This window comes from Callospermophilus lateralis, chromosome 7 (genome assembly GCF_048772815.1).
Source record: "Callospermophilus lateralis isolate mCalLat2 chromosome 7, mCalLat2.hap1, whole genome shotgun sequence".
NCBI lineage: Eukaryota > Metazoa > Chordata > Mammalia > Rodentia > Sciuridae > Callospermophilus > Callospermophilus lateralis.
In genome coordinates this window covers 111,696,119-111,835,050 of record NC_135311.1, presented here as the reverse complement: position 1 = coordinate 111,835,050, position 138,932 = coordinate 111,696,119, and the positions used below count along the sequence as shown (strand labels likewise).

General features: G+C 46.4%; 7 protein-coding genes across 18 annotated transcripts; 4 read left to right on the top strand and 3 right to left on the bottom strand.

The window, feature by feature from the left end:
- The first annotated feature begins 1,776 nt into the window (after positions 1-1,776).
- On the top strand, positions 1,777-21,811 carry Tie1 (tyrosine kinase with immunoglobulin like and EGF like domains 1). 4 transcript variants are annotated; one of them, XM_076860609.2, is made up of 23 exons: positions 1,779-2,082; positions 5,135-5,452; positions 5,527-5,637; positions 6,825-6,980; positions 7,140-7,271; positions 7,413-7,553; positions 7,748-7,876; positions 8,712-8,857; positions 9,108-9,252; positions 11,858-12,016; positions 12,184-12,321; positions 12,516-12,812; positions 13,304-13,594; positions 13,895-14,085; positions 16,716-16,926; positions 17,083-17,193; positions 17,381-17,571; positions 18,448-18,561; positions 18,677-18,747; positions 19,813-19,853; positions 19,934-20,030; positions 20,113-20,212; positions 21,367-21,811. In XM_076860609.2, the coding sequence occupies exons 1-23, from the start codon at positions 2,025-2,027 to the stop codon at positions 21,436-21,438; spliced, it is 3,420 nt and encodes a 1,139-aa protein (XP_076716724.1). In that variant the 5' UTR covers positions 1,779-2,024; the 3' UTR covers positions 21,439-21,811. The 4 variants fall into 4 exon arrangements, with proteins under 4 accessions (XP_076716727.1, XP_076716724.1, XP_076716725.1 ...); XM_076860610.2 differs by having other exon boundaries at positions 1,780-2,082; positions 12,771-12,812; XM_076860611.2 differs by lacking the exon at positions 12,516-12,812 and having other exon boundaries at positions 1,780-2,082.
- An 11,359-nt stretch (positions 21,812-33,170) lies between these two features.
- Positions 33,171-45,054, top strand: Mpl (MPL proto-oncogene, thrombopoietin receptor). Of its 2 annotated transcripts, none has more exons than XM_076862865.2 (12): positions 33,171-33,249; positions 33,408-33,540; positions 33,842-34,020; positions 34,765-34,883; positions 35,269-35,431; positions 35,693-35,822; positions 39,558-39,742; positions 39,901-40,043; positions 41,023-41,182; positions 41,414-41,510; positions 43,905-43,992; positions 44,205-45,054. In XM_076862865.2, the coding sequence occupies exons 1-12, from the start codon at positions 33,171-33,173 to the stop codon at positions 44,496-44,498; spliced, it is 1,770 nt and encodes a 589-aa protein (XP_076718980.1). In that variant the 3' UTR covers positions 44,499-45,054. The 2 variants fall into 2 exon arrangements, with proteins under 2 accessions (XP_076718980.1, XP_076718979.1); XM_076862864.2 differs by having other exon boundaries at positions 34,585-34,883.
- A 4,102-nt stretch (positions 45,055-49,156) lies between these two features.
- Positions 49,157-53,241, top strand: Cdc20 (cell division cycle 20). The gene is made up of 11 exons (XM_076862862.1): positions 49,157-49,179; positions 49,309-49,541; positions 49,653-49,801; positions 49,888-49,984; positions 50,131-50,259; positions 50,358-50,554; positions 50,671-50,765; positions 50,906-51,134; positions 51,295-51,420; positions 52,629-52,746; positions 53,061-53,241. The coding sequence occupies exons 2-11, from the start codon at positions 49,361-49,363 to the stop codon at positions 53,237-53,239; spliced, it is 1,500 nt and encodes a 499-aa protein (XP_076718977.1). The 5' UTR covers positions 49,157-49,179; positions 49,309-49,360; the 3' UTR covers positions 53,240-53,241.
- A 161-nt stretch (positions 53,242-53,402) lies between these two features.
- Positions 53,403-58,226, bottom strand: Elovl1 (ELOVL fatty acid elongase 1). 2 transcript variants are annotated; one of them, XM_076862860.2, is made up of 8 exons: positions 58,047-58,226; positions 55,479-55,536; positions 55,105-55,295; positions 54,859-54,939; positions 54,683-54,739; positions 54,494-54,599; positions 54,274-54,410; positions 53,403-54,149 (listed from the first exon to the last, which is right to left on the bottom strand). In XM_076862860.2, the coding sequence occupies exons 2-8, from the start codon at positions 55,522-55,524 to the stop codon at positions 53,928-53,930; spliced, it is 840 nt and encodes a 279-aa protein (XP_076718975.1). In that variant the 5' UTR covers positions 55,525-55,536; positions 58,047-58,226; the 3' UTR covers positions 53,403-53,927. The 2 variants fall into 2 exon arrangements, with proteins under 2 accessions (XP_076718975.1, XP_076718976.1); XM_076862861.2 differs by lacking the exon at positions 55,105-55,295 and having other exon boundaries at positions 58,047-58,224.
- Positions 58,227-70,900: 12,674 nt separating this feature from the next.
- On the bottom strand, positions 70,901-76,079 carry Med8 (mediator complex subunit 8). 4 transcript variants are annotated; one of them, XM_076862856.1, is made up of 7 exons: positions 76,037-76,079; positions 74,652-74,770; positions 73,871-74,015; positions 73,226-73,366; positions 72,972-73,053; positions 72,368-72,616; positions 70,901-71,058 (listed from the first exon to the last, which is right to left on the bottom strand). In XM_076862856.1, exons 1-7 carry the CDS (start codon positions 76,040-76,042, stop codon positions 70,994-70,996), a joined length of 807 nt encoding a protein of 268 aa, XP_076718971.1. In that variant the 5' UTR covers positions 76,043-76,079; the 3' UTR covers positions 70,901-70,993. The 4 variants fall into 4 exon arrangements, with proteins under 4 accessions (XP_076718971.1, XP_076718973.1, XP_076718972.1 ...); XM_076862858.1 differs by having other exon boundaries at positions 73,871-73,997; XM_076862857.1 differs by lacking the exon at positions 76,037-76,079 and adding an exon at positions 75,962-75,985.
- Positions 76,080-76,199: 120 nt separating this feature from the next.
- Szt2 (SZT2 subunit of KICSTOR complex) lies at positions 76,200-126,677 on the top strand. Of its 3 annotated transcripts, none has more exons than XM_076860605.2 (72): positions 76,200-76,274; positions 84,863-84,988; positions 85,456-85,629; positions 85,925-86,095; positions 90,437-90,568; positions 91,625-91,766; positions 92,177-92,283; positions 95,305-95,515; positions 95,706-95,876; positions 96,312-96,546; positions 96,734-96,863; positions 97,598-97,740; positions 97,946-98,098; positions 98,238-98,352; positions 98,551-98,768; positions 98,850-99,065; positions 99,398-99,476; positions 99,851-99,945; positions 100,227-100,395; positions 100,570-100,684; positions 100,790-100,903; positions 101,102-101,272; positions 101,449-101,540; positions 101,788-101,911; positions 102,033-102,191; positions 102,282-102,486; positions 102,734-102,849; positions 102,974-103,220; positions 104,113-104,254; positions 104,377-104,469; positions 104,684-104,762; positions 104,871-105,164; positions 105,313-105,454; positions 105,605-105,712; positions 105,799-105,862; positions 106,085-106,270; positions 106,633-106,800; positions 106,879-106,966; positions 107,102-107,173; positions 107,329-107,530; positions 108,429-108,489; positions 109,247-109,376; positions 111,413-111,565; positions 111,647-111,749; positions 111,839-111,944; positions 112,032-112,143; positions 112,735-112,853; positions 112,964-113,128; positions 113,361-113,445; positions 113,603-113,767; positions 113,881-114,048; positions 114,416-114,549; positions 114,920-115,086; positions 115,216-115,313; positions 115,399-115,531; positions 115,715-115,845; positions 115,971-116,071; positions 116,143-116,319; positions 116,492-116,759; positions 116,862-116,941; positions 117,028-117,153; positions 117,275-117,474; positions 119,664-119,754; positions 119,966-120,046; positions 120,129-120,203; positions 122,509-122,722; positions 123,085-123,238; positions 123,378-123,500; positions 123,608-124,013; positions 124,120-124,236; positions 125,600-125,668; positions 125,820-126,677. In XM_076860605.2, the coding sequence occupies exons 1-72, from the start codon at positions 76,248-76,250 to the stop codon at positions 125,961-125,963; spliced, it is 10,251 nt and encodes a 3,416-aa protein (XP_076716720.2). In that variant the 5' UTR covers positions 76,200-76,247; the 3' UTR covers positions 125,964-126,677. The 3 variants fall into 3 exon arrangements, with proteins under 3 accessions (XP_076716720.2, XP_076716719.2, XP_076716721.2); XM_076860604.2 differs by having other exon boundaries at positions 108,429-108,528; XM_076860606.2 differs by lacking the exons at positions 76,200-76,274; positions 84,863-84,988; positions 85,456-85,629; ... (4 more) ...; positions 95,305-95,515; positions 95,706-95,876 and adding an exon at positions 95,913-96,228 and having other exon boundaries at positions 108,429-108,528.
- On the bottom strand, positions 126,674-129,199 carry Hyi (hydroxypyruvate isomerase (putative)). 2 transcript variants are annotated; one of them, XM_076860607.2, is made up of 8 exons: positions 128,801-129,199; positions 128,598-128,709; positions 127,774-127,888; positions 127,523-127,601; positions 127,382-127,431; positions 127,208-127,277; positions 126,945-127,079; positions 126,674-126,833 (listed from the first exon to the last, which is right to left on the bottom strand). In XM_076860607.2, exons 1-8 carry the CDS (start codon positions 128,997-128,999, stop codon positions 126,760-126,762), a joined length of 834 nt encoding a protein of 277 aa, XP_076716722.2. In that variant the 5' UTR covers positions 129,000-129,199; the 3' UTR covers positions 126,674-126,759. The 2 variants fall into 2 exon arrangements, with proteins under 2 accessions (XP_076716722.2, XP_076716723.2); XM_076860608.2 differs by having other exon boundaries at positions 126,963-127,079.
- Positions 129,200-138,932: the final 9,733 nt, after the last annotated feature.

Genomic DNA, 138,932 nt, shown 5'->3' with positions numbered 1-138,932 from the left:
GTATAAACTAATGCTATTTAAATTACTTGCAATATAAACTCAATACATGTAAAAATAGCTTTACACTTATAGGACATTGTTTTATAATACAAATTCTTGTATGCAAACTCTGCAACATTTGCCTTTCATTTATCTACAGATCATTAACTGAATTTTGTTTCCTAGTTGAAAGCAGTGAAGACAGATGGGCCCAGAGTTTTTGCACATGTCAGTCACAGTATCTCAAACTTCCCCATTCAGAAAAAAAAAAAAAAAACCTCTGCCAATATCTGTAACATTTTCTAGAACAAATTCTGCCCCAGTGCTCATACTACAACTGCAAAATGACATCAACTCCACCAGGTTTTCCCAGAACCAGTGAGAGTTCCACACAAGTGTACTCTGCCCACAGACCTGCCACACAAATGCCCCAGCATTTTCCAGCTCCTTTCTCATCCCAAAATCAAAGATCTTGGCCCCAGAATGAGCTGAAGTCTAAGGCATCAATCACTCTTTGAGTCCCACTCCCACCCAGTGCCCCTGCAGAAAAAGCTCATCTCGGCCTCAGACCTGGGAAGGGGAGTACCTGTGAGGTGGACAGATTTTTCTCTGGTCCTTTTTCATGATACTCCAGGAGTCAAAATCCTTCCTGAGATTTTCAGAAGAGGGACATAACCCAACTGAACCATCTGCAGGGACCCAGTTTCCATCGGAAAGAAAATTTGAGTATGGGGGATCCAGAGTAGAATCAAGTCTTTATTCAGAACAAAGAATGGAAAGATGTTCCCGCCCCAGAGGGAGGGTTTGGGTTTCCAAGTCACTTAAGCTAGCACCAGGTCTCAGCCCAACCAACCATATCCATCCAAGGCAGGCAGTGGGGGCCACAGATTTAACAAGTGAGCCTTGGCCACCTGATGGCTCCTCTTGCTGTTCTCTGGAAGGACCTTCCCATGGGCATCTTGTACCTGCAGGTCATGTTCTGTCTGGGAACTGCCAGTGGTGGCTAGAGGTGAGCCTGGGTGCCAGTGTGCTGAGAGTACAGCAGATCCAATATCCACAGGGCTCTGAAGCCGTGGCCAAGGGGCTGAGTCTGCTCCCAGGTCTGCTCCAAGCCTTCCAGAGTAGGTGCATCTCCCTGGCTGCATAGGGATAGACATGGGTTTGCTGCAAAATGAATGACAGCAGGCGGACAATGAGCTGAGGCTTCATTCTATCAGCAGCTTCAGCTGAGAGCACCCATGTCACAATCTGCTGCCCATGGGTTCCCCTGAGTCTGTTTAACATGTGCACTTGTGGAGTAATCAGCATCGAGTAACCAAGCACCAAGTCAGAAGTTCCAATCCCCGCCTTGCCCCAACCTCAGCATGCCTTCAAGCCCTGCAGGCCTCAGCTTTCCCATCTGTAAAACAAAAGAAGTACACTAGATAGATTCAAAGACTCTTTGTGGCCCTGAACCCATATTCTTTTGAGTATGTTCATTCTCAGGTCCCAAAAATCCTTGTGCTACATGAGAACTCCTCTCTAGGAGCCCATGTAACTGTCTGCATCTTGGAGCACATGTGTGAGGCATCATGTGGGCCACACTTGTGTGTGTGTGTGTGCTGGGAGGAGGGGAGACCCCAGAACAATGCCATGCCTCCAAAGCTCCTCAATAGGCGGAAGCCACTGACTTCCTCTATTTCCTGCCTCTTGTATGCCAGCAAGACTGTGGACTGAAGGCAGAGAAGGGATAGAAAATTAGCCCAAACATTCCCAGGTCTCTCTCTACCATAACCCTCCCCGACCTCCACCTAAATAGCCCCCCTTCCAGGGCCTTCCAGGCCACACCCATCCCCAGCTTTGTGGTGGCCAGACTGGGTGATCTAGAGGCTGAGAAGCAGGATAAGTCCTCCCATCCTCTCCCCTGCCACCCTCCCACCAGAGCCACCTCATTTCCTCTTCCTCCCCAACACTGGGGCCTACTGACCGGCACAGGCGGAGTACTCAGACCCACAACTGACCCCAGGCCCAGCTTGTCCTGGCTGGCCTGGGTCAGCCTCTGGAGTATGGTCTGGCTGGAGCCCCCTTTCCTGCTCCCTCTTCTCTTCCTGGCTTCTCATGTTGGTAAGTCTTCCACGAGTCCCCCATCCCATTACTAGGCTCCAAGGTCCTGATTTTCCCCCAAAGAAATCCTATCATGTCATAGAAACAGACAGGAGAATAATGGCTGCCACGGGCTGGGGAAGGGGAATGGGAATTATTGTTTAATGGGTATAGAGTTTATGGAAAGAGTTATGGAAATGGTTAGTGGTAAAGTTTGTACAACATTACAAATGTATTTGATAACACTCAAGTGTATGCTCCCAAATGGTTGAGATGGTAAATTCTAGGTTATATGTATTTTGCCACATTAAAAAAAAAATGGGGGGAAAAATAGAAACTCTATCATCACTGTCATGATTTTGACCCACCAGAAAGCAAAGATCAGGGTCAGGAAAACTTAGGCAGATACTAGAAATCACTGCATGCTGGGGCTGGGGAGGGAAGGAGAACATCCATTGACTGTTGGATCTCAGGATCTGTGGGAGCCATAGGGCCTATAGATTCAGTGATGTTTTCAGTGGATGCTTATAGAGTCAGTGTACTGGGCTCATTCCGGTAATCACTGGACAAATGTTTACTGAACACTAACAATATTCCATCAGTTGCGAGGCTGGCAACCTCCAGACCTATACAATGAGACTCAACAATGCTGACCTCCTATGGCTGTTATGGGGTTTAAATGAGATGATGTACATAGCCTGCTTGGCACAAAGCCTGGCACTTGGTAAGGATTTCTAAATAAGCTTAGTCCTTCAGTCTCCTGGTAGAAGGATTAGAACACAGAAGCTGCCTTTGAGTGGCTCGTGGTATAGTGGGGAACACAGCACATGGGATGAGCTAATCAGAGATAGGCATGAGGAGCTCTAGGGGAGTACTGAGGAGGAGTCAGAGTAATGGACAAGAACAGAGTCAGGAAAGATTTCACTAAGAAAGTTGGCAGTCAGAAGAATCAATGCAAGTCTCAGAAGCATGGAATAGCACAGGAGAAAAGGGTCCTATAGGGAAAGCAGACGGAGAGGCAGAGTGTGTATAGCAAGGGGCTCAGGAGCATGCACACTGTCCTACAGGAAATGGGGAGCCCTGGAAGTTACAAGCAAGAGCGTTACAAAGGGCTAGTGGTGATATCTCAGTGGTAGAACACTTGCTTAGCATTCATGAGGCTCTGGTTTTGATCTCCAGCATGGAGGGGGGAATATCTCACAGAGAGAGAAAGAGAAAGAAATCGGGGGCGGGGGTGGGGGAGGTAAGTGTGGTTTCTTGGAATGTTCCAGGTCAGTAGGGATAAGGGCTGAACAAAGGTGTTTGGGAGACTGGAATAAAGTCAGGAAGCTTTTAGGAAGCAATTTGCAGAATTTTGTGATTGGTTGGGGTAGTTGGCACAAAGCTTAATGGTGTGGATTTTAAAATCAAACAACCTAGCTCTTCTCATTACTAATTGTGTGACCTTGGGCAAGTTACTTAACTTCTCACAGTCTTTTCCCTGCCTATAAAACAGGGTAATAACACCCACCTCCCAGGACAGTCAGGATGATAAAATGAGAGAACATCAGTAGAGTGGTTGGTATAGTGTCCTGAATATAATTGACATCCAATAAACATTCATTGTTATAGCAGTGGGAGGATGAGATGACTCCATAGTTACTGCCTCAGCTGGCAGGTGCTGTCTGCTGAGTCAGGGAGCAGGAGAGAGGAGCAGGTTTGGGAAGGCTGATGGAAATGAAGCGCTGAGCTGAAAGGCCATCCCAGAGTTATTGACTCAGAGGTGATAGTTAAAGGGAGCTTGCTCAAAGAAGCCTCTATAAAAATTATTATTGCCTCCTTTGTAAGTGGAAGGAATATCAATTTCACTGGAGGCTTCCAGGATAAATAGGAAAAGGGTGCTTGATACCTGGTGCATGGTCAGTAAATGCCAGCTTTGTTTACTCATATCAAGCTTTCAAAGAACATTAAATGATAAGCTAAGTGGCATTTAATTTAATTTAATTAATTAATTTAATTAATTAATCATGGAACTGAGGCAGGCAAGCGGGCTCTCCTGGATCTGGTCTGGACTCTGGCTCTATCTGGTCTCTGCCCACATGTGACCACATGTTTTATGCTCTTGTCACACCAAACTTGGACAGTCTCATTCCCCACACCATAACATTTTTCCTTCCATGTCCTTCCGTAGCTCTTCCCCCTATCTAGAATGCCCATTTCCCACCCTGACCTGTCTCCCTCCCCATTCTCCTCACCCGTTGTGATCTGCTTGAGCTTTGAAAGTCCTCAAGTTGTATCTCCCAGGAAGCACCTCCCCACCCTCCTGCCACTCCCAGGTTGGGTTAGGTGCCCCTCTCTCTGCTCCCTCTCACAGAACCCTGCATCTGACAGCTATGTCCATGTCTGCCTCTCCAACCAGACAGTAAACTATTTGGAAAGCAAACACCAAGACCCACCTGTGTCTGCATCCACCTGGGCCCCAGGCCTGTGCTGGACCTGCCCTCTTCTCTAAGCCAGGCAGAACTGGCTTCATTTCTGCTGCACACCCAAATTAAATCCCAACACATCAAATATTTCATGATTTCTGTGGTAACAAGGAGGGGGGCCCCTAAAAGATGCTTTTGGTCTGGATGGGGGCAGAGAGAAGTGACTTGAGGCAACCTTGATGAACCAGTTTTGGAGAGGAGCTAGGAAAGGGGCCTGGCGGAGAATAAAGTGAGGAGATGAGACAGGGAGCAGAGATCATTACTTCTGACAGCTGGGCTGTAATGGAAAGCCATGTGGCAGGAGAAGGCGGGGAATGTCCAGCCAGAGAAGGGTTTGTGTTTTTGTTTTTGTTCTTTTAGGATGAAGAGACTTGAGGGCAAAGGACCAGTGCACATGGAAGGGGGAAGGAGGGGGATGGAAGTACCTGATAAAATGAAGTGCCTGTAGGCTCTGAGGGTCCCAACAGGGAAGGAAAGAGGGTGGGAAGAGGGGACCCTCTTCCGAGGGTGCGGTAGAACAGTAAGATAAGAGGACTGGGATAGGGAGTTCTGGGGTACAAGGAAGGGTTCACTGGGGCTATGATGGAGTCACTGCTGTCCTGGCCCAGGCGCGGCTGTGGACCTGACGCTGCTGGCCAACCTGCGCCTCACAGACCCTCAGCGTTTCTTCCTGACCTGCGTGTCCGGGGAGGCTGGGGCGGGGAGGGGCTCGGATGCCTGGGACCCGCCCCTGCTGTTGGAGAAGGACGACCGCATCGTGCGCACCCTTCCACCCGGACAGCCTCTGCACCTGGCACGCAATGGCTCACACCAGGTCACGCTGCGAGGCTTCTCCAAGCCCTCAGACCTCGTGGGTGTCTTCTCCTGCGTGGGTGGTGCTGGGTCGCGGCGCACTCGTGTCATCTATGTGCACAACAGCCCAGGGGGTGAGTTCTGGCCTTGAGGGGTCGGGGTGGGCACTGTCCTGGATCACTGACCCCACCCTCCCTCCACTCCACAGCCCATCTGTTCCCAGACAAGGTCACACATACAGTGAACAAGGGTGACACTGTGGTGCTTTCTGCACGTGTGCACAAGGAGAAGCAGACTGATGTGATCTGGAAGAGCAATGGTGAGAGGGGCATTTGGTTGGGTAGATGGACCCACAATTCTGACGCCGCAGCACCTCCATCCTCAGAATTCTCAGTTTGGGCCCCATCACCCTGATACACCTGTTGTCCCCATGGCCAACCTTCAGGGCCATTCCTTGACCTGAACACACTTGAATTCATCTCCATTCTAGCTCTGGGCCCCCTCTTACTATACTCAGAGGACCAGGAGCCAGTGGCCAGCTACCCTTTAAGCACTATATTAAGTATTCATCCTTAACTGGGAACTGGCAGGTGTGTCACCTGGAAAGAGCAGCTGTCCCCAACTGGAAGAAGAGAACTGGGAACAATGTGTCCAACACAGGACCAAGAAAGTCCAGCCTTTATCAAAGTCCTGTCCAGCCCAAATGTCCACAAGAGCCATCCGGGCACACCTGTGAATCTCAGCCCCAGGTCTGCCCTCCATCCTGATCCTTTCTGTCTTTTGGCTACCCCATAGGAGAACACTGTTATCCTGTATGGCTCCAAAGATTCCTGCCTCAGCCCTCAGATACACAATCCTTTGAATGACTCTTGCATCTCTGGGATCCTTCCTGGGCCCAGGGGTCTGTACCCTGAGCTCCAGGCCATCTGAACTGACAGGAGATGCAGGAGGAGGCAGGGAGACTTATAGACATAGAGTATAGAGTCTCTATGCTGTTATAAGCAGAGGCAAGAGTGAGACCAAAGTAGATGGAAAGTGTACCCAAAAGAAGTGGGAAGAAGCAGGAGCCAGACAAAGGGAGAGCATTCCAGGAGGCTGGACTGACAAGAGCAAAGGCTGGACCCTCTGAAATATCAGATGTTTCCAGAAGGGAAACAAACAATTCAGGAATGTTTGGAGTCCGGCAGGGCAGGGCAGGGAGTGGGGAAGTTTAGAGCTAGAGGGCTCATCAGGAGCCAAACTGGTGAAAACAAACTGGTGAAGAATCTGTTGTAGAAGAATCTCACTGGCTGCTAAATGAAGTGGAGGATGGTGGGAAGAGCCAGGCTGGAGGCAGAGAACCTACATAGGAAACTTCACAGATGAGGAAGTGATGGACTGAATCGGACTTAGTGATTTACTGGGTGGTTGGTGCTAGGGCACAGTGATGTGACCTGGGCAAAGGGAGATGACACTAGCCCATATATGATAGTGTTGAGACCCCTGATCCCTTCATGCCGCCCCCAGGATCCTACTTCAATATCTTGGACCGGCAGGAGGCCCGGGATGGACGGTTCTCGGTGCAGCTTTCAAATGTGCAGCCACCATCAAGCGGCATCTACAGTGCTACCTACCTTGAAGCCAGCCCCCTGGGCAGTGCCTTCTTTCGGCTCATTGTGCGGGGTCAGGAGCAAAGGGCAGGGGTTACGGGTGTTGTGGGAGCCTGAAAGCTCTATACTTCCCGTAGGTCTTAGAGATTCCCAAAGTCCCTGAAGCTACCCCAGTCCTCAGTGGCCATGGGTAGGTGAGTGAAGGTTAGTTACTGAAGACACTTTTCTCCAGGCTGTGAGGCTGGCCGCTGGGGGCCAGGCTGTGCCAAGGAATGCCCAGGCTGCCTACATGGAGGTGTCTGCCATGACCATGACGGCGAATGTGTTTGTCCCCCTGGATTCACTGGTACCCGCTGTGAGCAGGGTAAGGAGGAGGGGCGCTAAGACCCAGACAAGAGAGGATACCTGACTGGAGAAAGACTCAGAACCTGGAGGGTGAGGGTACTGATTCAGTCCTGGACTCTGCACCCAACAGAGACCCATATGCCACATATCTTCTTTCTAGCCTGCAGAGAGGGTCGTTTTGGACAGAGCTGCCAGGAGCAGTGCCCAAGCACATCAGGCTGCCGGGGTCTCACTTTCTGCCTCCCAGACCCCTATGGCTGTTCTTGTGGATCTGGATGGAAAGGAAGCCAGTGCCAGGAAGGTATGAACTAACCTACCCTCCACAGCCACAGGCTTGGCCTGGATCCTTCACTCTGACCCTGACTTACACACCAAGCCCTCTACAGTCCCCTGACCTGTGCCCCCTCTACATTCAGCCTGTTGTACAACACATGCCCCATCTGTGCCCTCATGGCCCCCAACCAAGCCTCCTAAGTATACTTGCTTTGTTCCCAGCCTGTGCCCCTGGTCATTTTGGGGCTGACTGCCGCCTCCAGTGCCAGTGTCAGAATGGTGGCACATGTGACCGGTTCAGCGGCTGTGTCTGCCCCTCTGGGTGGCATGGAGTCCACTGTGAGAAGTCAGGTATGAGCATTAGAGACTCGTCAAGACAAGTCAGCCCCCACTGAACATGTCTGCACAGAGGAGCCTTGCCCTTCCTTTCTCTGCTAACAGCCCAAGGGACCGCATAGCCTGGCAGGAGTTCTCACCATTCAGCCGCCCATAACTTGAAGGGTGACAGCCCAGAGGGCACTGGAGCCCACAGGAGGCTCCTGGCCAGCATGAGAGAGAGAGAAAGTTCGGGAAGGCTTCTGGGAAGAGGTGAGATCTGAGATTAGATAGGGAGGACAGAGGAGAGATGACAGGGAAGGAGTGTGGAGAATGCCTGAGGGTTGGAACTCAGGCTTGGATATCAGGACAATGAGGTAAGGGGCAGGGAGAATGTCCAAAGGGGTCAAATCATGGGGCCTCTGAATATCAGGTCAAAGGTTTGCACTTGGTATGATAGGGGTAAGGGAGACTTGTTGAAGGGGCCTGAGGCAGTTGGACTCTTTTCAGAAAGGACCTCTCACTGCTGGGTAGAGTGCCAAAGCTGGAAACTCCAAGGAGTCTGTGGCTGGGGACAGAAACCAATGAGGCCCAAACAGTGTGCTGGCTGTGAGGATAGTGAGGGGCCTGTCCATGGATAATGGAGGAATGAGGAAGAGTGCTGTAGAGAGGGGGAAGAGGAGGAAGACCCTGTGGCTAATCAGATATGGGGCACGAGGACACTGGAGGGATCATATAAGACTTTGCTGGCTTTCAAATTTGAGTGAGATGGTGGTGCCTCTACTGAGATGCAGAACAAGGGACAAGGGGCACTTTCGTGGTTATGTGCTTGCCCCATGGGAGTCCCAGCACTAGTCTTCTCTCTCCCCAGACCAGATCCCCCAGATCCTCAATGTGGCCTCAGAACTGGAGTTCAACTTAGAGACGATGCCCCGGATCAACTGCGCAGCCTCAGGGAACCCCTTCCCAGTAAGGGGTAGCATGGAGCTTCGTAAACCAGATGGCACTGTCCTCCTGGTCAGTCCCAGTGACCCTAACCCTTTGTCCCCTGTCCTTCCACTTTCCTGGTTGATTCCTCAGAACCCCATCCCCTCAGAACTTTCTGCAAACTCTACCCACTAGCCTGGGCATGGCTCTAATAGGGTAAGGCTGATTGGTGAGGGGCTGCCACTGGGCCCCTCTCCCATCAATAGTCCAAACATATTTGTATATATGCCTCATAGGTGCATAATCTCTGTGGTCTGTCCCCTCTCTTTGTCTATCTTAGTCCACCAAAGCCATTGTGGAGCCAGATAGGACCACAGCTGAGTTCGAGGTACCCCACTTGGCCCTTGGGGACAGTGGGTTCTGGGAGTGTCGTGTGTACACATCTGGTGGTCAAGACAGCCGGCGCTTTAAGGTCAATGTCAAAGGTCAGTAATGTCTTAGGGCCATGGAGGATGGACAGTGGGCAGATATCTACCTAATGCTCAGACTGGGGATCCCAGCAGAAAGGGCAAGGGCATCCAATCTGTCAGGCAAAGAGGGTTTGTGGTCAACCAAAGGTCTGGGCTGGGCAGTGTCAAGGCTGGAGCACAGCTTGGTCCCATCTGGAAAGGATATTCCACACCCCATAAATGGGGGATGCCCTCCAGTCTCTCCCTACCTCCTGCTTAGCCATGCCTCCCCACCCCCACCCCCACACACACTGTGCCTTTGACTCTGCCTCGAGGACACTGCTCCCTGTGTCTGAGTCTCCCTGCATGGGCACTCAGTGCTGGGACTGGGGAGCACAGGATCTATGGAACTCAAGGGTGATCTGCTTGGCTCCCCAGAGGGGATAACTGCATAGAAGTCTGCCAGGTGAACAAGGGGCTAACTCCCAGCCTCCAGGAGTGCTCAGAGAAGAGGCCCCCTCCCCAAATTGGTATCCCTGTACCTTCTCAGCACCATAGCATGGGCAGGTCACACCCCTGGGCCCTGCCACCCCCAGGTCCCACCACTTTCCCTCTGACCTCCTCCTCTACATGAGCTCTCTCTCACCTTCTTCTTTTTCACTGTCACACTCTGCTTCCAGGTTCCTCACCATGTCCTCTCACCAACCCCTCCTCCACAAGGCTCCACCTTCAGCCTTTCTCTTCTCAGTCTTCCCAAGGCTTCAGACCCAGAACCCTGGGTTCAAATCCTCTCTATATAAGTCCCAAGTTCTGCTGGTTACAGTGGCTCACATTTGTAATCACAGCTACTAGAGAAGTTGAGGCAAGAGGATCATAAGTTCAAGGCCAGCCTGGGCAACTTAGTGAGACACTGTCTCAAAATAATAATAATAATAATAATAATAAAAGGGGCTAGGGATATAGCTCAGTGGTAGAGTGCTCCTAGGTTAAATCCCCAGTACTAAATAAAATAAATAATTTTAAAAATTCCTAGTCCCATTACCTTAAGCAAGTCACTTAACCTCTCTTAGTTTCTCTGCATGTGAAATGAGGACATTAGCACACACCAGATAGGGTTGTTACAAAGATTAAACTAGGGGCTGAGGTTGTAGCTCAGTGGTTGCGCGCTTGCCTTGCATGCATGAGGCACTGGGTTCGATCCTCAGCACCACATAAAAATAAATAAATAGTGGGCTGGGGATGTGGCTCAAGTGGTAGTGTGCACGCCTAGCATGCATGCGGCCCAGGTTTGATCCTCAGCACCACATACAAACAAAGAGTTATGTCCGCCAAAAATTAAAAAATAAATATTAAAAATTCTCTCTCTCTTTAAATAAATAAATAAAATAAAGATCTTTTTAAAAAAAGATTAAACTAGATGATGCTTTAAGCAGTTCATACAGAGTATGTGTTCAGTATATGTTGACAATTGATATTTTTAAAATGACATCTAGTCCCCAAAGTGTCAACCCTTGTCTGGTAATGCCCTCATGTGATCTGTAGTCAGATCCTTCTGTCCCCAGACTTATTGGTAGGACCTCCATGAAGTGAGGCATCTTCTGTGAGGTCTGGTTCTGAAATTGGTGTGAAAGTTAACTGGTGTATGATTCAAGGGCCTGTTTTATATCCAGCCTGCATGTCTGATCCTCTGTATAAGCTGCAGACACCAGCAGGGGCTCCTCAGTATCCAAGATGGACTTCTTCTCCTCACAAACTTGCATCTCCTCTGATGTGCTCATTGCTATCGGATGCTCCTTCAGCTCACAACCCTGCATCTTCCCTGAGCAGTCTTCTTTCCTTTCCTTCCCTCCCCCACTCTTTCCCTCCCTCTCTTCCAAGTCACATCTAATAAATATTTGGAAGAAGCAAGGGAACCTCTTAAGGCATATAATGCAATAATCTGGATAGAAAAGCTGAGGCCAGAATAGGGGCAGTGACCACAGAGTAAGGAAGCTGGGCAAGAACATAAAAGTTATTTCAGGGTAGAATCCATTGCCTTGAAGTGACCTGGTCAGACACACTTAGTTCAAACCCTCTCCTCCTATCTGTGAGTCTTTAGGCAAGTTATTCAATGGTGAGCCCCAGTTTCTTCATTCATGACTCAGGGGTAATGAGCTCCATCTGAAAGGTAGTTGTGAGAATTAAAGGTCATGCATATGAAGCATCAAGGGTGGAGCAGGGACTTCATCACTGGTACCTTGCTTTAATTAAGAGAGTGGTGAAAAGAGAGAGAATAGTGAACAATGAGGGGAGGGGCAGAGAAGAGACTGTCTCCCTGCCTTGTGTTCCAGCCCCTTTTGTCTACATTACACTTCACTGACAAGGTGTTCTTCCCCAGCCCAGCTGACCATGTCATTCCCTTGCTTCACATCTTTTGAGATACCAATGTCCTTGTCATTGAATCCTTGTATTTTAAGCCACCCAAGACCAGAACTGTGTCCTCTTGGGCCCTGGCCACTCTGATCTTCTATTGAACTTGGTCTACTTGCACCCAGTCCAGAGGGTCCCCAGATCCAAATAAAGATGCAAAGCACAGTGTTCCCCTTTTTCTGAGGACAGGATAGGCCCTATGGGCAGTGCCTTACCCCTAGTCTCCTGGCAGTGCCCCCAGTGCCCCTGACTGCACCTCGGCTCCTGGCCAAGCAGAGCCGCCAGCTTGTGATCTCTCCATTGGTCTCGTATTCTGGGGATGGACCCATCTCCTCTGTCCGCCTGTACTACCGGCCCCAGGACAGCACCATGCGCTGGTCCACCATTGTGGGTGAGTGGGGAGAGAGCTGGGGGAAGGACAGGGGTGTTGGGTAATAGTGGGGGGATGAGGTGAGAATGGAAAGGGAAGGAAGATTGTATAATAGGGGGGAATGAAGGGAGCAGGTGGATTCAGGAATGGTTGGCATTAAATGATATGTGTGCCACACCCATCCTCAGTGGACCCCAGTGAGAATGTGACATTAATGAATCTGAAGCCGAAGACAAGATACAGTGTCCGTGTGCAGCTGAGCCGTCCAGGGGAAGGGGGAGAGGGGACCTGGGGACCTACCACCCTCATGACCACAGACTGTCCTGGTGAGAGGCCAAGAGTCATCCCTTCCTGCCCTGCCCCTAGGATTACTGACCTGTCTATTCAGGTTGTCACATTTTATCCATCCAGGGGCCCCTGATTTTCCCATTGGAGGTTCTTACCTGTTCACTAGGGATCATTGTCCCACCCAGCCCTGAAGACCCATTGGACAGTTCTGACCCCTGACCTTTGGCCCCAGAGCCCTTGTTGCAGCCATGGCTGGAGGGCTGGCATGTGGAAGGCCCTGACCGGCTTCGAGTGAGCTGGTCCTTACCCTCGGTGCCTGGGCCGCTGGTGGGTGATGGTTTCCTGCTGCGCCTATGGGACGGGGCACGGGGACAGGAGCGGCGGGAGAATGTCTCATCCCCCCAGGCCCGCACTGCCCTCCTGACTGGACTCACGCCTGGCACCCACTACCAGCTGAATGTGCGGCTCTATCACTGCACCCTCCTAGGTCCTGCATCGCCCCCTGCACACGTGCTGCTGCCTCTCAGTGGTATGCCTTGAATGGTTGATGAATTAGGGATAAAGAGAGTACAGGGCACGTGGGGATACGTGAGACACAAGAGTCACAGAAGAGGACATAGAGATAGCACAGGACACATTTGGGAACCAGGGAGGACGTGGGACATGGGGAAGGTAGAGGATACCAGAACATAGGTCACCATGAGTATGTGGACAGAGGAGCTCATGGTTCGTGTGGAAAACAAGGGTCATTGGAGGACATGGGACTTGGAGAACCACAAGGTATGGGGGACATAGGGAGGACTTGAACTACATGGAAAAAAGAGGGTTAGCAGAAGCTTGTGGGTGAATGTGGCCTTAGGATGGAGAGGAATCCAACTGGGAGAGGGGGCAGGTGGCAGGGTGGCTCCCATTCTGGAGTCCACAGAGCAGGACACACACAGCTGTAACTTATGTAATTGACCCATGACCATATGGTCTGGTCCTGTCTGAGCCCTGCCTTCCTGCTCCCCTCTCCCCCAGGGCCTCCAGCCCCCCGACATCTCCATGCCCAGGCCCTCTCAGACTCTGAGATCCAGCTAACGTGGCAGCGACCAGAAGCTCCATCTGGGCCTATATCCAAGTACATTGTGGAGGTGCAGGTGGCTGGGGGTTCAGGAGACCCACTGTGGATGGACGTGGATAGACCTGAGGAGACAAATACCATCGTCCGTGGCCTCAATGCCAGCACGCGCTATCTCTTTCGCGTGCGGGCCAGCGTTCAAGGTCTTGGTGACTGGAGCAACATGGTAGAAGAGGCCACTCTAGGGAACGGTGAGAGGGAAGAGCCCACAGGACACCTGGGCCCTGGGGCTGGTCTCAGCATGCACTCTATCCATCTCACTAGCTACCTTGGAGTTGGGGCCCTCCCAAAAAGTGACACAAGCCCCCACCTTGCCCATTTAATGATCCTAGTACTTGGGTAATCACACTTGTCCTGTGACACCTCTGGCCCCACAGTACCTCCCCATGTCCTATTACTGAAATCTGCAGACTTTTCCTTTGTGGAACTCTATGGTGACCTCTGGGTTCCTTGACTTGGGAATCCCCATCATCTGTCCTTCATGTGTCCAGGGCTACAGAGCCAAGGCCCAGTCCAAGAGAGCCGGGCAGCTGAAGAGGGCCTGGATCAGCAGCTGGTCCTGGCTGTGGTGGGCTCCATCTCTGCCACCTGCCTCACCACCCTGGCTGCCCTTTTAGCCCTGGTGTGCATCCGCAGGAGCTGTGTGCGTCGGAGGCGCACCTTCACCTACCAGTCAGGATCGGTCAGTGAACCACACCCCCAGATGCACAAGCTCTGTCCCCAGTGTGCATGCATCTCTGTCTGCATAAACACAAGTACTTGTACACCGTGTGTGTGTACATGTGTTTGTGTCACAAGTATAAGACTACATTGAACCACACTTAAGGGTACAAAATATAATCCTTTTCTACGTCTCTAGAACTTCAGCTCATGAGCCCATTTCTACTAGAGGGAAATATTTAGTATTCCTAGTTCAAAAGAATTCAGTTTTGTCCATATTTCACCAGGGCCAATTCCAGGCTTGAATGGGGTCAGTTTGAGATTATCTTGCCCAATCTTTGCCTTCTTCCTGGAGTTGCTCTTGGCACCTGGAGTCCATATTAGCCTTTGTCCTTGCAGGCCCTCCCAACTTGGGAGTCAGCCTCCATCTGCACATCTGTGACTGATGTCCTCAGCACTACTGTGGCTTCTTGCCAACAGGCCACTCAGGCTGTGAGCTCCTCTTCTCAGCCTCCATCCTTTCGAATTCTTGGTTTGCCTGTACCCTGCAGAGGGCAACATGTTCTGTGGCTCAACGCCTCTAGAATTGAGTCTGGCCTGCAACCTCACCAGCACCCCTTGAGAAGAGAAGCAGTCACCTCCACTCTTCCAGGCTTCCCTGCAAACCTGCCTGGGTTCTCAGTCCTCCTGTATTCTACATCCCTCTGGCCTCAGAGCTGACATTTAAAGATGGGATGGGGGAGGGGTGCTGGCTCCTCTTCAGGGACCTGGCATCACCTCATTTTTCACATCTGCCTATCCCACCAGTCATGTTTCTTCTGAGACTCTCCCCACTGTTGTCACTTAGGATTTGAGGGCTCTTGGCCCTCCAGGCCTGAGCACTTGATATCTAGAGCCAAGCTTTAGTATTTAAAACAAAACAAAACAACAAAAACCACACAAACCCTTTTTATCTCTCAAGGGCTGACTCTTGTAATAGAAAGTCCAGAGTCCAAGTCTAGTGTCTACTATGCCTTTAAAAAATTCCATCCAGGGATTCAATTGGTGTCTTTGTCTGGGCTCTCCCTCTGAGGTCAGGGCACACAGCCAGCCATCACTGCCTAGTGAGGGAGGGTGTTGGGCACAGATGCAGAGTGAAGGTGGCACAGAAAGCAGCCTTTAGCATTCATATTATCGTAATGCATATCAAGATGTGTCCCTGCTACCTGTGTCTCCCACAGATATAATTCATGTGCTGTGTCCAAATATATGTATGCATCCTCTATGAGTCCTCCCATGTATATAAGTGTTCCTGATGCACGTGTATCCCTGTGCCTGTGTAGCTCCAGGCCCTCGTGTGCCTCTGAACCTCTGCATGGATGCATGCATTCTGGTATAAGCCTGCAACTATTCATGCTTCATGTAAATCCATGTGACCCATGTCCTCAGTCCCCTCCCATCAAGCGAGGCTTCAGCTCACTTAGGAACCCCCATCCCAAGGGTTTTTTTTGTTTGTTTATTTGGTACTAGGGATTGAACTCAGGGGCACTTAACTACTAAACCGCATCCCCAGCCCTTTTAATATTTTATTTAGAGACAGTATCTTGCTGAGTTTCTTAGGACCTCGCTAAATTACTGAGGTTGGCTTTGAACTTGCAATCATCCTGCCTCGGCCTCCTGAGCCACTGGGATTACAGGTATGCACCACTAAACCCAGCCCAAGGTCTATCTTTTTTTTTTTTAATATTTTTTTTAGTTGTAGTTAGACACTTTTATTTATTTTTATGTGGTGCTGAGAATCGAACCCAGGGCCTCGCACATGCTAGGTGAACACTACTGCTGAGCCACAACCCCAAGCTCCACAAGATCTATCTTAATCCTGTTTCCAGGTCTCATATTGGCAGTTCCCTTGATCCTGTTCAGCTAGCTACTCCTTTTTCCTGCCATCAATCCTGCCCAGGTGAACCTCCTACTCAATAGAGGGAAGTGAACATTCCTCTTTGTTAGAGTCTTAGTATCTATGGGTGCTGGCCTGGTTTCTAGAGCTATGGCTAGACACCAAGTGGGTGGACAGGAGTCGTCTCTCTTCTTCTGCTACTATGGAAAAGAAAACCCCTCCATTGACTCTCAGTATTTCAGGGCTTTGCATGTAGTTGGTGCTCAGTAAATATACCTAAGGCTGGATTCCTCTCCAGAGCACTCTGGCAAAAAAAAAAAAAAAAAAAAAAGCCTAGTTGTGGGATTAGCACAATAACAGGAAGCCCCCTGCTTCCCATCACAGCTCATCCCAATTCTTTTCTGTTTTAAATGTGAAAATCATCTTTCCATTGACTCACATCATAGCATTTAGAAAATTACCCACAAGCCCTGTTCTGCCTTCCATAGCCCCACACTAACCCTACTAAACCTGCATGCTACAGCCTCTGCATTTCTCTTCTTGGACATCAGTCCACCAAGTGACCCCCCTGTGGCTCTGTCACCTATGATTCTGTCTCAGTATACGTCCTCTGTCTGTAAGTATGTCCCTGGCTGACCACTCGGGGGCCCTCTGTCTGGCTCTTTGTCCATTTTTCTAACCACTGACCTTCTCTTTGCATGATATTTTTGCCTCCTTCTGCCCCCTCCCCATGTCTCTTGTGGGGACTGCCTGCTCATTTGTTCCATCCTGTGAAGGGTGAGGAAACCATCCTGCAGTTCAGCTCAGGGACCTTGACACTAACTCGGCGGCCAAAACCACAGCCCGAACCCCTGAATTACCCAGTGCTGGAGTGGGAGGACATCACCTTTGAGGACCTCATTGGAGAGGGGAACTTTGGCCAAGTCATCCGGGCCATGATCAAGAAGGATGGGCTCAAGATGAATGCAGCCATCAAGATGCTGAAAGGTCCCTAAGAGTGACCCCTGACCTCAGCCCTGGCCCTCTACCTTGTTTCATAGACCCCAGGCCTCACCTAGACCCCTCCAGCATTGACCCCAGCCCTCACCAGTCCATGCCCTTTCTCTGTTATTTCTGGCAAGGATGACACTGGATTCTTTACAGAGTATGCCTCTGAAAATGACCATCGTGACTTTGCTGGAGAACTGGAGGTCCTGTGCAAACTGGGGCATCACCCCAACATCATCAACCTCCTGGGGGCCTGTGAGAACCGAGGTGAGGCCCCTGTCCTTCTCCCACCCCCATCATTGGCCACTGCCCCTACCATATCAGTGGCTTGCTGGGAGCTGCAGGTCACCTTCATCACATTTCCTGCATGCTGTAAGCTCTTACCCTGGGGTACCTGCTCTCACTCCAGGTGGGCTGCATCTAAATCACCCCTCTGTATCTTCTCAACTCCCAGGTTACTTGTATATCGCCATCGAATATGCCCCCTATGGGAACCTGCTAGATTTTCTGCGGAAGAGTCGGGTGCTAGAGACTGATCCAGCTTTTGCCCGAGAACATGGAACAGCCTCCACCCTCAGCTCCCGGCAGCTGTTGCGTTTTGCCAGTGATGCTGCCAATGGGATGCAGTACCTGAGTGAGAAGCAGGTCTGTGTGAGCACAGTGGGTGACTGAGGGCAGAGGAGGGGCCGCGGGGCCAACCTCAGGAGATAAAATCAGCAGGCTTTAATTGGGTGTGGGAACTGAGGGACAGTGAGAGGGAAGGACATGGCCCAGGGTGCCTAACCCAAGTAACCATGAGTAGAAGCTCAGGCGAGTCTGGAGAAGGTGCTGCGTTTGGAGTGTCTGAGGGAAATCCTGGGGCAAGTGTGGGGTGGGCACTTGTAGAGGCCAGTCCAGCACTCAGGAGAGAGCTGGCACCCCAAGATGATGACTAGTAGTGAGAGAGTGAGTAGATCTACCAGCAACGGTGAAGGGGGGGGGCCTGAGCCAAATCTGAGAATACCCTGCCTGAAAGGGAGGAGGGAGCAGAAAGCCTCTGGAGGGGGACATGGGACTGAGGGAAGGCATTTTACCGGTAGTCAAGTTTGAGAATCTTTGAAAATAGAGGGGCAGGGGACAACACAGGGGGAGGGGGTGATGAAGAGAAGTCTCTGAGGAAGGTGGAGGACCAAGGGGAGACACTGGAACTCAGCGGGGAGGGTTGCTGAGGGTCTTTCACCAATGAGGAGAGAGTGGGAGAAAGAGGATGGGGAGCATGGGAAGAAGGGAAGATGCAATGTGGCCATCGCTGTCTCAGGAAGAGGGATGAGCCAGAACTTGGCCAAGGCCCAGGTCTCAGGAAGGAGAGGAGCAGAGCCAGCACTGATTTCTCTCAGATAGACATCGGCAGACACAAGGTTGAGGCCTATGTGGGTGGGAAGAAGAGGAAGGGGCTCCTGAAAGCCTGAGGGTGCCCCTCCCTGGCCCTGCTAACCCAGTCGCCCTCCTCCCCCTCCCCCTGACTTCTGGCCTTGCCTGCAGTTCATCCACAGGGACTTGGCTGCCCGAAACGTGCTGGTTGGAGAGAACCTTGCCTCCAAAATTGCAGACTTTGGCCTTTCTCGGGGGGAAGAAGTGTATGTGAAGAAGACAATGGTGAGTCTCAGTCAACCCCCCCCTGCAGGGTCGGTGCCTGGCTGGGCCTGGGCCCCCAAAGCCTCCAGACAGGCCCTTCCTCCACACCCAACCCCTCAAACCCATTCTCTCCCAGGGGCGTCTCCCTGTGCGCTGGATGGCCATCGAGTCTCTGAACTACAGTGTCTATACCACCAAGAGTGACGTGTGAGTGTGAGGGTGGGAAGGGACAGGAGGGCTGGATGCCCAAAGATCAGGCAGGCATAACCTAGACACGCCTCAGCAACATCTGATAATCCAAGGCATGATTTGGGTACTGCTGGGTGTGAAACTGGCGTGTCTTGAGCATTTGGCAGTGCCCATCACCTGAATGGGAAGGTAGGGGACTAGCTGGAAGGAAGTTTTGTCTTGGAAGGTGTTTTAGGGGTAGGACTTGGGTAAGGGTAGCTGAAAATTTTATTTGTGTAACAGATGGGCAATGCCTTGGAGAGATTGGGGAATACTATGGATAATCTCTAAGGCAGGCGTTGGGGACATGCTCTCACCTTCCTGTCAGGAAGGCAGGGGCATGGCTAACCATCACACAATCCTCACAACTCCTTCTCTGAACTCCTCAACCTCAGATAGCCATCTTGGCACTCCTCACCCTCTCTCCAGGATCGTCCATCTCAGTCTGAACCTGACCTACCCAACGTTTCAGCCCTGTCTTCTGAGTTGTTCTGCTTTGGCACTGAGCCTTTCAGCCTGGCCTGCCTGCTCGCTGACCACCCCTCTGTCCACTATATGCTTACTTCCTGCTCTACCATAGACTCCCTAGATTCCCTCCCCCAGATGGTCTGATACATACCTACATGGAGGTTATTGCAGTGTGAGATGCAGTTAAGTACAAGGACTTTGGAGCTAGACTGCCTGTGTTTGAATTCCTGCTTTGCCGCTCATTAGCTGTGTGACATTGGGCAAGCTCTCAGTTCCCTCTGTAAAATGGGGGCTAATAATAGGCCCATATCTTAGGGCTGGTGTGAGAGTTTATATATATAATATATATCAGTGCCTGGACTGTAGTCAGTATTCAATAAAAATCTTAGCTATAATTATGTTGAACCAGGGGTTAGAGGTATGAAGGAGCTTCAGTGAAGCAGAGAAAGCAGCGGGCCAAGTCAGACACTTGTAGAGCAGACACATTGGGGTCTGGGAGAGGCCACGCATAGTGAATAGGTAGACTACTGGGTGCCAGGGCCTAAAAGGCAACTAAGTACATCCTTCTCATTTCAGTTGGTCCTTTGGAGTCCTCCTCTGGGAGATAGTGAGCCTTGGTGAGTACCCACCGCTGTTCCCCAGAGCACCCCTTTATGAGGGAGGCTCTGGTCTGAGGGAGCCCCATCTCCTCCTGCAGGAGGCACACCCTACTGCGGCATGACCTGTGCAGAACTCTATGAGAAGCTGCCTCAAGGCTACCGCATGGAGCAGCCTCGAAACTGTGACGATGAAGTGTGAGTCACCTCACCCTTGAGCTCTGTGATCCCATCACCCCAGCTGGCCCTAACCCCTTTCCTCAAAATGCCCCACCCACAGGTACGAGCTGATGCGCCAGTGCTGGCGGGACCGTCCACATGAGCGCCCGCCCTTTGCCCAGATCGCTCTGCAGCTGGGCCGCATGCTGGAGGCCCGGAAGGTGAGGAGACTGAGGTGATGGAGCTGGGGCTCCACAGGCTCACAGGAGTGCTCTCTCCTAGATGCCAGAGAGCACAGCCACTATGTCCCCTGTCCCACCACCCCTGGCCACCCAAACTCTCTCAGCCAGAACTGTCATCATCCCAGGGCCCCAGCATGCAGACTCCCTTTGTGGCCCTTGCTGGATTAGACACAAGGCCATTCCACACACTTCCAGGATTGCTGTTGTTCAGCCCCAACAGCAAAGTCCTCCCTGCAGTCCCTGGTCCCAGACTGCTTACCTGTCCTCCACTGCGGAGGTCATCAGCCCAGGCTGATGAGACACCTGTCCTCACCTGGCAGAGCCAGAGCAGAATGCATGAATGGTCCACTAACCCAAGCTGGATGGGTGAATGAATGGTACAGGAAAGGCTTAAACAAGAGGAATTAGTGGGTGGATGATACAATAATTACATGCATGCACAATTCAATAATTGACTCTAATAACTATGAATAAATGAATTATCAAATAAAAAAATGAAGAAATATATTAAAATAAGTAAACTTTAAAATAGTTGTTTATATGAATTTGTGATTATATAATTATCTTAAGAAGGACTGAATATGAAATAACCATATAAATGGTGACTCAATAATAGCCTTAACAATACATGAATAAGCAAATGAATTAATAAATGAACGAGCGATTCATCTAATGAATACATGAAAAAAAAAAAAAAAGAACTCCTCTAGGACCTTAAGAAAATCAAGAAAAGACCAGTAAAGTAGAGGAAACAGATCAGGGAAGAAGGAGAGTGGAGGGGGAAAGGGGAATAGTGGGAAACAATACTGGCCAAATTATATTGTTATATCATGTGCATGAATGAATATGTAACAATGAATCCTGCCGTTATGCATAATTATAATGCATCCATAAAGACAAGGAAAAACAAAACAAAAAGAAGAAAAAGTTCTCCTTTGTGTCTGCCTCTCACCTGAGACCCCCAGCGGTGGTCTTATGCCCTTACTGCTCTGGGCCGGTGAAGACCAACCTTGGCCATGGGGGCCTAATGGAGCCTCGGCACAAATCAGTGTCTGTTTAAATGGCCCAACTACACAGGAGGACAGATGTGCCACCATCTCTGGCCTCCACTAAAGCTTGTTTTGCCCACACAGGCCTATGTGAACATGTCGCTGTTTGAGAATTTCACTTATGCGGGCATTGACGCCACAGCTGAGGAGGCCTGAGCCGCCAACACACCAGAACCTGGCTCTGCTGGCCAGAGCAAACTCTGCTCACCAACCTGCACTTCTGACCCTTCTAGCCTCTCACCTGAGCCTCCCCAAGGAATTTTTTTTTTTTTTAACTTAAGAGGGGAAAGAGGGAATCCATGGAGAGGGTGGCCTAGGAGAATGGAGCCCCATCCTTTGCAGCTCTTAATGGCTACCTTTCACATCCTTCCTTTTCTTCAGCTGCTTCACATATGTGCTCCCCATTCTGCTGCTCCCCACTCTCAAGCCCCTACTGCAGCTCCTCTGCCAAGCCACATGCATTCCCTGTTCAGCTGCTCCCCACCCCATGCCTTGTACTCAGAATAAATAAATGCTCTGAGAAACGCCATCCAATGTGTACCTTTTACTGCTTAGTCCATCCCAGGGCAGGGGTTGGGAGAGGGAAACTGGACTTCCAGGAACAGGAGCGCCATCCTACATGTACTGCCTGAGGCCCAAGGCCCTGTAGAGATTGCCTCTCCATGCTGGGAGACATTTTGGAAGACCCATTTGACACCTTTAGTCCCTACCTCTGTTCTAAACACAAATCTATCTTCCCCTGGTCTCCTCCCTGTTCTTCAGCCTCCTCACAAACATGTCTCCCAGTATCTCTGGGTAGCTGCCAGCCTAGGATTCTTCACTCTGTCCACGCACAGTCCGTGCCAGGATTGGCTGGAGCCCAGCCTCAGCTCAAACTGACACTCAACCCCAGATTCTGGCCTGTCTCAAATTCCTCCTGCTCCTATCCTTTTCCTTATCCCTCCAGACAGCCTTTCCCTTACTGCCCAGCTGATGGGTGTAAAAGGAGGAAGACAGAGGCCACCCCCAATTTGAGCCAGCCAGAGTTGGATTCCTTCACCTTCTTCTGGGTCTCAGTGTTCTGGGCAGTGTTCCTTGACTGGGCTCTTGCTTTCACTTCTGAAAGTTAGCCTCACTCTACCCCATGCCGTGGGGCCTCTGGCTTGCTTATGCTTTGAAAGTCAACCTCATATTTCCCTCCCATCAGTCCTTAGGAAATAACACTGGTCATACTTCATACATTTTTTTCCAGTGAACCAAATGAAATCAAAGAAGGCATAGCACAGTGAGGCATTGTGGTTAAGAACACAGATCCTGGGACTGGGAATGTGGCTCAGTAAAGCACATGCTGAGCACAGATCCCAGATTCACACAGACCTGTGTCCAATCCCTTCTATACCACTTACTATCTGTGTGGCCTTGGTCAAATCACTTCACCTCTCTGAGTTTCTGTTTTCTCCAGTGAAAAAAAATGGGGTTAATTAGAGCACTTTGTTGTGTTAGTGTCAAATGAGATCTCACAGGCTTGTCTTCCACAACCCTGGGTCAGGTATCTTGTAAGAGCTCAGTAAATGTCAGTTGATCACATTATATACAATGCAGGAAGTTGGGGGTATCAGAACTGCAGTCAAACAGACTTGAATGGCTGGAGTATGGGGATGAACTCAGGAAGAAATTAATTGGAGTAATGAGAAGTTATATAGGATGTGGGGAGATGGGATTCGCTAGAATGTAACTTTATTTCAGATCTGCATTCACTGCAGGGATGTGATCCAGGGTATGGGCACTGAAAGTTGTCCCAGATGGGGACTGATATGGAAAAAAACAAGGATGCCCCTGTGGGTGGCAGATATGTAAACAAACATTAAAATACAGTGTCATATGCTGTAAGAGAGGAAGGGGACCTGGGCAACACTGAAACAGGAGTTGGAGTCAAGAAAGCTTTTCCACAGAAAGTGACATTTTAATCTGCACTTCAGAGAGGAAGTAGACATTCCCAGAGGAAGAGATTCTGGCATAGGAAACTTAGGCATCTATGACATATGCTGTGTTCAGGAGCAGCAAATAGTTGCATGTGGCTGGAACAAAGGGAAAACACAACTCTGAGGGTCAAGCACCCAGAGAGGTGACAGAGACCAGCCCATGCTGGGCCTGAGAGGCAGCATTAAGGATATAGGTCTTAAATGGCAGAAAGATCAGTAGAGCAGTGGGGAGAAAGAAGGGAATGGGGGGAAGGGAGGGGGAGGGGAGGTACTGGGGACTGAATTAGAACAAGATATAGTCCATGCTTTTATAATATGTCAAAATGGATTCTGCTGTCATGTATGACTAAAAAGAACCCATGAAAGTAAATAAATAAAACAAAAAAATTTAATCACTTATAAAAACAGTGACAACCCCAGAGATAATAGGTAATTCTTAGAGTGGTAATAACATTTGACAAATAAATGTGAAAAATGTTTAAGAAACTTAGCAATCAAAGAAATCAAAACTAAAAATTTTTAAATATAAAAAAGAAAATCATATGAAAAGATCTGCTCATGAATAAACCCATAAAAAGACCTTATGAATAATCAGAGACATACAAATTCAGCCCATTTGGAGTTATTTCAAATCCATTATTTAAACAATTGTAAAGTCTGCTAACACTAGATGTTGGTGAGGATGTGCAGAAGCAAGCACTGCTCCACAGTTCCCCTCATAATGCACATGCAGTACCAATATTTTGGTTCAGAGCAAAAAGTAGCCTGGCATTTGCAACTATATATAAAGATGAAAAGAAGCCAGGTGCAGTGGCACATGCCTGTAATCCCAGTGGTGGCTCCCGAGGCTGAGGCAGGAGGATCAAGAGTTCAAAGCTAGCCTCAGAAACTTAGCAAGGCCCTAAGCAAGTTGGTGAGACCCTGTCTTTAAATAAAATACAAAAAAAAAAAAAAAAAAGGCTAGGAATGTGGCTCAGTGGTTAAATGCCCCTGGGTTCCATCCCCAGCACAAAGAAGAAGAAGGAGGAGGAGGAGGAGGAGGAGGAGGAGGAGAGACAACCACAAAATGAGAGAAAATATTTGTAAATTATTTCTCTTATAAGAGAATCATATCTAGAATTTATGTTGTCATTTGGATCCAAAATGTCCCCCAAAGTCTTGTGTTGAAAGAATGGTTTCCAATACTGCAAGATTCAGAGGTAGATCATTTTGGCAATGATCATGAGAGCTCTGACCTCAGCAGGGGATCAATCCATTGATCAATGAATGGACTTCAGGGAGGTAGGATCTGGTTAGAGGATATGGGTCACTAGGGTTGTTCCCTGGAAGGCTTTATCTTTTCTCCTGCCCCTTTATTTCTCTCTTCTCTCTCTCTCTCTCTCTCTCTCTCTCTCTCTCTCTCTCTCTCTCTCTCTCTCTCCCCTCCCTCCCTCCCCACTACTCCCCTTACCCCCAGGTTTCCTGGCTGCCCTGAGCTGAGCCATCCACTGTGATGTTCTGATGTTAATGAGCCAAAATAAATCTTTCCTCCTCAGAGTTAATCTCGTGAGGTATTTTGGTCTCAGCAATGAAAAAGCTGACTAATGATATATAAAGAAGTCTTACAACTCAATAACAAAGAGGCAGATAACCTAATTTTTTCAAAAGGGCAAAGGATCGGAATAGACATTTCCAAATGAGATATACAATGGACAAAAAAACACACACAACATGATTTGGTTATCAGGAAATGAAAATCAAAACCATAGTGAAATACTACTTCATATCCACCAAGAAAAACAATTGTAATTTTTAAAAAATCATGGTATTGGCAAGGAGAAATCAGAACTCTCATATACTACCAGTGGGAATATAAAATTGTGCAGCATCATTGGAAAACATTCTGGCAGTTTCTTAAACAATTAAACATAGAGTTCCCATAAGAAACAGAAATTCCACTCCTACATATATACCCAAGAGAAATAAAATGTCCACACAAAAACTTGTACACAGATGTTTATACCAATGTGATTCATAATAGCCAAAATGTGGAAACAGCCCAATATCCATCAACTGATGAATGTATAAATTAAATATGGTGTATCCAAACAATGGAACATGATTCAGCCATTAAAAGGAAATGAAGCCAGGCACCCTGATGAGTGGCTGTAATTCCAATGGCTGAGGAGCCTAAGGCAGGACAATTATAAGTTCAATCAATTGCCTCAGTAGTAAGTAAGGCCCTTAGCAACTTAGTGACATCCTGTTTCTTGTTTTTTTCTTTTTTAAGAGAGAGAGAGAAAGAGAGTTTTTATTATTTATTTTTCAGTTTTCAGTGGACACAACATCTTTATTTTATTTGTATATAGTGCTGAGGATCGAACCTGGGCTGCACGCATGCCAGGCGAACGCACTACCGCTTGAGCTACATCCCCAGCCCTTAGTGTGACCCTGTTTGAATGAAGTAAAAAATAATCAGTGCAAGCCAGGCACCGTGGCACATGCCAGCTTGGGAGACTGAGGCAGGAGGATCACGAGTTCAAAGCCAGCCCCAGCAAAAGCGAAGCGCTAAGCAGTGAGACCCTCTCTCTAAATAAAATACAAAGTAGGGGCTGGAGTTGTGGCTTAGTGGCAGAGTGTTTGCCTACCACACATGAGACACTGGATTCGATCCCCAGCACCACATTAAAAAAAAAAAAAAAAGCAAAATAAAGATATTTTGTCCATCTAAACCTAAAAGTACTTTTAAAAAAATACAAAATAGGGCTGCGATGTGGCTCAGCAGTTGAGTGCCCCTGAGTTCAATTCCCAATACCCCCCTCCAAAAAATAAAAATCAATGCAAGACTACTCCAAGACTGCAGGTGACATGACAGTGTGGCACTAGTGAGTTGAAGAAATACCTAGGAGAAAGAATGGGCAGGGATTGGATCTGGAGAGGGAACAGTCTAAGATTACTGCCAAACTTCTGTTGATACAACTGGATTGTCAGCCACTAAAAGGATAAAAATAGCTAACACTTGTATGATGCTTAAATGCCAAGCACTTTGCACATATTAATTCATTTAATCTTCAACAACCTATTAGGTAGATACCATTATTATTATCCTCATTTTAAGGCTCAGAGAGGTTTAAGTAACTTAGCTATAAAGTCTGACAGCTAGTGGGTGGCAGGGCTGGAATTCTAACCTCTGGCTCCAGAGTTGCTTTCTTAGCCATAACACTGAGCTGTCTCTGACACTATGGGAAAGCCAGATTTGGGTATAGCACACTTCCAAGCCCAACACAAATACATTGATCACATACTCCATCCTAAGTTGGTAGTTCCAAAGGCACCCTCCCCACACAGAAGAACCCCACGTTCCTGCTGTGGCACCATAAGGACCCAAGGCCCCACTGGGAACTGCAGGCACACAGCATGGTCATAAATTCTCCACCTCACCTGCTCCACCCAGTTCTAGCTTCATTTCTCACTGCTCACTCTACCGCCCTGTTCCCATGGGAGATGGCCTGGGTTGGGCAGGGGTTGGAGCAAGAGATTAGCCCAGCAACACAAACTTGTTTCCAGAGAAATGATGGAAAAGGCAAAAGGAAAAGCCTAATGACAGGCATCAGGAAAGGCGAACCTGGTGGGCACTTCGTCTGAGGGGCCTCCTGGCTGCCCATCCTGACCACAGAAAACGGAACTCCCACCAGTCAGTCCTGAGTCATTCATTCCCTTCTCACCCCCAAGGAAAGAGTGGTTTCCTGCAGGGCCCTCTGGGCAGCTCAGGCTCCTCCCAAGGGCTCTTATCTCACCCCAGGCCCTCTCCTGGGGCAAAGCAGAAGCTGGAAATGGTGGGGCTGGCCCTTCTCTTTCCTCAGCAGGCCTTGAATCCAGGGATCAGAGAGAGGCCAGCAGGCAAAGTAAGGGCAGCTCAGGAGTCAGGATGCTGCATGGAGAACAGGCCCAGGATTAACCAGATGGGCCCCTGTAGCTTTTTTACTGGTCCTTTTCCCATTGATTAGTATTCTACCCCTCCAGATGCCTGCTTTGGACTCAGCCTCACACTGTGGGAGAGACTCACATTAAGCCCAGTGCCAGACACTTAATATTAAATAAGTGAACAAAACAGAGGAAACAGCTCTAACGTGGCCCTAGTCAAAGGTGTTCATGGAGGGGTTAAAAACACAAGCTTGGGGCTGGGGTTGTGGCTCAGCAGTAGAGCATTTGCCTAGCACATTCAAAGCCCTGGGTTCGATCCTCAGCACCATATAAAAATAGATAAAATAAATGAATTGTGTCTAACTATAACTAAAAAATAAAAAGTAAATAAAATAAAATTTTAAAAAACCCACAAGATTTAGCTGGGCATGGTGGCACACACCTGCAATCCCAGCTACTTGGGAGGCTGAGGCAGCAGGATTGCATGAGCCCAGGAACTTAAGACCAGCCTAGGCAATATAGAAATTAGCATTAAAAAAAAAAAGTTTCAGAGTCAAACAGACCTGAATCTCAGATCTATCCTTATTAGTAACTTTGGACAACTCATTTACTCCTTCTAAGCCTCAGTTTCCTCTTCTGAAAAGTGAGGACTGAGTGCTAAATAGTTATTGTAGGATGAAAGGAGACAAAGCACAAGCATCACACTGGTAAACAACAGCACAGTTGATTTCAGTAACAGACAGAATAGTAATAAGGGAGGGAGTCAGTAGGAGGAGGCCACTCTTGCCCAGTTCTCACCCTAGGGGAGCTGAAGTGTCTTCTTTGGTGTTCACATCTCATCTAGTTAGTGGAGGAGCATGGCATGACTATTTTCATATAAAAATGCCCCAAAAGAAGTGCAAGATTTTGTGGGGACATAGAAGAAGGAAAGATTAATGTGTGTGCAACCCAGATATCCTGAAAGCTTGCAGGTCCTTGTGGCTTCCTTTTCCATTTACATCTAATTAGGGTAGCTCCATCCTTATTCCTCATCCTCTGGGAAGTCCTTGACCCCTTCTCTTCTACCAGGATTCCTCAAGGTTTAGTCCTCATCATCACCCCTCAATCTGAATCCTTGTTCTTGCTAATTCTTGATTATTGGGCTGCTCATTTTCTATGGACACCATTCCTCTCTCAACTCCACAGATGTAATTACCTCTTTCTCTTTGTTCCTAAAGCACCATGAATACAAGCTTTAAGCACAGGAAATCTTTCACTGGATGGGCAAGATGGAGGAAAGCTAAATATTCACAGGATAGGGAACAAATTTAAAATGAGTATTGAGCATCACTGTTTTGAAATACTTCTCAAGAAGTTTTTCTCTCTGGTTAGCCCCTTCAGGTTGCCATCTTTCCCTTATTGGCCCCTCTCCTTTTTCTCTGAAGTTATTCCATATTCAGTAAATTTAGCTCTTTGCTTCCTATCAAGATCATTCCCAAAGCCCTCATTAAAATAAATAAATAAAGTCCAAGTCTATCAAGTTGTTTCTGATCACAAGAGAGCTATGGGCTTCTGAAAAGAGTGTAAATTGCATTTCTCTTTTTAAATTAGAATTTTGCCTCATTACATATAGTTGGAAAGTAAGAAATGACTCCTAAGAACTAGTGACTTGGGGATAGATCTGAAATCATAAAGAAAGATCCAACAGGCTATTAAGTTGGAAAGGTTCTGTACCTGGTTAGACCCTGGGGGGAGGTGGAGCAAAGGAGGAGGAGTTGAGCTTAATGATAGTGAATGGCACATCATGAAACAGAGATTCTAAGAATGGGAAGGCACAAAGGTGGGAAGGGTAAGGGTATGTAAAAGTTGGTCTCCAAAAGGTTATGTAAAAGTGATAGTTCTGTTGGGGGCTTGGTGAGTTTGAAGTGCCTATGGAACAACAACTAGAGATGTCCAACAAATAATTGAGAATTCAAATTTCAAGAGAGCAATTAGATGGGAAGAGTCCATGTCCCAGAATCTAGGGAGAAGTCTTGATCCAGAGGATTATGTGGAGCCATGAAAGGAATTTAGAGTAGGGAAAAAATAAAAGCAAATTTAAGCCTTAGAAAATATTGTGTAAGGAGATAACATTTGTAGACTAGAGTGGCAAACTTAATGTTGACAAAGGGAAGGGGAAGTACAGTGCTCTGTATACTGTAGGGGTATAAATAGACCCTTGTCTCAGAGAGAAGTTTGGCAATGTTGGAAAAGAGATGAAGAGATACAGAATCCTGGTGCCTAGAGCTACCTGAACTCAGGCTTCCTGATGGGATAAAATGTCTGGTGTTAGGAAATCTAGAATGACAAAGATGAAAGGCAAAGACCCAGGTAGGTGCTCCCAAGAGCCAGTTCTTTTCCCAACTCACCATCCAGTGGCATCACGTTAGCAGCTTGAAACTGCCTATGAAGTATGTAACACCACAAAAAGCAGCAAAGCCTACAAAACAGGACTCCCTCCTCTCTGAGAGCCAGTTTCACAGCACTCTACTGAGCCTGTCCTCATCCAGCAACTCCTAAAGTTACCCAGAGATCAAATGCTAGCTTTCAAAAACCAGGACTTTGGCCTTATATTCCAAAAGAAAAGGCTAGGCCTGATAAACTTAAGGAGTCTTCAACTTTTTAGCCAAAGTGGGAAGATCCACATGGCCTCCTTTTTCCTAGGCCTAACCCAGTTCCTGCTTGATTTTCTAAAGAAGCAAAGGACTGGGGAAGGCAGCTTTTTCTAGCTATGTGAAAGTAGGAGGGAATGGGAAAATGACAAGGACAGGTAGCTGGGCCTCATCCCATGGAGGAGGAACATTCCTAATGTCAACTCTTTGACAGTCACAGACAAGCCCCATATGGGCTCTGCACCCTTAATCACTATTATACTGCTTCCCTGTAGAAGTCATAGGACTTGGAAAGGACTTGGATGCAAGAGTAGAAGGAGAATAAAGATTTGGTAATCACTCTCTGGTTTCAGACTTAGATGGCTGGGTAGCCTATATGAGATGCAGAACATAGGAAAAAAGATCCAAAAGGGCATGTGAAAATTAGTAATAGTTTTGTTTAGCACTTGGTGGGTTTGAAGTGCCCAGGGAACAACAAATAGAGATTTCCAAAAAATAATTTGAGAACTGAATTTCAAGAGAGTGATTAGGACTTTCTGGTGTATACAACAAATTGAAGTCATGCGATCACTCAGGGCTAAGTAAGAACACCCGGGGAACAGCAATATTTAAAAGAAAGAGAAACCACAGAAATAAACTGAGAGGGAATGTTATAGTAGGTGGGAAGAAGCCAAGAGAATGTGACCTTGTACAACCTAAGGGGAAGAATACTGAATGTTGCAGAAAATTTGAGTTCAATGAAGTTGAAGATGAGAGACACAATGTTTATTGTGGTTGGTGGAGGATGAAGAAGAAAGTCATAGAAGATGAGGTTCAAGCAGGCAGGGGCCAGGTCAGATAGGGCTTTGTGTGCCATTAGCAGGCATGTGAATTATATTCTAAGTGCAATGGTAAGTCTTTGGGGGATTTTAAGAGGGGAGTGAAGATATTAGATGTGTTTTTTTTAATTATAGGTGGACACAATAACTTTTTTTTAATTTTATGTGGTACTGAGGATCGAACCCAGTGCCTCACTCATGCCAGGTGAGCGCTCTGCCTCTGAGCCCCAGCCCCAGCCCTGGATGTGTGTTTTAAACATCAGACTATTGTATGGAAGATGGATGGAAGGAGTAAGAGCGGAGGCAGGGACACCAGTTAGAAAGCTACTGCGGTAACACAGACATGGACCAGGATGGGAGGAGAAGGGGTAAAAAAATGTTCAGGTTTAGTGCACACTTGGAAGGAAGTGCAGGACCTACTGATTAATTGGATATAGGTTAAGAGAAAGATAGGAATCAAGGAGTAATGAGCTTTTGGGTTTGATCAACTCAGTAGATGGAGTTGTTATTTACAGAGGTAGGCAAGAGTTAGGAAAATAGGGGTAGGAAGGATAGTAGATTGAATCAAATATTATTACCTTATGTATATATATATAAACTATGCATCCGATGGCATTCCACATCATGTACAACCAGAAGAATGAGAAATTATACTCCATCTATGTATGATGAATCAAAGTGCATTCTACTATCATGTATAACTAATTAGAACAAATTTTTAAAAACACAGTATAAAAAATGGGGGCGGGGACTGGGGATATATCTCAGTTGGTAGAGTACTTGCCTCGCATGCACAAGGCCCTGGGTTTGATCCCCAGTACTACAAAAAGAAAAAAAAAAAAAAGTAGGAAAACAAAGTTTCGGAAGTGAGAACCAGAATCAAGAGTTTTCTTTTGCCTTTTTTTTTTTTTTTTTTTGAGATGGGATCTTATTCTGTTGCCCAAGCTGGTCTTGAACCTGTGGGCTCAAGGATCCTCCCTCAGCCTCCTGAGTAGTTGGGACTAAAGGCACATACTACCACACCTAGCTTGGCCATCATAATTGTAAGATGTTTATTAGACACACAAATGGGGAAGCCAAGTAAGCAGTTGGCCACTAAATCTGGGGCCCAGAGGAGTATTCACTTAGCATCCAAAGTTGTGGACTGCATGAACATTAAAGTTGTGTTTCCTCTCTTCCTTGATCTGATAGAAGTTGGGTAGCCCTTGATTGGAGACTGGGGCAGAGGGAAGCATCCAAAGTCATTACCATTGGTCTTTGTAATCTGAAGGCTGACAGGGCTTATGACAAACCTGGATCAGGGACAACTTGCAGAAAAATGGTGCCAGAGAAACTAAGACTTCACAGGAGGGCGGAAACACTTCCCTCTACCCACCCCTCCCCTATTGAAATTCCTTGTAAAATTAATTCAGAAGGAGGAAGATAGAAAGATGTGAGGACATCTGGTCTGCAGGAGCCAGCAACGGAAGCCCCAGTTGAGGTCAAGGGGTTAAATGTGGGAGTTAACATGGCTATGCATACTCCTCCCTCCCAACCTGCCCTTCCCTGCCTAAGCCAGCATCTGAACTCCCAGAGTCAGAATAGGAACCACCAGTGTGCCCAGGAGGCCTTGGCCTCCATGAAGAGATCATAACTACTACTCTGGTACTAACACGAAGACCAACACAAGCTAGGTTTGAGACCAAACATCCCTGATTCTGAGCAAGCCAGATGGAAATACTGAAGACCATCTCTTCACAAACTTTATCAAATCGTCTGGGGATTTTGGTGAATGCAAGTTCTGTTTTAGCAGGTCTGGGGCAGGGCTTAGAATTTCGCATTTTATAAAACTCCCAGTTCTGCTGTTGCTACTGTCTATAGACCACTTTGAGTAGAGTGACCAGAGGCTTCTGTGGAGGCCACCCACAATGGAGATGGCATGCCTAGATCCAGGGGAATGTGTTTATTTATGCATAAAGTCCAGAACCTATTAAAATGCAAATACCCACCATCTGTCATGGTTATGAGCCAGATAGTTATTTCTTGACTAATTACATCTGCCAGAAGCATTACATGGCTGTTAAGCACTTGGGTTCTGAATGTTGACCTTCTGCAATTTACCTCTGAAGAGTATGTGATCATAGGCAAATCGTCTCTGCCTCTCCATTTCCTCATCTTTATAATGGGAATAATAAGACTATTGTGAAGATGAAATGAGTCAATAGATTTTAGTTAGGTGCTGCTGCTTAGTTAGGTGCTCAGTAAATGTTACCATTCTTGATGACAGTATGCCCTTCTATAACAGACTCACACATAGACACACACTCAGGCTTATTTTATTTTTTGTGTATAAATATATACCTCCCACCAAAAGGCCTATATCTTTTTTTTTTTCAAATTTTTCTTACCTTCCTGCCTACTCCCCCTCCTCTGGCCCCTGGCCCCAGTGTGGTCTGGATGGGCCCCAGCAGGGCAGGGACAGGGACAGGACGTGGGGCTGTATCTGACAGGAACCTGAGGGGCTGGCCTGGGAGGGGATTGGGGCCCAGCTTCCTGAAGGGAGGATGGGCTAGGGCAGGCACACAGTGCTGGAGAAGATGCCCTTTTGGGCCCTCTTCATGGTCACCTCCTGCCTCCTCCTGGTCCCACAAAACCTGGCACAAGTCACCAGCCAAGGTGAGGTGGGTAGAGGGTGGAGATCACCTATGCCCAGGAAGAGGGACCCCTGGGAGGGGATGCAGAGTCCTTTCGGGGGATGTAGGGTAAGAGGTTCCCACTGGTCCCCTACTCACACCTGGTAGGACCCAGAACCCAACTTACCAGTTGTTCCTCAGATGTCTCCTTGCTGGCCTTGGACTCAGAGCCCCTGAGGTGTTTCTCCCAAACATTTGAGGACCTCACTTGCTTCTGGGATGAGGAAGAGGCAGCGCCCAGTGGGACATACCAGCTGCTGTATGCCTACCCAGGGTAGGTGCTGGGTTATACCTCACTCCCCATATATTTGTCCCTGTGGTTAGCTCTGCTGAGTCCCATTCTAAGAGCTTCCCTGTTTGGGGCCCTACTGGAGGACTTACTCTAAGAATACGTGTTAAGTAGTCACCTTATGAACAGCTCAGCTCAAGCCCCTATATAATTCCAAATCCCAACTATCTCTAGCAGTGAAAAGAAAAATGGCAGCAATGGAAACAGATGTTGGGAATGGGCCAAGGCCTGGGTCCTCAGGGTTGAGTATGGCAATTATGTAGGGAGACTTCTCCTATACCAACAGAGAGAAGCCCCGTGCCTGCCCCCTGAGTTCCCGGAGTATACCCCCCTTTGGAACCCGATATATGTGCCAGTTTCCAGCCCAGGATGAAGTACGCCTCTTCTTTCCACTGCACCTCTGGGTGAAGGATATGTTCCTGAATCAGACTTTGACCCAGCGGGTACTCTTTGTGGAAAATGTGGGTAAGGGCCCCCCTACCACCCTGGCGCCCCCATTTGTTGCCTGCATTCCAGCTCCTAGAATCAGACTTGCCTGCAGCCTTTTGAGACAACGTGGTTGCCCCCCATTAACAGATTCCCAGAGGCATCTCAAGATCCTGTGATCATCCCTCCCAATCTTGGCATCCAAATCTAGATTTGTCTCAAAAACCATTTCACACCAAGGACATCCCAGTCCCCTCATCATTAATATATTCATTGAGTCACTCATTCTACAGTTACAGAATACCTACTGTATGCCAAGTACTATGCTAGATGACAAGGATACAAACATGAAAAGAAGTTCAAGGAGCAGTCTAACAAACTATTACAACAAACTATTACATCGCAGTGATGTCTTATTCTCATGAGGAAAGCAGGAGAGGATAAAGAGCCTTCCTACCCTGCCATCTCCCCATAAGTGTGACAATCTGTGATCTTTTTTTTAACCCAATGGCTACCCTCAATTTAGTACCCCTTTCTATAGTCCATGAATTGAACCAAAGAACATGGTATTCAAAGTTCTGATATGCCCTGCTTTGCCCTCAGGCCTGCCATCTCCCCCTAATATCATCAAGGCTGTGGGCGGGAGCCAGCCAGGAGAACTTCAGATCCACTGGGAGGCCCCAGCTCCTGAAATCAGTGATTTCCTGAGGCATGAACTCCGTTATTGCCCCAAGGATCCCAGGAACTCCAGCAGCCCCACAGTGATACAGCTACTCTCCACAGAAACCTGCTGCCCAACTTGGTGGAGGCTGAATGCAGCCTCCTCTCTAGACCAACCTCCATGTGTTCAGTCCATAGCACCCCAACAGGATGGACCAACGCAAACCTCCCCAACTGGAGAAGTATTCTAACCTTCTTTTGCTTCACCTCCTACATCCTATCCTCTATCCTCAGTTTTGCCACAGTAAACATACTTTGGGGACTCAAGACTGGACTGGTTCTTGGGGAGTTATTAGCCCTCGGGATTTATTTAGGGGTTTCCCACTTTGAGTCATCCATACTGACAAAATTCAGGGCTGTTAGATCTCCAAAGTAAAGTAAATTTCCCTAAAAAATCCCTGAACATCACCTGAAACCCAACAACCTGGCCCCGAGTCTGGGTGCATATCTATTCAATAAGGAGCTGAGGTCTGCCCAGGGGTACTGTAGGGCTTCCAGTATAAGGGACAGAGGCTGTCTTGGATGAGAGGCAGGCCTAGATTCTGACACTTGAATTCTTCTCCCAAGGATCCATCTCTGACAATGATGGGTAGAAGTTGCCTCATCTCTGGCCTCCAGCCTGGCAACTCCTACTGGATCCAGCTACGCAGCCAACCTGATGGGGTCTCCCTCCGGGGCTCCTGGGGCTCCTGGTCCTCTCCTGTGACTGTGGACTTGCCCAGGAATGCAGGTGGGTCAACAAAGAAATGGGTAGATGGGGAGAAGATTAAAAAGTAAAAAAGATCTCTAGGGAGGATTGGGCTGGATATGGAGACTCTAGGAATCATGTCCTTCCTGATGACCTCAAACTAGCCTTTGCACAGGATGAACTCTGGTCAGAGAGAGAAGAGAGAATAAGAATAAATGTTCTATATTGTGTGTATAAAAATGATCCAGATACTCTAAAGAGTAGGGGCACATGGACCTGATAGGACTTACTTCTTTACTTCAGTGGCAATTGGACTGCAGTGCTTTACCTTGGACCTGAAGAATGTTACCTGTCAGTGGCAGCAACAGGACCATACTAACTTCTCTCAAGGCTTCTTTTACCACAGCAGGACACGATGCTGCCCCAGAGATAGGTAAGAGTTACACTGTTGGTTGAATCTGATGTTATGAGAAAAAGACAAATCTGCAGAAAGAGGGAAGAGAGTACTCTTGATCCTTTTCACTCTCCTACCTTGTCCCCAAACTGAACAGCCTCCAGTACCTATTCTCCCATTTCCAATGAGAGCTTTATCTTCTCAACCTTTTTCCATTCCCACTGGTAATGCCTTGGTTTATGTCAGCCTTATTCATGTCATCTGGACCATTACAAAACTTACAGTCTCATTCACCTCCAATTTATTCTCCATGCTGTGGACTAAGTGACCTTTGTTAAAATCAAATATTGCACGATCTTTGTAAAACTGTAACATGGCCTTTCCATACATAGGTATGTATTTCAATTTCCCATGATTTGAGATCTGTTAAATCCATACAAAAGTTAGCCTGGCCTTCAAGGACTTCAACCAAACACCTCACTGATCCTTAATCCTCTCCGAATTTATTACCAAGTTTTGTTAATTTTATCTATAAAATATCTTTAGAATATGTACACTTTATCTCTGCCATTGCCCTGGCACAAGCCATCATCATCTCTCACTTGGGCTACTGAAAAGACCTAAGACCTATTAATTAATCACCAAGTCATTCTCTTCATAGAAGCTTGACTGATCTTTCAAAAGTGTAAAAATGAGAGCTGGGGTGTAGAGCGTTTGCCTAGCATGTGCAAGGTCCTGGGTTCAATCCCCAGCATTAAAGAGAAAAAGAAAAAATGAAGGAAGAGAGAGAGGGAATAAAAAGTTCAAAAGATGAACAAAACACTCCCTACTTTAAAATCTTTTGATAGTGGGCTAGGGATGTAGCTCAGTGGTAAAGCTCTTGCCTCCCATGCACAAGGCCCTGGGTTCCCTAGTACCAAAAAAAATAAAAAGTTAAAGTCCTTGATAGCTTTTCACTGATGTTAGAATGTACTGAAGCCTTATAAAATTCTAAAAGACCCAGCCCCTACATATGCTTTCAGCTTCATCTTATCCTAGCCCCTTTGGGTTCTCTGTCCCAGTACTAGCCTTCCCTGGTTCCCTCTATTTCCTCTACATCTTTATCTATGCACATGTTGTTTTCCAGCTCTTCCATCTTTACTTCTACTTATCCTTCAAAATCTCAGGACACCCTCCTTTATTACAGTTCTTCCTTATTAGATCCAATGGCATGATTATACACTCTTATTGTACCACATACTTCTTCTTATGTATTCATCACAGTTACAATTTAACATTTATACTTAATATGACTATTCAGTTGATTTTAAAAATTATCTTAGAATTCCAGTTGAGAAAGGCTGATCTTGACTATACATGACTCATTAGGGCAAAGTCAACAAACATTGTTACTCACCAATATATTCTCTCCTACCACAGTACCAGTAAGTACTCAGTTAAAAATTGTTCCAATGAATGAATAATGGAAAATCCACTATTAACAGTTTTAATGTGTTCTTTAGTTTTTTCTATGCATTTATATATGTCTACATACATTTAAAAATATATATTGGATCACATTTATATATATAATTTGCTTTTTGTTTGAAACCCTGGGCCTTGCACATGCTGGGCAAGCACTCTACTACTGAGCTACCAGCCCCACATGGTTAACTCACCTTTTTACTTAAATATATATATATATCTTGGAGCTCATTACAAAAAGCGTTAACTCATTCATTTTTAATAACTACACAGATTTCCAATAAAATAGAGGTGCCATGCAAGGATTAAGGACTGACAAAACTGAAGTCATCATTTCTTCTACCAAACCTGCCCCTTCTCTTTAATGTCCTCCATCCTTCTATATACTCAGTTTCCTAAGCCTGAAATATACAAATTGCCCTGGATTTGCTCCATCCCTCCAGTCTTATTGCTCCTGCCTCTTTAATATTTCTTGGATCATACCTTTCACTCTATCCCTGCTGCTACCACCCTATTTTCAAGCCCTTACCACTTTGCACATTAAAAAACAAACAAACAAACAAACAAAAAAACCCACAACACTGTCCTAATGAATTTCTCTGTTTCTACTCTCCCCTCAAAAATCCTTCCTAGAAACTGTAGTGATCTTCCAGAAGTACAAAGGTAATTATGACATTTCTCTGTTTGAAATCCTTAAATGTTTCCAATAATCACTCTAAGATTTAAGTTCAAGCTCTTTAGAGAGGCCACATGTTCTACATTTACCATTTGCCACCAAGCCCTCAATCCTAAAATCATTCCATACCACTTGGAGACTTCTCCAAAACACACTCTTCTATTTGTGCATGAGTCTGTGCCTGGGATGCCCAATTATTCCCTTTGCTCAGCCTATTTATAGTCCAAGATTCAGTCTAAACACCTCCCAGTATGTCAGATGCTCCCCCTAGATGATTTAAAGCCAGTCTGCACATCCCAGAAAAAATAGCATCTGTTTGTTTTTCTATCTCTCCCACTGAAATGAGAGCTCATTGACAATTATTCCTCTATGTACTCATAGGATAGCATAAGGCCTTTGTACATGGGTATCAATTATTTGTTGAATAAATGAATAAATATATAAATACTCAGAGTGATAATTTTAATGGATGTAGAGTTACTTTGGGAATATAATCAAGAAGGAGATATGATTCATTTGCTCAATAAACAATTATTATTGAGAAGATTATGTGCCAGGTACTGGAAACAGAGTGACAAATAAAATAGAAAAGGTTCTTGGGCTGAGGATGTAGCTTAGCGGTAGAGTGCTTGTAGAAGGTGGGGGAGGTGTTAATTTAGACTGAGTGCTCAGGAAAAGGCTTGCCAGAAACAGGTGAGCTGATATCTACATAGCAAACAGAATGAATCCTGTCCAGACCTAAAGTCAAAGCAATCCAGGGCAAAGACAAAATGCAAAGACGGTGCATTTGGCACATTTGTGGCACAGAAAGAAGGCCCATGGAGATGAAGGGTACTAAATTGGCATGAGAGTCAGAGATGAATATGGTGAGATAATGAGGCATCAAATCATAATGAGATAAGGATCACTGAAGGATTTTAAACAGAAAAATAACCTGACTTAAAATTTTAAAAGATGTTTCTCTGTGGAATCATAAATAAGAGTGGGAGCAAGGTCAGCAGTTAAAAAATTTGCCTGCATCCACACAAGAGATATTGGTGGTTTCACCTTATGTGACAGTGGTAAAGATCAAAATAAACAGATTTGTGATACATTATGGACATTACCAGAGCAATATTTTTTAAAACAAAATCTGGTAGCCATGTGGAGAACTAACTGAAGATAATGGTGAAAACAGCAGCAGAAAAACCAGTTAGAAGATGGTTGTAATAAACTAATGGCAAATAACCAAATAAGAGGGCTGCTGATGAAATAAATTTAAAACTCTAAAGATATTGCCCTCCAGAAAGATGAAGACTCTTTAATCTTTGAAACAATCCTGTGAGGTAGGTGTCAACCTATTTTATAAAAGGAAGGAAATTAAAGCAGAAATAAATATTTTGCCCATCATTATACACTAGTAGGCCAAGACCAGAACTCTATAGACTATACTATTTTCATATATCATGCTAGCTCTTTCCTTAAGGGGAAGAGGCTGGATATCAAGACAGAGATAAAGGGAAAGCACTGGAGGGCTATCCAAGGGAGAAGTTAGATTTATAATCCATACAGACCATAGTCCTGTATCATGGTGAGGATGGGGATTAGTTTCTGGGGCAGGCCTGATTTAATGACTCTGTGGGACTGGTTCTTAGGGACCCCATGTGGGAGAAGTGTGAAGAGGAGAAGGAACCAAATCCAGGATTACAGCCCCCTCAGTTCTCTCGATGCCACTTCAAGTCACAAAATGACAGTGTTATTCACATCCTTGTAAAGGTGACCACAGCCAAGGGTGCTGTTTACAGCTACCTGGGTTCTCCTTTTTGGATCCACCAAGTTGGTAAGAACTTTCTTCCTCATTCCAACCACACAGCCTCCCCTCCCAAATCCCACCCTATGTACATGATTCCCAACTCTGGCACTTCTGCTTCGTGACCCTGTTAGCATGATGTCTCACACACAGAAGGGCTTAAACTAGTCCTGCTAAAATCCCTGTAGTGCTCATCCCCACCCCAAACCTGCTTTGGAGGGAGATCTCCAGTGGGCAGCTGGAATTGGAATGGCAGCACCCATCACCTTGGGCAGCCCAAGAGACCTGCTATCAGCTGCGATACACAGGAGAAGACCATCAGGATTGGAAGGTATGGTCAAGTGACAGATGCCTGCAGAGCTTGATACTGTGTGTTCCTAGGGTTTATTATGTTTCTTATCAGAAGGACTGTGTTGAGTTCAAACTCAATGTATTCAAAACTGAATTCATCTTTCTTCCTGAAGGTATTTTGTTTTTACCAAGGTATATTTTATATGAAGTATACAAACTTTAAATGTACAGTTAATCTTCTTTGTGTATACACCCATGCAACTATTACCAAGATCAAGACATAAATTATTTCCAGCACCCCAGAATCTCCTTATGCCCTCTACAGTCACCTTCCCATCAAAAGTAATCACTATCCTGATGCAACCATGGATTCCTTCGACTATAAATTTTGTAAAATAAAACCATCCAGAATTTCTTCTTTAAGCTCTCTTCTGTCCGACACTGGCACTCTTTCTTTCCCCTTACCCCTTCTTCTCCTTACTTATTAACAAGTTGAATAATGTACAAACACTCCTCAGCCTCCTACTAGGACTGCTTTTGCCTTCTCTTTACCCATCCATCCTTCCCACTTGTGCTTTCAGCATACTGAACTATTCTGTGACCCCCAACCTAGCAGCACAGGCAGCACTCATGTTTCTTTGTGCTCTCATGGTACCCCCTACTAATTAATTGTTGTGATTATTTACTTGTTTGGAAGTCTCCATCATTAGATATGTGAGAGACGGTTCTATTTATCTTTTTCTACAGTGCTTAGTCCAATGTTTGGCATTTCTCAAGCAATTCATAAAGGTTTGCTAAGTGATTAAATCTCACTGTTCGTGCACAATGTACTTGTACCCTCCAGCACCTATGGCAAATCTGGCATCCTTTGCAGCATGAGTGGTATTCGTCCATGGTCCGTGTGGCTGAGTATCTGAGTGTAGGTCTGAGCGGCCATGGCCGACCAGGAAAAGTAATAAAAGAACACGGAAGGGGTCTTCATATCTCGGGGTCAGTATGAATGTGAGATCTCTGCGCAGATGTTGGAGCCACCTCTCGGGGCCCGGGGAGGGACCTTGGAGCTGCGCCCGAGATCTCGTTACCACTTACAGCTGCGCGCCAGGCTCAACGGCCCCACCTACCAAGGCCCCTGGAGCGCCTGGTCAGACCCAGTGAGAGTAGAGACCGCCTCGGAGACCGGTGAGCCGGGGCCGGGCGTGGCCAAAGCCTTTCTACGGCTGCGCGAGGGGCGGGGCGCTGGTCACAGGGCGGGGTCCTGAGCGCACCGCTGCGTGGATGTGCTGTGCGTTCGGTACCCAGGGGTGACCTGGGGTGACCAAGGGTGGCTTGAGGGGCGGAGACACGGCAGGATCTGGCGCGCCAGCCGGGCGGGCCAAGAGTCGGCCGAGATCTGACGGGTTTTGTCCCTAGCCTGGATCTCCTTGGTGACCGCTCTGCTCCTGTTGCTGGGCGTCAGCGCCCTCCTGGGCCTGCTGCTGCTGAGGTGGCAGTTTCCTGCGCGCTACAGGTACCGCCTCCTCCAGGGGCAGAGGTTTCTAAACCAGCATCCTGGGATCACTCCATGACACTTGCTCTCGACCACCGCACGCCTACACCTATGGCTTCAGCCGCTTCCTGCGTTTCCGGCAGTGACACCCTCTTAACTTGCCCACTCTACCGTTGTCCTCCAACAGCCCTTCCTCCTGGCTACTGCCCACCTTTGGCGCAAGCTCAGGCACTTATGTTTCTCCCTTCCCACCCCCACCCCATCCAGTGGCCATCAGGTCTGGTCATTCCACCTCCTAAAACCTAGCTCAAACAATGGCTCCCTTTTTGTAGCCCGACAGACACAATCTGACTCACTGAAACGGAGCCTGTTCTTTTCAATCTAGCTTCACACAGCCATCAGAATAATCTTTTTAAAACGCACACATGAGCCTATCTTTCCCCACCTTAAATCTTTTCAGTAGCTCCCCAGGAGAGAATCCAGAATGTGTAGAATGACAGGCAAGGCTCTGCAAAATCTGTTTCCTGCCAGCACGTCCACCATCTTCTACCCTGTGCATCAGCCTTGCCAAAGTGTTGATTTCCTCCACAAGTCAGGCTGTCTTACTTGTCAGTGTCTTTGCACATCATGTCCCTTCTGCCTGGAATATCCTTCCTGGCTGGCTAATACCCATTCATCTTTAAATAGCTTTCTCCACCAGCTCTTAAGAAATCTCCCTGACCCTCCCTTATTGGCTGCTCTTTTGTGCCCCAATATGGTACCAATAGCATTTTACAGCATTTATTTATTTTTCTGTTTTTGAGTACTGGAGATTGAACCTAGGACCTTGCTAAGCACATACTCTGCTACTGAGCTATACCCCCAGCCCTGTATTTATTTCTTTGTATGCCTATATTAGACCTTACTTGGTCATTTTTAAGTTCTTAGCACTGTGCCTGCCAAGTAGCAAGCCCTTAAATAAATGTTAGTAATGAGTGACTCACATATGTGGAGGCTGAGGAGAAATGTCACTGGAAATTATAAACATGAAGGATAGAATCCATTCCACCTCATCCCTTCAACTGGTAATATCAGCTCGTTCTTACAGTCTTAGCTCAGAAGTCAGGTGCTCCAGGCAATGTGTTGGAGGCTTCCATCTTTAAACATGTCACTCTGAACTTTTTTATGTTTTTTGTTTGTTTGTTTGTTTTAGTGGTACTGGGGATTGAGTCCAAGGCTTTGCACATCCTTGGCAAGTGCTCTCCCACTGAGCTACACCCCAGTCCCTTCTCAGAACTTTCAACCTGCCTATGGGTATGAACAGACTGGAATGTAGCCTCTATGAAGGTAGAAGGTAACGACAAAAACGTTTGCAGAGAAATGGGAGAGGGAGCTTCTGAACTAGGCATTCTCAGTTCTTTTTCCCCAACCACCCCTAGGGAAATGGGAGTGAAGTAGTGGAAGAGGCCAGAAATGCCCAGCTAAAGTCTTTCCACATGAAAATGTGAGGCTAAAGAAACTGAAGGATAGGGCTGGGGCTGTAGCTAAATGTTAAAAGTTTTTGCTTAAGGAGGATTGTAAGTTTGAAACTAGCTTTGGAAAATTAGTGAGGCCCTATGCAACTTATCAAGGCCCTATCTCAAAATAAAAAATAATAAAAAGGGCCGGGGATGTGGCTCAGTGGTAAAGAACCCCTGAGTTCAGTCTCTAGAACCAAAAATAAATGAATGAAGGAAGGGAGAATGGACAGATTTGCCTCTTGTGTGAGGCCCTCGGTTTGACTCCCAGCACCAAAACAAAACAAAAATTGGAGGTCCCAACACAGCTTAACCCTTGCTCTTCCCATATAGACCACTCTCCCTAGGAATTTAGTAATAAGCTCCACTGGTTCTAATAATTTCTTGAGCACCTATTATCGGCCAGACACTGGAGATTTAGGAGTGAAAAAATAAACTTTTTCTCTCAAAGAGCTTGTGCTATAGTGGGGTAAGACAGCTGAAAACAAATGAATGTAACAATGTAATAAATATGCAATAAGTGCTATAAAGGAAAATATAGCAGGAAATAGAGTGATGGGGAAAGGAGATGTTACAGTTTTAAGGTAGTCAGGGATGATGTCTCTGTTAAGATTTAGGAGAGACTTAAATGAAGTGAGGGAATAAATTGTGTCCAGGCAGGAAGAAGGGCAAATGCCCTGAGATAGGAATGTTTGAGAAAGCTCTGTGCTACACTTTATACACCAGCTTCCCTCTCCCACCTGAGGTTTTCTTCCCACCTCTACTCCTCTCCCTTACTTTATAGCCTTAGCTATGCTCCTGTCTCTCTGAGGCTTAGCCCTCAGCCTCACTGCCTCCCCCACTGCCCCACTTCAGTGCTTTCCTTATCCCTCCCAACTCACTCCCAAGATTCATTCTCCTTTTCTTCCTTGTTCTCTAGGAGACTGAGGCATGCCCTGTGGCCCTCACTTCCAGACCTTCACCGGGTCTTAGGCCAGTACCTTAGGGATAGTGCGGCCCTGAGTCCGGTGAGTGCACTCTTCTTCCTTCCCTACCACTTTCCCCATCACCAATGATCCTTGACCCCACAGTGTAACTTGTTCAAGGTCCTTGCATAGCAGCATACCCACCCCCAGGAACTAACCCAGCCCAATGCTCCTTTCCACACAATCCAATCCTGCCCCCACCCACCCACCCAACACATCATCTGCTCTAATCCACTCCTTTCATATCTCTCCAGCCCAAGGCCACAGTCACAGATATCTATGAAGAAGTGGAACCCAGCCTCCTTGAAATCTTACCCAAGTCTTCAGAGAGGATTTCCTTGCCCTTGTGTCCTTCCCAAGCCCAGATGGACTACCGAGGATTGCAGCCTTCTTGCCTGGGAACCATGCCCCTCTCTGCATGCCCACCCATGGCTGAGTCAGGGTCCTGCTGCACTACCCACATTGCCAACCATTCCTACCTACCACTAAGCTGTTGGCAGCAGCCTTGCAGGCTGGCTCCTCACTCCCAGTACTCTGGACAGATCTAGACCTCTCTGCGAACCACTCTACCCTATTCTACCCTCCAACACCAACACCTCAGATCTCACTTTCATCCCCCTTTGCCTTCCCACCTAGCTCAACCTCATAGAACTGATCTTTCATGCTGCTGCTGCCAGATCTGGGCCCCTTTCTCCACAGCCAGGCTAATTTCTCTGGCTTTTACCCTCTGTCCCCTTTAACACCAAATTCCACCTCTCATTGACTCCAGAATACATCTATTAGTTCCCCTTCTACCACTTTGCTAATGAAACTGCTCAGGCAAAGTTCAGTTCAAATCTTCTAGTTATAAAGGACCATAGGATCTTGTTAATCATCAATTTATTTGATCTCTCTGTGGCATTTGTTATAGTTGACTAATTTCTCATTTAAATTCTTTCCTACCTTGGCTTCCACACCGGCACCTCTTTGGATTCTGCTCCTGCCTAAGTATACTGTTAGAGATAAACTGTGGAGCCAGACATAGGTTCAGTTTCTGTCTTTCATACTTGCTAGCTGTGCAACCTAAGGCAAAAAACTGAATGTCTTTGATCCTTAGTTTTTGCATCAATAAAACAGATAACAACAGCGCCACTGGTGTCATGAAAAGAATTAGTGAGACAATCTAGGTAAAACAAAAGTGCCTAGGATATAGTAAATGCTTAATATATCTGAACTACTGTTATAATTATTCCTTCTTCACTTATTCCAGAATTTCTTTGATTCTTTAACTATTGTAGTCCTTCAAGATTCCATTACTTGTTTTTCTTCTGGCAGTACTGGGGATGGAATCCAGAACCTTGCTAGGCATGCTTTTGGCCACTGATCTACATCCCCAGCTCCAAGACTCCATTCTTAATCTCCAGCCTATGTGTTCTCATGGACTTTACTATATGTTGACAATTCCAAAGTTCTTAGATCCAACCCAGACTTCTCTAGTATTGTTATACTTTATGCAAGTAACTGTTTACATGTCTGCCTCCTGCTACTATATTGTGAGTTCCTTGCAGCGGGCAAGGACCATGATTTATTTGTCCTTTTCCTCTAGCACCTAGAATATTATGTGGTGCATGATGCTAGGCCTTCAATAAATGTTTTATAAATGAATAAAATCTTTCTGGACAATGTTACCTTAACCTCATACTAACTTCCTTCGTGTTCTAAGCCATTCATGAGCAGCAATAAATATGCTTAAACAACTCAGGTTATGGATTCCCCTAACCCATTCTAATTCTCAAACAAATGATTTTTGTTTGTTTGCTAGCTCCAAATATACCCCCTGTTTTAAATCAGGGTCTTGGAAGAAACCAATGGTACACTCAAACTGGGTAATTTGTTGAGAGTTTAATAAAGGGCAAAAGATGAGGGCAAGATTTGGGAAAACCATCAAAGAACAATGCAGTATCCCCAAGGCTAACAAAAATCAGGAAGCTGGCACCAATCCTAAACATCAGGAGTAAGGAGAGGGAGTGGTTACCAGACCTGGAGAGAGGGCTGCCTGACAGGTGTTATGGCCTTTGGTAGGGTCATGCAGTCAATCTCAGGGGATGTGGCCAGGAGGAAGCCAGGGGAATAAACAGCTCAAGCTCATGCTCCCCCCACCTTGAGTCCTTAGGAGTAGAGTCAGAACTTTTAACATGGCTTGGGGTGGGGGGTGAATTATGGGAATGGATATGCTGTATGTCATCCATTTGCCCTATCTAGATCCACTCTATCTTTTTCCACCCTGCCCTATTCTCTGCAAGGCTGATTCATATGGCCTGAAGTAGTGGGTTTTCTTGGCCTTTGGTTTTTTTTGGTTCCATTAATGGGATACTATGGGTTTAATTGTGTCCCCTTCCCAAATTCTTATGTTGAAGTCTTAACCCAAGTACCTCAAATATGACCTTATTTGGAAATAGGGTTATTGCATAAAAAATTAGTTAAGATGAGGTCCTAGGCCCTAATCCAATATGAATGGTACTCTTATACAAAGGGAAATTTGGACATAGATCAATCAACACAGGAAGAAAGCCAAGTGGAGATGAAGGCAGAGATCTGGGGAATACTTCTATAAGTATTGCCAGGAAACCCCAGAAGCTAGGGGAGAGGAATAGAACAGATTCTTCCTCACAGCCTCAGAAAGAACTAAACCTACTGACATTTTGACCTGTTACTTCTAGTCCCCAGAACTGTGAGACAGATTTTTCTCATTTAAGGGGCCCAGTTTATAATTTGTTACAGTAGTCCTAGCAAACTTACAGAGATCAGAGGCTGGGCTACAGAAGTAGCCCATGATTGCAGGCTCCACACCACATTCTCCCTATCCCATTCTTTCTGCAACCCCTTTTGTTTATTTTGATACTGGGGATTAAACCCAGGGGTGCTTTACCACTGAGCTTCATCTCCAGTTTTCATTTTATTTTTAAAATTTATTTTATTATTTTAGTTGTAGGTGGACACAATGCCTTTATTTTTATGTGACGCTGAGGATCAAACCCAGTGCCCCATCTTCTTTAAGTGAGCACTCTACCACCGAGCCACAACCCCAACCCCGGTTTTTATTTATTTATTTATTTACTTTGAAACAGGGTCTTAGTTAGTTGCTGAAGCTGGCCTTCAACTTGCAATCTTCTTGCCTCCACTTTCTGAGTCACTGGGATTAGCAGTGTGCACCACCATGCCTGGCTGCAACCCTTTTTTAAAGTTTTTATTTTTTTGGTACCAGGGGCACTCAACCACTGGGCCACATCTCCAGCCCTATTTTGTATTTTATTTAGAGACAGGGTCTCACTAAGTTCCTTAGTGCCTCACTTTTGCTGAGGCTGGCTTTGAACTCATTATCCTCCTGCCTCAGCCTTCCAAGCCACTGGAATTACAGGCATGGGCCACCGAACCCTGCACAACCCCTTTTAAATAGGTCTCCAGCACCACTTTTCTGATCATGTCCTCTCCAAAGTCACCAGTGATTTATTTCTCCATGGTCAGAGTTGACCTCTACTGTCATCATTCAGTTTGACCACTTTCTATCACATTCCAGCCCTCCCACCGTGAGATCCATGTCCATATAACCTCCTTCATGCCTTTACTTTGAAATGTACAGATTCCCCGAGGTTGTATTCTCATCCTTCTTCTTTAATTATCCTGAGTCCAGAAGTTGCAATTTTTGGCCAGTTTTCCACCTCAGATATGTTTTGTTTGGAAAATATAGAAAAAAAGCCCCAATGGCTTCACAGTACCTGATAGATAATAACCAAACTCCTTAGCTTAACACTTAAGCCTGACACTAGACTGCCTTTTCTAAGTTTTTTGGGGTTCAGGAACTCCCCACTTATAACCCTAAGACATTAACCCTCTTGTTTTCCAAGTGAATTGGAAACAGAAAAAATGAATTCTTCAAAGTTGAAGATAACAATATTAAGTTTGGACTAACAGCCATAGTTTTTTCTCTGTCATCATCAGGGTTGATCTCTGGCTAATGACTGAAAACCTGACTTGTCAGCCGTTCCTAAACAGTATAACATATTGTTAGGATTGCAGAAGTTACTTCAATACTTTGAATCCTGGCTCCACTACTTAATACTGGTTGTGTGCCTTTGCTCAAGTTTCTAACCTCATTCTGACCCAGTTTCTTTTTTCTGTGAAATGCAAATATTTGTCTTGTGGGTTCAAGGATTTAACTAAAAAATGAATGTAACTGCTTTAACATAGTAGTTAGCAGACAGTTAATAAATGGTGCCCATTATTTCTATTACTGCTGCTTCACTTCTGAGTGACAGCGTGAATTATAATGACATAATTCATTCAAGTCATCATTAGAGCATTAGATTGAACTGAACTTGGATTCCTACCAACTTCTTTGAATAACCTTGGGCAAATTCCTTCCCTGGGCCTTGTTTTCCTTATCTATAAAATATGAATGTGTTGCCCATAAGAAGGGTGCACAAGCACAAGATAGAATCTCTATTGTTCTTGACACCTCTAAAGCCCCAGAGAGTAAGCAACAGTGTCTCCCATAGGGCAGTCTAAACTTATTTTCCATTCACTTCTCTTTCAGCGTCATTTTCCTTGTCTGTAAAACGAGAAGCAAAATAAAACAAACACACGTGTTCCTCCTAGCAGGGTTCCTGGCTAGCGGGTAGCACCCTAACTAGCTCCGGTCTTCTTCCTGTCCCCACCCCTGTTTGTCGGCTACCCGCAGGCTCGCCTTTCCCTTCTCTGAAGGGCTCAAGTGCTTCGGGTCATTCCACCGAGTTCTGCGAGTAGGTACCATAAATATGATCCACTGGTAGGCGTTACGTGAGCACTTCCTCGGGATCTCTGACCCTCAAGCGCAAGAGGCCGATCCCCGCAGCGGGTGAGGGAACCCTGAAGAATGAATGGAAGCGACTCGGGAACGCGGAAGCAACGCAGGCCCCGCCCTACGCGCGCCGCGCCTGCCCCTACCACTTTCAGACTCCTTCTCCCAGGGACACCGGCTTCAGACCTCTCTCCCACCCTTCATTCAAATCACGCTCCTTTACTGCACTCTCGTGAGACCTGTCTTGTACCGGAAGACCCGCCCTCTATGCCATAGAGGCCAATGGGCGAGAACAACGGTTGCGACGGTTGGGTTTTGAAGGAGCCAATGAGCTCTCGGAGCGGAGAGTTTAAGAGGTACTGCTCAGTAGTGCAGAAGCCGGTCCGGGATTGGAACCTGCTCCGGAACGCACGGTGAGGGGCTGCTGGGCCGAACCGAGGGATTCGCCGGGGGGTGGGGGAGCTGCTAGGCCGGGAGGGGCTGCAGCCGAGGGAACGAAGGAGCCTCAAGCCTTCCCTGAGCCTGGTCGCCTCTTCTTCCAGGGCTCACAGTGGGCACAAACTCTCAGGACCCCTTTCCCTTCCGGGCGCTCCCATGGCGCAGTTCGTGTTCGAGAGCGACCTGCACTCCCTGCTTCAGCTGGACGCACCCATCCCCAATGCACCCCTCGCGCGCTGGCAGCGCAAAGCCAAAGAAGCAGCGGGGCCGGCCCCCTCGCCCATGCGGGCAGCCAACCGATCCCACAGCGCTGGCAGGACCCCAGGCCGAACTCCTGGTTAGTGGCATGCGACGGGACACTAGGAAGGAGAGGGGATGGCCCAGAGAAGGCTTCGTGTTTCCTTCAGGAACCTGGTCAGACTGTATGGCTTTTCTTTCCCGGCCCCAGGCAAATCTAATTCCAAGGTTCAGACCACCCCTAGCAAACCTGGCGGTGACCGCTATATCCCCCATCGCAGTGCTTCCCAGATGGAGGTGGCTAGCTTCCTCCTGAGCAAGGAGAATCAGCCTGAAAACAGCCAGACGCCAACCAAAAAGGTATGTTTCTCAGAGAGGAGCAAGGCATGGGATCTGACTGTGGCCTCTGGATCCCACCCTGCCTCACCATCACCCTTATATGCTAGGAGCATCAGAAAGCCTGGGCTTTGAACCTGAACGGTTTTGATGTGGAAGAAGCCAAGATCCTCCGACTCAGTGGAAAACCACAGAATGCCCCAGAAGGTAAGACCTGAAGTTCTTGGTTCTTGGAGGTTGGTGTCAGTCCACTCCCAGGGACTGAGGGAGATGCTCTTTGCTCTTCTCACCTAAGGCTGAGGGCAAGGGAGGTGTCAGTTTTCCCATGGTCTAGACCCACTCCGTTGCCACAGGCTACCAGAACAGACTGAAAGTACTCTATAGCCAGAAGGCCACTCCTGGCTCCAGCCGGAAGACCTGCCGTTACATTCCTTCCCTGCCAGATCGGATCCTGGATGCTCCTGAAATCCGAAATGACTACTGTAAGTGCAGTTTTATTGTTGCCCATCAATGGAGAAAAAAGGACTTGGGGACCAGGCAAACAAGGAATTTCATGCTCTTCCCTTTCTGCCTCTGCTAGACCTAAACCTTGTGGATTGGAGCTCTGGAAATGTATTGGCTGTGGCACTGGACAACAGTGTATATTTGTGGAGTGCAAGTTCTGGTGACATCCTGCAGTTGTTGCAAATGGAGCAGCCTGGAGACTATGTATCCTCTGTGGCCTGGATTAAAGAGGGCAACTACCTGGCTGTAGGTACCAGCAGTGCAGAGGTGCAGGTGAGACTGGTACCTACACTGCAGTTCTATTGACATCAGACCCCAGGGACTTGTCTAGCTAGAGGATATTTATTGCCAAACCTCAATTTCTGATCTTAGTGGTGTTCTCTCTCTAGCTATGGGATGTACAACAGCAGAAACGACTTCGAAACATGACCAGTCACTCTGCCCGAGTGAGCTCCCTAAGTTGGAATAGCTATATCCTGTCCAGGTCAGTGGTTTTTGCTAGACTGGCAAAATCAGTCTGATTTCTGCCTCCCCATGCCTCTGACTGAATACCTCTAAACTAAAGCAGCTCTGGCTTGCATTTGGGGCTGCCGTAGAACCTGAATTTCTTAATTCTTCCCTCAGTGGCTCACGCTCTGGCCACATCCACCACCATGATGTTCGGGTAGCAGACCACCATGTGGCCACACTGAGTGGCCACAGCCAGGAAGTGTGTGGACTGCGTTGGGCCCCAGATGGACGACATTTGGCTAGTGGTGGCAATGACAACTTGGTCAATGTGTGGCCTAGTGCTCCAGGAGAGAGTGGCTGGGTTCCCCTGCAAACATTCACCCAGCATCAAGGTGCTGTTAAGGTGAGATGGGGGCTGGGCTGGGTCTCTACAATTCCAGAGCTATAACTTGGGGAATATTAAGGGGAGATGGGATGTTGAGATTGGATTGGGTTCATCTTATAACCTTGATAGCCTTTTGTTTATCTCTAGTACCCACTGACCTTGCCTTTATCCCACCTAGGCTGTAGCATGGTGTCCCTGGCAGTCCAATATCCTAGCAACAGGAGGGGGCACCAGTGACCGACACATTCGCATCTGGAATGTCTGCTCTGGAGCCTGTCTGAGTGCTGTAGATGCCCATTCCCAGGTAGTCTTTTACGTATTCCAGCCTGTCCTGAAGTATTTACTCTGTGTGGTCCACCTAGGCAACCATGTCTACTCCAATGTCTTCACCAACTCTATACCTTAGTGATTTCCAAACTTCTGACTTAGTACTTATTCATTAGCTCCATAAGTCAGATAACAGTCTGACTTATCTCTGGCTGTTATGTCCTCTAGGCACTCCCACCTCCTTAATGTCCCATCTCCCTGAAATGTGTTCTTCCTCCTCTTCCTCTTACATTGCTTCAGAATGACAGAACGTGCTCAGAAGTCTGAGAGGTCTACTATAATTTTTTATCCTCACCAGAATCGCCAGAATCTTATCAGTTTTACCTTAGAATATCATTCACATCTGTCCTCTCCACTTCGCCTCATCCTTCCCAAGAAAGGCACAATAAGGTTTCCTCACTGATCTCCAAGCATTTTTTTTTTTTAACCATACAAGGGATTGAATCCAAAAGAGCTTTACCACTGAACTAGGCGCCCAACCCTTTTTTATAATTTTATTTTTTAGTTATCAGTGGATCTTTTATTTATTTATATGTGGTGCTGAGGGCACCACACATACCAGGCAAGTGCCTCTACCACTGAGCTACAACTCCAGCCCTGCCCACTTCTTTTCTATTTTGAGACAGGGTCCCACTGAGTAGTGGAGGCTGACCTTGAATTTGTGATCCTCCTGCCTCAGCTTCCTGAATAGCTGAAATTCAGCTGTGTACCACCATGCCTACCTCTAAACATTCTTCATCTCCTCCTTTTGCTGTCCTTTTGCTCTCTGGTCTGAGTGGTCTCTACTGTCCTCCTTAAACCTATACTGGCTTCCCATCACCTACAGCATACAATCTAAATCCATTAGGATATTTGAGGTCTTGAGGGTAGGCCTCCTTGCAGCCACTCTGGCTTCCTCTCCTTTCATTCCCCCAACATGTAGCCTTTACTCTAGAAATGGACTCTAGAGCCAGATGGCTTAAGTTCAGATTCTGGCTATGTCACCTAACAACTTGTATGCAATTTATCAAACTTCTTTCTGATTATCTATAAAATGGAAAATTGTCTCTAAAAGGGTTTTTTAAGGACTATGACCATTCAAGTGAGTTTGTAGTACCTAGCAGGGTACCTTATGTTAGAATGGACTCAGTTCTGATTTGAATATCCTTGGCTGTATGTCATACCTACACCAGCTTCTCTCCTCAGGTGTGCTCTATCCTCTGGTCTCCCCACTATAAGGAGCTTATCTCAGGCCATGGCTTTGCCCAGAATCAGCTGGTTATTTGGAAGTACCCAACCATGGCCAAAGTGGCTGAGCTCAAAGGTAGGTGGCAAAATGAAATAAGGCAGAGACAAAAAGCCACATATTATATGACTCCATGTATATGAAACATCCAGATCAGGTAAATGCAGAGACAAAACAGATTATTGGGGCCTAGGGGAGAAGGTAATGGGAGTGATGAAAATATTTTGAGATTAAATAGTTACAATGGTTGCACAACTTTGAATACACTGAAAACCACTGAATTGTATATCTTAATTAATCTTATGGTGTATTACACATTTCAAGGGGGCTGTCAAAATTAGAGGACTATGTATATGTCAGTGTTCACATAAATTACTCTTAATTTGCCCTAGGTCACACAGCACGGGTCCTGAGTCTGACCATGAGCCCAGATGGGGCCACAGTGGCATCAGCAGCAGCAGATGAGACCCTGCGGCTGTGGCGCTGCTTTGAGTTGGACCCTGCACGACGACGGGAACGGGAGAAGGCCAGTGCAGCTAAAAGCAGCCTCATCCATCAAGGCATCCGTTAATGACAGACCAACCTATCACCTCAGTTTTTTTTATTTTTCTAATAAAGTCATGTCTTCCTTTCTTTTCCTTGTAAGACCTAGGTCCCAGTAGCCTTCCCAGGGGCTCCTCTCCTGTGAGAAACCTCCTGTTTATAGTTCCACTCACACATGTACACACAAAGCCTTGGTGGTTTCCTCTGTCACTTTAATTAAGACACAAGTGAGTAAGTAGCCTCCACAGGCTACATTCCCAGCATCCCCCCCCCCCCACATACCCTGACCTTTGGCCCAGAAGCTCCTGCTTCAGTGTGGGGTTGAGGGAGGGAGCCTGGGTCCATAGTGACAGATTATTGCTGACCTCTTCAGTGTGAGGAAAAAGGCCATGAGACCCTGGTGGGGGCCAGCCCTGAGTGTTCCTCTCCCAAGTTTAAAGCAGAGAGGGGGAAGTAAATGTCCAGCCCTTTCAGCCCCCAGCTCTGAAATGCCAGAGGGCAATGAGGCCACATCCCTGGAGCTGTCCGCCAGAAGTGTGAGGAATGGAAGCAGTGGCCCTTGTAGACCAGCTGTGGGGAGGGGGCAGGGCCAGTCCCCTGTTCAGTCCTGACCTCCTGAGCCCTGGTCACAGGTGTAGGTGGGGAGGACACTGAAGGATGCTGCCCAAGGTGCAGTCCTGAGGCACTTAGGTGGGCATCTATCTAGGCCACACTTCTCAGTTAGCCTTGACCTTGGCAATACTGGGAACTCCATTTTGCTGAGGTGCACGGGGCAGGCGCTTGCCTTTGGTATAAGAGTGATACCAGAAATTGGAGAACAGAATGAAGAAGATGGTGCCATACATCCAGATGAGGTGGATAATGACTGGGTACTGGTAGTTGCAGCTGGGCAAGAAGTAGTACTGGGAGATGTGCAGCGAGACCAGGACAAACTGGATCTAGGACAGAGAAAGGCATGGGTTAAGTAAGGACTGGAGGGATAGGGTCAAAGGTGAGATAGGTTACACAAAAAGGATCTAGACTAGGAATGTTGAGATGGTTATAGGCCAGCAGACCCCTTACCAGCTGAATGGCTGTCATGTGTTTTTTCCACCAAAGGTAAGGTTGAGCCACAGGGCCAAGGGCAGATAATCCGTAGTATAGGTACATGATAACATGCACAGAGGAGTTTACCATGGCATGGAAAGACCCCATTCCACCTGTGGGAGAGAGTAAAACAGGGTCAGGAGAGTTGAGCCTCTGGTTCCCAGTGCTCACTCTTCCAATGGTCTTGAATACTTACCTGGGGCAATCTTTACCCCCCACCACCAGCTCCAGGGAAGCACTGAGTGATGAAAAACATGCAAGAAGGTCACCTGCCCATCTTTCTTCCGGAGAATGAAGATCACCTGAAAAAGAGTTCAGGGAGGTGTTCAGAGCCAGGGGCTTTTCTTTCCCACCTCCCCGGTTCATACATCTCATAACTACTTACCGTGTCTATTAGCTCAATGAACTTGGAGAATAAGAAGAGCCAGGCCACTCGAACCATCTGCAAAAAGTCAATCAAGGCAGCCTTAGGATCCCCCGCACTGTTTCAAGAGCCTCTCTAGACTGGGCCATGGGCTCAAGTCATTGATTAAAACCTAACCCCAGCCCCTATTTACTTACCCTAATAGCTTCAGGGCTGTTGGAATAATCCACAGGATCACAGCGCCAGGTGTAGGTACTCAGCCAGCCAGACATCAGGAACTATGAAGAGTGTGAATTAGACCACCAGAGTTCCCTCTCCCAGCAATCCCTCCCATCTCTAGCTGAAGAAATGAGTCTGAATCTCTGGAAAGAAGAGATGCTCTGCTCCTCTGGCCCACCCCTTATCCTGCTGGCAGGAATTAAAGCCTAGACATCCAGGCCCACCTCATAGACAATGTAGAGGGAGAGTGCCACCAATGAGAAGTTGTAGGCAATCATGAAACCTCGGAGTTGAAAGGGCTTCCGGTTGGCCATGATGCGAGGTCCAAGTGAGAGGACAAAGTACACGTATGTCAAGAGGATGGAGGTCATTAGCAGGGGGGACTCCATCAGAGGGTAACCCTGGACCCGGGGATCTGTGAATGAATGTCAAGGAATCAGGAAGGGTCACGGGTTCAAAGGAACCTCACCAGATCTATACCTTTCAGGTCAGGTCACAAAGGGTCAAGGGATTCATAGGGACTCTCCATTAAGACAAAGCCCTAAATCCCAGGATCCCAGGAATGAAGGGAGGGAAGGGCTGCTGGATAGCATCTCACCTGCACACTTCATCATCTCGTGGTACAAGTTCACAATAGCCTCCATCCTGGCTAGGGACTGTAGGGAGTGATGGAGGATGGACGTCAGACAGGCACACATCCTGTCTGTATCCCCATCCCACACCTGACCCACGAAGATAAGACACAGAACCAGACAACAGGCTAAAGACACAGAACAATTCTGATGCCTCATTGAGAAAAGGACAGAATCACAGTAAAAGGAATTGTTGGGGTCTGAGGGAAGAGGAGGCAGTTTGGTGAGGGCATCTGCTCCCACACATCCTGCCTGCCTGGGGGAGAGCTATTCCACTGGTCCTCTCCTCTCCAGACCTTACTCTCCTCTCAGTGCCTCTTCAAACAGTTTTACTTCCTGGCCTCCCCTCCTCTCAATTCCAGGTCCCTTTCTGGAGCCCTCCCTTCTCACCAACAGAGAGTTCAACTCCAGTGAACCCATGAACCAGTGAACCTCTTCACCCTTCTTTGTCAAAGTCTCTCACCTCCCCAGCTATAGAGGAAATTCTTCTCTCCAGGGATTCTCCCTTTCAATCTATCCTCCCCTGCAGGGTCCCTCCAGTCCAGTCCCTTCTGGATTTCTCATCTCCCCAGGGTCCCTCCTCTCCCCTGCCAAGATTCCACCTCCCCAGTCCCTTCCAGAACCTTACTGGTCTGTGGTTCTTCCTCTCCCTAGGTCTCCCCTCTGCCTTCCAGGGCTCTCACCTCCAGCCTCTCTTCTCCTCCCCTCTCCTCGTAGGCTTGCTGGGCTCGCTTCTCTTGCAGAGCCCTTCCTCTCTGGCAGCCTGGCTCTTGTGAGACTCCTGCCCCAGCGGCTCCACCTGTCTGACTAGATCTGGCAGCAGCCCCGCCCTCTGCCCGCCCCCGCTGTATTGGGCATGGGATGGAGGGTGGGTCCAGGCCACAGGTCAGTGCCTAGGGGAGCAGGAACCACCAGGATTGGGAAAGTCAAGTAAAGTCCCAAACTCACCACCCACCATTCTGGACCAGCTAGATAAGCTAAGGTCCTAGGTTTTCCAGAAACTTCTCCTGGCCCTGGTCCCAGCCTTGGCCCAAGGATTGCTAAAAATCCACACCCAGCATCCTCTCCCAAACCAGCCATGAATTCTCAGTTTGTCCTACTTCAGAATGGGTACAAGAACCTTTCCTTTCCAGGGAGGGGCAAGGAAGCCAGTGGCATGTGAGGAGGTGGGGAGTGGAGGAGGTCTCAGGAATCTTCCCCTCCCTCTGGGAGGGATCCCAATGGGCTAGGCCCCCTCCCCCTCAAAGGCCAAAGGAATGTCGGGGGAGGGCTCATAGGGACACAGAAACCTCTGCCTAGACCCAGGAGAGTCTGGGACTCTATAAGACTGTCCCAGAGGGACCAGGCAATCTCTCAAAAGCCAGGGCAGCAGGTGCTCCCAGTTTCCTCCATCCAGAGGATAACTTGTACAGTGCTCCATAAAGACATACACATTCTGATATTCAACAGAGGCTGCGTGAGCCCCTCTCACACACAAATCTCACAGGGATTCCCCAAACCTGCAGGTCATCCCACCCTTCTGCACACCCACCATGGTCAGTCTCCAAGCCCTGCCTTCTACATACACACTCTTACAACATGCACCCAGCTCCAAGGACTAAGCACACATCCACACGACCTACACACCTCCTACTGGCCACAAATGCCCTGCCTCACACACCACCCCAACAGGCCTCCATGGACTATGACATGCACTCTCACGCCTGCTCCAGACTGCACCGGTACTGGCACTCACATACCACCCTGCACAGCCCCAGGGCACTGTGTGCAAAAGCATATGCTCACTGGCTCAGGCTCAGGCTCAGGCTCAGGCTCAGGCCCACGCGCTGAAGTTACTCACACATGGCTGAGCTACTAGGAGGTGAGAGAACATCTGACCACTCACACCATACGCAGATATGCACCTCCCTCATGCACGGATATGTTTTGGCGGGCGACACTCCTCATTTCTTCATGCACAGTGACTCTGTTGGTGGCCTATGCTGTGGCAGGGCCTAAGCCTTAGGCGTGTGCTCTCACACAGCTCCTCTCTGGCACATGCGAGCTCCTTATCTCCCTCAACCACCAGCCTCAAGTTCACCCCCACGCACTCGAACAGGCACCCTGGAGGTCAGGAGGGACTCCAGGCCTCTGGGAAGGACCTCTCCACAAGCTTGAGGAAAATCTGGGTGTGTCCCTCACAGGGGAGCTTAGCCGGTTCCTTCCTTCCTTCCCTTAAGATGGATGGAAGGGAAAAGGATACGGCAAAGGAAGGGGAAGGGGAAGGGAAGAGAGGAGGGGAGGGAGAGGGTCAAGACCAAAAGGCGGTGGAGAAAGGCCTAGGTGTGAGCAAACGGGGGGCCAGGGCGGAGGGGGGGCGGGGAGGGAGGGAGCTGGTGAAGCCCGGCCCCAGGAGCTGGGACCTCCCACCCACTCGCCCCAGGAACAGCCTCGCCCATAGCCTGGGTAGGGCAGGGCAGGGCAGGGCAAGGCTAGCCGGGCCTGCCAGGCAGGGGGCGCCGGCACGTGGGGAGCTGTGGAAGGTCCAGACTCACCAGTGGGGGCCAGGCGGACAGCGGTGGAGGACTCGGGGGGTGGGGGGAGCAGGGCCAGAGAGCAGTCCCCAGGGCTATCCTGCCTGCCACTTCCTCATCTGCTGGGCCGACTTTCTGTCACCAGAGGGGGAGGGGGCGGACCGGGCGGGGGGCGCCTGCTGATTGGGCGACCAGCCCAGGCAGGAGGGGCCGTCCAGCGCCGGCTGGGCCGCAGGGGCGGGGGCAGGGGCGGGCCGCCAGATCCCGGGGCAGGAAGCACACCCAGCCCGGCTCCCCACCCCTTCCCTCGCATCTCCCAGCCCGCCGCGGCTGGTGCCTGCGGCCTGGTCCACCTTGGGAGCACCCTGCTTCTTCTGACGTCCAGCACCCGACGGGTCCCATCCTCGGCCCTCTGACCAGTCCACCAACAAACACCCGCCGTCTGACGGCAGGCCCTGCTAGGACTCTGGGAGGAAGTTGTAGGATTCAGCCCTGTTCTTGAAGGGGGCCGGCCGGCCAGGCGGGCTAGGGGTTTATTGGGGTGACTAGGAGGGCTTAGCGGGAGGGAGCAACTGGCTACCGATGCCTTCTCACCGATCCCATAAACTTGGATGAGTCCTAGCATTAGGAGCCGCCAAGAGGATTTCCTGAAACGGAGGTGGGAGAATACAAGTGGCCCCAGGCAAGAACTATGAATCACTGGGTAAGCTGGCCTTCAAGGTAGTGAAAGGGGAAAAAGGAAGTGAAGTTGGCTGTGATATAACCTAGAAGGTCTTGAAGACCAAAGGGGCAGTCTGATTTTTATTCTAGAAGCAGAGGAGAAATTGAAGATTTCAAGACTATTGTCAGGTTTGTGTCAATCATTCATCAAATATACATTGACTACCTACAATGTGTAAGACCATGTTAGGTTCTGTTGACAGTGTCCCTGGACTCAGGGTTTATAGTCTAGGTGACCAGGGAGGGTAATGAAGAGAGACCAAGTGAAAGACAACAGCAGGACCTGGGAGAAACCTGATAAAATTGGAGGAAACACATTGTCTATGTGGAAACTTCTCAAGAGGTACTATATCTCTCCGTATTTAATTGTCAGCTCTATACTATCTGGCCTGATCCTCTCACATTCATCAACTAGACTTAACTATTCTGGCCAAGAACCAGGTTTCATGAAACCTACTTTCATGAAACCTATACCTCCAGCAGCTCCTGGCCAGTGCTTTGCATACAGTGATCCAATAACTGCTTGTAAAATTGGATGCTGTGAATATGGACAGAATTGAGAGAACTCAGGAAAGATGGTAGCTGGGAGGAATACTATGTTCATAAATGATGGGATGTAGCCACATGGAATTTTCATCCTAGACTTTAGATAAGAAGTAAAAGCTAAAGTACAGATCTAACCCAAACCATTAGTATCTACACTTTTAAGAAAATGGCAAAAGAATCTAAGTATTCAAAGAACTCATACTCCTTAGCATTGTATGCTAGGGTTCAACCTGATCTAGTCCCTACCTAGTTTTCTTATTCTACCTCTGTCACCCTCCTGAGTCATACCAGTGCTTTACCATCCCCCAAGATGTCTTTCATACTCCCTTACCCTAGAGTCTTACCCACTGGCTCATCACAAAAGCACAGTCCAGTCTCCCAGCCAGTAAGTCACTCTCTCCTCCTCCCATGATTTTACTCTAATGTAATTTTCAACCCCAACTACAAGCTCCTCTCAACAGGGGCAATACTAAGTATCAATACAATCTATCATCTGACCCACTCAGCTGAACCTTTATAATGTTTTCTGAGTGGATGTTAGAGTGAATGGGACAATGTGAAAAAGGAAAGAGGCCAAGGGACCTAGAATCAAGTATCACTCCCCTCCACTTGAAAGCAGTATTCATGGAGCCAATAAATATTTATTGAAGTCCTAATGTCTTCCAGATATATTCTAGTGGCTTTGAGGTCACACCTGACTCCAAAGTCCTGAGTTTTAATGTTTCAATTGGTACTTATATGACCTTAGGTAAATTTTGAAACCTCAAAAAAATGGGAACCATAACAACACCTATTTCATAGAAGTATTGTGCATATTAAAGGAGATAACCCATGTGAAATATGTAGCCTTGTTTCTGTCTCAACATTTAACTGGCAAAGTGGGGAAGAAGCCCATATATGAAGAAGGTACATATTTGTATATGGATTTGTGAGCATTCATTTAAAATATTTCCTAAACACTGTGTGCAAAGAACTGTTCTGAGAAAACTACTGAGGGGTTTTAAGTGTCTGTCATGAGAGTCCACTAGAGATAGACAAAGCAGACTATTATAGATGATGAGACTGTCCCAGAGGCCAAAGTAGTGACAGGATACTTCTTAATCTATAGATTTATTCACCTGTATTACATTGGTAAATGACCATGGCAAGTCCTCAGTAAATGTTGAGTGCCTACATGAATGAATGTACTCAAAGACACTTTATTCAGCCTTGTCCTGCTCCTGAGAGAAAGCATCTTCCAATATCTAATATAGACTCAAGTCTACCAAGTGGCATTTCCATGGCTCTGTAGTTCCTACAAACAGTCACCATCCAGTGGGGAAGATGAGCATATCCATGAACAACTAGAGTAGTATGTGGTAAGTTTCGGCTGAAGAGATAAACCCAGAAGGTTATGAAAGCATTGGGGAAGCGGGGTGGGGGGGCGCGTTCACATAGCATGAAGGTTACTTTCAAAGACTTCAAAGAAATGACACTAAAGTTGAACATTAGAGCACTTTCTAGATGGCAGGGAAAGGCTTTCCAAGCAGAGGGACACACACACATGTATGTGTGTGTGTGTACTGGGGAACTTTTAAAATATCAGCATGTGGTTCTCAACCCCAGATAGATCCTAAGGGTTGTTTCCAATAGGAAGAGGCTGGAGCATGTTTATATGCTGTGTGGAACAAGGCATTGAGCTCCAACACACGTGGCGGGATTGGTCTTTGGCTAAGAATACCTTGCAGACTAAAATATGTGGAAGAGAAGAGTATCTGTCAGTGGGTTGGAAGGAGACTGGGGGAGTTTTTATTTGAAGGAGTCTATTTTCTCTTTTGTCAGAAGCTGAGGCATTTGCTGAATAGGATTATAGGATGAGGAGTTTCTGAAAAATGGTAAAAGTCTGGTGCAGCTGATGGCAAGCACTGGGCAGAGATACTGGCCCCTCTAGATGGGAGACTATGAAGAGGATGCTCCCCCACCCAGCTCAGGAAATGGGAGGCAGGACAGCAGAAATGGGACTCTTTGGAATCTGCAGGAAAACTAGGTTCAAGGCCATGCTTTCTTCCACCTGGATACAAGGAAAACCAAACCACAGTGGGCTAATGAACTAGGGAAACTGAATCCACAGGTTTGATAAGGATGAAGGCCCACGGTATGGGGAAAGAATACTCAGTCCAACAGCTAAAATTCCACTTCCTTCCTAGAGTGATCCTGACTCGTGGGAAGTGAAGTGATGACTTCAAAGTTCCACCCTGTGTGACTCATTCTCCATTCACTTTTCTTGAAGGGGCCCTTCTGTTTTCTTTTCCCAGAAGGTAAACCAGTGGAGTTTCTCCAAGGGTCCAGCCTGAAAAATATCACCTGTACGAACTCTATCAACTCTGCTCCCATGATTGTTTGAGGCTCTGTATTAGCACAAAAATTAAAAGGGTCAGAGAAGTAGAAATGACAGGAAGAAATGGAAAAAAACATTCCTGCATGTTCATGAGTGAGTGGGTGGAACAGTGGAAGGAATAGTAAATGGGACTCACAGGCAGTCGGCTAAGAACAACAGGACCTAAGGGTTTTTGGTGAGGGCCATAGAAGTTCAGGTGGGAATGAAAGCAGCCTCTGGGTGGCATTCAAACTTCTCCCATCCCCATCCTGTAAAGACAAGGAGCATTTCCTACATAGTACCCACACAGAGAAGCTGAGGGGAGGGTAAGCCCATGAGGACAGGGAGCAAAGATGAGGGCAAAGGGTTCACCAGTTAATCATTCTGTGCATCCCTGTGCCTCAGTCAGCTAACTGGCGTCCTCTGCCTGAGATCTTGGTTGAAGGGATTGGGTCTGGAAAGACATCTGGCCAGAAGGGAGAGACTACATGTAACGCTCATCATTTGGTATTTGAAGGCATGCCTGGACCCCTAAAAAGTCAGGGAAAGGTCTGATCCATCAGTGGACAGCCAGTGCCACACACTGTAGATATCATTTCGTGTTCCTTGAACTGAAGAAACTCAGGAAGAGGGACGGAATGAGACAAAACTTGCAGGAAAAGCTCTGGAGAGAGAAGAGGGGAGGCTTTTTGTTAGGAAACTACCAGGGCAGGTTATCAGGATGAAGGAGCTAGAAAGACCCAGAATATGTGTGAGAAGGGCCAAGAGTACATTCTCTGAAAATCATGCAGCCAACTGCTTTCCATATGCTCTTGTGATTGACTCCTGTAAGGTCAATGCAATTATTGCCTCTTAGCAGAATAATAGAATCAGAGAGGTTGAGGGGTTTGCTCAAGATCACATAGCAAGCAAGGTGGAAGCAACACAGGTATTTCTGGCTGAGGAAAATACAAGGACAAAGAAACCAACTCAGGAAAACAAGGACAGGCACACTGTAACGGAAGGGACTCAGTGTGTCTAAAAGATGCAGTGAATGAAAGGCCTTCCTAAGATAGAAGGTTAAAGGTAGGTTAGCTTGAAATCATGAAGTGTTTTGGATAAAAAGTGAAAAATTTAATTTGTACAGGGAATGTCCCTGAAGATTGAGTAGGAGGCTGATATGATCCTGGTTAGGTTTTGAAAGACAAACCTGTGACAGTAGGTTTATTATCAAGAGACCAGCTGGGGATCCCCACAGCGGAACTGCCCTGACACAATAAGGCCTGACCTAGACCAACGGTGGAAAGTGGGGGAAGAGCAGAGAGAGGATCCCAAACTAACCAAGACTGGCAAGTTGGATAACTCACATGGAGCAAATGGAAAAAAAGAAAGCAATCTGGGTTATCCTGAGTTTGAGGTGAGATGGGGCATTTTAGCAGACAACAGAAACAGTAATTTTAAGTTCAGGAGAAAGGAAGGGACAGGAGAAAAAATAGAAATCTCAGGATTCTCTGTATAGATGAAAACATACAAAGCACACTGTGAAGGCTGTATTCACTCTCCCATCTCCGCTTTCATTTAAGGTTTTCCTCCTAGACTCCTCTAGTTCATTAATCCTGGTGTCCTTCCCCATGCCCCCATTAATCCAATCTAAATGGCATTTAACCCCGGCAAACCCAAAGTTTTTCCATGAGATGAGATATAATGATGTGGAATGGAGAAATACAGAGACAGAACTCAGACATTTGAGCCCCTGAGCCCATCTAAAATCATTTGCATAACCCAAATATGATTGAGTCTTTTTTTTTTGGTTAAACTAATTTAATTGTAATGTGTCACAATCAGAACAGTCCAATATATCACCAGACAAAAATGATTTCTCAGGAGAGAGAATAGGGTAATAGAACTGACAGTTTGCTGGAAGGCCCTTGTATGCCCTTCTGAGAAGTTTGGACTTAATCCTATAGAAAATTAAGAGTACTTATAGGTTTGAATTTTATTTGAAATATGCTCCATACTTTTGAGGTCAGTACTATAATCCTATTTTACAGAGGTGGCAACTAAGGTTCTTGGAAGTAAAGCAACTTGCCTAAGGTCATATGTGGGTAAGTATCCAGGCCAGGATTTGAACTTATAAAAAATAAATTACCATAGAATTTTGAGTGCTATAAAGAAGTGTGTAGAGGTACAGGAGAGGTAGTTGAAGAATGATCAAGTACACAGGGAAGAGGTTATGAAGATTTTACAGGAGAAGGTGACACTTGAACTGGAAGGATGAATTTTCCACCAGGTAGAAGCAGGAAAGAGAAGGCAGACATTCCAAGTGGGTAGAACATGTCAAGTCACGGATGGGTGAGGCAGCATATGGCCTGTGGATATTTATTTTCTTATGACTGTAACAGAGAGCACTTAAAAGCAAAGTGGTAAGAATGGTAGAAGGGGCTGGAATAAAGGTATTGTGTCCATGTACAACTAAAAATATTTTTAAGGGCTGGGGATGTGGCTCAAGCGGTAGCGCGCTCGCCTGGCATGTGTGCCGCCCGGGTTTGATCCTCAGCACCACATACAAACAAAAATGTTGTGTCCGCTGAAAACTAAAAAATAAATATTAAAAAAAAATTAAAAATATATATTTTTAAAAAAAGAATGGTGGAAGATGCCATAAAATACAGTCTGAAGGACTGGTGATGAGTTTGAGGGGAAGAGAAGCAAGCATGGAGCTCTGGTTCTGATCCAGTGAATTACACATGGCCAATCAGGAAGACTTGAGTCCCAACTGGCAAGCCCAGACAAGGGAGGCAGGGACTCATCACAACTGCAGAGAGAGAAACTGTGAGTGATGAAGGGTCCCTCTGGGAGAGAATATAGGAGGACTGGAACTGAGCCTTTAACTGGTTTGAACAGCGAGGAAATACTATTCAGAAATGATGAAAAATGGTGAGGGAGCTTGTAATTTGTGCTCAAACTGAAATAACACAATTTAATACCAAACTTGGACTTAAGAGAAAAACACAGACAACAAATAAGTGGGAGAAATTAGATTAAAAATTGATTCATCATGTCAGGCAATCCAGTGTAAAAATATCCTCGTATCCCCTCTGCACTAGTTGCTAGGGAGTTATCATAGGGAATGAATTCTGCACAAAAGGTGTCTCCTGAGGACAGTTCCTGAAGCATCAGCACAGAGAGTGCAGAGGGAGAGGTTACAACCTCTTAGAGGGATTGGTCAATCATTTATTCAAGCAAGAATTACTGAGAGCAAATTTCTAGCTGCTATCCTGGGGACAGCTAATGTATACTGAATTCCTCCTACTCCAGGCACCATTCTAAGCATTTAACTCAGCAACCCCATGAAATAGCCACTATTATTATTATTCACAGAAATAAGAAAATAAGAGTCATAGATAAATTAACTTGCCCAAGGTTACAGTTAGTAAGTGGCTGGGGTAAGACACGAACCCAGGCAATTCTGGCACTAGAACCTGCTCTTTCAACCAAAATGTTATTTTAGACTACCTCTCTGAAGTCAAATCATAACAAAAATAATTGTAGTGGCACTAACACTGGTAGTGTTTATGATGGGCCAGATGCTATAGTATACCAGACACACACATTATCTTGCCAAAGATCAGTCAGTTCTCAGGTGGGAGAACTGATTCAAACTCTAACAGTTCAATGTGCTTACACTTGAGGGACAATAAAGTGCAGCAGGAGCCAGAATATGCAGTGTACAGGGTACAAAAGAGGAGCATAAAACAGGAGGTAACTGACCTTTCCTGGTGAGAGTGGTGTTGAGTTGTGAACAGACTGGGATGGTGGAAAGCTTCACTGGGGGGTGACTTGTGAGATGAATTGTGAAAGATAATTGGGTATTAGTCAGACAGAACAATAGAGCAAAGCAGAGGAACAGTGTGGATAAAGGAATAGAGATTTGAAAGAGCCTATTACATTCAGAAAACTGTAAGCAGTTTGTATGGTTTTTAGAATTAAGTGGAGAGCAAGACAATGTAGAGGATAAGTCAGGAGGAGGCAGGGGGTTAGATCACAGAATCTTACTTGCCTTTCTGGGAAATGTGAGTTACTTTTAAAACTTTTCCATTGAAGTGAATGTTATGTCCCTGACTCAAAAAAAAAAAAAAAAAAAAAAAATCCCCAGGGAATGTGGTATCTTAGCTTGAAGCCCTTCAGACTAGCAGGAATTCTTTGACATCTATTTTCTCTTACTAGTGCATGCATGCTAAATTTCCATTCCACTTTAAATTATTTACCCTCAAATGAAAATTTTAGGATAATTTCATCCTGTGACTTTCAGTATGCTTATTAATCTGCCAGGTTATGTGGACTCCAGTTTGAGAAACGGGGGGATTGAACTATCAAAAGGATTTTAATCAAGGGAGTATGGGATGAGATTTGTTTAGAAAGATCTGGAGATAGGGAGTCTGAATAATAATTTTATGGAGAGACTCAGAGGGAAAGGATGGATGGATATTGAAGAGAGAATCTGATAGGATTTGGTATCTGATTTGCTATAAAGGGGGACGAGCTGGGAACATGGAAGGAGAATAGTTTAGAATGGCTTCCATATTCTTGGCTTAGGTAACACCCAGAAAAACTAGAAGAGAAACAGATACAGAGGAAAAGATGACTGGATTTAGACATCTATAACCTGAGGTACCTGTGGATCATGTGCGTAGAGATGCCCAACTAGAATCTGCAGCTTAGCAAAGAGGTTTGGACTAGAAGTAAAACTTAGTTTGACTTATGCACATAAAAATCATGGTCACAGAGAAAGTGGGTAACACAAGAAGAAAAGAAGGTTGAGAACAAGTTCCAGAGAATAGCCACATTCAAGAAGCAAGCAGAAGTATAGAAGTCCAAAAACTGCAGAGGAGGAATGTACAAAGAGGTGGAAGAACAAGGACAACATATGCCATACAAGCCAAATAGGGAGAGAGAGACGTAAAGGAAATGGTTAGCATTGTTAAATGCAATGGAGATATTAATATAAGAATTGGGGAAAACTCATTATTTAGCCATTAGATCAACAACAGTCTTTGATATTGTTTCAGAAAAATGGTGGAAGCAGAAGCCCAACTACAGGGGCTGAAACATAGGGAGGTAGAAGAGATGGTGGTTGTTATAGGCTCTTTTTTTCAAGAGCATGCCTGTGAGTGAGCTACTGAGAGAGTATACAGGGTCAAGAAGGATTTTTAATATGGAAGAGACACTAACTAAAACAACATTAACTAGGTCCATGACAATAGGTTTTGCTCAGGAAAATTAGCAAAAAGAAAAAAGGATGGTCTACATGTGGGGTGTGGGCAAACACGATGAAGAATCAAATGGAGCACAAACTAGGAAATTAGGGTGAGAGTGAGAAAAGGACGTGTAGTAACAGAAAGAGGAGGAAAAGGCCCAGAAAATTTTATATTTCATCTAGTAAAGAAGGTTACTGTCATTAAAAAGTAAAATTTCTTGCCTATTCCAAAGGAGTCTCTCTTTACAAATCTCTTTCCCAGAGAAAAGAGAGATGTCAGAGTGGGAAGGTGACCACTGTCATACCTGTACCTCTTTGGTAACTTAACCACCTCTTTGATGGATCTTCACCAGAGAATGATATGAAAGCTAGAAAACAGGGCCAGGAAAATGATCTAGAAGGATGCTGATATATAAAGTTGTAGGCAACAGAGATGGAACTTTGGAGCTCTATAAACTATAGAGCAGTTTATAGCAGTCTGACAGACTTTGGGGTAATTTAGGAAAATAGTGGCCTATCTAAGTATCATGGTCCTACAGTGAAGAAAACAAAAATATTCCTGGGGACCAGAGGCTTGAGAATTACTGTCCGAGCCTGATAAGCTAGAAAGATCTCTGGGATCACTCAGGCAAGAAAACTAAGTTCCAGGAATTCAGAAGCTTTTTCCATGCTGTGCCCAGGGAAGTTGCCATGTGCAAATGGTAGCTGATATCCTGAGAGTATATAACTTATCAAGAGACCACATAAAGAACCCATGATCTGCCTCAGTGATACATGGGAGCTCAAGAACAAGAAGAGAGAAAGTTTGCCCTGAGGGACATGTCAAAGTGATAAAGCACCATGGTCCTGATCGGGTGGTAGAGTTTGCCTTCTGTTCTAATCAGAAAGTGCTGTCTGCAAACCCCTTCCAAGTGCTAGGGTTTTTTTTGTTTTGTTTTGTTTTGGTTTTTTTTTTTTTGGTAACAGGATTGAACCCAGAGGTATTTAACTACTGAGCCACATCCCCGGCCCTTTTTAAATTTTTTAAGATAGGGTCTCACTAAGTTGCTGAGGCTGGCCTCGAACTTGGGATCCTCCTGCCTCAGCCTCTCAAGTCGCTGAGATTACAAGAGTGCACCACCAAGCCCCATGCCCCTATGCATTTGAGACTTTCAGGCAAAAACCACGTCAAACATCCTTAAATTGGCACTGTGGACTCTCAAGGCTGAGCAAAAAAGGAAAACTCTAGTCCTGGCCAATGCTAAACTGCAATAGGCTATCCCCCAAATCTGAGGCAGACAGAAGAAAATATTCACCCTTTAGTAGTTCCTCTAGGAGCTGACCCAGGGTGGGCGTTTGGAAGGATTCAGCCTCCGTCCTGCCTGGTGCTGGGATCAGCTCACACGGCTCCTGTGTCCATGGGACACAGAGAATACATTGTCCATAAGGAGGATTATTCTGTACAAGAAACTCAGACAAAGGGAGAGGTTGTTTCCAGCTGCTTGGGGGAGGTGAAAAGGGGGTAGGAAAGGGGCCCAGCTTTGCACTGGGGCATTCCTGCAGAGTTCAGCTTCTTTTCTCCAGCAGCATGACAGGAGGTGGGCTATAACATCCCTTCCAGCTCAGGCCCAATGGTGGGACCCATTATGGAGTGGGAAGGAGTACTTGGCTACAATCTATCTTAGCCGTTTCCCAAAAAAGCTCATGGCTGAGTAAGGTAGGCCAGCTAAGTAGAGAAGCAATACACACAGGGAGGGGAAGAGAACACCGCAACCTGGGCAATGAAGAAAAGGAGATTCAGCAATGACCGAATCCCAGCCTCAAGGTAGAACTGGAGAGGTTCTAAGCAATGGGCATTAGGCTGACATTAATTCAATAAGCCTCCATCTTATGTGGGATGAACTGTGCTGTGGTACTTGAGGTTTCACAGCTGTTGCTTCTTTCTCCATCCCAGAAACAACCTGGGAAACAAGGCCTAATCCCTTTCTCCCTGGGCCCCAAGGGTAGGAGAAAGTACAATCCCTGAGCAAAACAGGACAGTAAGAAACAGAGAAACTACCAGAGTAGGCCACCGGTCAGCTTTTGCAAATCTTAAATCTGAGCAGGTAAGCAGATCATGTTCTCTTCTTCAAAGAAAACTTCATATACAGTCCCTCCTTAGGGACTGTTAGGAGAGATACATTCTCTCCATTCTGGGTTCTGGGTTGTATGGGCCCCCAAGTGGGAGATGTGACAGCTTTGTGTACCCAGAGGTGGAAGGTGGAAATGAAAGCATGTACCTCAGGTGGGGGGTGGGGTGGAAAAGAGAGCATGTACTCCCTGAATGACTAATACTTAGGTATGAGCACTCCAGAGTAAGAAGTAAAATCTTTTGCTTAAGGGCAAAAGATTTAGGTAAAGTTGTACATTTATTTTTGTTGGGACAGGAGGATATTTGTTCTTGGAGGACACAGAATCCACTTTAATAGCTTTATGTGAATGAAGTCAGTATCGGGCTGAGACAACAAAGAAACATAGGGTTGGTACCACTGGTGAAGTAAAGGAGAAAGTCACCAAAAGTTGCTCCAGGGGTTTTATAGAAGTATAGCTGGAGCTCTGTCCAATATCCTAGTTAGCTCTGATGTTTCCAGTGAGAAGGGAAAAGGTGAGAAGATAAACAACACGTGACTGGGTTAATGGGCCAGACTATTCAAATGGGGGAAAGGTCTAGTGTTGCCTCAGAGCTGATAACAGGACTCCCCTACTGCAGTGTATTGTGGTCACTAAGCTTTATGGACATCATTCCGCATCTTGTTGGGACAGCAACAGGTGACAACTAGGACCACTTGTCCTGGCCTCTGCTGCCACAGCCTGGCAGAGTGCTGTTTGGTACCAATCAAAGGCCAAAGTACCAGTGTGACAGAACAGGAAAGGCAGCTGGAAGGATGAGAAGTAAGAAAGTCTCAGGGTTTCTAGTGCAAAGCTAATTAAAGATTAATGTTTTGCCTTGTAGCACTCACTAATGGAATTGTCTCTGATCCCTATATCAACTCTCATAAATTGCTGAGCTAGTTAATATCAATTTAAATACCTTTATTTCATAGAGAAATCCTTTGGTCCACTTCAGCTGATTCAATCTCTGCGTTTGCTCACAAAGGAGTACTGACTGAGAAAGGCAGCACACAGGCTGGTTGTCCAAACACACTCTGCTCTTCAACTCTATAAAGTAGGCAATGCTATTGGGCTGCCCGCAACCACTATTGATCTGGCTCTTACCTAAACCATAGAGTTAATTTAATGGAGGAAAACCATCCTGACCAGTGTACAGGAACAAGGCACAATTATATACAAACTAAACCCTGAAGACAGTGTGAAGGGCAATCACCTCTTCCTCCAAAATAAGAGGAAGAAGGGGATTTACATGTGCTACAGAAAAACCCTTTCTCACACAGTCTTGCCTGGCCCCTTGATATCCTCCTTCATGTGTACAAGATGGGATAAAAGATGAGGATTTTTACGTATTTCCCATATAAGAATTTAACTTGCCTTCAGAGATGGACAAGCCTAAGTTTCATTACAGCTGTAGGTAGAAGGTTTGTCCCCACCCAGAAGTCTCTTCATCTGAACCTTAGAGGGACAGCAGGGTGGAACCTGAGTGGAGACACCTGAGAGCCAATATGCCTCAAAGGATATCCTGGCTGTTACTGTTTCTAGTAGCACAAAATAAGCACAGGCTTATTTGATTCTGGGTTCATCAGCTCACCATTGACAATGGAATAGCAGCACATCAGGTGGGTTCTGGATCAAGAACTGTGGAGGGCAGGGTGAAGAAGTGGCTATGAAAACAACCATTTATTGAGTACCCATTATTTCATATACTGTACTAAATGTTTTACAGTCATTTTCTCATTTTAATCCTCATAACAACCCTATGAGGTAGGTATCATCACCATTTACAAATGAGAAAACAAGTTCAGAAAACTTAGGTCTGTTGCCCAAAGTCATATAGCTAGTCACCAGTGGAGCTGGGCTTTGTCTGTTGCTGAAAGCCCATGTTCTGTTTATTGCACCCATCTAGGTGAGCCTTGAGCAAAGGTAATATGACTGCACAACTGTGCAAGATCACCTGGTACTGGAGGCTGCTGTTCACACTCACCGCTGGTAGGGATGCATTGAAGCTGATTTGATGTTGGTTTTTATTCCACTTGGCATTTTCCCTAAAAGGAATACGAAGAAAGACATCTGAAGCAAGGCAAGACTTTCACAATAAATCAGAAATGTTGTTTCTCAGGTTCCCTCCTGCCATCTCCTTTATCATTGCAGAACCCCTGTGGCATCTGACCCTGGTTGGCAGAGATCAGAGGTGTGGTTCTTCACCAGCTCCCTCCCTAAAGGTATATAGGAGGAAAGGGGTGATTTGGGAGAATAGTGGGAGAAGTGTCCTGCTTACCTACTCCTAGAAAAGACACATAAACCTGTGTGATCCTTGTTCAGTGTTACAGGTAAAAGAGTAAAAATGTATTCTTGCCAGGTACAGTGGTAATTATCTGTAATCCCAGCTACTCAGGAGGTAGGAAGATTGCAAATTTCAGGCCAGCCTGAACAACTTAACAAAACCCTAGCTCAAAGAAAAAAAAAAGACAGCTGGGCATATAGCTCAGTGGTAGAGTGTCCCGGGCTCAATCCCCAGTACCACACACACACACACACACATACACACACACACACACACACACACAAAAAAAAAAAAAAAAAGGCTATGTTTTCTCTTGATTCTGTTGTCTTTTTTCCTAGACAGCATGTAAGAAATAACTCTTCTGGCTGCTTGCATCTGAACTCTTCCTGACTATTCTCTTAATTTCTAAAAGTAAGTACAAGAGAAAGCAGGAAGGCAAAAGAGACAGGATACAAAGAAAATAATACCAGTAGGAACAAGAAACTGCCTCCTTGTCAATTCCTGAGGCATCTTCCAAATAACCTTGATTAAGTAAGGTCTGACCACTGATTTTCTTTTTTCTTTGGTACTGGGGATTAAACCCAGGGGCACTTACATACTGACCTACATCCCTAGCCCTTTTTATTTTTTATTTTGAGGGAGGGTCTCTCTAAGTTTCTTAGGGCCTCACTAAGTTGCTGTGAGGCCCTAAGCAATCCTCCTGCCTCAGCCTCCTAAATCACTGGAGTTATAGGAGAGCACTCCACAGCTAGCTGACCATTGATTTTTCTACCCACAAACAGACACTGACCACAAACCTAATCTCCAGAGTAAATGGGACAGGACAGTTGAGAAAGAGGTATGAGATGGGGTAGAAATTAAGAGCAGTTTCTCCTCCTCAAAGTTGTTCCTTACTCTCTGATGCCTGCTTCAGAGTTTCAGATGAGAATTTTTACTGCTGAAAATTGTTTTCTGAGTCACTATGCAAAGGAGAAAACCCCCAGGTCTGGGGATGCTGGGAGCCTAGATAATCCTGATCATCTCTACTCCCCTGTTCAAAGTCAATTACATTTCCACCCTTGCCACCTTACCAGGTTGACCTGCTTGAGCCATTTGTACTCCACTGAGCATTGGCTGCTGCTGGCTTGGAGCTCCTGCCATTTGTACTTGCTGTAATCCTGAGGTTCCTGCAAGGATTGTCCCAGCTCCTGGCTGGCCTGGTTGGCCAGGACCACTGCTGCCTGAAGGTCTCCAATTAGACAGACCCTTCCCAAAGGCAACAGCTGCCACCAAGGCATTGGTGTCTGCAGGGTTAAAGGTCTGCTTGTTTGGTCGGAGACCTGAAGAAAAAGGAGGACCATGAAGTATACATCTGGTCCTAGGTCTGAACCTAGCAGCTGGAGGGCCTGCAGATTGCCAGGGTTTGGAGTTCTAACTTCAGCATCATCTAGACTCTCACAGTCCAGAGGAAAAGTCAGAATACCCTCCAACCTATCCTCAAATTTTCCCTTTTCATTTTGCCATTTCTTCTACCTGCTTCAGGGCTGGCCTTAAACACAAAAGGCTAGCAGTATGGTTGCAAACCCTTTCCTAAGCAGTTCATTCTGTGTCTTCACTTTATTACCATCCAAACCACCATGGCTATTCCAGTCATCTTATTATACACGTCTCCCTCTGTCACCAATACTTCTTTACCTCCACTCTCTGATTCTCGCTCCTCTTTGCTGATTTTCTCCAGAAGGTTTGAGCACATTTTATTCAAGCTCTGGATCTGCTTCTGTAACATACAATTGGTGCAGTGATTAAAATAAATAGGAAACGACTATGGAGAATTTCTTCCAGAGACAGTTTAGTGCAATAATTGAGTATCTCTACTACATAGGAGTGGTAATGTTTGCTTCTCATCAAGGGATGGAGATGGGATCATCAGGGCAGTGACTTAGTACAACCTGAGCTGCATCAGCACCAATGCGGGCAGCGTCTGTTGTCAGTTGCTTCTCCTGCTCTTCAACCTCAGGATCAGGCTTGGTTCTCAGATGGTCAGGGACCACCTCATGGCTGAAAACAGGTACCCGTCCTTCAGTCTGCCGCTGAAACACAGATTTTATTGATCCTACCATGTACTCCAAGAATTCGATCTAGCCTTATTTCTTTTCTATAGGCAAACAGTGCATTTTCAGGGAACACAACTTGAAACACAATATCTAGCTTCTTAGAACACTGTCTCTTTCCCTCTACCTGTGATTTCTGTCTCCTCATATGGCTATCTATACCACACTTACGGGCAAATTAAACCCCTCTCTTTGCCACACTTTAATCAAAGACTGGAATAGACAAAGTCACAAAAGGACTTTTTTTTTGCAAGACAGATATTGGAAGAAGTCTTGGTGATATAGGCATCTGGATTTTTAATAGCACTATTTGGGAGCTTTCTCACCTCCAGGACAAAAAAGCAAGGCCTCCAAAATGCAGTCCTTCCTTCTCACTGCCACATATTAGCCCACATTTAGAACTTCTAGAATAACCAATCAAAAATTCTTAGACTCTCATCTAAGAACTTAATTTCCCAAGTTGTACACTTTTTCTCTTCTTACCATGAGATCTTCATCTCGATCTGGGGACAACACCAGAGGAATAATGACCTGGTTACGGAACAGTGGTGTCTTCTCATGCTTCAAAACCTTGTTCAGAGTGTTCAACTGTCCAGATAGCAATGCAAAGCTGTCCAGGACAGAGGGCCTGGTGGTGGTAAGAAAGTATCAGAATGTTCCAACCCTTCCCTGTAATGTAATAATTAAGAGGCTCAAAAGACTCATAGCCCTATGACTAGCCTAGATGAGAACCAAATTGGCTAACAGGAATGATGGGGTTAGGAAAGAAGGACACACTTTCAGTTTCTGACACAGATACAGAAAAAGGCAGTTTATTGTTTGAAAGGGGTGAGAAACACTGGCAAAATAGGAATCATAGCTATAGTATTACAACTGAAAATTCAGAAACTGGATAAAATTCTCCTTTCCAACCTGGAAATAAGATCCACTATTCCTGAGTAGATTGGATCTAAAAGACTAAAAGCCACATCTGTGGAAGGAGATCCAGAAAAAAGGGCCTCTTCACCAGAAAAAAAAAAAAAAAAAATCCAAGTGTAAGGATCAAAAACAACCTGGCTTGGGAAACTGAGCTTTTCTCTACTTCCTTACCATGGAGGCCCTAAGTCAAACTTTACTTCAATGTTGGGCAACCCAACTCTTTCCAAATCAAAAGATGTTTATAAACTGATAAATGGTTACATCATTAGAAATGTCCTATCCATCAGAGGCCTGCCCCCCCCCCCCACCCAGTAAGCCCTCCCCAGCTTGCCCTGGAAACTCTTACCAGGTTAGCCGGTCATACTCGTTTTCCAGCTTATAAATGAAACTTCCCAGTGAGTTCTTCAGATCAGCCACTTGACTCAGCAGTGCATCTAATGATGCCTCAAGCTGCTTCTCCTCTCGCTGCAAATAGGAACAGGTTGGTTACCCAGAGAGACACAAAAGTGTGACACATACAGAATAAAGCTGAAAAGCCAAGTTGTTTTCTGTCTTTGGCATTTGGGTTACAGACAGCATCAACCCTTAGACCTTTCAACCCATTCACCTGACCTCAACTCCTCCTACTTACCAACTGATTTTCTTATTACCCCAAATCCAGGCATGGTTCTTCTCATGATTTTTGTTTGTTTGTTTGTTTTTAGGTACATCCTACTGTCCCTCATTGAGAAACTTCACCAGATCCAGTGCCTGTTCATTATCTTATGGGTGCCTCTGCAGCACAGGTACACCATATTCCTCTGTCTTAGAATCTGCCTTGTGAACCTGGCTATTCTTGTCAACAACACAATTCCTGGGACATCTGCCTATACATAAAGCTTTCTCTGAAAACCAGCTCTGCACTCTCTCAGCCCTGCCTCCCTAGCATTTGATGTTTCGACCTTCTCTTTGTTGAGTTAATGTGCACTCATTTATCTCTGCCAATATTCCCATGCCTCTTTCACAAGTCTGTTGACCCATGAGCATTTATTGAGAGACAATCAGGTATAAGTACATGACAGATGAAAAACAAGAAAACTCGCACGTTTTGAGAGCCAGACAAACAATTTTAAATTCTGGGAATCTGTAAAGCATTTCCTTCCCATTGTCGGACGCTCCTATATTATTCCATTTCTTCACCCTTAACAACTATTGGGCATAAGCTGGTTAAGAATGACGCAAAGCAGTCTTGCAAACCCGGGAGCGTGCCCGACAGGAGCTTGACCTTGGGTTCCACCCACAGCCTGAGATTTTTATAAATAATTCAGCTTTTGGCCTCCGCGGACAATTCCTTCAGCCCTTGGGCTTCTCTCCAATTACAGATCCCTTGTTTGTCTGCACCCAACAGCCTAGTTGGGGCCTGAGTCAGTCCACCACTTTCTTGAGCCGTCTTTCCTTAGATTGATCCTCAGCTTTCCCAAATGACAACCTGATCCTTCCCAACATTCAGGAGGTTAGCGCTGCATCCTTCCTCTCGCCTGAGCCGAGTCTGTCCTTCTCCTGTCAGCCGCCTCAACCCCCACTGGCCTCTGCGCTCCCTTTCCAGTTGGCCTCGCCCCCAATCTCCCGTTCAGTTTTTCCATAACAGCCGCAGGCTCTGCCTCCCCAGCTCCTCACTCTCATCAGCCAGGCCACTCTCGGTCCTGTTATCCCGGGCTAGCTATCTGCCAGGAGACCTAACTGGGTTCTCACCTGCATTGCTGCGGGGCGGCTGCAGCAACGACTTCCTCTTCCGGTTTCCCAGACAGCTAGCGCGACTGAGAGGGCTTCATCCACCAATCAGAAAGCTCAGAACTCGGCCTTCCCATCCACTTCCGGTTTCATTTTCGTGACGAGATAGACAGGTCAGGGGTCAAGAGTGGAACATCCTCCTTGGCCCGGGCCGGTGCGGGAGGGATGTGTGATGGCCTCGGAGCGCCCGGAGCCGGAGGTGAGGGGCGGGCGGGCGCAGTCTGGAGCCCCGAGACTTGAGGGGGAGGGTCCAAAGGGCAGATTTGGCTTCGCCCTCCTCCTGCGCAGCCTCGGCCGAGCCGGGTCATCTCTGAAACCAACTCTCCGTGGTCCACAATTTCCTTGGGCGACTAGAGAATTTTTTTGCTTTGTTTTGTTTCCTGAAATTTCATTTGCGTTGGTGACCCTTTGACCTAGTGATAGTGGTATTATCAAAACTTGTTTTGATTATTTGTTGCAATTTAGTGGGCAACACGACAGTAGACTGCCTTTGTCGACTTCTGCATTTCTTAAAACGTTGAAATGCAATAAACAGCATGCGTTAATTTAGTTCTAGGGCTTATGCTTTTGGAAAAAGCAGCTTTGGTTTCATGAAAGAAATATTTGACTAGGGGTAAGACCTTATTCCAGTGTTTATTCTGCTATTTAGCTATTTCTGCAACCTCGGGCAATTCTGGGATGTGTATAATGATACAAATAGTCGTCATGACTTGCTGGATACCTAACTACTTGCCAGGCACCTTTCTAAGATCAATTTTCTCAATTCTATGAAGTAAACACCATTATTATCCCTGATGTTTCAGTTGAAGAAATTGAAGCACAGAGCTGTTAATAGTAATAAAGTTAACAGAGTTAGTGAGTTTTTTGGCTAGAACAACAAAACTGTCTGGCCCCATACTTCCTGTGTTTTGTTTTTGTTTTGTTGCAGTACTGGGGATTGAACCAGGGGCACTCTATCTCTGAGCTACATTCCCAGCCCTTTATACTTTATTTTATTTCATCTTATTTTTGATCCTGAGGATTGAAAGCACAGATGCTTACCAACAAGCTACATTCCCAGCCCTTTTTATTTTTTATTTTTTTAATTTTGAAAGAGGGTTTCACTAAGTGGCCAAGGGTCTAAGATGCTAAGACTGACCTCAAACTTGTGATCCTCCTTCCTCAGCATCCCAGGTTGCTGGGATTACAGACATGCTCCAACCTGCCCAGCTCCCAGCCCTTATGGTTTTTTATTTTGAGACAGGATCTTACTAATTTTCCGAGGCTGGTTTTGAACTTGTGATCCTTCTGCCTCAGTCTCCCAAGTAACTTGGATAACAGGCATGTTCTACTGTGCCGAATCATACCTTCTGTTCTTAACCATAATGTTGACAGCATAGATAACAGAGTAGCCACAGGATGGCAAATCTCTACTTCATTGGAATTTGTTGTGATGACACCCAACATTGAAAATGATTGGTTGTAGGAAACTATGCCCTACTGAAAAGAATCAGAATCAGACATGTTCACAAGGATAATAGAGTAGCCCATGCATCAAAAATATCAATATTGAGAAGAACTATGAAAAGTTGGAATATGTTTCCATATAGGTAAAAATGAGAGGACATTAAGGGGTTTTGTTTTGTCTTTTTTTTTTAAATATTTTAGTTGTAGATGGACCCAATATCTTCATTTTATTTATTTATTTATTTTATGTGGTGCTGAGGATCGAACCCAGTGCCTCACACATGCAAGGCAAGTACTCAACCACTGAGCCACAACCCCAGCCCTGTTGTGTCTTTGTTTTTGAATCATGGGAAAATACAACATATCTTTTAGGCAGAGAGTTAAAATAATCATGTCCCATAGAAATCTAATGTGAGTCACATATGTAATCTTAATTTTTTAAATAGCCACTTAAGGAAGTGAAAAAAGATAGTTAATAGCCAAAAGTTAAGCATTTGTTAAATTCTTTTTTTTTTCCCCTTTAGTGCTAGGATCAAACCTAGGCTCTCCCATATGCTAGTAAAGCACTAAACCATTGAACTACATTTGCAGCCTGTATTTGTTAAATTCTTGATTTGCTTTCTGAAAATTTCATTTCAGAAGATAAAGTGAGCAAAGAGTTCTGCCTCTGAACATAAAAAAAGACTTGCTTTTAGAGGATACTAGTATCCCAGTAGAATAAACGTGCCTAGTCAGACTTAGGAAATCATTCATTCATCATATTCTATGGGTATTGCTGTGGACTCAGAATTTTACTAATTATCAGGTGGATACAGAGCAGTATAAGACAGATGTGCTCCCTGTCTTTTCCCCCCATATTTTATCAGTACATTATAATTACACATAATAATGAGATTCCTTGTTATGTACACATATACAATATAATAATATAATTTGGTCAATATCATTCCCAAATATTTCCCTTTTCCCTCCCCTCTTTCTTCCCTGGGTCCCTTTCCTCTACTGGTCTCCCTTCAATTTTCATGAGATTCTCACCACCATCTTTCTTTTCCTTTTTCCTCTCTGTCTTTTCCATATGAGAGAAAAAGAAACTGCTCTTGATTTTCGAGTTTGGCTTATTTTACTTGACATAATTCTCTCAAGTTCCATTCATATTCCTGTGACATAGTTTCATTCTTCTTTATAGCTGAATAAAGCTCCATTGGGTGTATATACCACATTTTCCTTATTCATTGACAGACACCTAGACTAACCATTTGGCTATTGTGAATTGTGCTGTTATAAACATGGGTATGCATGTATCAATATAGTATGATGACTTTAATTCTTTAGGATAAGTACTAAGGAGTTGTGTAACTGGTGGAACCACTCATATGGTGGTTCCATTCCTAGTCTTTTTTAAAAATATATTTTTAGATGTTGGTGAACCTTTATTTATTCATTTATTGATTATGCAGTGATGAGAATAAAACCCAGTGCCTCACACATGCTAGACAAGTGCTCTACCACTGAGCCCCAACTTCAGCTCCCCATTCCTAGTCTTTTGAGGAATCTCCATGCTCATTTCCATAGTGATTGTATTGATTAACAATCCCATCAACAGGGTAAAAGTGTTCCTTTTTCTTCACATACTCTCCAGCATTTATTTTTGTTTGTATTATTGATGGCTGCCATTCTAACTGGAGTGAAATGAAATCTCAATGTAGTTTTGATTTGTATTTCCCTAATTGCTAACGATGTTGAACATTTTTTCCATTTAGTTGTTGGCTATTTATATTTCTTTTTTTTTTTTTTTTCTTTTTGTACTTGGGATTGAACCCAGGAATGCTAAACAACTGAGCTTTTTATTGTTTATTTTGAGACAGGGTCTCTCTACATTGCTGAGGCTGGCCTCAAACTGGCAATCCTCTTGCCTCAGCTTCCTGAGTCTCTGGGATTACAGTATGTGCCACCATGCCTGGGTTGTATTTCTTCTTTTGAGAGGTGTGTGTTAATAAATGGGAAAATAATTTTTCCCATTTATTAATTTTTTTGGCATAAGTTTTTTGAGATTTTTATGTATGCTGTATATCAAGTCTCTGTCAAGAATAGCTAGCAAAGTAGAGCTGGGCGTGGTGGTGTATGCCTGTGATCCAAGCGACTCGGGAGGGTGACACAGGAAGATCGCAAGTTCAAAGCCAGCCTCAGCAAAAGTGAGTCACTAAGCAACTCAGTGAGACCCTGTCTCTAAAGAAAATTCAAAATAGAGCTGGAGATGTGGCTCAGTGGTCAAGTGCCCCTGAGCTCAATCCTCATTACCAAAAAAAAAAAAGAATAGTTAGCAAAGATTTTTAATTTGATGCCACTTTATTTATTAATTCTTTTTTTTAGCTGTCAATAGACCTTTATTTTATTTATTTGTGGTGCTGAGAATCAAACCCAGTGCCTCACAAATGCTAGGCAAGCAGTCTACCCCTGAGCTACATCCCTAATCCATCATTTATTAATTCTTGGTGGTATTTCTGAACTTTAAGAGTCCTACTGAGGAAGTTGTTGCCTCCTCTTACATGTTGAAGTGTTGACCGTACATTTTCTTCCTCGTGTTGCCTAGTTTCTGGTCTAATTCCTAGTTCTTTTATCCATTTTTGAGTTGACTTTTGTGCAGGGTACATGCTCCCTATCTTTCTGGAGTAAGCAAACATTGAATTAGGATAATAAGTGCTGCAGTGGAATGAATGACAATGTTTGACTAGGATATTTAACCTATTTCATTGAAAAGTTGAGGGGGGATGGATCTCAAAGCCTGGAAAAATGACATTTAAGTTTACTAAGTATCTAATACTCCCCCTCAAAAAGTATCTAATTCTCCTAAAATAGGCACTATTATATATTAACAGATGAAGAGAATGAAGCACACAGAGTTTAAGTCCCTGTGCCAAAGCCATATAGCTAATATGCAGTAGAACCAGCATTTAATCCGAGGTTCTCTGAAACTAGATGCATACTCTTATCTGAGCAGTGTGGAGAACTGGCAAGAGATAAGGCTGGAGAAGATTCAGTGTGATTCCATGCTAGAGGTTTAGTATAGTGCTGAGGAGGCTTCAGACAGTTCAGGGCTGGAAGTATCTACATTATTTTGTGGAATCTGTGAACAGAAGATAGCACATGGGTTAGAAAATACTCAAAAAATATTTAGACCTTAACCTCAAAGGCACAGATGCAAGAACCTGGAAACAGCAGTTTAAGGAACGGAACCATGTTTCCATGTTTCATTTATCCTTGTATACGTGGTATGTAGCACAGTGCCTAGTAGTGTTTTATTCATCTTGGTATAAATGGTATGTAGACTTCAATAAATATTCCAAAGAATGATAGCCTTCCTCTGGCTCTCCTGCTTAATTGCAACCACATCTCCATGAATATATTCTTATTCACATGTTATCAATGAAGAAATTGAGACCTGGAAAAAATTAATTAACCTGTCCAGGATCACCTAGATGGCAAATAATAGAACCAGATTTGAAGTCACTGACTACAAAAGCCTGCTTTGTCATCTTTGCCAGATTACTTAAAGAGAAGTGCACTTCAGACTTAAGGGAGTTTAATATTGGGGGCATGAAGCTCCATTTGAATGTGGATGCTTTGAAAACACAACTAACTCAAGGATTCTCTACAATAATATGGAAGGATCCCTTGGGGATCTTGTTAAAATTCAGGTTTCTGAGCTCTGTCAACTCTTAATTTGGTTGGTCTATGGTGGTGCCCAGGAACTGAAGATGCATTTTAATAAAACACCTTAGGCAATTCTGATGCAGTTGGGTTCTTGGATCTCACTTTGAAAAACATTCTGCCTGCTTAAATGAAATCTTCTGGTTCTGATAAAGTATGTCTTGAATGTGAAGAGAACTTAGGAGATTTGGGGCCTGGAGTTGACTTTGAAGGATCACATATTAAGGGGGAATATTGTAAGAAAATGAGGAAGATGTTCCTAGTTTCAAGAAGATGGATTCTGTAAGAACTGATTGATGAACTAGACTTCATTTTAGTCTTGGGCGTGTCACTCTGTCATTCAAAATAACCTTAAAGGCAAGGTGGAGAAATGGAAGCTGTACAGTAGTGAAATTTCAGCACTAACTAACCTGAAGAAAGCTTTCTAGTAGCATAGTGCTTGCCTCTGCCCTCTATCCGGGTTACCCTCATTTCCCCACTTAGTAAACACTGCTCAATCAATCTTCAGCATCCCTTTCTCCTAAGACCCCAAACTGGGTCAGGTTACTTTGTTACTTGCACATTTTTATCCTTTGAAGAACTTATTCAGATTCTAATATTACAATAAATAGAGTAGTTATTTGATTCATGTTTTTGTCCTCCATTATAGGGTAAATTTGATAAGGAGGGAATTAATATTTTTTGCTTTCCATTTTATTCTTATGACCCAGCTTCCTCTTGTCTGTCTTATCCTAAAGACCCTTTAAAATGCAAGTAAGTTCATTGTTTAATTCCACTGATTCTTGTTTGTTTTCCTTTTCATAAGAAGATTTCTTCAATGAAAGGCAGTGATAACTTTGCATTCTAGCATTACTTGTCTCTTGGGAACAGTCACAGAATGGCTACTTTGAGTAGCTCTAGTCTAGGTCACTAATGTCTTTGCTTTTAGGGAGTCTTTGTGAATTACATGGTAGCCAGAGTGAATGCCAAAATCCTGTTGGGAGTTGACCTTAACCTTAGGATAAAATCTAAAATGCTAGCAAGAGCAGGGAGGGGTGGCACAGGCCTGTACTCCCAGCAGCTCTGGAAGTTGAAGCCGAAGGATCATAAGTTTGAGGCCAGCCTTAGCAACTTAGCGAGGCCCTAAATAACTTAGTGAGACCCTGCCTTAAAATAAATAAAATAAAGGGGATAGGGATGTAGCTTAGTGGTAAAGCACCTCTGTGTTCACTCCCTATTACCAAAAAAATATATTTTTAATAAAATAAAATGCTAGCAAAAGCCTACCTCAGCATAGTGTAGGGAAGCAGTGTAAAGTAGTATTTCTTAACGTGTGATTTCACAGACCTAACACAAAATAATACAGAGTCATTTCACATCAATGTTTAAATTGTCTTTTTGTCTAATTTTGTCAAAGCATCCTTTCTATTTATAACCCTATCATGTTCTTTTTTATCACTGCTTGAAATCTTTTGTGCTCTTAAGATAGAGATGGTTGAGCTGGGATTTTGGCTCAGTAGCAGAATGCTTGCCTCGCACGCACATGTGAAGCACTGGGTTCAATCCTCAGCACCACATTAAAATAAAGGTATTGTGTCCATCTACAGCTAAAAAAAAAAAAAAAAAAAAGATGGTTAACCTCTGCCCCTTCCCCCACCCCGTGGTAATGGGGATTGAACCCAGGGGTGTTTTACCACTGAGATATGTGCCCGGCTCTTTTTTTTTTTCCTTCATTTTTTAATTTGAAACAGGATTTCAGTAAGTTGCCTAGGTTGATCAAATATGTGATCCTCCTGCCAAAGCCTCCTGAGTGACTAGGATTACAGGTGTGGGCTACTGGCCCATTATTAAAACAACCCATTTTTATCCATTTGTCACTCAGTAGAAGAGCTTTGCTCATCATTTAATGGATTCGTTGTACATTGGTTAACTTCTGACCCCGATGCCTACTACTCAGTAAATCACTTAACTCTTTAGAACTTTGGTTTTCTCCTACTAAATATTTTGCTGTGAAGACTGAACAATCTTACTTAGGTTTAAAAAAAAAAAAACTTAGTACAGGGCCTGGTGATAATTTGTAATAATTAACTTTTATTATGTTTTTACTCAGTACCAGACACTGTACTGAGCACAACATATGTGTAATTTCTTTGATCCACATAACAGCAGTTTAGATTGGTATTAGGATTATTTCCATTTTTACTAATGAGGGCACTGAGGCTTAAAGAAATTAAATACCTTTTCTGTAATCACACAGCTAATAAGTGGCTAACTTGGGATTCAAGCCTGAGCTATCCAAATCTCAAATTCTTGCACTTAGTATCTATAGAATGCTGTTGAATACAATTTGTGTGTCCAGTAGATGTGAGTTCCTTCTTCCCTTCTGCTGTCATCTTTTTTTCCAGTATCTGCTTCTGTTTCTTTTTATCCTTGCCTTCTGTCTTAGAAAAGAAGACTTTCTACATCCTTAACTATTGCATCTCTGCTGTCCATGTCTCAATGCCTTCTCTGACATAGGGCACCCTTTCTTACTGCATTTCCAGGGCCTTTTCAGTCTCCTGTGTGCATATTTCCCCATTATGGGGAGAATAAATTTTTGCTTCCTTTTGCTATCATGTTTCTCAACAGGTAGTTATTGGTTGCTGTTCATTTCTCCTCCATCACCCTCTCTTTAGTCCTTGTAGCTGGTATCTGTCCCCTCACTAGGCAGAACACAAGAAGAAAAATGTGTGATTTGTCTAGGACAAGCAAAAGTAAGGGAGTGAGAAAGTGGGAAAGCTCAGGCCATTTGGTCCTTATTTCCTCTGTGAACAGATAGGCAAATTATCTGCTGGAAGTGCAGGAGTTACAAGATTGGAAACCCTTCTATAGGGAATTGGGAAGGTTGTTGATCAGGGAGAGGTTAAGGGACAGGTGAAGATCTGCTAGAGTTGGCACTGCTGACAAAGTGACAGTTTCTTCCTGTCATAGTACAGCTGCCATGATATACATGTGAACAGAAGAGAATGTCACATTCATCTTGACTCAAGCCTTTGGCAGGGCTTGTGTAGTAGAAGGGCTTGGGTAGAGGAACTGATGCTTGTTAGAACATTGTGGAGGTGAGCACATCTGAAGCCACAAAGGAAAGAAACTAGAGTGTTGGCAATCAAGAGTATATGAATGGAGATGGTGACCTGCAGAGGTGTGATTTTAAGATATTCACTTGGGATGCTGGCCATTTACTTACTGATTATTTCTTTAGGGCCTGCTGTTGTTAAGACTTAGGAGAAACTGTTCGACATTCATGTAATGTATCAGGGACCTACTGAGTATTGAGTTTGAATCAATTTGCTAAGTACAAAGGCACAAAAAATAGAACAAGACCCAATCCCTTCCCTGAAGAGCTTATAGGTATAGGAGAAACTCTCATTAAACATTTGTAGAAACATAATGTGGGAAGGTCACTTCATCTTTGTGGAGGTCTGTGCAGAGTGAATGGGAACAGAGGGTTGAGAATAGACTTGCTGGTAACACCTTGCATAGTGGCGGGGGTGAACTTGCTGTCTTAGCTCTCACAAAGTGTCAGTTCCTGGGACACATTACTTACACAGGATCCATATATATACTGAAACTCAGTGCCTTTTCTTTTAGATTTATTAATGTCTGTGTCCCTAGGTGGAAGAAGCTGGGCAGGTGTTCCTGTTAATGAAAAAGGATTATCGAATCTCCAGAAATGTTCGCCTGGCTTGGTTCCTCAGTCATCTGCATCAAACTGTGCAGGCCACACCCCAGGAGTTGCTGGTGAGGTCTAGAGATAGGCATGACGGAATGACCCAGAAGGATCTGCTTTGTTGGAGTGTACTAGAAACAGACAGGAGGGGAGACTAATTCTGAAAGCTCTAAGTTGGGGGTCGAGGGGAGGGGGGGTCAAGTGACTGCCCACAAGATGATTCCCCAAGGGAAATCTGAATAATTTTTCCAGATAATTGGGGGAAAGAGTAGGTGATTATTTATGGGAAGCAGAATCAGTATTAAAGGCAGGATATTAAAGGCAGGTCTAGGGAGCACTTTATAACATTTAATTCACCACCACACTTTAGATTAAAATTAGGATTGTTTCTATTTTATAAATGAGGATACCAAGACTTAAAGAAATTAGGTTCCTTTTGTACAGTCTCACAGCTAATAAGTGGCCAAATTGGGATTCTGGGAAGAAAGCAGTGACTCTTTCCTGGTCCTTTTCTTCTTATATCCATCTTAATTACCAGCTTCAGTCTGAGCAGGAGTTAGAAGTCCTCAGTGTCCTGCCTCCTGGGTGGCAGCCAGATGAACCAGTGATCCCAAGACCATTCCTCCTCGTACCTTCTACTCGGGTTACCTTCCTGGCTTGGCAGTATCGATTTGTCATTGAGCTGGATCTTAGCCCATCCACTGGCATTGTGGTAAGTAGTTGGAGGGAAACTCTGGGAAGCAGGGATGGCGTGAAGGGTGAGGAAGAGAGAAAGTCCTATGGGGGAGGTAAAAAAGGATCCCAATCTACCATTGTGGGAAGAAGATGAACTTATAAAGGAATTAGGACTGTTAAAAGATAGTCCCATTCCACCTGTGGCACTATATTTAGGGATGTAATTAGTCATAAGATGAGAGTCCTATTGACTTGTGGAAGCTGCTTGTTTCTGCCCTCTGCTTAGGGTTGCTTTCGGGCACCCTGAGAGAGCTTTCTCTGCATTGCCTCAGGATGATTCCACAGGGGAGATCTTGTTTGATGAAGTTTTCCATGCCCTGTCCCGCTGCCTGGGCGGGCTGCTTCGGCCCTTCCGAGTGCCTGGATCTTGCATCGACTTCCAGCCTGAGATCTACGTAACTATCCAGGCCTACTCCTCGATCATTGGCCTGCAGTCCCACCAGGTAGTTCATCCCCCTCCAACTTTCTACCCACAGACCAAATTTCCAGTAATCTGCTAAGTACTCACCCTGTCTCTACTGTTTCTACCCAAGTCCCCAGCTCTGCTGGTTTCTTTAGCCTGTTTCCAGTTGTTCCCATGAGTCTCTGTTTCCTTGAAAACAACCAGTTCCTCTTGCCTTAAAGATGCTTTCTAAGTATGGGTCAGTTGACATTGATTAGACAATTGCCTATCTCACCTCTTGAATTTTGTCAGATGGTTTCTCTTGCACGAACTCCTGGCACTACCCGCCAGGAGATGATTTTTTTGAATATTTTGTGATTTTGAACTTCTACAAATATTCAGAAATGTAATTTATTTTAGGGACACAGAAGGGTCATATTTTCCGAGAGCCTGTGAACTGTCAGATATAATGCTGACCACACTGATAATTACAGGGCTCATCTGCCACCCAGGCAGGCTATCACAAGACACTCCTTTTGGAGAATGGCCAACTCTGTTACAGAAATATCTGTTTGGGGTTTAGATAAGCATTGGCCCATTTCCCCTCATTTGCTTTTAACCTCAACTCATTGGTAGGGGCTTTTCCTGAAACTGTCCCTGCTGGCTATATTGTCACCTTAGCCATCAAACTTTTGGGGGGAGACAGACAGAAGCCAGGAACAGGCTCTGAAGGTCTGAAGTATACACCAACATACCTGGTGCATGCCAGATCCCAGGGCAGGGACTGTCAGCCCTTTGTCCCAGTTTAAAGTGCTCTTCTGGGACAACTTTTAGCCTGGTGGTTACAGGCCACATCCCCAGACAGAAGCCAGGCTTTGCAGGTGCTAATAGCCAAAGCAGAGAGAGTAAGGGTGTTAGGTAATCACTCAAAACTTCGTTCTGCTTGGCAAACACTGAAGCCTGACCTATGCCAGGCCCAGGCTATGTTCTGAAGACCCAGATGAATCAGGTACTGTCTTTGTCCTGTTGGAAGGAGTTTAGCATTCAGAGGGGGAAATAGATATTGCAGGAGGTAATTTCAGTTGAACATGATAAGGGCACTGATAAGTTATGGCTGGGGTGCTTCAGGAACACCAAGGGGGAGCATGCAATCAAGCCTGGAACAGTGACAGGGAAGTCTTTTAGACAAAGCAGCATTTGAACTGAGTCTTGAAGAAAGAACTTGGGTTAACTGTTCAAAAAAGGGAAGACCAGCAAAAGCAAAGGCACAGAGCTATGAAACTGCACTCTCAATCACAGGTTTTTGAAGGAGCTACATATTATTCAGTTTTGATAGGGTAAAGTTTGAATATAGGAAAGTGGTGGTACAGAGAAGACCAGAGACAGAGGGGGGATCAATTAGGAAAGGCTTAGAATATCAATCTAAGGACTCTGTCCTTTATTCTATAGGGGAGTTAAGAGCACTGGATCATTGCCTGTGTTTGCCTGACCATCCCCATCCCTATTTTGTATTTTATTTAGAGACAGGGTCTCACTGAATTGCATAGCACCTCGCTTTTGCTGAGGCTGGCTTTGAACTCTAGATCCTCCTGTCTCAGCCTCCCAAGCTGCTGGGATTACAGGCGTGAGTCACCAGACCCAGCCAAAATGGGGATATCAATAGCACCAATATACGGTGATTGGATTAATGCATGTCAAGTAGTTGAACAGAACTTGCCCCAGAGAAAACATGCAAATGTTAGCTTTTCAAATAATTAGCCATAGGTATGAGGGGAACCTCTGAAAGTTTTGAATGGACAGCAACAGCATCAGATTTGTACACAGGTAAGATCATACTTATTTGTGGGAAGTGTGGAGGATGGATTGGAGACAAAGTCTGGATATAAGCAGAACAGGCAGAAAATGATTGCCATTTGGGAGAGAGAGTGATACCTGAACAAGGACAGCAGCTGAGGGGAAAGAGAGAGTTTTCTTAGGTAAGCTCCCAGGGCCACTAATCAGCCCCAAGCCAGCCTTCACATCTTCTCTGTAGTTCCTCAAGGTATATCATGTAACTCTAAAAGAAAAGTTAGTGGGTGTGATGACACAAGCCTATAATTTCAGCTACTTGGGAGGCTGAAGCAGGAGGATCATAAGTTTGAGGCCAGCTTGGGCAATTTAACATGATACCTGTCTCAAAATAAAAATGGCTCGTAAGGCTTGTGATTATTATAGCTCAATGATAAAGTATCCATGGGCTCAATCCCCAGTACCTCAAAAAAAAAAAAAAAAAAAAAAAAAAGAAAGAAAGAAAGAAAAACAAAGTTAAATTGCGTTTATTTATAATACATGTCCTTTGAAGATTTGAAAGCCACATTAAAATATAAAGAGCTGGGCATGGCAGTACGCATCTCCCATCTACCTCAGAGGCTGAGGCAGGAGGATGGCAAGTTTGAAGCCAACCTGGGCAACTTAGTGAGACCCTGTCTCAAAAAATAAAAAGAGCTGGGGGTGTAGTTCATTGCTAGAACACTTGCCTAACATATGTAAGGCCCTGGATTCAATCCCAATGCCAATAAAAAATAAAGGAAATAAAAAATAAAGGAAAAAAACTCACCTATAATATAATACTCAGAAATAAATATTGTTAACATTTTATGAAATTTCCTTCTAGTCTAGTGAGTATATATTGATTCTCCCCCACCACCATCCCTTTATTCAAAGACAGAAAGAGAACTCTCAGGGGCATTCCAGACATATGACTTCTGTGTCCTACTCTCTTATAATACAGGTATTGTCCCATGTCATGAAAATTTTCTTTGAGAGCTTGTTTGGAAATACTGAAAGGGAAGTGCAGCTACTTGTATACTCTTTTTTTTTTATTTTTATTTTTTTAGTTGTCAATGTACCTTTATTTTTTATTTATATGTGGTGCTGAGAATTGAACCCAGTGTCTCACACATACTAGGCCAGCGCTCTACCACTGAGCTACAACCCAGCCCTACTTGTATACTCTTGACTAAAGAATGATCCTCCTCTATCAGAGAAGGTCATCTTCTTAAACTAAGCTCACAGCTTTGGGAGGGATTCCCATGGAGCAGTGAGGGAGGATGGGGACACCTGCCTAGCCAGCCAGATCAGTTGAATCAACCCTGCCAATCAATGGGTTGACTGATGTCATAGCCAGATCACCCTCACATCCATGAAATATTCTTTGAAAATGATTTTAATTACTCCTTAACTTACTATTTTATCCTGTTTTATCTTGAAATATTTAGCCAGCCCCTTATTGTTGGCCAGTTGTGTTGTCCCAGTTTTACTATTTCTAAACAATATAGATAGGAACATTTTATCTCATCTTTCTGTTGCTCCAGTTCCTGCTACTTCTCTGTTTCTGTTTTCCTTCTCACAGGCCTATAGAATGGGACAGTGTTCCACTTTCCCTCTCCGGCTGTCCCTATCCCCTTACAAAATATGGAATAGAGAGTGAAGAAGTAGAAGAAGTTGTTCCACAGGAGGGTAGGAGTCAGGGAGAAGAAGTGGGAATGAAGGACAGGTTATAGGAGTGTGATGAGGAAAGAGGGGTAAGATCCTGGGGTCCACCATAAGGTCTTACAGATTTGTATATAGGGGGCACTTATTTATATTTGAAGTAGAAGGAAACGAATCCATGGAGAAAGAGTGAAGATCCTAGAGAGACAAGAAGTTTGTGAAGAGATGGAGAGAGATTAGCTCTAGGGGGAAAGAGTAGGATAAAGAACCCTTTCTTGAGAGTCTCAAAGAGAGAACAAGAACATGGATAAATGTAAACATGTCATAGACTTTGAGGGGAATTTCCAGAGGGGTGGATTTCCAGGTTAGGGCCAGTTCTTATTAGCTAACCTCCTTTCTCTATGAAGAGTGGTAATAGTTATCTGCTGAGAGTAAAGGAAAGGAAGGAACATTTATTGGGGGGAATAAGAAGAACATTTTGAGTTCAAAAGAAGCAATAACCTCCAGGATACCTGTGTGTATCTTAAGAAATGAGTAAAAGGAGTTTGCTGGGCTGAGGTGGGCAGTTTACAGACAACATACCAAAGCCCATTATGGAAGGAGCTAGGAGATCTTATGGTGCCCCCATGTGGGAGACTTGGGAAGCCCAGGGTGGAGGGCCCTAAGCAGAGGTAAATATCGTGACCCCAGATTAAGGTGACGATGTCTTGGGGCTATGTGCAGGATTGCCGCATTTGCCGCGTACCTAGGCTAAGAATTGGTGAAGTAGGTTTAAGAAGGAGGAACTGGCTGTGGAGTCATTTGATCCTGGTTGGGTGGGAAATTAGGATTGCCTAGAGGGAGCTATGAAGAATAAGCAGAGAGAGCAGAGGTCTGTAGGGGCCAGTACCCCACTATGGTCCTATCTCAGTCTTTCCCTTATGCTTCTCAGGTGCTTGTACAAGGTTGCCTTTTGGACCCTTCTCAGCGGGAAGCATTCCTTCAGCAGGTGTATGATCAGCTCTGCCTCTTTGAGGATAAGGTGGCTGCCATGCTGCAGCAGCAGTATGATCCCCAGAGCCAGGTATGTGGGAGAGAAATGGGCAGAGACTATTTTGAAAGAGAGTACATAGGATGGAGGGCAGAGAGGAGGATTGTACCACCTAGAGAGGGTAAGGATGGCAGAAAAGGACTAATAGCCAGGAGCAGAGTGAGACAAGGACAAATGTGCTAGTGAATACTTAAAACTAGCTTTAGAGGACAGTGGCTCAGATTCTTGGAGGGAGAAAAGGTGAAGGCCATTTGCTTGTGTTTTTTCAATCCCAGATCGCTCGTCCTGTGAGGATCTGAGAAGCTGATCATAAGTGGCTTTGTTTTCGAGTTAGTATTTTGTATAATCTTAGGCTTACTAGAATTGCTGCTTGGATCACTAGAATTGCTTTGGATATCATAGAAGTTGCCAGGCAAGTAGCAGTTCTGTGTGCCTGATGACTGGTATGGAATTGGATTGTTTATAAAATATTTCATGATAGTGATAGGAGAATATGGAAAAAGGCCCTTCTCGGCAAAAGGTGGAGAAGCCCTGCCTCAGTACAATCTGATGGTTCGTCTGGTGTTGACTCTCTTCCCATCTGAGGTTCAGCAGCTGAACACGTGTGGAAGGGAGAACAGTAGGACTCAGCAGCATCATGGGGAGCTTGGGGTCTTCACATGATTAGGCCTGGGCAGTACAGGGCTACAAATTCTGGTTTGGGAGCTGGAGGCGTAGCTCAGTGGTAGAGCACATGCTTAGCTTGGATTCAATTCCCAGCACTACAAAGAAAAAAGAAAAAGAAGAAGCTAGATAAGGTGGTATGTGCGTGTAATACCAGCTACTTGGGAGGCTAAGGCCAGAGAATCATTAGTTTAAGGCCAGCCTCAGCAGGTTTTAGTGAAACCCTGTCTTAAAATAAAAAGTGAAAGGACTGAAACATAGCTCAGTGGTAGTGCACTCTGAGTTCAATTCCCAGATAAATAAATATTAAATAAATAAAAATTGATTAAATTTAAAACAGAAGAAAAATTATAAATTCTGATTTTGCTGTGGATGAGGCAGCAATGCAATCTGTCGTAGTCTAACTTTTCTGTAACTTGGGGCCAGGCAGAAGACCAGTCCCCAGACTCAGGGGAGCCCTTGGGCCGGAAGGTGGGAGTTTCCATGGTGACAGCTGATCTTGGACTAGTCAGTATGATTCGTCAGGGCATCTTGGCACTGCAGTTACTGCCCTCAAACTCCAGTGCAGGTCAGTAAAAAGAATGTTGATGGGAATGGGGAAATAGGGATCCGAAAGGGTGGGGGGATATTGACGAAGATAGAGATTCCTGGGGATCAGTGGGTCTTAGGGAAGAGGACCTGTTTCATTGTTTGCAAAATATAAATCTGCACTAGTGTATATCTTGAGTATCCTCAGCTCTGGCAACCATCAGGGACCCTAGTGGAAAGGAGTAGAATTATAAGGACATCATGTAGGGGAGATTGTGATCTAGCATCACCAGAAAGAAGCAGGAGGGGAGGAGAGAAGAAAGGTATTAGAGGTTTATAAAACATGTTGATGAGTGGATACTGAGGTCTTCAGAGCCCTGTCCATTGGGTGCCTCCTTGTTAGTTTGGTCTGGCCAGTGCTGCAGGTCTGAATCTTGTTTTCTGCCTCAGGTATTATTGTGATCACAGATGGGGTGACCAGCGTACCTGATGTTGCTGTCTGTGAGACACTACTGAACCAGCTTCGCAGTGGTACTGTGGCTTGTTCCTTTGTTCAGGTGAGCACTTTATAGGAAGGAGAAGGAGTTGGGTATCTCACAAAGTCAGGTGTGGATGGTTACTTTCTTATAGGTGAGATTTTTCAAATGAAGCTAATGACATAGTTGCCTTGGGGAGAAGCTAATGCCATAGTTGCCTTGGGGAGAACGTGTCATGTCTAGAGCAATGGAGGTAGCAATGGTGGAAGAGGATTCTCATTTTTGTCCCCTTTCTTTAGGATTTGGGAGACAGCATGTTAAATAAAAAGAATAGAAATTTCAAAATCTGAGTCAGTTTCAGCTCCACCTATCCCATTAGGTTAGTTATTATTATTTTGGTTTCAAGGGTTAAAAAACCAGCTCAAACTAGCTTAAGCAAAGGGGAAGGAAGGCATATACAGGGAACTACAGCTGATGGTAGACTAGAGAGGTAGACATAGCCAAGCATGGAAAGCTGGTTTGGCCATATTAAGAAGTAAAATGCATAGTTCTATGGGTGATGCAGATATACAGCAGGAAAATCACTAGTTGATTTACATTTTATAAAGGCCATTCTTGCTGCTGAGTCAAAGGCAGGAGTGGAGACAGAGAGACAATTAATTACAATGGTTAGTAAGAGGAGCAGGGCTTAAATTAGGGAATTTAGGGACAAGCAGTTTGAGAAAATAAAGAGACGGAGTTAATATGACTTAGGATTAGCAAGATACAAAGGGACAGGTGAGGGAGAAAGAGAAGTTAAAGGTTCTCCAAGTATCTGACTGGGTAGCATGCAGAGCAAATGGAAAGAGAAGCAGTTGGGGTGGAGTGGGGACAAGATGATAAATTTTGTGTATGTATATGTTTTGTTCAGGTTCATGTGTGTTGTGTTTGAGGTTCCTGTGATTGGTCACAATATAGTAGTTAAGAACATTGCCTTTGGAGTAAGGCATGCCAGTCTGAATTCTGGCTATATTTATTAGCTCTGTGACCTTGGACCCACTAGTTCACCTCTAGGTTGGATTCATTTATAAATGGAGATTATCAGAGTACCTACCTCCAATGGTGAGATCATACCTTTAAAGTACAGAGGAGAGTACCTAATTACATATGAAATGGCTGCAATTCATAGCAGTTAACAGTTGGATATGCAGACCCTGATACTCAAGAGACAGGGTAGATTAGAGAAGTCAAGAGATTTTGGAAGAAATGAGTAGTTAACATTGCAAGATGCAGAGAAAGATTAAGAGGGATGAGAAATGAAAAGTACCCTTTGGATGTAATAATTAGGTCACTGGGATCCTTTTCAGAATCATTTTAGTGAAGAGGCTGTGAGGGAAAGTTTTGCTGTGGATAGAAGAGAAGGAAGTAGAGATAAGTGTTGACACAAGAAATTTGGCTGTTCAGATCAAGTGGGGAACAAGAAAGAATGGTAGCCAGAGGAAAGCATAGGGAAGAAGGAGGGGTGTTTATTCTATTTTTTTTTTTTTTTTTTAAGTTAGAGACTTAGGCTTTGTTCTAAGGGGTCATAGTGAAGAAGAGTTTGATAAAAGGGAAAGAAAGAAGAAGCTGATGGAGTAAAGTCCTGAATTAACAGGTGGACATTGGCTCTAGTAACAGATTGAGGAATTCTTTCAGAGCAGACAAGTGTTATTTCTTTCTTTGAGCTAGAAGATAGAAGTGAAGATGTAGATAAATTCTACCAAAGGCCCCATTTCTCTCTGAAGTAAAAGATAATGATGATTGGGGCTGGGGATGTGGCTCAAGCAGTTGCGCGCTCACCTGGCGTGGTTGCGGCCCGGGTTCAATCCTCAGCACCACATACAAACAAAGATGTTGTGTCTGCGGAAAACTAAAATGTAAATAAAATATTAAAAAAAAAAAGATAATGATGAATACCATAAGGAAGGGAGGCCAATGTTGAGAAGATGATACAGGCTTAAGGACAACCCTGAATAAGTAGTTGGGTGGGATGTCATGTTTTGACACAGGACCAGCCTACACACCGTGTGATTTTCTCCATTTGCGCACCATTGATTTGACTGAGTATAGAGGTTGTGATTCTAGTTGGGGTTTTGAGGTAGGAGCAGAAAACTGTGAAGAAGGTCAGGGATTTGAGAACAATGTTTATGAAATTGCTTGAATTAAGGATCCAAGTGAGGCAGGGGTTGCATAGGAGGGTCAGGATAATGCTATTAGACTTGGAGAGAGCACACTGAAGGCCTGGAAGACCCAATGTGGTCAAAGAGCAGCAGGAAGAGGGCAGAAGGAAACTAAAGGGATAATCACGTGTCATGGATTATAGCAATTTAGAATTGCAAAGATGAATTGTTCCAAGTGAAGCCAAGCCCCAAGATGTAGCCAATGTGCAATAAAATAGAGATGAGGGTTAAGGAACAAAGCAGCCAGGGAACTAGAAGGATCATCTAGGCCAGATAGTGAATATTTAAGCCTAAAGGTGTTTGTCACAACTGTTGGGCTGTGCTGTGGTGGTGTGAAGGCTCTCGGATGGTAGTGTGAAAGCAACCAAAGACAATACAAAATGAATGGCATGGCTGAGTTCCAGTAAAACCTTATTGACAACAATAGGTGATGGGCTAGATCTGTCTGACCTCAGTGTGTGTGAGTTTGCCAATTTCTGATCTGTAGCCTTTGCATTGGCCTCAGAAAGCTTATTTGCAATGAAGACCTCAGGCTATACCCCAGATGTCCTGCATTTTAACAGTATCTCTGGGGCAGGGATTGGTGGGGGTTCTATATGCTCTGAAGCTTGAGAAACACTTTATTAGAGATACACACTGAAGTCTTTCAGGATGGTGACAGGAAACCAATGAACCAGTTGCTAAAATCTTTAGTGAAGAAAGAAAAGAGTATTTGATGTTGAGGAAGAAGGACAGAAGATGATGTAACCAAATGGTATGGGCTTTAGACAGAAGGACTCAAGGAAGGGCAGGCACAGAGGGGAATGGTGGCTTGCTTCTCCCCTAGTCCCAGCTCCCTCTCTTGCTATTCATCATCTCCAGTTCCTCTGGTGGATCAGGGACTCTACTTGTTCACTTTCTCCAGGTGGGAGGCGTTTACTCTTATGACTGCAGTTTTGGACATGTGCCCAATGTGGAATTGATGAAGTTCATTGCAATGGCAACATTTGGTTCCTACCTGTCCACTTGTCCTGAACCTGAGCCAGGCAACCTGGGTCTGACTGTCTACCACCGGGCATTCTTGCTCTACTCCTTCCTACGCAGTGGTGAAGCATTGAACCCTGAATATTACTGTGGTAAGAGGCAGGCTGGGAGAGATGGAAGGGGGAATATAGAATGGGCCCAGAGATTATGCCATCTAGGCTTTTGAAGAACTGGAAGTCTAACAGCTCTGGAGCTGTTCCCACAGTGATTTCCCTTCCCCTTGTGTACCTGTCCACTAATAGATCACCATTTTCTCTTTCCCCATCTTCACTGGGCCCCCAGGTTCTCAGCACCGCCTATTTAATGAGCACCTAGTCTCTGCAAGCAGCAATCCTGCCCTGGCCTTACGCCGGAAGAAGCATACTGAGAAGGAGGTACCAGCTGACTTGGTCAGCACTGTGTCTGTACGGCTTCGAGAGGGCTACAGTGTCCGAGAGGTCACATTGGCCAAAGGTGAGGTCATTAGGTCCTACTATAATTTCACAGATCTTTGAGAACTTTTGTGCAGGTAGACCTGTTGAACAGAGTGGAAGACACCCATATAACACCCCTGAAAGAGCATCACTATGAGAGACTCTGCTTGTCATTTGAGAGTTGCCTTCAGGGTTCACTTCTCCCAGCAAGAAATTCCCAACTCCATCTCCTTTTGCACAAGGTGAACCAGCTGAGACAAGTGTAGTGCCCTGAACTTGGTTTTATTTTCAAATTACTCCTGCAAACTTCTTTTTGAGTCAGTTGACAGTCTCTGGGCCTGAAACCTATGGAACTGTGCTTGGAACCTTTGGCCAGGCTAGAGTTCCATGAGGTAGGTGAGGTTTCAGATAGGAATCTCTCTAGGCCTGGAGTCCTAAGCCTTCTTCACCTAACTGGCCTTCTGCTCCCCTGAAGGAGGCTCCCAATTGGAAGTGAAGCTGGTGTTGCTTTGGAAACACAACATGCGCATTGAGTATGTGGCTATGGCACCCTGGCCCCTAGAGCCTGAGGGTCCTCGAGCAACACGGGTGGAGGTGACAATGGAAGGTGGCTATGACATTTTGCATGATGTGTCCTGTGCACTAAGGCAACCCATTCGTTCCTTATATCGTACCCATGTTATCCGCCGTTTCTGGAACACACTGCAGAGGTAAGCGAGGTCACCATTTGGTGAATAATGCCCTATTTGTTGTATGGAGGGATGGGTTTGTGAAACTGGGAGTGGGGGAGGGTCATCCTGAGCACCAGGCTGTGTCTTTGGTCCTGTCTCCTTGGGGTTCCCCTCAACTGCACCTAGCAGAGTCAGCTGTGGCTCAGGCTTGACCCTTATTTGACAGCATTAACCAGACTGACCAGATGTTAGCCCATCTTCAGTCCTTTTCCTCAGTGCCAGAGCACTTCACACTTCCAGACAGCACCAAGAGTGGAGTGCCACTCTTCTACATCCCTCCAGGCTCCACCACCCCGGTGAGTAGCTCTGATGCTTGGTAGCCCCTTTTCTGTTCACCTGGGTAGGGATCAGCACAGTATCTGGATCCCAGACCAACTTCTGTTCCTTCTCTTTCAAGGAACAGAAACTAGAAGCTTCACCTTTGACCTTGAAAGCATCTCTTTTCCATCTTCTAAGGCCCTGGGGAGGGGGAGAGAAGGATCCAAAAGGTCCTTAACAGATCATGGGTGTCTGACATCTTGTAGAATGTTCAGGTGGTGGTCCCTCAGCAGACTGTGCACTCCCTCACCCCAACCTCCCCAGCCACCTTCACCTGTTCCCAACCATCACCAACCACTGTGAACTGTGTACTTTCTGAATGCCACAGCTTCCTTTGTCCTGTGCTGTCTTCGCACTCGGTGAAGACATGGCTGGCAGCCTCGCGCTGATTGGCACATGGCTTACGTGGGTGTGCAGCAGCGTCATCACCAGGTGTTGTCATCACTCAGTTTTTCTTTAAAAGTCAGTGACATAAGCTGGGCAGGTTTCATCTTCCTGCTGAATTCATCTTTAAGGAAAGGCTACACAGTTTGTCTCTGGCTCAGTCATACTAATCTAGCCTTCAGATTGGAAGCTGTTTTTCCTCAATCCCAAGTTAGGCTACAGCCCTTAGCCTTAACCTACTTCTTTGACCCCTTGAACTGAGTTTGCCTTGGCTCTGTTTGCTGGTTGTCCACAGATGCTCCCATAGGGCTATCTCTTCTGTCCCCAGGTGCTCTCCCTTCAGCACAGTGGTTCTGACTCATCTCATGCCCAGTTTGCTGCCTATTGGAAGCCAGTGTTGTCTATGGATGCTAATTCATGGCAGCGTTGGCTGCACATGCATCGCCTGGTGCTCATCCTAGAGCATGACACGTGCGTATCTTCAGGGCTAGGGCCATAGTTTGGGTGGAGGAGCAGGGGTAAGAGGATAGGGAGTGATGGGAAGGGTACCAGCTGTGTCCATGTCTTCCTGTTTATCAGCCCTGATAATCTCAGACCTAGGGCAGGAAGTAGTCTACTCTTCCCCCCCCAAGATTGGGGCTGGGAGGTCTGATTGCGTTCAACACCTTCTTCCTAGACCAATCCCCAAGCACTTGCATACCCCAGGCAGCAATGGACGCTACAGTACTATCCAGTGCAGGATCTCACACTCCTCCCTGACCTCTTTGCTTCGGGACTGGAGCAGCTTTGTGCTGGTCGAGGGTTATTCTTATGTCAAGTTGCTCTCCAGGTGGGCAAAGTGACATCTCCTCACTTTTTCCCCATCACCTTATTCCATTTCTCCTCTAATGCCAGGCCTCAACCCTACCTCCTCCTAAACCCATCTACTTCCAGCCTAGGGCTGCTCACTTTCTCCCATTTCTCCCCAGTGCCCCAGACCAGCCCCCCTCCTCCTTCTACATGGTCCGCATCATTTCCAAGGCCCCATGCATGGTTCTTCGCCTGGGTTTTCCCATTGGCACTCCAGCACAGGCCCGGCACAAGGTAAACTGGGCCCTTACTCCCAGACCAAGGAGTCTTCGGGTGTAGATGAGCTCCATTTCCTGTGCCCCCACAGGGCCAATTTTAGTAGGGAGAAGTGATTCCCAGACCAAGTAAGGCTTGAAGAGACAGTTTTCTTACCTTGTCTGTGGGCCCCTTTTCTCAGACTTCTGGAGAAACTTGACTACATTTTCCTTGCAGATTGTGTCAGATTTGAGGGAAGAGATCCTACGCCTTCGTTTCCCCCACCGGGTGCAAAGCAAGGAGCCAACACCCAAGGTGAAACGAAAAGGGCTGGGTGGCACTGGTGTGGGCAGCTCTCCCTCTAAGTCACCCCCAATGCTAGGGCCACAGCAGGCCTTGTCTGACCGGCCCTGCCTTGTGGTCCTCCATAAACCACTGGACAAGCTCCTCATCAGGTTAGTATAGAGGATGGGGAAGGGTCCCGGAACATGAGGGAAGGGTAGTAGAGATCAACTGAGGAATTGCCCATTTCCCAGGTATGAGAAGCTACCCCTGGACTACCGGGCACCCTTCCTGCTGACACTGGAGCCACCAGGGCCACTGCCCTTAGTCTCAGGCCGTTCAGCCTCGTCTAGCCTAGCATCACTGTCTCGCTACCTCTACCATCAACGCTGGCTCTGGAGTGTCCCGTCAGGCCTGGCTCCTGCACTACCACTCAGTGCCATCGCCCAGCTCCTATCCATCCTCACTGAGTATGTCACTGGAGCCTGCCAGGCTACTGGGGCAGGAGTAGAGCAAGAGTGGACTTTGAGTTTGAACACTGGCAGAAAGCCTAAGCCACTTTCTATCACTACATTCCAATATCAAGCATAGAGCACGCTGCTACCTAACCTTGCGCTTTCCCCCTACTATGCTTATTTTGGCCTCTGATCCTAATTGAACCTATTGCACCCTAAGAGACCGTTAGTCTGAACAGAGCATCTAGTGGACTAGGCTGTCACGATGGCTACTGGGAGATGGATGTGTTGGGGCACTACACCGAGTATCTCCTTTCTCATCTTCTTCCATCTTTATGGGGCTTTAGAGTTCGACTCTCTGAAGGGTTCCATTTTGCCTGCAGTGCGGAAGGAATCATCAATATGGTTCTGGAACTTCCAATTCAGGTGTGTGCTATCCCTCATGACATTCACCTCAGGATCCATCATAATAATCTCAGGGACATTTGCCTCTGAGCTGGGTGGGGACCGCTATAAACCTTGCCTCGTAGGGACCATATGATATGGTCAGAGGACCAAGGTCTGAGGCCAGAGTCATAGAAATAATGAGGAGTGGTGAAGGTATTGAAAATTTGAGGGCCAGAGCTAGGCTAGACCAGGTCTTCACACCAGCTAGGATTTTTCTAGGGTCTTCTATTTTTGTTGTTGTTGTTGTTGTTGTTGTGCTGGGGACTGAACTCAGGGCCTTCTGTATGCAAAGGTAAGCACTCTACCAACTGAGCTATGTTCCCAGCCCTCTAGGATCTCCTATTTACCCACAGAATGAACCACCCGGGCAAGCTGCAGCTGAAGAGAAGCACACATGTGTCATCCAGTACATCCTCTTCCCCCCCCACTCCACCTCCACCAAAGACAGGTGAGATTTAGCCCTGCCTGGAAGTCATCTCTGCAGAGTGCCCTCTCTCCTCACTGTCCCCTAAACATCTGGCTCACATATCCTGGGATGTTCATCTCAAGTTGAGGCAGGGGGATGTTATATTTTGATGTTTCATCAGGCAGACATGGTCTATAGAGGCCACGTGCAACTTGTGGCTATCCTATGCCTGCCTCCTTCCTCTCCTCCATGGGCTCGCTCCCTGCCACAAGGCTGTGTGTTAGATCCCTTTTCCCTCTTTCTTAGAGCACTCTCTCCTTTAGCTTCTCAACAGATGACGACAATGATGTGGAGGTGGAGGCCTTAGAGGGGGACTCAGAGCTTAATCTGGTCACTGAGGTATGGGTGGAGCCACAATATGGGCGAGTGGGACCTGGCCCTGAAAGCTGGAAGCACCTGCAGAACTTGACATACTCTGAGATCCCTCAAGCTGTGAGTGTCCCGAGACCCATACCCTGATCTTTCACCAGGTTGGATCTCCTTTGGATGCAGTAGCCCCTGGGCTTCTTGGGGCCTCAGAATGTCTGTGACTGTTTAGGCTTCATTGAGAACCAGAGGCTAGGGTTATGAGGGATTACTCCTATCCTCTGATGTTTTCTTCCCTAGCTGCACCCACGGGATGCTGCCTGCATAGGCTCCATGCTGAGCTTTGAATATCTGATACAGCTCTGCCAGAGCAAGGAATGGGGTCCTTTGCCCCCAGAGCCACGGGTCTCTGATGGTTAGTGGGGAAGGCAGCCCCTGGGTGGAACAGGGGAATGAGTAGGGAGAAAGCAAGTAATCTGGGTCTCACTGTTGTATCCTATCATCCTTCCCCCCCTCCTAGGACTGGACCAGGGAGGAGACACCTGTGTCCATGAGATCCCTTTCCATTTTGACCTAATGGGATTGCTGCCACAGTGCCAGCAGTTGCAGATGTTTTTCCTTTTGCTTTCCAGAGGTGGGTGAATTTGGTACCTATTTACCCCTCTCCTAAGGGGCCAGCATGCTGGGCATATTAGAGATCAGATGAGTAGAGGAGCAAATGAGTGATGGGGCAGGAGGAAGCCGCAGCCAAAGGGTTTTGCTGGCCAGGGTGGAGCTGGGGACACTGGATAGCAGGAAGCTCTGGGTGCTGAGCAGAGTGTGTGTCGGGCAGAGCCAGAGGGTGTTCCTCTCGCCGAGGGGCCCTGTCCTGCCAACGACACGGTGCTGTGCCTGCTGCACAGCTGCCTGGGGCAGGAGCTGAGTGACCGGGAGATCCCACTGACCCCTGCTGACCAGGCTGCCTTCTTGAGTGAGGTACTGCGGCGGAGCTGTCATGATCCAGGTGAGCTCCCCACCTTTTTTCTAATACTAGAATCCAGCCCAGCCCTTTCTCCCACTCCCACAGGGCAGTTTCTGTCTGAGCTCTGGACTCCCTCCTCGCCATCCTCCCCATCTCTTCAACTTAGAGCCACCTTTCTGGGGCTCTACCCTCTTCCACCATCTCTACGCCTATTGTAGGTACAGAGGGGCCACCAATGGGAAGCCATGGGATCCTAAAGGATCAAGTCAGCAGCACCCTGGCCACTGGAGACTCAGCTCTTCCTGCCCTGGTCAGCATTGAGTCTTCTCCCTAAGCCCTTACTGACTTCCTTCCATCACTATACATCCATGTATAGTGATGCCAGATTTCCATCACCCTAATTCCATATACCTTCTGCCACAGACTGAACACTGTCATTTCCATTTGTTCTGAATCTTATACACTATACCTAAGATGAGTCAGCTCAAGGTGAAGGAAGGAACAGGGCTTAGATGTTCCCTTGTAGATTGCTCTAATTTTTTGTTTCTCTCTTACAGGGTATAGGTTTTCCTGAAACTCTCAGGCCTCTCATCTCTGCCCAGCCTCCTCAGTGGCGCTGCTATGCCAGGCTGGTGACCCCCCAGCATGTGTTCCTAACTTTTCTCCCCGCTACCTTCACAGGTACTGACTACTGGCTTCACTAACACTCCCCACCATAAATACACATAGTATATATAAACCCCTGCACTCCCTCACCAGAACACCAAACAACTCTGATTTGTATCCATCTTTTCCTCTTCAGATGTTCAGCGTCTGACTGCCTATGGCCTGGAAGGACCTTCTCAAGAAGAAACAAAGCTTGGGGATTGGAGTGGAACCCCTAGTCCACGAGATCTAGGAGGAACTGGGGTTAAGGCTACCAAGTCCCAAGTCCCTATCCTCAGCATAACCCTAGCTGATGGTAAGGTTGTTGACTCTGATGTCAGTTAGATAGGAGTGGGGTGAGACACAAATAAAGGGCTTAAACACCATGGGACATCTTTCCCCACAGACAGTGCCCAGGATCAAGGAGAGCTGAGCCCTCCCTTCCGCCGGGACTTACAGACTTATGCTGGGCGTCAGATTTCCCAGACAGAGGGTGCAGAGGGGCCCCGGACCCGGTGTCCTGTCTATATCTATAGCTGTTCCCTGGAAGCATTGAGGGAGCAAATGGTTGGCATGCAGCCCCCTCAGGCGCCCCGAGACCTTGTCTTCCGGTGAGTGCTCTTGATGTTCATCTGTGTCCTCCTCCTACAAAGGTTTCGGTGTACACTCATGGGTATGGATAAACAGATTGATGGTCAGTGAAAGGAACTCAGCTTCTGGCTTCCCTCAGCAGGTTCATCAACTGAGTGAATACATTTAGTAAGAGTGTAGATATAAGAGACTGGATATCCACTGACTAATGAATCCAAGGTATCATATAGGGAAATTAACCAAACTCTGTTGTCCCTCCATTCCTAGGACTCAGTTTCTCGACCACCCCTCTGCATCCTCAGTCTGGATGGAGCCCAGGTACAAAGAGGCAGCTACCCATTGTGCCTTGTTGCAGGAGCATGCACAGCGGTGCTATGTCCGTGGTAAGCAGGAAGGCCACGTGAGGGAAGAGTGGAGCTCCGTGAGTGGAGATACAGACATTACAGGGGTGGGACCTGGAGAGACCATTCCAGAGCTGACCCCCGTGGCCTTTTCCACTTTCATTAGGGCTATTCCGGAGCTTGCAGCAATCACAGAACGTGACTTGCCAGGATTTGCTGACAGCAGTGGATGCCTGTGAGGAACTCCTGCAAGAAGTAGACATCACCCCATTTTTGCTTGCTCTGTGTGGCCACACTTGTGGTTTACCTCATGCACCCCCAAGCCCTGGTCCTCTAAGCCCAGGGCTTTTCAGCAGCAGCATTGAGGAGGGTCCAGAGCCTCGGGAACGAGCTATCCTAGCTTCTGAATCCAGGTTAGGATTATTCTTGAATGATGTTAGAGAAAGTGGGGGAACAAACCAAGACTCTAAAAACAAGAACTTTCTGATCCAGGAGTGGGCACAGGGAAGCATCAGTATTTTGTTGCTGGCTTCCTTTTTCCTATGCAGACAGCTTTTTCCCCTGTGGTCCTGGAAACATGCTCCCTCTCAGACACTCCCCATTTCTCCTGCTGTAGTATGGTCTGATGAGCCAGGTTAGGGCCAGGGAGTTCCCAGTTGCCAAATTGGAGACTTGTTCTGAGGACCTCCATATAATAGTAACAGTCTTCCCAACTAATCTCTTTGTCATGGGGACCAAAACTGTATTTTGCTCACTGCTGAGTCCCCAGCTAACTTTAGACCTTTGCAGGCCCCTACTGAAGAGAGGCTGGAGGAAAGAAGAAAGATCACAGGCAGATAGCTCTGTATTAGTCTCTGCAGTGTATTGCCCATGGGGAAAAATGAACTCAAGTGGTGGGTATATGGAGGACTCCTAGTTGAAACTCTAGCCCAGGGCCCTCTGGAGCTCTAGATCCCCTGCTTTTCATGCCCCCCAAATGTACTTATTTTTTTCCCATCAAACCTCACTTCTCCACCTGTTTTCTCCATTCACGGGGAACAATACCACTCTCCACCAAGTGATATGAGTCAGAAAACTGGGATCACCCTCACTCTACTTCACAGAAATAGTCTGGCCCTTAAGAAATGTGGAGGTTAGAGCCCAAATAGGTGGGTTGGTTCTCCTTGGCCTCTGTCACTGCCCAGACCATTGGGTTAATACTATGTAGACAAGAGACAGGTGTGTGCTGCTCCTCACTTGGGAAGCAGGTACCTCTAGCACTTGGTGGTTTTTGATACTGGTGTTCTCCCCACCCCCACCTCTCAGCATAGAGACTGAGGACCTAAGTGAACCCGAGTTTCAGAGCACCCGTGTCCCTGGCAATCCAGACCCTGGCCCAGAGATCTCTCTGACAGATGTCTGCCAGCTCAGAGGAGAGGCACACGATGCCCTTCATGGCCTCATCCAGGTAGGGAGCTTGGATGAGGGCAGAAGAGGGGTAGAGTCCTTGTGCACTGTCCTATTCTGGTGGAGGGGTAGTACCTTCAAGGATCAGTTGACATCATAACCCACTTCTAAACCCTACAACAGGAGAAATTCCTGGAAATTAGTCGCCTCCACTTCCGCACTGTGCCCTCCAATCCCCACTACTTCTTCTATTGCCCTCCATCCAGCAGACGAGAAGTGAGTGCCTTTATCCTTCCCTCCTTTGTGTCCCAAACCCAGAGCCCTAGTTATCCCACTTGGCCTGCCTAGATCCTCTTGAATCTTACTTCCTTGTGACCCAATGTAGTTCTTGGCCTGCTTAGATCAAATTTTGTTTTGTTTGGGTTTTTTATTTGTTTGGTTGATTTTGGTTTTGGTATTTTTGGTTTTATTTTGTTTCTATTTTGCCCAGGATGATGGTCCTCGGGACACAGTAGATAGAAAAGTCAGTGATCTGGAGTTTTCAGAAGCTGAACTTGTGGGAGAAGAAGGTATGTGATGTGAGCAAGTGGGTTGAGGTGGAGGAGGTTGCTTCAAGCCAGGATTGGGAGGCCTCCACTGCCAGTCTAGCTTGTTGACCATATGACATGCACCATTAGGTGACACATCTGCCTGCTGTGTGGTCACTGAGAGTGATCCAGAGCTGGAGGTCGAATACCGTGAGAGCCGTGAACCAGACCTGGGGCCTGCTGGTTTAGACTCTGCCTCACTGTCAGATGCAGACACTGTGAACCCTGATGAAGACTCCTTCAGTATCTTGGGGGGTGACTCACCCATTGGGCCTGAGAGCCTTGTGCATGACCTGCCACCCCTCTTCTTGCATCTCACATGTTCTGTGCGGCTTCGTGGACAGCACAGCTCAGTACCTGTGTGCAGCCTGCCTACTTGTCTGGGTGAGTTCGGAGGAGCCTGGGGAAGACCAGGGTTGCCTGCCTGTGTGTGGGTGGAGGAAAGCCTAGGAATATGACTCATTCGCATGTAGAACTTGAATCTATGCTTTTCTCAGGGACCCCAGCAATCCCGGCTTTCCTCCTCTCCCAGGCCAGGTACTTGCCAGTTTGGAGGGCCCCCCGATTAGAGGCCGAGTTCCCCTGAGGGACCTCAGTGTCACCCTGGATGTCTTCGTGCTGACCTTGCCCCTGGAAGTGGAGCTTCCCCCAGCCTCGGACCCTCAGCACCACAGGTGTGGTGGCAGCAAGCTTGGTGGAGGGTCTGGGACTTTTGTGGGAATAGGGGCACCATTAAAGGAATATAAGGGAATGTGGGAACTAAGGAGACTTTGAGGAGGTCCCGGGGGATAGTGTCTCCTGACCTTTGTTTCTACCCTGTTTAGATCAACATCTGAGAGCAGTGCTTCATTCCCACGGTCCCCAGGGCAGCCATCATCTTTAAGGTCAGATGATGGCCTGGGACCCCCACTACCACCCCCAGAAGAAGAGAGGTATATACTTATCTCCCTCTTACAGTTCATCACTCCCCCTCAGTTTCATTCCTGGAAACCAGTATCTGAATCTTCCTTCCACTTAGGCACCAAGGACTGTCCAGTTTGGCCACACCCCACAGACTGGCTATTGAGACCACCATGAGTGAGGTGAGGGCCTTCTCTCCCCCAGTGCAAGCAATAGCTTCCAGTGCTCTGATAACCATTCTATCGTATACATGAGAAAAGTACCCCCCTTTATTCTGGGATTAAAGTGAGGCTTTTCTCAGTCTGAGCCAGAGTATCATCTAGTATTTTCTAGTCTGGGAGTGAGGTAATGCTCCAGTAATCAAGAAAGATGCCCTTTACCACTTCCTACGTTGTTCTTCCTAGATCCGCTGGTTGTTAGAAGATGAGATGGTGGGGGCACTCCGAAGAGGGGGCATCCCCCAGAGCCCTGCCCTGCACCGAGTAGCTGCCCACATCCATAGCTCTCCTGGACGCTCCACCTGCCTTCGCCAAACTCTGCCACTGAGTTTTGTGTTTGGGCCAGAGCGTTCCCTCACGCAATTCAAGGAGGTAATCTGCTCTCAGAACACTCCAAGGTCCCTTGGGCACCCCTCCTTGGACCTTCTAGCACAGGACTAGAAGGCCCAAAGTTTAGTCCATGGAATTATCCTTCTTGAATATCTCCTCACAATATTGTCTGCTCTTCACCCCTATGCCTAAAAGCCCAACTCAGTAGAACAAAACCCAGCCTCCAATCTTGTCACTGGGTCTGTTGAACCTTGGAAAGTCACCAAACCTTTTCTTACCTCAGCAATAGGGATGCTGGCATCTTCTTCACCAGGTAGCTGGGAGTATCTAGTGAGGAAGTGTAGTCACCTTATATAGAGAGGGCTACTCCTGCCTAAATTACAACCTTGGTCTCTGCTCCCCAGGAGTTCCGCCGCCTCCACCTCCCTGGCCATGCTCTCCTTGAGGACCCTGACAGTGGCTTCTTCTTTGTGGCAGCTGGCCAACAGCCAGGTGGGTCCCATGGGGAGACCCCTGCAGTGTCCTGGGCTTGGCACAGCAATGAGGACAGGACTGAAGGCATCGAAAGGGAGGTAAGTCTGACCTGGGGTAGAGGGAGGTGGTAGTGGGTATGTGGCACTGTACTTCAGTCTTGATATTCTGCCTTGCAGCCCCTGATCACCAGTCCCCAAGCCCCTGGCTCCCCAGAGGATTCTGAAGGCACCCCTCTTATCATTCTACCCAACCTGCCACAAGCAGGTAAGAGAGAATTTGGGAAGCAAAGTTTGGGGACCAGAACCAGAGACTTGAAGCTAACTTGCCCTGCTTTCATTTTTGGAGGGAAACCCTAGGCAGGACCAAAAGGAACTCCAGATATTTTCCTTCTCTATTCAGGGAGTCAACCTGGGCCCAGTCGTGGACTAAGCCTTATATCCAGTCAAGGTAGTGTGGACTCAGACCACCTAGGTAAGCAGGGGGCAGGGACAGAGGACTCTAAGCTGATGGCAGGGGGCATCAGAAGGGGCTCATTTGAAGAGGACCTTCAAGCCTGATGTTCTTGGAGGCCCAGACAAGTCAGGCTCAGTTCAGGATGGGAATAAACTTCAGCACATTTGATACAGGTTATGATGGTGGCAGTAGTGGCTCAGACAGTGAAGGTCCAAATGAGACCCTCAGTGAGAAGGCCCCCTTCACATTGCGGACTCCACCTGGGCAAGCATCTCTGCAGCCTTCACTCTCAGTCCTTCCTGGGCCCTGCCTGCCTGACTTCTGGCTCATTGTCCGAATACTACAGGATCGTGTGGAAGTGTATGCACATGCACAGTGAGTAGAAGCCAGGGCCTACACCCTGGCACTGCTACTAACCTCTTTTCCCTGTTCCCACACCTTTCTTCAGTGTTGTTAAAAATAAGACTTGGGGCCTGGGGATATAGCTCAGTTGGTAGAGTACTTGCCTTTCATGCAAGACGCCATGGGTTCAATCCCCAGCATCAGAAAAGAAAAAAAAAAAAAAAAGACTTGGGACTGAGAGCTTCAGAGGAATCTGGCTTCAATTCTAAGGTTAGAGCTTCAGATCTCTTCCCACATCTAGCAAAACACATAACTCTAGACTTTGTTAATGGAATTGGAAAGCTGATGGAAAATTTGGATTCTAGCTGAACATTAAAAACATCTACCATTCAGAGCAACTTCAGAGGTTGATATATAAAAATAAGGAATAATAGCTGATATTTAACGAGTACATAAAATACATACACACTATTCTAGCATTTTACATGGATCAACGCATTTAATCTGTATAAATAACCTTACTTAATCTTACCCTAATGATATGAAGAAACTCAAGCAAAAGAAATTAAATACTTGCCCAAGGTCACAGTAAATGCCAGAGCTAGAGTTCATGGGCATCTGCTTAAATACCACTCTGTTCCCTTGGGTGGGTTGACAGCAAGGAAGACCACCATTCTGACCAGGATTTGAGATTAAAGAAGTGATGGAAATCTTAACGTGGTGCCAATTGGCAAGGCAAGCAAGGAGCCTAAGCTCTTAGAGTTGCTCTAAGAATTCCATTTTTACCATTTCCCATTAGGTTTACTTCCCTTGTCCAATCCTTTCTCCTTTTTATGGTTTCCCTTGGTCATGACCTCCATGACCTACCCTCCTATTTTTAACAGTTAAAATCTCCTGCCAGTTCTGTGTTGGATTCATCCTTCCTTCCTAGGAGCCTGATCCGGGAGGATGGGGGACCTGGCACTGAGTGTCGCCACCTGCAGCAGCTCCTGGTGAGGCGAGTTGGGGAGATCTGCAGAGAGGTCAACCAGGTGAGCATAGCCAAAGGAAGGGCTCTCTTTGGACACTGAGGCATAGATCACAAGAGAAGGGAGTTTCTGGGAACTTGATTTTCAGAGGCTATTGCTCCACTGCAGACCCAAAAATAACTATTGGGTGTTTTCTTTGACCTCCCCTACAATTACTGGAATGCTATTACTTCCCCACCTCACTGCAAACTGGGGAGCTCTCCATCTCACCTCTTATAATAGTGGGTTACTCTCTCATTTCCTCCCAGTAACTCTGAAATGTTCCCTTTCCCTGCAGTGTGCTAGCATTAGGGATTTAATATGAAGCAGACAAGGGAAACCCTGATTCTGTGGAGCTTACGTACAGCAGGGAGGTAGACGTTGAATAACTAAATCACGTTATTTATTGACAACTGTGAAGAATTCTGCAAAGGAAAAGCAGAGATCAGGGATCTGATAAGCCAGAGTATTGGGGAAGGATTTTTAGAGAAAATAAGTGGTTTTTAAGTTGAGACCTGAAGGATATGATCAGATTCTGGCCAAGAGGAGGGACAAATGCTTCTCACTGGGTTTGCTCTCAGAGCCCTGAACTCTGTTACCATGGGACACCATTTCTGATTACAGGTGTTTTGACATCTGATCCCCAGTGATAGTGGTCATTCTCTCTGGCCTTTGATCAGCCCACCCAATATCCACTTATGAGGAATACTTCAGTTCTCTGACACCTTATTCCCTCTCCCAGAGATTGCTTCTTCAAGATCTTCATGACAGTCACGTGTGTAACTCTCTTCTGGTGGCCGAGAGTGAAGAAGATCTATGGCGCAGTGAGACCCCCTTCCACTCCCGTCAGCGGGCACCACTCCCCAGTGATGGTAGGATCCCACCTAGTAGCCCCCTCTCAAGGCAATACTGCTGTCCATTTTTCTATCCAGTACTTTGATGAGAAGCTGAGAACAGGTCCTCACTATTTTGACATTGGTGCCAAGTAATAGAGAGCAAGGATAGTAGGGAAAAAATTCCTGGATTTGGCTGCTTCTAGTTTGTCAGTGACATTCATGGAAGCAGTTTCAGTAGAGAGGAGGAATAGAAACCAGATGAAATGGAAAAGCACAAATAGACAGGTGGAGAATAACTACTCTACCAATTAGCTTGGCAGTAAGAGAAAGAGAAAATAGATGTGGCAGTAACAGAATGAAGATGGGGGCAAGGAAGGAACCTTGGTAAGATGGAACCTAAGGTAGATGCCAGATGTCGAGGCGCATGCTTGTAATCCCCATGGCCGGGAGGCTGAGGCAGAAGGAGTGCGAGCTTAAAGCCAGCCTCAGCAAAAACGAGGCCTCTAAATAAAATACAAAAAAGGGCTGAGAATGTGGCTCAGTAGTTGAATGCCCCTGAGTTCAATCCCCAGTACCACCCCCACCAAAAAAACAAAATAAGGTAGAGACTTGAGTATGTTCATGTTATATAGAGAAAGAACCAGTAAGGGGAAGAGAGGTTGAAGAATACAGGAAAAAAAAAGATTGAAGGGACACAATGCTATGACCTGTCTTCCGAAGGGCACACCTGCACCTGGCCATGTCTTGTTACCCAAAATGTTCATCTTTCCCCAGCAGGGGGATAGACAGTGATGAGGAGTCTGGGGGAATGAGAACAAGTTCCCAGGTGAGAAAAGACCAGAGGGGAGGAGCCTGAGGTCCCATTGAAGGATTGGCCACCAGACTGGCAGGCAGGACTCCTTTGGGATTCCTGGGATGTCTGGCATCTACTTGAGATGGTAATTCAAGTCTCAAAACTTCAGCTCCCTTTTCTTTTTCCAGATGACCTGTCATCCCAGTCCATAAAGGAAAAGCTAAATCATGTCATTCTTTTGCAGTCTTTCCTTAAAATCACACCACTTCTTACTTTTAACATTCTCAGCTGTTCTGTAGATGACTTGTGTGTGCTTGTATACTGGGGATTGAACCAGGGCCTCATGCATGCCAAGCAAGTGCTCTACTACTGAGCTACATCCCCAGTCCCATAGACAACTTTTCTAACATCAACAGGAGAGTTGCACCTCTCAGCACATCCTGATATGTTCCCCATATTAAAGCAGACTCCCCATAATTAGCAGACTCCCATGATTTTGAAGGCAATTTCTGCAAATTGAGAATGAGCCAGGACAACCATCACTCTAAGATGACTCCCAGTAACCTGGGATGTAAGACCAGTCAGAACCCAGACACAACTCTTCCTCATTTTAATCTCCATATTTTTTCCCTGAAACCCTTAGCAACCATCATTCTGTGCCAGAGTTTCTACACAGAAACTTTGAAGTCTCCTGGGTATCCTCTATGCTTCTGATACCTGACAGCAGCATCTTGGGAAACCAGATTGCCTCTTTGACCTCCTGAAAGATTTCTCATCAACACAGAAACCTGAAAAGGATCAAACAAAGCATTGGACTGTGGCCAGGGGCTCTTGGGTACCACTATACCACCCATTGGGATATCTGGCCTTCAAAGCACAGGACATTCACTCTGCAGCTGGTGTACATAGTCTTTTTATTTTAATGACGTTACTATTGCAAACCCCCTGTGAGAACAGTGGCTTATAGTGCCACTGACATGTTATGACAGGCCAGAATCCCTTGGCATTGTCTTCAGGATTGTCTCATACTGTACCTTTCTCCACACTGCTCCTTAGCTCCTTCTCTGAGTCTCCTTGAAAGTCTGTGTGCAATGATCTGTCTTCCTAAGGGCATGACTCTGCCTGGCCCTTCTTGTTACCCAAAGAATTCATCTTTCCCTGGGAATAGATGGTGATGAAGAATCTGGGAGAGTGGCAAGTCAGATAGTCCTCAGGTGAGCAGTCTGGAGGGCAGGGGGCTGAGTGCCCTGTTTCTTACCCATGTTCTCCCTCCCTTCAGATTATGCTGCTGATGAGAGCTGTGCACCCCGAGGGTACCTAGCAGCCACAATGCAGTTTGTCCCTGGACATTTCTCCTGTGACGTCGTATGGGGAACTATAATCCGAGTCCACTCACGCCTCAAGATGGGGCCCAGTATGGGGGTCTCTCGGGGTATGTGATTGATGTGAGGGGCAAGTGGGAAGCAGAGGATTTAGGGAAGATCCTCTTCCTGAGCTAGTGTTACTCTCCCAGCCATCCAGGCCCTGCGCTCTGTGCTTAATGCCTTCTCTGTGGTGAACCGGAAGAATATGTTTGTTTATCAGGAGCGAGCCACAAAAGCTGTGTACTATCTTCGGTATGTGGGCCCTGGAAAGATGGAGTAAAGCTTGAGTCAGGGATGGCATGAGAGGAGACATATCCAGAGACTTTGCCACTCTTTCCCAGGCTTCTGGAGACATCCTGCAGTGACCGGCCATGGGAAGGGGATGCTCTGCCGCCTTCCCTAGCTCTGTCCCGAAGCCAGGAGCCCATCTACTCTGAGGAATCCTCGGCACGTATTGTTCCCTCTCCCGATGCCCTGTTTTCCCTTTGTACTTTGCTCCCTGGATGTGGGTCTTGACCATATTTGTCCCTGTAGGGTCCTCGTTCTCCCCTGGATGTGGCTTCCAGCCGTAATTCAGATACTGCTCGCCCTGTGGGCCAAGTGGACAGACATATCCAGCTGCTAGTGCATGGTGTAGGGCAGGCAGGTAAGGACTATGGGGGGTTGGGGTGTGGCCCATGAGGTCCCCGAATCCTCAAATCCTCTGGAACTTCTCTTACAGCTTTCCCCTACTCTCCCCTGGAATCCTTCCTCAAGTTCCTATTATGCTCTGGGTTTTGCTCTAGCAAGAATAGAGTGGGAGAGGACAGACTCCAGTGACATTTAGGGGATTGGACTCAGCCAATTGAGATGCAGCTTGAGAAGAAAATCCTGGTAACTCTAGGATAGATGGTGGCTCCACCAGCCTAATGGCAGGAGCTAGCTAGGGTGAAGATGATTGGTTCATTTGGGGCTGTGTTGAGCCTGTGGGGTCCAGGTACTCTGTACCAGATCTCAGGATATGGCTATTTTGCACCCTCTCCTTTAATCTTTGTGATGCATCTGTGAGTTTGGTACTACTGCAATTCTTATTTATGGATGAGGGCCCTGAGGCTTTGAGGTACAACTCATGTGTCCACAGTCATAGTGAGTAGCTTGGCAGAATAGAACGTGGTGCCTCACAAGGGATCATTAGGGCTAGCGTTGGAGTAGCTGGATTCTCTCGCAGTGTCTCACCTTTCATCATGGCCATGTCAAGGTCCTGAGATCACAGATGAGCTAGTACGGGTTCTGCGGCGGCGCCTGGATGAGGCCACACTGGATGTCATCACAGTCATGCTCGTTCGAAACTGCAAACTGACACCTGCTGATGTGGAGGTCAGCTCCCTTCTGGCGTCCAACATCCTTCTCAAGTCCAGCTATAGGTGTTGGGGCAATCTAGGCTGGAAATTCTGCATTCAGCTCTGACTTCCTCTTCCACTCTGCAGTTCATCCAGCCCCCTGGAAGCCTCCCCTCAGAGGTATTGCATCTGGCCCTACCTGCCTCCTGCAGGTCGTGGCTTCCTGCTCTGGCATGGTACCTGCGCCAAAACCTGCTCATCTTTCTGCACTCTCCCAAATACACAGACAGCAACAGCCGGAACCACTTCCAAGTAAGATTGCCCTCACCTCTCACACTCATATGTACCTCTGCCCCCTGCACACCCTGACCATAAATGTTTTCTACAGATACCCCACTTGTACCTTTGCCTGTGGACCTGTGCACACCCAGCCCCGACTCACATTCATTATCTGCCTGTGTTTTCTTGTGCTCATATGTATACCTGTACCCACTTTCCTACTGTGGATGTCCTTCTTAGAGTTCTGTGGCTGTTCTCTCTCCAGCATCCACTCCCACCACAGGGTGGCCTCCCTGACTTGGACATCTACTTATATAACAAGCCTGGTGGACAGGGCACTGGGGGCAAAGGTACAGTACAGGGCACAGGCCTGTGGTGCTACCAGGTGTGGGAAAGCCATTGCCTGTCTTGTGGCTGAGAGGGCCTTTTGCTCCTTGCAGCTGAGGGGTCTTGGGAGGGGAGGTCTGCAATTACCAGATCTGAGCCTTCCTATGGATTTCTACCCAGGGGTCGCTTGCATCACTCTAGCCTTTGTGGATGAAGGAGGGGCCCCCATCTCATTGGCATCGTGGCCTCCCTCTTCCCCGGGGCCCCCAGACCTGTTGCGAGAAGAGGAATTTGAGCAACTAACTCAGGTCATTCGCTGCCCAGTCATGCTGGACAGTTCTTCAGGTGGGGAAGCTTAGTCAGAGCATGGGATGTTCAGTCAGTGCTGTGGAAGACAAGGGTGGTAAGTAGGGTAGGATCTAGGTGTACCCCCAGGTGATTCCAGTTCTTTCCTCCAGCTCAGGATGGGGCCCCAAGGCTTCGATTGGATGTTTGGGAAAAGGGGAACATTAGCATTGTGCAACTGGAAGAGAAGCTCCGGGGAGCAGCTCGCCAGGCCCTTGCTGATGCTGTCATGGAGCTGAGACTGCTGCCAGCTTCACTATGTACAGAGGATACACCCCCAGGTAAGCAGGTCAAGAGCCCCACCCCCATAGTCCAGAAAAAGTTGAAAATCCAGGCAGGACAGTTTGGCAGGTAACAGTGCAAAGGTAGGGTTCAGAGAAAGTATCACAGAGGCCCCATCAAAAATATGCATTCACAGTTGTCCATCACTTTGGCTGTATGTATCATCAAGGTGGAAGTGTATCCATGCATCTGGTCACCACCAGGGAGGGGTCTGTCCTCAGGAGCTCATATCACAAACACATGCAGCTGAAACATTATCAGTGTTTACTAATAGAGTAGATGGCAAGGCATACTGGTCTTGGGGCTGGCTTGTCTACAGTGGGGATTGATGACCAGTGATAGGAGTCTGTAATCTGGTGTCCACAGGAAGTCTCAGGAGCGGGTCATTGGAAACCAAGAGCCCTGCAGGCCGATCTAGCACCTTTCCCCCTGCCCCTGTCCCTGGGGAACCTGTGACTCCACCCAGCAAAGCTGGCCGGCGTAGCTTCTGGGACATGCTGGTAATGGGAACAAGTGGTGAAGTTGGCCTCTACCTTCTTGCCTCCTTTAGACTTTGCCACAGTTCTCTTTTGAAATAAGACTACTCTGTTCTTTGGATAGCAATTTATAGAACATGGCAAGTTCTCACTGATACAGACAGCCCAAAATTAATAAATGCTTTCACTTCAATTTTTCTTGTTGGGTCTCCACAATACCCTGATAAGTAGAAATTTTTCACATGAGAAAAATAAAGCTCAGGAAAGTTAAGTAACCTGCCCAGGGCTGCTTAGTTGGCCTCGAGAACCCAGGCTTCAAATTCCCTGAGCTCATTACTGTTCCACCCCCTTCCTCTTCCCAATAGCCCTTCCTCATTCACTGCATTTTCCCCAGAGTAAAACAGAAGGTGGGGATTTGGGTTCCCCAAAAACAACTGATGATATTGTTCTGGATCGACCGGAAGACACTAGAGGTAGGAGGCGTCATAAAACTGAGAGTGTTCGGACTCCAGGTGGAACTGAGCGAGCACCAGGCCCAGATTCTGGAGCCCAGAGACAACGGTACATATGTGTATGCTGAGGTGTTGTGTTTGTTACAGGAGGTGGTGTGAGGTCACGGATGGGCATTTGGTTTGTATAAATGTGTATCGTATGTGGAAGTAAAGTTCTTAACTCTTGCTCTGTCTTTAGACGCCGGACTGCACAGCTAGAGGAAGGTGAAGTGGGAACCCTTCACCCTGTGTTTGCTCATGTCATTCAGCACTGGATGGAGTTTATGGTTCAAATTGGTGAGACCCCAGCCCCTTTCCTATCCTTTGAACCCCTGGCCTATTCTATTATCCTGCAGTGTCATAGTTACATTCTGCCTTCCAGGTTGTGCCTCAGTGTCCAGAAACTCCACCCACATGGTGTCCCGATTCCTCCTTCCTTCCATTTTGTCTGAGTTCACCACTCTGGTTACCTCAATGGCTGGCGACACCAGTGTCCGTGTCTTTGAGCAGCATTTGTAAGTGGGATCTCGTGGAATTGAAGGGAATTTTCCCAGATGTCCCAAAAGCTGCACTTATGGGAAGCCAAACTCATAGAGGCTGAGCTTGGAAAGGTGGGAACTTGGCCCAGGGAGGTGAAAGCTGGGCCAGAGAATGGGGCATGGATGGTCTCCTTTCTGAGTACCCCTCCCCTCCAATAGGGGTTCAGAGCCTGACATCTTCAGTCCTTGTTCCCCTGGGCAACTGGGCCCAGCCCCCCGCCCAGCAGCTGAGCGACATCTGCTGCTTCTGGGAAGGAACTTCATGCAGTGGAGGAGACCAACCCAGCAGGGTGAGAGTGTGGCCAAGGGGAGGGTGGGCTTGGGTGACCTAAGTGTCTCTGACCCTGCAAGGGGCTGGGTGGGATCAAGGGTAATCTGCACACAGACCTCCATCATGCTCCTCCCCACCCTATAGCTGCCAAAGCTGTGCAGCGCTTTGAGCCAGGAGGAGACGGGAGCTCAGGGCGAAATGCTCCCCGACAGAGGCTCTTACTGCTGGAGGTTGTGGACAAAAAGGTAAATGTGGGGTCAAGGACTTGGGGGGGAATGATTCTGTGACCTCACTGACCTCAACCCCTAACCTACAGCTACAGCTACTGACCTACAACTGGGCTCCAGACCTGGGGGCAGCCTTGGGTCGTGCACTGGTTCGCCTTGTGCAGTGGCAAAATGCACGGGCCCATCTTATCTTCTGCCTACTCAGCCAAAAGCTTGGGCTCTTCCATCATTATGGCCAGTTGGACTTCCCTGTGCGAGATGAAAAGGTATTTGGTCTGGCTCCCCCTCTGGCTCTGGCTAGAAGCTAGTGAAATGATGCAGTAGGGAAGGGACAGATTAAAGGCGGAGGTAGCAGGGAAGGAATCATAGGAAACCCCGGAGTGAGAGAGGGTCTGGGGCAAATACCACAAGCCCATTGTGACCCTCCATCTCTCCCAGGAGCCAAACCCATTCCTGCTTCCAGCCATGGAAGTGGAGACCCTCATCCGGAGTGCTAGTCCCCCACTGAGCCGCGAGCAGGGCCGGCTGAGTGGGTCCTCTCGTGGAGGGGGTCCTCTTCCTCCGGACACATTCCCCTTCGACGAAGCTCTGAGGGACATCACGGCTACCCGCCCTAGCTCCACCCTTGGTCCTGTTCCCAGACCTCCTGATCCTGTCACCTACCATGGACAACAGTTCCTGGAGATCAAGATGTCAGAACGCAGGGGTGAGGGCCCTGAGCCAAGCAGTAGGGAGGGGAAATTTGTGGAGTCTGGGAGGGAGAGGGGTGACAGCTCCTGGGGCTACTACTAATGTCCCCTACACCCAGAGCTGGAGCGCCAGATGAAGATGGAGAACCTGTTTGTAACCTGGCAGCAGCGTTCTGCCCCAGCCAGCATGCCCATCAGTGTAAGTTACCCCATCCTGCATCCACCATGGGAATCCTGTGCCCTTCCCCATTCACTGCTCTATTGCTCACTGCCCCCTGTCCCCAGGCTGGGGAGCTGGAGACCCTAAAACAGTCATCCCGCCTTGTGCATTACTGTGCGACAGCTCTGCTCTTCGACCCAGCTGCATGGCTGCATGGACCCCCAGAGACGTCTGGGCCCCCTGAAGGACAGGTGATGCTTCAGACTCCAAAATTTCTCCTCATAGATCTGTTTACCCCCACAGTGGCCTTCATTCCTCCACCCCTGCCTGGGTGGTTGACAGTGGGTAGAATCTTCATTTCCACTCCCACAGAGGCGCCATCGCCCTGAGTCAGGGTCTGGGAGTCGAGAGGCTCCCACAAGCTGTGAATCCTTGGATATGCCTCCACCAGGAGCCCGTGAGGAGCCTTGGCTGAAGGAGCTCAGCTTAGCCTTCCTGCAGCAATATGTGCAGTATCTGCAGAGCATAGGCTTTGTGCTGGTTCCACTGCGGCCCCCTTCACCCGCTCGCAGGTGAGCCTGCCCCTCCTTCCCTCTTCATAGCCCTTCCTCTTCACATGGTTCCTACTTTGACAACTTCAACCTTATATATGTTCATCCGACTGGATGGCATGCATACATGAGGATCTTGGACACTCCCATGCAGCCTTCATGCATGTCCTGCAAACCTCATAAAATTCACAGAACTCATGAGCACATCCATACAGAACTGGGTACAGTCTCACTGAGTTTGTGCCCACCCACACCGCATGTGTTTATATGTTTGTTCATATGTTCATACACACATGAATCTCGTATAAATGAGTATCCCTCTCCTCCCATTGGGTTCAGAACCTGAGATCTTTAGTCCTTGTTCCCCTGGGCCCAAAAGCTTCTAATAAGCTTTTGGGTCTAGGTCTCACTGATTTGTGTGCTGGTCATCCTTTTGGCCTCCTGAGATTCAGTGTCCTTTTCTTACCAAGGACATTTGCCTTGGGCCTACTTGCATCACTGTCAGTGACCTGTTCTTGGTCATGTTCTCTCCCTGGCCCTACTGTCAGGTCTCTTAGGAAGGAAGCTTCTTCTCTTACCACCTTCATTTCCCCCTGCACTCACTGGCAGCTCTGTGGCCACATTTCCCATCTTGCATCAGATCTCAGAGTCCTGTTTTTGAGGTCTTCAAGGTCTGTGTTCCCAGTCCCTTCCCAGTGGCTATGTGAGAAAAATGGTCTGTTCACATCCCACACAGTTACTTTTGTGTCTTCATACTTGTAACTTTATCAAGACATTTTCTTGCCCCTCTCCATTTTCAGTTAGATACTTTTATTTATTTGTTTGTTTGTTTGGGGTACTGGGGATTGAATGTAGGGGCTCTTTACCAGCAAGCTACATCCCCATCCCAAGCATCTGTCCCCCAACTTTTTTTTTTTTTTGAAACAAGATCTCACTAAGTGCTAAGGCTGACCTTGAATTTGCAGTCCTTCCGCCTTATCCTCCCCAGTTGCTAAGAATACAGGTGTGAACCACTATACCCAGCTTCTGTTTTTTATATATATATATATATATATATATATATATATATATATATATATATATATATATTTTTTTTTTTTTTTTTTTAAGTATAAAATATACTTCTTTCTTACCCAAGACAACTCCTTGGTCCAGAAAGCCAATTCTGACTCATTGGTGTTTTTGTAACCACCTCTCTTCTTCCCAGGAATACCTCTCTTGTCCAGATACTAGGAAGAGAAGGCCCCTCCTGGGAGCCCCATCCCTGATTCACAGTGGCTGGCTCACTCCTCCACAATCCCAGTGAGGAGTGGCTTAGTGTGGTTCCCTGGACAGCCAGTGCCCAGCTTTAGGAGCTTCTCTAAAAGACTGTAGTTTATACCTCTTTGTTATATCTCTTTGGTTATGAAATCTGAATTTCTTTTTTTTCTTTGTAATGCTGAGGATCAAACCTGGGGTGTAAGTGCTCTACCACTGAGCAATATCCCCAGTCCTCATTTCCTTTTTATAAGACATTAGGTTTAAAAAACAATTTATAGTCAAGCCTTCCTTTCTCACCAATCTTTGATGATCACCAATCACTACTTAAGTCTTATTTCAATTTTTTTGAGGATTAAATGGAACATTTTGTCTCCAGTGACCCAAGTTTTGACCCCCAGCAAGAGTTCTGGCAGTTTATGCCTGCTTGGTATAAATAAATGAGACCCTTTCTGTTTTGTCCACTGTCCTTTCCTTCTTCTCATCTCCCCTTGCTTCCCAATTAAGAATAAAGAACAGTAGGCTTATGAAATGCTGGGACCACCATTCTCTAATCAAAAGAGAACAACTCTTCCCTCTGAGAAGAGAGTTCTTAATAAGGACATCAAGCATCTCCTTGAATTTTCCTAATGAAGTCTTAGGCTTCATCTTCCTCCTCCCTTTTGTGTTCTCCCCTCCTCTCCACTAGTAGAGAACCAGGATGTGCTCCCCTCCCCATGAAGCACAATTCACTCACCCATAGAGCAACAGCAGCTATGGAGAGCTTTGCCCTGCAGTCTAGACCTGGACTCCAGGCCCAGTCTTGTCACTTGCTCACTGTGGGACCCTGAGCAGGTCCCCTTTCTGAGCCTGTTTCATTTCCTACAAAACAGTTCCATGTAAAATGGTCTGCTAACAATAATCCTTCACCCCCTAGCCTGCTTCAACCCCTTGCCTTTCTCTGTTTCCTACAGCACCAGCCGGCTGCGTGCCATGGCTGTCCTTGGAACAGAAAGTCGAGGCTCCTTCTCCTGCCCAAAAACCAAGACTGAGGGGAGCCCCAAGGTAACTCAGTTTCATATAATCTTGCAGTTAGCAAGTGTCAACAACCCTGGATTATTTCTCCAAGGCACCAGATTAGTGGCCCTGAGAATGGTCTGAGGTTGCTGACCCCAGACTGACACCACTAAAGTCAGGGACCCAAAGGACTTCTATCCTGCTGGTTGGTTCAAGGCTGCTGAGCCTCCAACACTTGCCCCCCTTTTCCTTCCTTCAGAGTTCTGGCTCTCCAGTCACTACCTACCACCTGCAGCGTGCGCTACCTGGAGGCATCATCCTCATGGAGTTAACTTTCCAGGTGAGCATGGGGAATCACTGAGTGGAAAGAACCAAACCCACCTGTCTCTCACTCACCTGACTCCATCTTACTCTCTCTGCAGGGCTGTTACTTCTGTGTCAAACAGTTTGCCTTGGAATGTTCCCGAATCCCAATGGGGCAGGCTGTCAACTCTCAGGTATGTGAGAGGGACCAAGGTAGGTGATGGACAATGCTTAGGCATAGTCAGTGCAGCCTCAACAATGTACTGTGGGCAGCATGGCTCCATGATCTATCTAGTGGGTAATAAAAATAATGTAGCAGGCAGGCTGGCCCAGTAATTGATCTGGTGCCCTAGCCTGGCTACGTCTGGTCATTCTGCATTCTGGTGCTGTGACTGAACCACCTACCAGTGTAACCCTGGGTAGTCCAGTACTGCATCCAGCCACAGCACCAAGGCAGAAGGCAGTCTATGATCTTCTGGCACTAACAGTAGCTACCACAGTGGTCATGCATAACTGTGGATAGCTGAACAATAAGGACATTTGAGCACAGTGGGTAGGTCAGTGCCATGCACCATCCTGGTCTAATCTAGAGATGGAGACAGCCTGGCATTGTCTGTATGTCACTAACACTGCAAATGAGGACCATAGTTCTGACCCACACAGTGTACCCCTGGCACTTAAGTTGTTATTTATATCCCTGCCAGTCTGCCTCCAAGCCAGACCTCTGTATCTCAGGAGAGCCAAGCACTCACTCAGGAATGCTCACAGAGTTGGGTATCAGGTGAGGTCAGGGACCTGGAGCCCTTGCTGTGTTTAGTTAGTTCAGCTCCTCAGGTTTCCAGGAATGCCATTCTAGGGCCTTGCCTAGTATTTACCTTTCTGAAGGATTAGGATCTGAAGGGTCCAGTTCAGAGAGCATAGACTTCTCTCCATTGTGTGGGGCTCATATTGGCAGCTCATATCGAGCTGTAGATGGTTGCCTTTGATTTATGTGTGAATACCGGGTCACTGAAGATCACAGGATAATGTGACTCAGAAAAAAGCATGGTACATTTATTTGCAAGAAACTGCTTGGGCCAGAGTGCTCAGAAGGGAAGTATGCATGGGCTTCTTGACCTCCCTGTGGAATTGAAAGGAAAGACCCACCCCATTACTTTCCTGAGCTTCCTTCTGGCTTCAGTGTCCCCTGATCTCCCTCCAGCTATGCCTTCTCTTATCTAACACTGCCCAGGTTTCTAAGTTGCTTCATGATTATCATTGTCCATGAAATGCTTAGTGTATATACTAGGTAAAAACAATATTTCTCTAGATAAGGAGACAGGTTCATAGAGGATTGTCCCTGGACACACAGCTCATCAGAGGCACTGTTGGGGTTGAAATCTCAGCTCTCCTTGTTTGTTTCATCACACTAGCTGTAATTCAGGAGCTTCTCTAAAAGAAGCTCATTATCTCCATGGCAGGTGAGGAAACTGAAGCACAGAGAGATTGTGACTATGCAAGGTCATACAACTAGTCTTGAATCCTACAGTCATTTGTTTCCTGCCCTATTAACTCATAAGCCCAGTGCCCCCAGAGTGGCTAGGTACATTCTGCCATGCCAGCACCACACATCCAGTTTTTAACAGTTATGTTGATTTCCACCAAGACTCATACCCGTTTCATGTCTCAGCCTGCCTTCCTTCTTCCATCAGTGGTTCATTCACAGGCAGGCAGGCAGGCCTAGCCTTAGCAATTGCCACCCCCACCCCAACAGATCAGGATACCTATCCCACCTGGGGAAGTGTTCCAGAGAAAGCTTGAAGAGCAAGTAGGAGTTAGCCAGGTTGGGTTCAGGGAGAACAGCCTTCTCAGTGAAGGGCACACAGGTACAAAGTGTAGAGGAGGCTAGACTCTGGTGAGGTCTAGGATACTGAGTAAAAAGACCCAGCCTCTCAGAATGGTTCTAGAGTGATAATATAGTATTAAAAACTGAGAATAAGGGCTGGGGTTGTGGCTCAGTGGTAAAGTGCTTGTTTAGCATGTGTTCAGTCTTCAGCACCACATACAAAAATAATAAAGGTCCAACAATAACAACAACAAAATGAGAATAAATCAGGTGTAGTCCCAGCTACTCAGGGGACTGGGGCAAGAGGATCATTTGAGCCTAAGAGTTCAAGACCAGCCTGGCAACATAGGGAAATCCTGCCTCAAAGAATGTAGCGGGCAGTCTGGCCCAGTGATTGATCTGGTCCCATAGCCTGGCTACGTCAGTGGTCATTCTGCATTCTGGTGCTGTGACTGAACCACCTACCAGTGTAACCCTGGGTAGTCCAGTACTGCATCCAGCCACAGCAGTACTGGGTTTCCCCTAGAAGCTGTTCTGGCAGAGGGATTTCTGTGAGGCCCACAGTAACAGAGGGAATCTGTCAAGCTTCCTCTTCTCCAGAAGGAGGGAAATATGAATTGGGCAGCCTGTCCTGCCACATGCTAATAGCTTGTTTCCTGCTGCTGCCTCCCCAGCTGTCCATGCTATTCACAGAGGAGTGTGACAAGGTGCGGGACCTGATGCACGTGCACTCCTTCAGCTATGACTTCCACCTGCGCCTTGTGCACCAGCATGTGCTGGGTGCCCACCTGGTGCTGCGGCATGGCTACCACCTCACCACCTTCCTGCGACACTTCTTGGCCCACCACCCTGATGGACCCCACTTTGGCCGCAATCATATTTACCAAGGTTGGTGCCCAAGAGCAAGCCAATGAACCCCAAAATGATCAGGCCACAAGGTGTCTCCAGGGCTGGTAGAACCATCTGCCAGGGCAAGTGGTCCCCTATTGTTAATTGCCCGTATCATTCATCCTATGTCCCCGTTTCTATTCTGGGTCTGTCATATCAAAGTTAGGCCCAATGTCATGTGTACCCTGCCCTCTGTTCTGAGTCTCTTTTCATCCTATCTCAATGTTCCATAGAAACTCAGAGCTCCCCAGGAAGGCAGAGCCATTCTGCCAGTTAGCCCTAGCAACTGCCACCCCCACCCCACTAGATCAGAGTGCCTGTCCCAGGCTTAGTGTCTGCTGTCTTTGTGACCTTCCCCTTAGGGACACTGGAGCTTCCCACACCACTCATTGCTGCCCACCAACTGTACAACTATGTGGCTGATCATGCAAGCTCTTACCACATGAAGCCACTACGTATGGCCCGGCCAGGGGGCCCAGAACATAATGAATATGCCCTAGTGTCAGCATGGCACAGGTAAGACTGGAAACACACTATGTTGTGGCTGAGGTTGGGGTCACACTCACAAATAGGGAGACCTGTGTTTTCTTGGACATAAAGGTGGGGTTGGTTTCATTAGCATCTCATTGACGTCTTCCCCACCCCCACTGCACAGCTCTGGCTCCTACCTAGATTCTGAGGGACTTCGCCACCAGGATGACTTTGATGTGTCTCTGCTCGTCTGTCACTGTGCTGCACCCTTTGAGGAGCAAGGAGAAGCTGAGCGGCATGTTCTGCGGTCAGCAGATCCCTCACTTTGAACATGCCCCTTTCCCAGCTGCCTCCTGCTCCTGCCCTGTGTGTGTCTTGCTGTGACCCCCCACTCTCCTGCCCTCCCCAAACCAGGCTGCAGTTCTTCGTGGTGCTCACCAGCCAACGAGAACTCTTCCCCAGACTCACTGCTGACATGCGCCGGTTCCGGAAGCCACCCAGACTGCCCCCTGAGCCAGAGGCTCCTGGGAGCTCAGCTGGTAGCCCTGGGGAAACCTCAGGGCTTGTCCTAGTCCCAGGGCCAGCTCCTTTGTTCCCACCACTGGCTGCAGAGGTGGGCATGGCCCGGGCACGGCTGGCTCAGCTGGTCCGGCTGGCTGGTGGGCACTGCCGTCGGGACACCCTCTGGAAGCGCCTCTTCTTGCTGGAGCCACCAGGACCTGACCGGCTAAGGCTTGGGGGGCGCCTGGCCCTGGCAGAGCTGGAAGAGCTCCTAGAGGCAGTCCATGCCAAATCTATTGGAGACATTGACCCCCAGCTGGTAAGAGACTGGACTCCAGAAATTCCAAAGACAGCCAGGGTAAGAGGGTAAAGGAGTCTTAGGAGATTCAGAAACAGTGTATTCAGAGCTGTGGACCCTCTCCCAGGACTGCTTCCTGTCCATGACGGTCTCCTGGTACCAGAGCCTGATCAAGGTTCTCCTGAGCCGTTTCCCCCAGAGCTGTCGCCATTTCCAGAGCCCAGATTTGGGAACTCAGTACCTGGTAAGTTCCCTTGACCCTCCTCCAAAAGGAGAATCATAACAGAAATCCTCATCAGAGATGACATATGTCCCCCTCAAGGGGCTTAGCCAGACTGCATAAGCTCTTCCCTAGAGTAAGACCTAGATGGAATATGACTACACAGATACATGTAAAACCCTTGAGCATTTATCCCCAGCATGTGATTTGCAGAGAATTAACTAAGAGCTTTGCCTTCAACGGCTCACCAAGAACACACACCTGGGCTTGAAATTCTGAGGACCAAGCTCTAGAATTGGCAACCCAAGGAGCTCTCAGAAATTCATCAGTGATTGGTCTTGGAGTCTGGAGTCCCAGAGGGAATCTGGGCTTTAACACCTGGTTACTCAAAGTGTGATCCTCAGATCAGCAGTGTCAGCATCACCTGGGAGTTTGCTGAAAAGCAGATGGCACCCTCACACACACACACTCAAATCTGCATCTTAGCAGTATCCCCAGGTGATGTGTACATGATAAAGTCTGAAAGCACAGCTGTAAAGGACAGGTAGGGAGAAAAGCACTACTGTGGTGGGTACGTGCCTAGGGAATTACAGAGACTAACCAGATGGGCCCAGTGAGAACTGTGGTTCAGGAGACGAGACATTCAAGAAAAGGCTGCAAGTGAGAAAGTAGGCATCAGAGCCTAGTGAGGGGCCCTGCAACATGGTGCTTGTGGCGAGGAGTCACGTCTTGAGTGTCATCCAGAAACCAAGGTCCATCAGGACAAGGCTGCAGTGGTATAGGTGGGTATGGGCATTTAGGGTGCTCCTGCAGTGTTGGGAATGCTGAAGCAGAAGTGGGTTTGAAAAAAGGGTAATGAGCTCAGCCTGGGCCAAGTTGAGCCAGGGACCTTCACTGTCTAGAGGTGTGTGGATCAGGGATTGCACTCAGGAGAGAGACCTAGGCAGCATCCATGTGAACAAGTGGTATGAAGCCTTGCAGGGAGGAGAAATCACCCAGGGGTGTATCCCAAAGCCAAGTGTTAGGGAGCACCTGGACATTAAGGGATAGTTCCAAGGGTGGGATCAGAGATAAGAGACCCAGGACAGGAAGTAAGGAGGAGGCATCGTGCCAAGGATCATGAATTCTCCCTTGCTGGTTGGCTTCAGTGTGCCAAGCTCTGTACAGGGCCTCTAGAATCATTTTGAGGAGGGTGAGACAGGCTGATTGGCAGGCCATTGAGCATGTGGACTGAGATTCAGTAAAGACAGGTCCAGCTGGGCTTGGGCATGGTGTAGAAGGCCTTTCCTCTTCCTGCCATCTCCACAGGATGCCCTGCAGGAGGTAAGCACCCCACCCCCGAGTGAGACAAACCTCACTCCCCACCTCACATCATCTGTCACTACAGGTTGTGCTGAATCAGAAGTTCACTGACTGTTTTGTGCTAGTGTTTCTGGACTCCCACTTGGGAAAGACGGTGAGAACCGGGACTTTGTGTCAGCCCAGTGGGAGGCTGTACTCCTGATGATCACCTCAGAGCCTACTGAGGTTGGGGTGCCCACTCTTCCTGAGCCCTTCTCCCTGTCCTTTTCTGTGGCCTTCTCTCACCCTTATCATGTTCCCCACAGTCTCTGACAGTGGTTTTCCGAGAGCCCTTCCCAGTACAGCCTCAGGACAGCGAGAGTCCCCCTGCCCAGCTGGTCTCCACCTACCACCACTTAGAGTCCGTCATCAATACAGCCTGTTTCACCCTCTGGACCCGCCTTCTCTGAGGAAGTGGACCACTGGATGCCACTGTACATTGAATCATGAATCTGTAAGATTGCCCACCTGAGGCATGACTAATCAGCCCTCTCAGGCCCCAGGGCTAACTTGCACACTGAGCGACACCAAAGGCTTTGTGAATACTTCTGGGGATTTACTGCTGCAGCCTGGCAGCAGGGACTACCTTCCCCAAACACTCGTAGCTGCTGACCAGCCCAGGACTCTAGGGGGTAAGGTCAACTCCCTAAAGCACCCATCCCCTCTCAGACTCCTTAGACCTTCTCCTGTCTACCTGTTAGAGTCTTGGGAATTCTGCACAGCAGGTAATAAGCACTCACCCCTTAAGCTCTGCCAGAATCCTGCCTCCCACTATGGTCACTGTTAGCCACCTGCCCCCCTCAGCCTTCTGGTCTTCATTCCCACTTGGATATCACTGCCAGACATTGCTATTGAGATGAAACCTTGATTCCTATCTGAAATCTGCCTTTGAAGCACATGTGACCAGCATCAAGCTCCTTTACTCTTGGACCCTGGTTCCTCACTTGTAAGTGAGGAGGAAGGCTCAAAATCTCTCCTTTTCCCACAGCAACTCTGGCACCCACTGGAAGATTTGAGCATGAGCTGTGTGTCCCTTCTCAATGGGAGGGTAGCAACTCAAAGAGACTGAAGCATTAGACACTGTGTGTCCTCTACCCCATAACATACACATATGAAAATGTTCAGTAAGTTGTCTTTAATTCAAAGAAGACGACTCGGGGTGCTCACTCATTGCTCCAGAGAGGCATGTGGATAGTGTGCAGGACCTCACTGGACAACCCGTGGGTGGCCCCGCTTATCCCAGTATGAACGCAGCCAACTCAGACCCTCTACTGTGTCTCCTGTAGGGAAAGGGAGGCAGTGGCATCTCAACTTACCAAGAGAAAAATAGCCCCTGTCCAATACCTGTCCCTCTAGAGACTTCTTCCCCAGGGCCACACCTGGAACCTCACCTTGAGGCCGATACTCACAGCCCACAAAGCCTTGGTAGCCTTCATCTTCCAGCAGCTGGAACAGATAGGGGAAATGCAGCTCTCCAGGGCTCCCTGGCTCCCCTCGGCCAGGGACCTGTGCCACCTGTACATGCCCTAGGGACAGATGTGGAAAGACATGGGGCCAGGCTCCTGTTGAGGCCTAAGAGACAGAGACAGGGGTGGACAGGCAAAGGAAGCAGCCCTGCAGATGAAGAAGGTGCAAAGGAAGGGAGCCCTCTCACCAATGATAGGCAGGAATTCCCGAATGTTTCCCGTCAGGTTCCCATCCATGATCTGCCAGTGGAATATATCCTGGGGAAGAGAATACTATATAGTTGGACCTCTCAGGTGTCTCCCACCATTTTTCTTATATTTGGAGAACAGACTCTCAGAAGCACCCCCTTCCTCCCACTCACCATTTGTAATTGGAGGTTGGGTCTTCCAACCTTCTGTAAGATGGCAGCCGCTGGGAAAGAAGCCAGGGAGGGGAGCCATTAGACTCATGGAGACCATAGGAATCAAAAGGAATGGGAGGAGGAACAAGGCTGGATTCCTACCCTGCTGGGGTGTATCCAGGAAGTACTGGGGGTCAGTGATACGCGTATTAATGGGCTCCAGCAGTCCCACGAGGTTCTCCTGGCACCATATTGGATTCTGTGAATAGGACTCCTTCCCAAGTTTGTTCTCCATCAACCACTGGCCAGCACACCTGTCAGTCGGACCTGGGCAGGTGCTCACCCTTGTGCCTCATCTCTCCTCACTGTGCACCTCTCTCCCTACACACATGTAAATGCATATTTCCACTTACCTGAGCCAAAACTCCAGCTGCATACCTGAGGTTCTCCAGAAAAACTGTCTCCATCTCACCCGTGACTGCTGCTCGGTCAGCCCCCTGTGGTACTCTGCCAGCCATCAGGTGGATCCTATAAGGAAAATGGGACTAGAAGCTTCATGCTATTAGTTCCCTGTACACCTCCTCCCAGATGCCTTCTGACCATGCTGACCCTCAACCATCCCTCCAGGTCTGTGGTCCATACCACCCTGGTGGGGGGGTTCAAGCATCCCCTCATCCTCAGGCACTCCTGTGTCAGCCCAAGGTCAAGTCTTTTCCGAGATGCCATCTTAAGGTCAACCCATCATTCTGCCACAGGAACCTCAAGTCTTCACCTAACTCCTGTACTTTCAACTTCTCCTTTCCCTTGGCCTTCCCCTCAGCCTGTAAACATATTTGATTCTCAGTATTTTAAAATGATTTTGACCTTTGCCCTTCTTGGGCATTCCATGCTGCCTGTCAACTTCCTTTCTATAGCTACCTGTAAGCAACTTTCTCTAAACCCAGTCAGGGTTAGGTGCCCACCCTGTTCCCACAGCTTTCTTGTCCTTCATTGGATCCCAGGCTATATTTAAGTTGCTATCTCCCTGTCAGACTGAGCTCCCAGCATGGGATCGGGGCACGGATGTGCATGAAAGCATGGCAAACAGAAAAATACACAAACACAATTTACAAAAGACCAACTAGAGGGCTGGAGAAGGGCCAGTGGGCCCAGGCTCCTAAGTCCCGGCATCTCAGAACTGGCGACCTCTTCTCTGACCCTGACTCTACGGTCTTGGGAGGGGGATAGAGCGGGATACCTAGGACAGCCCAGAGCCTTGGCGTACAGCACAGCCTGCTCCAGCCCTTCTCGGAAGGCCGCCTGTCTCCCGGGGACGGCCCCCAGCCCCATTTCCCTCTTCTCCTGGTCTCCTGCGGAGAAAACGGGCCTCAGTTCTAGCTCAGGGACCCCGTGCTTCCCACGCCGCGCGCCGCTCCGGCCGCCTTCGGCCCCCGGACTCACCCGGGGGCGTGTTGATCAATACCAGCTGCAGCCCCGCTGCCCGCGCGGAGCGCGCCAGAGCCTCGGGCGGCTCCGCATACGGCCAGGCCACTTCGGCGGCCTCGAAGCCCGAGCTGCCCGCAGCCCGCAATCGCGCAGGGAGGTCGGGGAGTTCCGGGAACAGCCAAGACAGATTGGCGGAGAAGCGTAGCGGAGCCATGCTGCAGCGACAGACCAGACCGTGTCCGCGAGCCTCCGGAAGGCGGAAGGCCGGCGGGCGGCGCCAGCGTTCCCTGGGCTGGCCTTCCGAATCCGCGGGTGTGGGTCTGCGGTTAGAAAAGCAACGTGTTGGAACCTGCGACAATGCAGAAAAGGACCTTTTTCCACTGGAGAAGAGGAAGGGCGAGGAGAGGGGGAGGCCGAGAGGCCGCGCGCGCCCCCTGGACTGGGAGCCGGGAAGGAGCCGTCCCAGGCCAGGTTAAAATGAAGGAACGCGGGCTTTAAAAAAAAAAAAAAAAATCTGCTAATTAAGAAAGAAATGAAAGTTATGACCAAATAAAGAACTATTATACCACCAGGTATCACACCACTAACCCCTTAACTATCCCTTACAAATTAAAAAGTAAATGTGCATTTTTCTTAGAAAATTCTGATCATGTTTTATATGCAGTTATATAGCCTTTTTGTCCTTTGCAATATCTTGTGGGTATTTTCTGTGTTCTTCAATAGTCTTCAGTAATTTCATTAAGCTGCTCATTGTTGCATACCTAAACAGCCCATAAATATCATGCTACTCCATTGATAGACATTGTGTGTGCTATACCAGCACTTTAATGAACCTCTTGGTCCCCATTTCTGAATCTTTTTTTAAAGATTCCTTTTCTAGGCATGTCCATCACAGTGTTTGTCCTCAGTTTTTGTCCTTTATAAGGGAAACTGACACACCACTGGTCAGCAGCTATGGGCTGGCTATCTTCTAATATTAGCCCTGCTGATTTGGGCCAAGGGAGGGACACCTGATCCAAGAGCAACCAATCCACAGACAGATGGAATAACTCTTACTTAAATAGTTTGGAAAGGTAATCTGGCCAATCAGATTCCCCTATGGAGAGTTCAAATAAGGAAAAACATATTTAAGAAGTAATGTTGCAGCAGATGACTGGGGTTGTAAAAACTGGACAAGCAGGAGTTAGATGGTAGAGAAAAGATAGAGCAGAGAGGAGGCTAACAGTTCTAAGGGAAAAAGCAGCACACTGAGAATCCCCTGCTGTTCCAGGGCAGCCCAAACCCACACCTGCTCCTAGGTCTGTGCAATTCCCAAGGTTAGGATGTTCCCACTTTTCTGGGTTCCCTCATCTAATTAGCCTCTTGGTGTTTTCTGAAATAATTTGAGTGAATACACTTTCATCTATGATAACCTACTGGGCACACTCTTACAGGTGGACTTAGATGGCCAAAAAACAAGAATATGTTCTTGATGGATGTGCTAAATTGCTTTTCAAACATGTAAATTTATACTCCCAACAATCCACGAGTAAAGTCATTTTGATCTGTTTTCTGTGCTAATGTTGATAAAAGTTCAAGGTGCACCCAGTACCTGGCTTCCACTATTTGTTTTGTCACTGCTCTCTACGGGATCCCAAGCCAGCCCACTCAAACACCTGGGTCCAGTCTCATCCTGTCCTTAATCCAAGTACTTGTCAGGTTCCATTTCTTTTGTATTTTTCCTCACTTTTTAAAATTGGTGCATTATAGTTATACATACTGATGAGATCTGTTGTTATATATTCATACATGCACACAATATACAACATAACAATATAATTTGACCAACATCACTGGCAGGTTCCATTTTTTTCAGCTTTGCCACCAAGGACAGACTGTCACCAGCTAAACCTAATCACCTGATTTCTTGCCCATTGGCAGCTGACTTTATACTTGGAACTTTGGCTTATGCTGGAATGTGTTTCTTGGGTAAAGTCCAATCAGGATGTGACTTCACTAAGTTTATCATTTTAATGAATCAGCAGGTTCACAATCCAAAGTTGACAATCCAGAATGACATTGAAGGGGAGTAATTCCTTTATTAACACTTCACTGTAAATACCTGAGTATGCAAATTCTACAGAAGACCTTCATAGCACCATCATCTCTTGGACTCTGAATCAGGAATAAAATGTGTCCAACCCAAAATGGCCCACCCCTTTTTCCTTGAATACCCTTTAGGGCAGCAGAGATGTTGCATAAACTAGACATACATGACTCACTTTTCCTCTTAATTATTTTACAACATCTTCACATAATATTCTAAAACAAATATATAAGGAATACAATGTCCATGAAAATTGTTTTCTTTCTTTTTTGTGCATGTATATCTGTGTGTACATACACATACGTGTGCTAGAACTTGAACCAAGAGCCTCATGCTCTAGCACTGAACTACATCACCATCCCCAGCCTAAAAATTATTTGCTTTATTCACCATTTGATTGTCTCTGTCTTATACCATTTTGGAACATAGACATTATACTAAATACAAGTCTTGATTCTTTGCATTTCACCAAGGAATTTGCACAGGGTTGATGTTCAGTTAAGGAAACAACAACCTGTAAATTGGCCAAAACTCGAGTATAGAGTTCAAAGTCTCATTTGATCACTGGATAGCACTTACCAATGCAGTAAAATATATTACAATTCATGTGTGAAATATAAATTGAAATGTCAGTGAAATTCCATATGATGACTTCCAGACTGGCAAAAATAAAAGTATCAAATATTGGATAGGATTTGGGACAACTGCAAAGTTTACTCACAGTTGAAAAGAAAGAAATCACGACAAACACTTTGGAAAACAATTTGGCATTATTTCATAAAGCTTGTATGTATTTGATCCAACGATTCCTTTTCCAGGTGTATTCCCTGAGAAAATTTTTACACAAGTGTGCCAGGAACAAGCACTGTGATGTTGATACTAGCACTATTTATGTAGCAAAAAGATGAAACTAACACAAATGTCCATCAAGACATATATAGATGAGTTGTAGTAGAGTCAAACAGTTTTGTATAAAGAAGTGAACAGAGCTGGGTGCTCATGTGCACTGCAATCCCAGCAACTCAAGAGGCTGAGAGAGGCAGGAGGATTGCAAGCTCAAAGCCAGCCTCTGCAGCTTAGAGGGGTCCTAAGCAACTTAGCAAGACTCTATCTCAAAATTAAGGAAAAAAAAAAAAAAAACTGGGGATGGCAGAACACCGCTGGGTTCAGCCTCCGTACCACCCCTAAAAAAAGGAAAAAAAAAAAAGAAAAGTGAAGAGAAAGTTGGGGGCTCAAGTGATAAATGTGAGTTTGCTCTTGTACTAGAGCAATATATGAAGAACTTAGTGAAGTTTGGGTCAAGTTGAAAACACCAATGCAAAGGCATCAAATGGATAAATCTCAGAAACAAAATCTTTTGAAAGAAATACATACAGTACAATTCCATTTCTATAAAGCCAAAGGCAGGGAAAACCAAAGAATATCTTGAGTAGGAATACAAACATCTGTGGTAAAATGATGAAGATAAAGTGAATAATGATCACAAAATTCAGCATAAAGATGACTTCTTCAGGGGGAAGGAATGGGAAAGCCTTGGAGGCCTTGAAAGTCCTTGTCATCCCTTCTCTTATACTGGGTAGTACAGTCATGTTCATTTTATCACTCTTCTTTATAGCTTACAAATGTTTTATAGATACTGTCTTTACATGTTGGATTCATATTCAATAAAAACAAATTTAAAACCTTCTGGGCACATCATTGTCACCTGTTAGCACGTTTAATATTAACATTCTCATTGTGGTATCATCATAATCTTGAAGTTTATCTACAGATCCCGCTTGTTTGTATGGTTTATATGTATTGTTTGGATCGTGATCACTGCTTTTTAGATGGCCTCTGCTTAGCAGAGCGGTCTTTGATTGTGTTATCTGCTCAGAACCTAGAGTAGTAGACAGTATAAAATCTATCTCCCAGTACTCATACCCCTGGATATTCCTCTCCCCTTGAATGTGTGTGTCACTGGTAACAAAGAGAAGAGGACAAAAGTAGTTTGATGTCACTTCAGAGATTAGGTGACAAAAAGGCTGTGGCTTGTGTCTGGGGTACACTCTCTCCTTCACTTACCTGCTCTGAGAAAAACAGATACCATATTGTGATGCCCAATGAAAAAAAACTATGTATTGGGGAGCTGATGTAGTTAATTATTCTTGACCAAATTTGTCCCATACACATACAAAAATGCATAATTGAAATCCTAATCTCCAATGTGATGATATTTAGAACTGGAGCTTTTGGGAGATAATTAGGTTTAGATGAGATCCTGAGTGCAGGGTCTCTTGATGGTATTATTGTCCTTGTTAGAAGAGAAAAAGAGACCAGAGCTCTCTCCCTCTTTCGATATATAAGGACACAGTGAAGAGGCAACTGTCTGCACACCAGGAGAGCTTAATCTCTGACTTCCCAGCCTCCATGAACTATAAGAAGTAAATGCTTGTTGATTAAGCCACTCAGTCGATGGTATTTTGGTACAGCAGCCTACGTGAGTTTCCCATGACTATAACAAATACCTGAGATAACCAACTTGTAAAGAGAAAAGGTTTATTTGGGCTCATGACTTCAGAGCCTTCAGTCCATGATTGATTAGCCCTGTTGCTTTGGGCCTTTGGCAGGAGCACATGGTAAACCAAAACCATTCACCTCATGGTTGGGAAGTGAAAGAGAGAAAGGAGCTAGAATCGCACAATTCCCTTCCAGAGCACTTTCCCACCCTCTGATGATGGGAATACCTCCCTCCAGGCCCCATTAAGGTTCTACTACCTCCCAATCCCACCAAGCTGGAGAATAAGTCTCTTCTACACAGGCCTTTGGAGGAAACTTAAGATCCAAACAAGAGCAAACCCAAGCTGATACACTGACCAAGCTGTCAAGCACCCAAGGCCATAGCCACATGAACGAGTTTAGAAGCAGATCCTCCCCCCAACTGAACCTTAAAAAATGACTGTACTCTGGCCAACACCTTGATTGCAGGCTTGTGAGAGACCTTGAGTCAGACACCAAACTAAACCACACCTGGTTTCCTGATCCACAGAAACTCTTTGATAGTAAATATTTGTTATTTTAAGCCACTGAATTTTGGATAATTTGTTAGGGGCAATAGATAACAATAGCTAATAGATCCTTAATAGAGGACCGTTACCTTTTTCTGGGAACAGTCCTGTTGTTTAGGGGAACAACTGAATAGCACTTTCAAAGCTTCTTTGCTTTAAGATGTAAACAGGTGTTGCCAATTTCTTATATGATTCTGATTTCCAAACCACAGTGATTGGTCAGTTAGTGGGCACCTGAGTCAAACTGGACCAACCATTGTACTTGTTACAGATGTTGTAGGTTGCCTATTCAATATCTATTTCCTTTGTTCTCCTTCCTAGTAGAATTATACTCCTGGGCGCATTCAGCACATTCAGGAGGATAAAGCTAAGGTAGAGAGAAGTAGCAAAGAAAAACTGAAAGAGGTATTCTGGGCAGCATTTGAACCTCCATAAGGGAATCAAGCAGGTTGGATTTCTTGCTTCATCTTAACTCTTTGCAAAATCAAGATGTCTCAGGACTAACTTACTTTTCCCATCCCAGTAGACAGCATTGTTCCATTTCAGGAAATACCTGGTTCTCTTGGTAAAAAGCAGTTTAAAGCCTGAAATTTTAGGGTGCTGGAGCTATATATTTACATCATTTGGTGAATTTATATAATTTCATATAATTTGTAGTGATAGGCTGAGTGATCCCAGAGTAACTTAAGAGATTTCAATGTCTAAGAGGGAATCTTTGTCTTTCAATGTCATGAAATTAAGCTGATGTTTTTTAGTTCACCCACTCTTCATTAAACTCTTTCCTATCTTGCTCTCTACAAGATCATCTTCATTTCTCTTTAACTTTCTTATTTGAGCTGCTAGTCTTCTGATCATTATGCTCAAATCAGAATCCATATATCATGCTATATATTTTCACACCCAACCATGTGTTCAGTTATAGCTGCCTAGATTTAAGAATATCAACATTCAAGTGTCACTCTATTATTTTTTGAGCCATTAAGCCTGTATTTCTAAGACTTTAGAATTTAACTTTCCTACTTTACTTCATTTTACCAGTAATAGTTCATATCACATGGATTCATCACAGCTTGTAAGCATGACAAAAGGAAACTAAATTTTGCTTTCATAGATATTCGTTGTTTCCAGGCATTTATACTAGAATATCCATGGTGCGTATACATTAGAACTCTAGAACTAAAATGTCAGCACATTTAAAAACATTGATCTTTCTCACACAGTACATTGAATAATAACGTCATTATACAAAACAGCACTGAATCACTTTACAAAACTTGTGCTCATATGAGCAATCATCCATATTCTTGGAAGAATATAATAATATTTGCTGTTCATGTTACACCCCTTTATCTTTAAAAGGAAGTTACCATAACTGGCCCTTTACCCTTACTTTCTAAGCTATTACTGGGGGTTGGATCACATCCAAACACCCTTCTCATCCCCTCTCTTACATATGCATGCTTAGTAACAAATAAAGTCTTTTGGCCGTCTGGTGGAATGTTAACTAATTGAATACCCACCCACATGCAAACTTTAAACTTAGTAATACAACCCATGTATGCATGGAATAAGACACAGTTGTAATTTTTTTAAGTTTTTAAGTTTACAATTTTGAAAAATCTCAGTAACCTTGACTACAGAATCCTATCCTTCCCATGTTTATTTTTTATACACAGGGATACTATTCATGGTGTTACATATATATATATATATATATATATATATATATATATATATATATATATATTTGCAACTTGTTTTTTCAACTTAGCAATATATAGAAAGTATTTTCTTATTTTTAAAATGTCTATAAAATCAATCTAGCTTATTATTCTTTCTCCCTTTGGCCAGTATTTAACTGCATTTTATTCCAAAATTGAAAGATTTTATTATTCTCCTATTGATGAATAACAAGATTGCTTCCAAATATTCACTATTACAAAAATAAACATCCTTGTCTATGCTTTTTCTGCATACAAATACAAATATTTCTTCAGTAAAGATCCCTAGAAGCAGACTTGCTGGGTCAAAGGATGAGCACATCTTCAGTTTACATTCCTACTAAAAGCATTTAAGAGTGCCTAATTCTCTACATCTTCAATGTTAGATAATATGTCTTTAAAATTTTTGCCAATCTAGCTGGGTGTGCTGGTTCTGGCCTGTAATACCAGCGATTTGGGAGGCTGAGGCTAGAGGATTACAAGTTTGAGGTCAACCTCAACAACTTAGGGAAACCCTGTCTCTAAATAAACAAGAAGGTCTGAGGATATATTTTAATCCCCAGATCCAAAAATAATAAAATAAAATTTTTGACAATCTAAAGGAGAAACCGTTTTTAAAAATCAAGCACTTTATTTATGACTAAAGTTGAACACCTCCATTTTCCAAATGTTTATTGGCCATTAATATTTTCTTTTCAGGGTTGGGGTATAGCTCAATGGTAGAGTGTTTGCCTGGCATGTACCAGGCATTGGGTTCAATATCCAGCACTACAAAAAAAATCCTTTTATGGGGCTGGGGATGTGGCTCAAGCGGTAGCGCGCTCGCCTGGCATGCGTGCGGCCCAGGTTCGATCCTCAACACCACATACAAAGATGTTGTGTCCGCCGAAAACTAAAAAATAAAATATGAAAATTTCTCTCCTCTCTTCTCTCTCTCTCTCTCTCTCTCTCTCTCTCTCTCTCTCTCTCTCAAAAAAAAATAAATAAAAAAAATAAAAAATTAAAAAAAAAATCCTTTTATATGAAATACTTATTAGTAGTCATTGTCCACTTTACAAGGAGATTCTTAATGTTTTCATCAAACAATCTGTAGGTGTTCTTTTTTTATACTTTTATTTATTTACTTATTTTTAGGTAAATAAAGAATTTTAGGATTGATTAAAAAATTTTAGGATTGAACCCAGTGCCTCACGCATGCAAGGCAAGCACTCTACCACTGAGCCAGCATCCCAGCCCATGTGTTAAATTTTTTTAGTTGTAAATGAACACAATACCTTTATTTCATTTATTTATTATTTTTATGTGGTGCCAAAGATTGAACCCAGTGCCTCACATGTGCTAGGCAAGTGCTCTACCACTGAGCCACAACCCCTGCCCTATAGGTGTTCTTTATGAGACTTATGAATATTAAATATTTGGCTGTCTTTGCTTATAGGCTGATCTTTTTTAATTTTTGAGATAGGGCACTGCTATGTTGTCCAGGTTGGTCTTGAACTCCTGGGCTCAAGTTATCCTCCTGCTTTGGCCTCCAAGTGCTAGACTACAGGCATGTGCTTCTGTGCCCAGGGTTTGTTTTTGTTGTGTTGTTTTTATTTTTATTTGTTGGTTTGTTTAACTTTTTAAAAGTGTTTTTCACTATTCAAAATATTGTTCAGCTTCACAATCCCTTGTAAAAGGAGCCCTTTCAAAATAAGTCTCCTGCCTCTTGCCCCCAACTTCTCGGTTTTCCCCTGGGGCTGGGGACTGATTCAACTGGCTGGTGATTTCGGTAGAAAGCGGTTGAAATGCTCGGCTCAGTTATGTCCTCCCTCTTCATTCCAAAAAAAATCACACATCCTGCTCTGTCCCTTCCTGCCTGTGGGCTTCACAGGGGCAACCCTCGCAGGGCCGACCCGCGAGGTCACATATTAGCAAACATGCTTGCCTAGCAGACCGAAGCCATATTGTCCAGTATCAGTTTTGATGGTAATAAAAGTAATATTTGTATCTCCATCTGCCGCACTCCTGTGCCTGTCTTGTATCAGTCAGAATCCAAACAGAAAACAGATGGCACATTCAAATTAGGATAATTCAGGAGATTTAATAATGGGGCTCTTGGTGAAGGTGTGGGCAGGATGTAGTGGAGATATGTGAGATCCTACAGCAACCGAAGGCCTCTGAGGCCCAAAAGGGTGAAGGGTGAGATGGGGGGCTGAAACCAGGGGGAGAGGGCCAGGTAGGAATGGCTGCCCTAAGAGGAGGAAGGGCCCTGAACTGAAGAACACAGGGAGCCTGAGGTAAGATTACAGGGAGAAAGCCTTAGAAACAAATGCCCTGACCTTACTCTCCCCACTCTAATCTCCTGCTGGGCCTCCCTACCAGATAAACCAAGCAGAGGCAAAGGTCAAGAGAACCCAGTGACCAACGTAACCAACGTAGATCCATCGTAACCAACGTAACCAACGTAGATCCATCTACTGGGGCAGCAAGAGAGGAAGAAAAGAGATCCGGAGGCACAAACAGAATAGATCTGGCACAGTTCTCCCTTTTCCTCCCTCTGTAAATGCTTACCCTTCCTCTGGGTAAGGTGGTGTCCTCTTCAAAGGGGATAGACAAAGGCCCATTGGCTACCATTTTATCAAGCAATCTCAACCTGGCATAATCTCTCCTGAAACTTAAAGCAGAACCACTGGTTCCTTGAATAATAACTTGGGTAATAGTGAGGAAAGGTAGGATGGATGGAACCTGAAGATAGCCTCTCCAAATCCCTGCCTCCTGGAGTATGCACTCCTTCTCCCTGTTATTTAGTAAAACCCTAATCAAGGGACTTCTGTGAAGGAACTTTGTCAATGTAATAAAGTTCCCAAATCAGTTACTGAGAGGTTGTCCTGGGTCAGACTACCCTAATCAGGTGATTTCTTCAGAGGATCTAGGCTCTGCCTGGTGAAAGAGATTCAAAGTTTGATACATAAGGAATTCTTTATTGGTGGCTTTGAAGATGGAGAGGCCCATGTGTCAAGGAATGTGGGTGGCTTCTAGGAACTGAGCAGCCACTGGCTGGCAACCAGCAAAGCAATGGGAGCCTCACTCTTCTAGCAACAGGGAACTGAATCCAGGCTCAACCACATGAGTTTGGAAGAGAACCATGAAGTCCAGATGGGAATGCAGCAGCCCATCCCACACCTTGATGTTAGCCTTGTGAAACTGAGCAGAGAACCCAGCTGCTTACGCCATGCCTGGACTTCTGACCTACAAAGCGTGTGCTAATAAGTGGGTATTGCTTTAAGCCTCTCAACTTATGGTAATTCATTAGC

Coding starts and splice junctions, on each gene's coding strand:
- Elovl1 (XM_076862860.2), bottom strand. CDS start 55,524: ATGGAGGCTATTGTGAACTTGTACCACGAGATGATGAAGTGTGCAG. Junction 54,411..54,493: donor GGGGGTAAAGATTGCCCCAG/GTAAGTATTCAA, acceptor TCTCTCCCACAG/GTGGAATGGGGTCTTTCCAT. Junction 54,150..54,273: donor ACATGACAGCCATTCAGCTG/GTAAGGGGTCTG, acceptor TCTCTGTCCTAG/ATCCAGTTTGTCCTGGTCTC.
- Cdc20 (XM_076862862.1), top strand. CDS start 49,361: ATGGCGCAGTTCGTGTTCGAGAGCGACCTGCACTCCCTGCTTCAGCTG. Junction 49,985..50,130: donor ACCACAGAATGCCCCAGAAG/GTAAGACCTGAA, acceptor CCGTTGCCACAG/GCTACCAGAACAGACTGAAA. Junction 51,421..52,628: donor CTGTAGATGCCCATTCCCAG/GTAGTCTTTTAC, acceptor TTCTCTCCTCAG/GTGTGCTCTATCCTCTGGTC.
- Szt2 (XM_076860604.2), top strand. CDS start 76,248: ATGGCCTCGGAGCGCCCGGAGCCGGAG. Junction 101,541..101,787: donor ACTCAGCTCTTCCTGCCCTG/GTCAGCATTGAG, acceptor TCTCTCTTACAG/GGTATAGGTTTTCCTGAAAC. Junction 113,768..113,880: donor CATGCTGGACAGTTCTTCAG/GTGGGGAAGCTT, acceptor TCTTTCCTCCAG/CTCAGGATGGGGCCCCAAGG.
- Tie1 (XM_076860609.2), top strand. CDS start 2,025: ATGGTCTGGCTGGAGCCCCCTTTCCTGCTCCCTCTTCTCTTCCTGGCT. Junction 12,017..12,183: donor GCGCTGGTCCACCATTGTGG/GTGAGTGGGGAG, acceptor ACCCATCCTCAG/TGGACCCCAGTGAGAATGTG. Junction 20,031..20,112: donor CGAAACTGTGACGATGAAGT/GTGAGTCACCTC, acceptor CCCCACCCACAG/GTACGAGCTGATGCGCCAGT.
- Med8 (XM_076862856.1), bottom strand. Junction 73,367..73,870: donor ATCGAGATGAAGATCTCATG/GTAAGAAGAGAA, acceptor TCTGTGTTTCAG/CGGCAGACTGAAGGACGGGT. Junction 73,054..73,225: donor TTGGTGCTGATGCAGCTCAG/GTTGTACTAAGT, acceptor TGTATGTTACAG/AAGCAGATCCAGAGCTTGAA.
- Hyi (XM_076860607.2), bottom strand. CDS start 128,999: ATGGCTCCGCTACGCTTCTCCGCCAATCTGTCTTGGCTGTTCCCGGAA. Junction 127,889..128,597: donor AAGGCTCTGGGCTGTCCTAG/GTATCCCGCTCT, acceptor TTTTCCTTATAG/GATCCACCTGATGGCTGGCA. Junction 126,834..126,944: donor CTGTGAGTATCGGCCTCAAG/GTGAGGTTCCAG, acceptor CTTTCCCTACAG/GAGACACAGTAGAGGGTCTG.
- Mpl (XM_076862864.2), top strand. CDS start 33,171: ATGCCCTTTTGGGCCCTCTTCATGGTCACCTCCTGCCTCCTCCTGGTC. Junction 33,250..33,407: donor GGCACAAGTCACCAGCCAAG/GTGAGGTGGGTA, acceptor GTTGTTCCTCAG/ATGTCTCCTTGCTGGCCTTG. Junction 41,183..41,413: donor AGAGACCGCCTCGGAGACCG/GTGAGCCGGGGC, acceptor TTTTGTCCCTAG/CCTGGATCTCCTTGGTGACC.